This window comes from Zonotrichia leucophrys, chromosome 5 (genome assembly GCF_028769735.1).
Source record: "Zonotrichia leucophrys gambelii isolate GWCS_2022_RI chromosome 5, RI_Zleu_2.0, whole genome shotgun sequence".
In the NCBI taxonomy this organism is placed as follows: Eukaryota; Metazoa; Chordata; class Aves; order Passeriformes; family Passerellidae; genus Zonotrichia; species Zonotrichia leucophrys.
The window spans coordinates 17,984,753-18,123,100 of record NC_088175.1 but is presented as its reverse complement, the minus strand read 5'-3'; the positions used below and the strand labels follow the sequence as shown (position 1 = coordinate 18,123,100).

The window sequence follows — 138,348 nt, the reverse complement described above, 5'->3', positions numbered from 1 at the left end:
ACGAACATTCCCTCCTTGGAGACACTTAAAACCCCTCTGACATGTTCCTGGGCAGCCATCTCAGTGGCCCTGCTAGAGCAGGGGGTTTAACAAGATGACCCCCAGACATCTCCTACAACCTCAGCCACTGTGTGACTGCGATTTGGAGCACTGTCTTGTCCTCAGTCCCCTATCTGCTGTTTTACTGACACTCATGGACTTGCATGTTACCACAGGAAGCAAGAAACTGCTACCCCCACCAGGAGCTCTGTGTGAGAGGCTTTGTTTCAGCAGGATGCCTCCAGTAAACCTGTACCTTATGTTCCCTAATTATTTAGCTAGAACAGATGAATTTGCTGACCCTTCCCTAAGCCAGTCCATCATTCCCCTTTCCAGCAGCTTTGGTTTTGCCTATCCAAAGCATTACTTAAGCTCTGGGGTCATTATTGCCTGCAGGAATGGCACATTCATGGTATCACCAGCAGCATTTATCTGATGTTGTACATTTGAGTCCAGCACCCTTAAGCTTTGGGATATGGCTCTGTGTGCCTCCAGCCCCCTTGCTGATCCTCACAAGTTGCACTCCAGAGCAGACTAACCATGAGGCACTGGGGTGAGGGGGAAGGTTTAAAGGAGCTGGTTTTGGTTAGTGGGGCCTGCTTGACCCCACAGAGGTGCTGGCAGAAGGACTGCCCTTTTTCTGCAGTATTATTTTTCCTAGCAAAAGGCCAGAAATTTCTAGGATAACTCTTTAGAACAGACATCATCAAATAGGTCATCAGGGATGTAAAGGGGTAACTTAAACAATGTGTTTATTTAAAAAGTAATCATGTAAATTTTGTGTTGGTGGTGTAAAATATACAAACTTGGAGAAATAAATATACAAAAAGAAGCAGGAAATCTGGGTGGCCACACTCATAATGGGGGGACCCATTGTCAAACTGCCCCTATTTCAGAGCTCCCCACTATGTCCTGATGTTTCCACTTCTTTACTCCTGTAGGTGCATTGCCTGTGGATCACCCCATGCACTTGACTGATGCTGGAGCTGTGATTCTCCTCTCAAGAGTCACTTGCTGCACTCTAGTACCAGCTGACACCTTACAGCACACCCAAAATTACCTTGGCCTTTTCCCAGTCTTCTTCTCCCTGAGGGTTTTGTGTGAGTATCTTGTGGCTCATCACTGCCCTCCCAGTGCCCTCGTGCCATGCCTCTGTCAGGACTCCCTCCTCTTCACAGCCTTTTCCTCTCCACTGCCACCTCTGTCAGGATTAGAGAGCCCTTAACACAAAACACTTCTCCATCAGGTAGAAAAGTGGTCACTAAATCTTGGCCACAGGGTAAAGAAACTTCCTTGAGTTTACAGCCCTTACAGCAAGGGGGTTATAGATGTCAAGGCCCAGTTCTCCCCCAGCTTGTGTTAAACCCACAGGGACTAATGGATCTCAAGTCACATTCTCCTCTTTCACCAGGGGCAGAGTACAGGATGCTTGGGGCAGTTTTGCCAGCAGGAGCGCGGTGTGAGGGAATGTGGATGGGTGTTTAACATGGGGGTTTCCTCCTAGGTGGTGGGCTGATGGAGACTCTTTGGAGTGCCAAGCAGAGCTGGCTGTGCACCCTGCTGTCTTCTAGCATGCCAGAGAACACTGCTGGAGAGCACGCACTGCTTGGCCACAGCACAGAGCTGCACAGGGGGATCTGGTCTAACAGCACAGGGGAGGTGGAGGAGACTGTTATTCTTGTTGGCTACAACAAACATAGTTTTTACGTATCCCAGACAGGAACAGCTATCCCCATGGAGTGCTTGAAGCGCAGGAATTCAACAGCTGTTTTCTTTGGACACTGGTGTGTTGTATCTGGACAGAAACTGAGTCATGCTTTTGGACTCGGTACATCCGCTAGTCTGCTGTGCCAAGGAAACTTTGCCCACTACTAGGACCTCTTCCTGTTTTATAAACAGCAAGGCTGTTTGCCCTGGTTTTTGACCCTCTGGAAGAGAGAATGAAGGCAGCTCAGTCAGGATCATAGGGAGAGCTGGAACAGGGCAACTTCTCAGGCTCCAACCTGATGGCTTCATCTCTGTCCCTTCTGGCAGTCCTCACCAGTTCTGAGCAGCAGAATAAAATACACATAATGCAGCATATGCAATGCAGCATAAAATCCCAGCACATGAGGGAAGTGATAGGCCTCACCTAAGAAGATGTCTTACAGAGAGTGCATGGCTCTCAGAGAGAGAATACCTCAAATAACAGGTACTGTACAGAGTGCCCATGAGGCGCACATGGTGGCTGCACACACAGCCCAGAGCTGCTTTCACAGACACTCAGCTGTGGAGCAGTTCCTGGGAGCAGCCAGCAGCTTTGAACCCTTCTGGGATGTCACTGTCCAGTTTGGAAATGATTTTGTAAATGGGTTTCTTCCAGGAGGGGTCGGCATCCTTGCCTGCCCTGACGGCACTGAAGAACTCCTGCAGTGTCAGGCTGGCCACCTCCAGGAAGCGCCCTGGCACCTGCAGCAAGACAGGCACCAGCCAGTGACACCACCATGCCATGGTGCCTCCTGACCCCCACAAACACCACCACCCCCTTTCCCCTGTCCCCCTCCTCACCTCGAAGTCATTGCCCTTGTTGTAGTGCATGTTGAGGGCACGGAAGAGCTCTGAGTCCCGGGAGACCTGCAGAGTGCAAGCATCCACCACACCCTCCAGCAGGGCCTGCCGGGCAAACTTCTCCACCTGGATGTAGTAAAACTCACGGAAGTTGCTGAACCACTTGATGAGCTGGGAAGTGATGCAGCGGCTGAACTGGTGGGGGGACAGTCAGGGGATGGTGTTAGGCCAGCTTGGATCCTCCCTCCCCCGAGCCCCTGCACACCCAGCCAGGCGCTGCTGGGCTGGCCCAAACCCAGCCCTGCTCCAAGCTGGGGCAGTGACATCAGCGTGTCCCATGTGCTCTCCACACTGAGATTCAGATCCCAGCTGCCCTGCAGTGAGAAGGCACATCCATGGGGTGCTTTAATCTGAATAACTCAATTGCACAGAGTGAAGAGCTGATAGCCCATGTCTGCCACTGCCCTGTGCACCTGCTCCTGGGCAGCCCATGCTGAAATAAATGGGTTTATTTATTGTCCCAGATCTCCTGCCAGCAAGGCAGGGGGACACAAGAACAGCCTTTTCCTCATGGAGGCAGGGAGGTGCCACACCACCTCCTCCTCCCAGGGAGGCAGGCTAGGTGCCACACCACGTGGGAGCCCTGCCCAGCAGCGGTTCTGGCTGCTGCTCTTTTACCTGCACATCAAGGAAGTAGGTCTTCAGCAGAGTAGAGCTGGGGTAGCGGGTGAAGAAAAACATCAGCTTGGCCTTCTTCAGGTGCCCGGGGGTCAGCACCTCCTGCATCTGCCCTGGGGTCAAGGAAAGCCTGCATGTAGCCAACCCCGAGCTCGGCATGTCCCTGAGCACCACCCCTGGCACACCATGCCCAGTGCCCTCCATAGCCCCTCCTGGCCTGTCGGGGGGAAAAGGGGGTTCATCCTTGGCTGGACAGCCACTGGTTTTTCCCTTGAGAATCCCTGATGAAGCTAATGCTCCCCACAGCACTTCATAGTCTTGTGAGAGCCAGAATTTCTATGAGACTCCTGCTCATGGTTTAGGATGACAGGACCCCCAGTACAGCCCAAGAGGAGGCTTGGTAGCTCCTGGCTTGTACCCACAGCTACGCTACAGCATCTGGCCAGCCCTGAGGAGTGGCAGTGCCCCTCCATGGCTTAGGGCTCCTTTCCTGCCCACGCCTCTTTAGCCCCTATGGAGGAACAGGGACCTTGGCCCTGTGGAGACCAGTGGGGCAGTGCCAAGCTGTGGCTCCAGAGGACAAGGGGAGCGCATTCCCCAGGGACCTCTAGCTGCCTCCAAAGGATATGTGGGTCGAGGCAAAGGATGCTCCATCATTTGCAGCTGGCAGCTCACCATGGCCATCCCTGCCAGCTGGCAGCAGTGCCAGGCTCTCCATGCTGGCAGGGCTCAGGGGCAGGGGATGGTGCTGCTGCTGTCTCACAATCGATGACCTCAGTTTAACAGATCCCCAGGGCAGCTTGAGGGGCTCTGCCCCCCTCTCCAGAGCAGATGGGCTCTCACGAGAGTCACTGCCCCAGGGGCTGTGCTGGCCATGGCCCAACAGCTGGCTCAGCAGCTGGCTGTGCTGGACAGGCATGGCTGAGCCCAGGGAATAACCCATGCTGGGTACCCGAGAGGATTTTCTGACCCCCTTTGAGCTGAAGGAGGCAGCATAAGAGCCCAGGCTCTTCCCCAAAGCTCCTGTCAAGGCCTCAGTCTGGGGTGAGCCCAGGGAGCCTGGTGCATTCATGGCAGATGGCTTAGCAAGTGGCTTTCTGCATTTCCCACCAGCAGAATACTCTCTCCTGGCATCTGGCCCCAGCATCGGAGGGCTGTGGTGCTGCTTCTGGATGTGGCTGTCTGCCTTTGGCCAGAGAGTCTTCAGGACAGAGTCCACTACGTGGCATGTCACCACAGACAGCTCGTGCTTCAGTGCCTGTGAGAGCACCCTCACTGCCGAGGGCAGGCCACCTGTGTCACCTGTGTCCTCAGCCTCCTCCAGCCCACACGCCTCCAGGACACTCCTCCTGAGAGGCACTCGCCGTGGGTTGCTGGTGGCAGTGCCACTGTCCTTGTTCAGTCTGTCTTGGGGCTTTCCAGGCAGTGGCTGCACTGTCTCTGAATCTTCCTGTGTTTGGGCAGCATCTTCAGAGTCACAGACTTGGTAGAACTTCTCCTGAAGCCACCTCAGCTGCTGCTCTAAGAAGCAGAGCTGCTCTTTCAGCTGCTGGCAGCCCTTGGCATGGGAGCTGCCCCCTGTGGGAGCCACTCTTCCAGCTGCCCCCATGCCCTGCTGGGGCACTCTTGGCTTCCTCTTGCTCTCCTGGGGCATCTCCCCACCCCTTTCCCTCTCATGCCCAAAAGCTGCCTCCAGGCTCGTGTCAGATGCCTGCGGGGTTGGTGGGAGGCTCATGCCCTGGATGATGCTCTCCACCCTGGCCCGCTTGGCTCGTAGGTGCTGGTCACAGAGCTGCTCCCGTGGGTGCTGGTTGGAGAGCTGGTCCCCACCACCAGCACAGGGCAGGGGAGCTGGGGTGCGGGTCCTGGGGAAAGCCAGGGCTTGTGCTTCTTCTCCAAGGCTTGCACCACATTTGTAGTCATGAGGCAGGGCCACTGCCTGAGAGGAAGGGAAGAGAACAGTGGGATCCAGGTTCCTGCCAACCATTGTGTGGCTGAGGAGCTGTGGAATCAGGGATGCACTGGGGGAAGGCAAGAGAGAGTCAGTCTGGAAACAGGGCTCCAATTTCAGCCCCTGGCCATGCCCTGAAGCAGCACGGTCTCTATCCCGCTCAAGGCCAGTCCTGCTGTCCATCCTATCTTCTTCCTGCCTGGACAGACTGGCAGCCTTCCAGATGTTTGATGTTTCAGCCTGCTAGTGCTGTGAAACTGGAGAAAGAGCAAGAAACAGGACCTCATACAGTGGTTTTCCAAGTACAGGGCCAGAGATTTTTTTTCTCCCAGATTTTCATGGCATCCCTGCTCCCCTGCAAAAACTATTTCACCAGGGAGTGACCGAGACAGAAACCTCCAGGCACTGCAAAACCTGTAAGCAGACTGTCAGATGTCACATGACAGCAGCAATGCCCTGGGCACCACCCCACCACCCACCTACCAGCCAGGCATTCATCATGCCTAAAGTACATTTCACCTTGTGAAAAATGGGTATTTTATGATTGGCTTTTCACAACCAATTCATACTAAAATGAATATTATATGTGTTGTGTTAGAAAGTAATGCTGTATTAATTCTCTTAAGTAGCGTGTTAAATATAGTTTTAGGTTATGAAAAAAATGTTAGAATAGAAACTATGCTATGTAGGATACTTTTTTTTTAAGAAAGGACTCGCAGCAAGATAGCAGCCACAAGACACCTAAATCTTTCAGAGAAAAAGAATTTGTTGCCCTCTTATCAGAAGAAGCGAACTTCTTCCCACCTCGAAGGCACTGTTAGGATTCAGAGGCAGAAGTTGAAGATGACCAGACAGAATCCTGTATTTGAATGGAATTTATGCATCATGTATGGGATATATGAATATGCAGCAGGTTTTTGTTTTTAAGGGTTAATCCTTTGTTAACGAGGGTCCTTTTTTGGGCTTGTGCTGCCCAGAAAAAGGTACCCAGATGTCCGTAACTCTTTGTTACTATTGTCTCATATTGTCCTAATCCAAATTGTCCAAATTATTATTACTCTAATTGTATTACTATTTTTATAACCATTTTAGTACTATTAAACTTTTAAACTTTTAAAATCAAGTGATTAGCGTTTTTCACAACCTGCTTTGGGCCCGGCAGTGCCTGGCAGCACAAACCTCATGCATCACCAGCTGCATCTGCACCAGAGGCATTGGGGAGACTGCCCTCTGGGCTTGTGGACTCTGCTGTGAGGGCAGGGAGCAGCAGGCAGAGCCCTCTGCCACGTACACCCGGGCAAAGGGTGGGTTTGGCGCTCCTGGGTGCTGGCACAGCGCGGAGGAGCAGCTGCACCCCTGGTGAAGGCACTCACACAGGCACCTGGGCCACGGGTGCTGCCGGCTCTGCTGGCCCCAACACCCCCGCAGAGCCCCCGGGGCTCGGGGATGGGGGGCAGCACCTGCGGGCTGGGCCGGCACAAAGAGCCCGGTGCAGGAGGGCACGGAGAGGGTAAAAGTGCAATGTGACCTGCTGTGAGCAGGATGCATCGAGATGGTCAGGCTAATGCAACATGGGGTCCCTAAGGGCTTGGCAAAACACTGAATAAAAGAAATGAGGATGGGGATTATCAGGGAAGAGAAAAAATACTGAGCCAGCAGCCCCAGGCTTAAAATTGTCATGCTGGCTCCGAGCAGGGATTCACCCCCTCCGCTCACTCCCCTCTTGCACAGCTTTGCAAAAGTGTAAAACATTGTATCCTGGGCGATTACACAGTAACAATCCCTGAGGAATGTTTCTTCCTTATCCTCATTAATTAGCAGCAGCTTCGCACCGCTAAATTAGGACAGCTCTTGTCTTTTCCGGACACCTTTAAAGTCTGAGATTCTTTTGCTGTTCCCAGAAATACCTGATCATTTTTAACACCATCAGTCTCCTGTCCCTGTAGCTGCTCCAGGCAGTGTAGAAAATGGGTTTCTTCTCAGGGTTTTTCACAGATTGCCTTTCTTCAAACGCCCTGAATTCCAGGCAGGTGCCTGGGAGGCTCTACCTTTTGCAGAGCCATAGTCTTGACAAACCAAGTATTTTCTGGGTTATCTGCCACCACATGTTGATCTGTGTTGCCTCCCCACCCATCCTGACCATTAGGGTTTCATTTTCCTAAGAGTCTGGTGTAGGGCCTTTCAAAGTGCTCAGTTTATCCTCAGCCAGCACAAGGCTGGGGCGCCAGCAGCTCTGACCATCCTGCCTTGCCCTTGTGTCACAAGCTTGAGCATTGCCTGCCCTGCCTCTCAGCCTGCCCTCTGCTCCCAGCACAGTCACACAGCAAACACACTGCAGTCACAGATTCCATCCAGCCTTAATCCTTCCCCAGTGGTGTGATCCTGTAACCTCACTTGTTTTTCTACAGAAACACCTTATTTTGACACTTGCTCACGATTTCTCTCATCTGCTGTGCTCAACAGCAGGGTCAGTCAGGAACTTGCCTGTCCCCTGGGCTGTTTCCCAGTCCCCTGGAACCTGTGATACATTCCTTTTAAACAGATCAACTCAGAGCTGGCAAGGTGACCTCCACCTGCTTGAGGTTTTCAGCATCACCGTCTTTCTTCTGGAGATTTGGAGGGAGGGAGTAGAGCCTCCCGTCCCAGGCCACGGCAGCCTGCTGTGGGTGGCCCTGGCTCCCCCTCGCAGCATCCCCAGGACCAGCAGGTGCTGCCCTAAGCAAACTCCTCCTGCTGCTGCAGCTCTTTCCCCACGAAGTTAGCGAGTGCGTGCTTTGGTCCCCACTCTTACTGGCAGCTTTCACTAATGCCACCCTCCAGAACACTAAAAAGCAGCCGAGACTTCTCCTACCTGGAGGAAAAGACAGGAACGGAACGAAGATGCTCAGAAGACGAGGGCAGTGTGCCTTCTCCAAAACTGAAGCCGCCCCTCGTGGGCTCCCTGGGCGCTCCTCGGTGGGACAGCCGTGCACGGTGCGGCGGGCTGTCCCTGCGGACGGCGATTCCCCGCAGAGCCTTCCCCGGCCGCCGCATGGCTCTGGGCTGGGGCACCGGTGCCCGAGACGAGGGCAGCAAAGGGAGCGCGATGCCCGCAGGCTGGCCCCGGGAGCGCGGTGCCCGAGGGCAGCCCCGGGGCGCGGGCAGCCGCAGAGGCAGTGCCGGCGCGTCCTCCCGCCTCGCTCAGGGCCTTTAAAGAGGGAGTGGGGAGGCCGGAGGCAGCCAACCAGCTGGAAACGACTTCTGAATATGCAGATGGACAGCCAGGAGGTCAGGTCCAACACCAGCGTCCGACCACCTTCCCTGCCGTGTGCCGCACTCGTAGCCCCTGGAGCCAGTCAGGCAAGGGCTATCAGGTGCCGAGGTGCTGGCTGCCCAGGTGGGCTGAGGCCCAGAGGAGCAATTTTGGCCTGGAATTTGGCCGCAAGCTCCATTCAGGACCCAGGATAGTGAAATATTGGTGAGACAATGCAAACACAGCAGGCTGACAAGCCGTGCCACCGGCAAGGAAGGAGCTGGCCCAGATCCCAGCAGCTACCCATCTTCCATGGAAGGTGGCCAGGCATTTCCCACATCCCGCACCGTGGGGGCACGGAGGCAATTTGGCTGTCCTGGAGGTCTGCAGAACAGGACATGGGCAAAAAATGGGACCACACAGGAGAAGCAGCAGCACGGAGTCCCTTGTTTGTCACAGGGTGCTTTACAGACAGCACCAACAGAGCTGGCATCACTCCCAGCTGAGTACATGCTGACCCCAGCCCCAGGACAAACCCACCTGCCCCAGCAGCACACGTGGTTCTCAGACACTTATCCTCATGCAGGAGCTGTGGGTGGGTGGGCAAAGCCTAGCCATGCATGCCACTCCTGGGGCTTCATCTGCTGTGCTTCCACAGGCTAACTGAGCATGGCAATGCCTGGTGTATTCACTGGGGGGCAGGAGGCTATGCTTAAAGGCAGTTGACCTCAGGTGGTCAATATTGTTCAAGGCAAGGACATTAGCCTTCGAGAGACAGATCACAGAGAAGCCCCTGGCAGAGAGCCTTTCTGGCTCAGTTACCTTTTATTAGAGCAGTCAGCTCATCCTCAAAGCCTCGGAGACTATCCCCTGTTGATTTTTATTCAACCTCTTTCCTTTGAAAATGATCTCATATTTTGAAGCTTGCAGTTAACCATTCATATATTATTAAGCAGTGGCTAAATTAAGCACATGTGCAATAACCCAGACTTGGCTCCTTGAGAGATGCCTGGCTGCCAGACAGCCCTTTGTAACTGTCCTGGGCTGATTCTCAGAATCTGTAAATAGGTGCCTTGGGTTTTCCTCCACCTGTGGTTCCCTGCCTGGAAGCAGGCAGAAAACAGAAGCTAGCTGGGGAATTCTCAAATGTTTTCAACATACAGAGTGCAGCTGAGGAACAGGGCTTACTTGTGGGCTCATTTTCCTGTTTGCCATGGTGAATGACCTCATTGCCCGTTTCTAACCATGCAGCATCCCGCGGGATGATGCCTGCGGCAATGTCATCTCACACCGGCTCAGCGCCGCGGTTTGCCAAGGTGAGCAGGGAAAGCACGGCCACAGCTGCCCTCCAGCAACCCAGGGCTGCTTCAGAGTACAGCTCATGAAACGGCACTCCTCGTAATGCACGGGGTTATTTATACACATATATATACGCCATTACGTATAATAACATCTATATGTACGCATACGTGTTTATATAAGCATATGTAATACATAGATATATGTATGTCATCTATAAGTAATAGTATTCAATATCACATATATTATACAGGATGTGTTAATACCTACATTATTAATATACGGTAACACACAGCAATATTATGAGCAGGCCCCGTCCTGCCTGGCCCTGCCCCACAGCCCGGCCCTGTTCCACAGCCCGGCCCCGCAGTCCGGCCCCGCCGCGATGGTCCCGCCCCGGCTGCTCCCCCCGCTCTGGGCGCTTGGTCCGGCCCCCCTCGCTTCCGCCTCGCGCCGGGCCTGGTTCCGGTGTCCGCCCTGCGGCCCCTCCCGCCGCCGCCGCCGCCGCCGCCGCGATGGTGCCGCTGTGGCGGTCCCGCTGCCTCGGCCGCGCGCTTGGCCGCTCGCTGCGCGCCCTCCGACAGGTACGGCCCGCGGGCACCGGCCGCGGGGAGCGGGGCAGCGAGGGAGGGTGGCGGCCGGGCGGGCGAGGTCGGCGGCGCCAAGGGCACCGGGACGCGTCCCCTGCCGCCTGGCGCTGGGCACCGCCGCCCCGGGGACACGGCGGGGCCGGGCACGGGAAGGGGCGGCGAGGCTGTCCCGCAGCAGGGGCCGCGGTGAGCGCGGCGCTGCCCCTTCCCCGCGGGTGCCGCTGCCCCGCTGCCAGGCCCGGCCCCGCGGGAAGGGCGGCGGCGCCCGGCACCGGGCAGGGCTGACCCGCGGGAAGGGCTTCCGAGCGCCGCCGCTCTCGGGCTCCGCCGTCCCCGCCTGTCAGTGGCTGTCACGTTCGGGGCCCTCGCTGCTGGCAGCCGCCGGCGTGCGCCGGCAGAGACCTCCCCGGCCGGGGTGCGCCCGGTGCAGGATCGGCCACAAACCGGTGTGCGGTTTGTTGTGTAAATCCTGTACTCGGTTCTCAGGGCAGTCATTGAACCGCGGCAAAGGGTGGTAACCTCTGCTGGCTGCAGCGGGGGCTGACAGAGCCCGGTAGCTGCTTAACCCTGGGGCTGCCCTTGGCCAGCTGGGTCCTGTGTCCTGCCGCACTCATCTTCCGTTTGAACAGCAAACGTGCCCAGCTCCGTGTGCACACACACATGTGTGCATACGTACGGGGTGGGGAGCATCGCTTCTCTTCCCCTGACCAGCTGGAGCCTTTGAGCATGAGTCTTGATTTTAGCATCCTGCAGATGTAGGCGAGCAAGTGTTGACAACCGATCGTAATGTAAAGACACCGTTGTGTTATAAATGTGTGTGTATACACGTCAAACTGCAACTTACAAGTAACTGTATAAGCTACAGTTTGAAATGTAGAGACAAATTGATTATAATGCAGTTTAAACAAGCTTATTAAAGTGGCATTTTAGTGATATTTGACCTTTGTCAGCTCTCAGTGGTGCTGTGTAATTATAAAGAACAGAAAGAAGTCAGGTGGAGTATTCAAGCCTTTTACAAAACTAGTCTGAAAATCAGGAGGTTTTAGGCTGAATGCTAGTTAACCTGTTAGATGTACTGGAAGAGTTATAGTAGTAGTTTGATCTCCATTTGAACAGTGATATGAGAAGTAAATTTTGATTATGATGTAATGCAGGCTTTTTGGAGAGATGGAAAGAAATTCCAGAACTTGGCAAACCTCTGATGGCAGACGTGAGAACAGTAGACATGTACAAAATTCAGAAGTGGAGGATTGAATTGGAGAAGAGTGGAGTCACTGAGGATGAGGAAAGGTTGGCTGGGTTTTGACTGTCTGTAAAAGAAGAGGTCCTGAATTCATATCAAGTAGAAACCATGAATGTGCATCAATATAGCACGTGAGAGTCAGGGCAGGGGTAGGCAGACCTTGAAGGCTACATGAAAAAGTCCAGAGAAAAGCTAGTCTGGAAAAGAGAGATTTGATCAGGAGCTGTGTAAAATGCTTTGAGAATCAAATCCTTCTGTTTATCTGGGCAGGAGTTGGTAAAGAACTTCTTCCCTGTTTGATCCTCCCCTCATGCTGGAAGAGTTCTGAGCCTGTTAGTAACAGTATCCACCACTCAGCGTTGCTATCCCCATCCCCTCTCGGCATCTGCCCTCCCGTGCTGTATAGAATGTTTTGATACCCATGAAAGCCGTGCAGGGGGGTTTTGTGTGTAGCAGGGCTTTGTGCTCATCCTTGTCGAAGCAGCAGCTGCTTTGCTCTCAAGAAGCCATGGCTGGAGAACCAATTGCTGCTGTGCCTGTTGTTGGAGCTGCACAGCACTGGCCGTCTGCTGTGCCTCTGTTGAAATGAGCTGCACTGTCAAGTTCATCAGATTCCTTGCCTGAGCTGATCCCTACTGTTGGTATACAGGCTGTTCCTGTAGCTGATGTATTCCATCCTTTATTTCAGTGTGTAGTGACCTGCTGGGAGGTGATGGCTCCTTGAAAGGTGTGGCCTGGGCGGTGCATGCCAGGGTCACTTGACATAACAGTTATAAAAACAATTCTGAGAAGTCATGTGAAATGAGAGGGAAATATTAATCACTTGGTACATGAGTCACTGGCTAATTAGACCAAGACTTTTTTCCCCAAGTGAAGGCTGTCTTTTTAAACTGACCCAAAGTGCTAATGCCACGTGGCAAAACTGAAACATTTCCATTCCTGCTGAAAAAGCTCCAATAGAAGGCAGAGGGCGAATTTAGCCAAGTGATCCAGGAAGAGGTGCAATCAGAAGGATTCCTTCAGGGAAAAAAGGGAACAGGAAGCAGCCCTGTCCAGTGTCTCCTGAAGCTGCGTGTTCATTTGAGGTACTGTGGTTAAGATACAGACACACAGCAGTTCTGCAGAGTGTAAGGCAGAGAAATCACAGTATCTTTTATTACTGGCTTCCTCCTCACATTAAACTCTTGCCCTAATTTCTTAATCTTAAAGGCAAAGGGTAGAGTGATACCAGTTTTTTCCTTAATTTTGCTGCAGTTGTAGAACACAAACTTGACACCACTGGTGGAAGAGAGCTGCAGATGTTTTCTCACAGTGATTATTTTTAGGACAGACCTTCTAAACTTTTATTTTTGTTTTAACTCTACGGTAAACTGGTCCTGAGCAAATAAAATTGTCTGGTTTTGCATCAGTCTGAGGCTGTTCCTTTCTTAACAATTTATTGTCTGGCGTGTCAGGAATGCCTTTAACCACTTAAAGCACCCAGGGAAACATTATTGGATAAAGGGAACTCAGGTTGCTTGATAGTCAATTTGTGATTGAATCCATGCTATCTAGGACACTACAGAAAGTGGGAAAAATATGATCAATACAGAGTGCTGTGGATTGTGGTGCTCTAGAGAGCTGACCCAGTGGAGTTAAACTGGAGTTTGTCTTGCTGATCCTGGGTTAGAGCTGGCTTTACACAAACCAGATCTGAATTAGCACGGTCAGTGCTACGCCAGGATTAGGCATTGTAGCATTCAAGATGACTCTACCAAGTCTGCACAGTGCTCCCTGCTTTCCCTTACCCAGCCAGACCTGGGGCAGGGGCTCAGCAGGCCCTGCCCCAAGCTGATTTTGCAGCACTGTTGGTTCAGGATCACTGATCCCTGCAGTGAAGTGGCAAGCAGGGTGGCTGCATGGTGTTGTGCTGGAGCTTAGCAGTAAGTCAGACTGGCTGCCTGCATCCTCGGCACAGCTCATTGTAACCCTGCTGAATTGCCCATTGATCATTGAGTTGTCTCTGTGTTAATATCCAACAAGTCAAATCCATTTATAAGCTTGGATAATTAACTACCGAGGGCTTGATTCCAGGCCTGTTAGTTTTGATACAAAGTGTTCTTTGAATCTGTTTTTGTATGCTGCAGCACTCAGTCCTGTAGATGGTGTGCCAAGCTTAAGTATATTGTTGGTCTTTGATCTCTGTTGTCTTGCCACACAGCTCCTCAAATTATTTTTATATTTAAGGTCAGTTATATCTCATCCTGCTTGCTTTGCTGAAGCTGGAATCAGGGCTTGTATGCAAACTTCAGATCTTGAAGGTGTGAAGGAAATCTAACTTTTAACTTAGCTGCTGGATAAGGGTGCTTTGAGCTCTTGAGTTGCTGTCATTCTAACCCAGTAAAGTGCATTTCCATCATGACTACAGTGCTATTTTCCAATTGCTTTTAAAGAGTTCTTATCTTCTCCAATCCTGCAGGTTTGATGTGAGAGAAATATGTAATAACAGTAGAGGGAAGTAATTGAATTTTTTGAAATTGAATATTTTGAAATGTGTTCTGCTTTTGAGCTCTGTTATGCTGAGCTAGAAGTGCAGTCAATGATTACACAGGTATGAAGTGAAACATCAAAGAATGTGGAATTCCTGACTAACTGACAGCAGTAGAAATTTTGCCACTGAGAGGAATTCTGGTCTTCGGGAGTTCAAAGGCTCCACAGCTTTAGAAAAAAATTTTAAAACCCCTAGATGCTGCATTCATGACTGTAGGAGTAAACATCATGGGATGTTTTATCATCATGTCCAGTAGGTATCCTTTATCTTCTCATTCATAGCAAATTCTGTTGGAAATCTGTTCCTTCTTAAAGACGAAAGTACATGAGAAGGTCAAAACTTCTGGATCGAGAACTGGAAGATGCAAGCACCAAATTTAACATCACTGCATCATAAAGCACCCTGGGAGGAGAGAAAGGATAAAGAAGGGCATAGGTGTTCTCCTGCTCTAGCACACTGTGGGAAAGTGGCATGCCTGCAGACTGGAGCATGGGAATGGTGGATCCTGTGTCTGATTCAGATCTCAGGAAAAAAACAAAGTCCTTCTAGGGTGGATTTGTCTTCTTCTTCTTGCATTACTGATACATCCTTTTCTCTCTGACAGGGGAACTGTACTCTGGCAAGATCCCCTCTGTCTGGTGAGTCTTACACTTTACCTAGAAAGAACAGAGCTGATGATGGAGGTTGGTAATAGGTCTGATTGGGGTTTGTTCCTGTCAGTCTGTAGTGAAGAAGCAGTGGAATGAGCTAAGTTTCCATAGGAGTGCCTCCCTTGCCTGAGGTACATGCTGCCTGATCCATTTGGCTCTGGTGAAGGTTTCACAGCAGCAGCACAGTGTATTTCAGGCATTGCAGTGCTCAAAGCACATGCTGTTGCAGAGCCCTAGCTCTCTAATAAGCTCCTTTGAAAATGATGGATGAATATTAAGTGACATGTCAGATCTGGTGTGTCTGTGAACTCCAATGCCTAAACTGTTTTTTCTTAGAGCTCTGTTTCTTTCTAGCTGTGCTGTAGAAATTGTGCTGCTTTTTTAAAAAAATCAAGTGGGGAAATGGTTCTTCCCTCTGGGATTGTGCAATTTGAGATAATTATGTTCTCCAGTTACTACGCTGACTCTCTTTAAGATCAGTCTGGAAAGCTGCCCAGTGCCCTGTAAGTGACAAAGGACAGGAGTCCAGTTTATAATAAAAAATGCAGTGTCAGGGCATATGAGCAGTGTGGGAAGGGGACAGTGGGGTATGTGAAACTGGGAAGCTGTGCAAGTATTTCCCTATTGTGAGTTTTGGAAACTAATTTTCTCTGGACAGGGAGTGGGCAGAGAAGAGGGATGATGGTGGCTCAATTCTCTGCCCTACACTCTCTTTTCAGTCCTTTTTTTCCTCTTTAGCTGTCTCTGGGGCTGCGGGGTGCCTCTTGCAGGGCTGATACCTTGCTCCATATTTCATATGGGTGTGGATAACTCAGCAGTTCTGGAGGTGGTTCCTCATAGCTCTTTCCTGATTTTGCTCTGAATGCTCTGCTTCGTTTGCCCATTTCAATGTTATCCTTATTAGCTTTGTTGTCAACTATAACTGTTTTCCTCATCCCTACAAATCTAGATGAAGACAAAACCACTGTTCTTGGCAAGCTCTGGGCAGGTTTGATGGCACTGAGGTGTCTCTGCATGGATATATTCCCCATTTGGTCCCAACCTTCTTTCAGGGTGGGCAGCAGTGTCCTCTGCCTTCTTTTGTCTGATGGGGATACTTGAGGGTTGGACAGCTGGATAATATAACTTCTTTCTCATTCACAGGTGTGTCTGGGAGCCAAGGACTGGCTTACACAAACAGCAGGAAGCTTATGTAAGTATCCACAGGAAAGCTGTGGGGAGACTGGGGTTGCTCTTGCTCTAGCCATGATAAGATTTGAGGTCTGAGGAACAGAATATGGTTGGCTGTCATTAAATCCTTGTGCACATTGTAGCAGTATGGAGTTAGCCCTAAAAAGAAATCTAGGTTTGGCAGGTTGAGAACTGAAAACAAGCTCTCTCTGCAACCAGATACTGGGACAGGGAAGGGACAGGAGTGAGGAAACCAGCGATAAGTGGATTTCTACTCTGATTATCTGACTAGAGGTGTTGTTTGCTCTTTGATGGTCTCCTGGTGGATTTTCTGTTGGGAGAAGTGGGGTCATTCACAGCATTGCTGTTCATATGGCAGGGTTTGCTAAGACCACTAATGGGGTGGTCTTATAAAAATGTATTTGGGGAAATAACCATAAGAGTACATGCATAAAAGCCTGAAATACTTTGAAATCCTTTGTTTGTACAAAGTACCCTGTGCTAGAGGAAATGCTAAAGCGCATTCTTTTCAGTTTTCCAAATATGATGTGAGTAGATATAAAAATCATCCTTAGGACTGGGATTGCCAGCTGCCTGTGAAGAAACATGGTGGAGAGAAATAGCTGGTTTTTGGATGCGTTGCCATAGGCAATTTATGGTGCTTTTCTTTTATTTTGGAGCAATCTAACTACTTCTGTAGAGACGACAGTCCTAATCTGGATGTAAAAAAATTGTTGCTGCACTAGTCTTGGGCATTGTATGGGCTGGCCAGGTCACCCTTTAATCAGTATTTAAACTATGAGGGTTCTGTTGGGTTGTCTGTCTAAATGGAAATTCCATAAGTGTCAGTTCTCACTGAGTTTCTGAGAGCACTAGTGATGGTAGGATGCAATGCTTCCTTTCTGGCTGGATTGTTGCAGCTTGAGCAGTAAATAGGAGTCCTTTGCAACAAATACATCAGAACAGCTGAGCAGCCTTTCACTTCAGTTAAGCAAGTGTAAATTCTGTACTTGAGCTTGGTGCTGGCAGCCTGCAGAGGAATGTTCTGCTGTGTTCACACTCTTCTCTCTTTGTGCAGAGTGAATAGCTCCAGTGTCTTCACTGTCCGCTACTTCAGAACCACTGCGGTACATAGTAAGTAAAAAGGCAGGAATCAGCCTGATGCTTCTTTTGCTACCTCTTGCTGTCCTGCCAGCAGCCAACTTCCATCCTTGGTCAAGGCTCTCTGCTGTCCTGCCTGCATGGATGACTCAGGGTTTATATCCCCAGGGCCCTAAAGATTTTGTCTGAATTCCTGTCACAATGTGGCTTTCGGTCAGATATGAATTTCTATGGTGTTTAAATGTTGATTAGTGTTGAAGAAAGGAGACGGACAGCAATTGATGTGTGATGGCCTACCCCCTTTAGCAGAGTTGTGATGACAAGAATGAAGCAATACCATAAATTTTTAGCTCTGAAAGCAGTCAAGTCTGTTTGTCTCTCTCACAGGGGATGATGTGGTTACGGTGAACACACCAGCCTTTGCAGAGTCAGTCACAGAAGGAGATGTCAGGTGGGAGAAAGGTAAGCAGTTGCCTCTTCCCTGAAATTCTCATCGCTGTTACTGCTGTGTTGGACACCTTGGGGATGCATTACAGTTCACTGGCTGACATCCTGCTATGTGCCTTTCAGTCTGTGACAAATGAGGCATTTAATTGCAGCTCTCCTAAGGGGTTAAGAATTGCAGTTGCTCCCTCATCACCTCTCTGTCAGGGGTAATGATGGATGAAGGGAGATGTCTAAGCTGGAATCAGACTCTTAACGGTGCAGTAGATTGCTTGAGCTAGTCTTTTATTTAGAAGTTGTGGAGAAGTGGGATGAAGAAGTTATGGGTTAGTGTGGGAAACTGCTGTGGGTAAAGAGGGGAGGCCAGAGCACACCTCCCTCCTCACAGTGGTCTTCATATCTGTCATTCAGCTGTTGGAGACACAGTGGCGGAAGATGAAGTGGTGTGTGAGATTGAAACAGACAAGGTAGGAGTTTCTGGACCAAAACTTTTTCTAGTTTTGTAGCAGGTACCCTGTATGGCTTCTCTCCTGCTAAGAGCTCCTGGAGCCTGCAGGCCCTGACTGTGTCTCCTGCTCTCTTCATGGAGAAAAGCTTTTCTCATCTAATATAAAACTTGCTGTGCCTTAGGTGAGAATTCTTGATAACCCTTATTCATCCATTTGATTAATCATCACTGGTGGTGTTGTTTATTGGAGCTGTAATTTTACTTCTCCTTCCAATTTGAGTGCTTTGCGTTTTGAAACCTGTTTGTGCTTAAACAAAGGAGAAATCTGCGAGCCATAAGTTGTCTTCAGATCATTTAAAATTTAAGCTTTACATTCATCCACCCCTGAAAGGACTGTTAAGCCTTGAAGTTCTTGCTGAATTCTCTGCTGAGCTCTGTTTTCAGCTTTGCTTTCAGGAAGATGCTGGCAGTGGGTCAGTTCTTGACTGTACCCTGGAGATAAGGCTGTACATTACACTGCCAGCATCTCCTAAAGCTTCTAACTATTGGCACAAAATCCTGGTGGCGGGTGTGAAAACTGGTGCAAATAGTGTGAGACACAGCTGCCGTCTGCGCCAAATTGCAATGTGTATCTGCACATATTGGCATCTTCTCTTGGGCACTTGGTCTCCAGCTGATGTTTGGGAGAATTTCACTGACTTTCTTTTTTTTCAGACATCAGTGCAAGTTCCAGCCCCAGCAGCTGGTGTGATTGAAGCCCTTCTGGTACCCGATGGTGGCAAAGTGGAAGGGGGGACACCTCTATTCAAACTCAGGAAAACTGGAGGTAAGTCAGGCATGTATAACTTGCATAGGCCTTGTGCTGCCACCAGGTTTTTTCTGAGGATTTACGCATTTAGAATAAAATGCTTTTTAGCATTTAATAAAGCATTTAGAGGGATCCTGAGAAAATGCTCCTATTCTGTTGTCCATTAGAGAAGCATAATTTTAGTCCTTCTGAGGGAGATCTTCTCTTTTATTCCCTCTGGAGGAGACTAAACTGTTAGCTATAACTAGTTGAGAATTCCCCTAACTCCTTTCTGTGCCCTCTTCTCTGCAGCATCCGGCCTCCTCCAGTGAGGAGGTCAAGGATGTTGATGAGTAAAACACTTTCACAATGGCTTTCTCTTGTGATGACTTCTGTCAGCTCAGTAGTGCTGAGAACATAAAGGCACTCTGCCTGAGGGTTTGCTTTCGTTAGGTTGGTTGGACTCACACATCTCTGCCAGTGGAAGCTGGTGCCCTTACCATGGTTCTTCCTTGTCTTTCAGCTGCTCCTGCCAAGGCTGCACCAGCAGCAGCCCCTCCTCCTCCTGCAGCCCCTGAACCTGCAGCTGCGCCTGCTCCTCCCCCTGCTGCAGCACCAATTCCCACTACAATGCCACCAGTGCCGCCTGTGTCAACTCAGCCCATCGACAGCAAACCAGGTGAGGCCACAGCCATTTATTCCTGTTCTCAAGTCTCTCTGCTTTGGGGGACAGTGTATAAGGCTAAAGACATCAAACAGAGGCATTTGGTGGTGAAGGCCTCCTGCAGTATTGCCCTGCTTGCTCCAGACTGGACTGCTCAGCTATGCCTAGAACCTTCCCAGCCTAATTCAAGTCTGCTTCCATACTGTGTCACTTAAGCAAGGAGCTCAAATATGCTTTCTATCTCAGGACCTTTCCTACCTGGCTTCTGTTTTTGACTGATGTGTTTTTCCCCTCAGTGTCTGCTGTGAAGCCGGCTGCAGCCCCAGTGGCAGCCCCTCCTGGGGAGGCAGTGCCCACCAAAGGTGCCAGATCAGAGCATAGGGTAAGCTGTGGGAGCAGGGACCTTGCCAGCACTTCTGTTGCTAGGTGATAATCTGTTCTGGCAGGAGCTTGCCGGATGTGTCCATATCCACCTGTACACACCCAGCTCAGTAGGGCTGTGACAGGTGGGAAAATTCTCTACATGCAGGAACCACTTACAGGTGGTGTGGAGGAAGAGCCTGGACCTCTCTGGCATGGGTCTCTTCTAGGCAAAAGTCTTGTCTTGAGCTCTGGTGACTCAGGACAGAAGGACTCTGTGTGATCTGCTTGGTTTGTCCACAAGCCCTCAGCAAAGGGTTGAGGCTGCTGAAATTGCCTTGTGCATTCTTAAGAGAGCATGGTTGAGCAGCCTGCTTTCTTAGCAGTCTTGCCCTTCTCACGTTAGCCACATGGACAGCTATGCATGCTTGGAGGTCTTGAGGAATGCAGAGGCCAGAAGTTGCTGTACTGTGATGCATTTCAGCACTGCTTTTCAAGTGAACTGTGCATTGAGCTGAGCAGTGAAATAAACTCATCAGCCTGTTGTGCTCCTGACCTAGAGTGAAAACCTTGGCCCTAGGCATCTAGTCAATCAGATGGCAAGAGAAAAGCCTTTTGATTTTCTTGTCCATTTTGCCCTAGGATGAGCTATAGGCAGCTTCTGCTTATACCTTTTTAATTTGCAGGTGAAAATGAATAGGATGCGTCAGCGTATTGCTCAGCGGCTGAAAGAGGCTCAGAATACTTGTGCCATGCTGACCACTTTCAATGAGATTGATATGAGGTGAGGAGTAAACCTCTTTTTCCCTTTATGAGTAGAAACAGATTAAGGCAGTAATCTTTAAATAGCAGTCAAAACCTTGCAGGTTTTCTTTGGAGAGACTGGCAGCATGTCTTTTGGGCCCTCTTTCTTAGGTATGTACCACAGTCTGTGCAGCTTCTTCAGAACCACATTGGTGTTGTGGTATGAGGGGCTACAGAGCTTCCTAATGGCCTGTTGTTCCTTGGGAGTCACCTGCTACTTGTAATAGGGGTAGTCTCTGATTCCTCTTCTGTGGGCTTTTTGGTGGAGGACTGGTAAACGTTGAGCAGAAGACCAGAAGGGGCTAGTATCACTTGCATATAGTGGCTGTTAGAAGACAGCAAGATGTAGCATCTGCTTTCTGCCACTCCACCAGGTTACTGCTTTTGGAGGTGTTTAACTTGCAGTGAGTTGGTTCTCCAGGGCTCATCAGCCTTTCAGGTGAGCATTGTTTAGGCCTAAGGCCTTTGCTGTCAGATGGTACAGCTTTCTAGAGACAGAACAGCATCCTTCCCCATCCTCTCAAGCAGGTGGGGGGCTCCTGACTCAAGTGCTTGCATGGACTGAGCACTCTAATGTCTTTGGAGGGTGGGCAGCTTATGTTACAGTGCATTAAGGGGAAATTGTGCCCAAATCAAATTGTCTTGTGAAACCCTATGCTACTCCTTAAGACAAAACATGTAAATATTTGGGTCTCAGAACAATAAGGCTGGCAAAATAGTCTTGATTGGAGGGAAGTGCTGCAGCTTTATCTCCTCTCAGAGGCTCATTGAGGTGTCGCTTTACTCCAGCCTGGGGCTCTCATTGCATCTGGTAATGTGGTTTGGATTGATTACTGTGAAGCTGATTTGTGAAGACCTGTGCTGGGGCCTCTTGCTTCCCACGGGGGTCAGTGTCTGAAAGGAGGTGCCTTAATGAGGCAGTTCCATAGCAGGTTGTATCCTCATTTGCTGCAGCCCTTGCGTCTTGGGAGGCACTAATGTCTTTGGGCAGTAATCCTAACTCTAAACAAGGTTAGACACAGGAAAACAAACACTCTAAACCATGGAAAATCCTGCTCCTTGGTGAAACTGTCTCTTCAAAGTGTGAAGGTCTCTGAAGGGAGAAGGGATGAACTATGCAATTCCACAGCATCTGATGTTAGGCTAGAATAGGCAGAGCTTGTGGCCGCAGCTTGGTTGATGTTTTGTAAATGGCCTCAATTTTCATTAATAGAAACAGTGGGAAAACATGATTTGTCTGATCAAGAGCTATGGGTGGACTGGCACGCACTACTATAGCTCCTGGGAAAATTCTTTTAATATTCGGTCAACTCCCAATGCCAGAGAGTTGGGTACAAAAGTGGTGTTGTGCTGTCTGGTGCTGAATTTGCAGAGTGGTTGAGGTCTTTTCCTTTGATCACTTTGATTTTATTTCCTGCATGTTTATTGCTTTTGCCACGTTCTGGTTTTTCACCCTTCTGTGTCAGTCCAGCCACACCTGCATTTGCTGTCTGTGGTGCCACACTGGTATGAGCACTGTTGTCTCCAGAGAACAGGTGGCCGCATCAGGCCTAAGCAGGAAATATACCATGCCACACCTTACTTCTGTTCTGGCAGTGTGGGCCTTGCAGGTTTACCCTGGCTGTGGAGCTCGTGGTCCACGTGGTCCATGACCAGTTTCTGTTTGATCCTTTGGCAGGAACCTTAGATCCATGTTTATGTCACATGTGAAGGCTTTTGTAGCAGACTGGAGGTTTCGCATTTGGTGGTGCAGATTTGCGTCCTTGGGGCTGGCACTGAAATCTGTTACTCAAAGGGAATGGTGTTTTCTTGGACTCCCGGTTTACCATTGTTATTATGTTTCACAGCAACATCCGGGAGATGAGAGCTGTACACAAGGATACCTTTCTGAAAAAGCACAACCTGAAGCTAGGTTTCATGTCAGCTTTTGTGAAAGCTGCGGCCTTTGCTCTGCAGGACCAGCCTGTTGTGAATGCGGGTGAGTGGTGACCCTTGCTGGTGACTTGCATATCTAGGGAGCACTGCAAAATGGGGGAAAGGCAATGGCCAAGTCCATGGCAGGAGTAGTAGCTTGGAGAAGCAAGTCAAATGCACAGAAAGCATGGGGACAGTCCTGCATGCTGCTGCTGATTTTGCTAAAGCCACTTACATAGGTAGAGGTTCAGCTTGCCAAGAGGGGCTCGATTAGGAAGGGGTGACCAGGAGTGGGGCTGGGGCCGTGCATATGCAGCCTGCAGAGGGCAGAGCCTGCTGGTTGTGTACAGGTGGCTGCTGTAGGCACAGTGCAGTTCCTGGGCGTGTCAGAGGTGCTTGCTGAAACAGAAGAACAGAATACCCAAGGGGAGAATAACTGAGGAGGACTGAGCAGTGTGGACTGTTTTCTTTCTCTCTGTCCTGGTGCCTCTCCCACAGGTACAGCAAGGAATCATACTTCTCTGGAGTTTTGTTTAAGCTAGATGTGAGCAAGTTGTTAGGATTTTTTAGCTAGTCAAACCTTTGATCTTAGGTTCTGCATATGTAACACAAGTTGTTTCTCTTTCTAGTGATTGATGACACGACCAAAGAGATTGTGTACAGGGACTATGTGGACATCAGTGTTGCTGTAGCAACTCCCCGGGTAGGTACCTTGGAGCTTTGTCCATGCTTCCTGCAGCCTTTCATATGGGATGATCATATACTTTGAGCCAGCTCAGCTTTGTGCTCTCCTGCAGCAGAAATTAACTGATAAGACTGATTCTATAAATGAGACACCTGCTGCATTAGGGACTACTAGATGGGTTTTGAGAGAAGGTAGAGGACCAAGAATATTTTACCACTATATTCATCTTAATAAGAGATCTGGTAACAGGGTCAATATAGATCTCAGTTGTTAATGAGTAGGACCAGATTAGGGAACCCCTTTGTTGTCATGAGTCCATGGCATAGGCAGTAAAAGCTTTGAACGTCCTGTCCTCTGGCTAACTTTGCTGTGCTGTTCCACAGAGATGTTTCTGTCTAGGGAGAGTATGGGATGAAATTACAGATGTTGAATTAGTCAATTACTTTCTTGATTAGAAGGTTCTGCTATGAAGCAGAGGTTTGACAAGGACTGAAGTTCTGTCACTGTCTTCTCCCAAAGTCTAGGGGAGGTCCTGCAAAAAGAGGCAAGCAGAAAGAAGAAGAAAGGCAAGAAGAAAGAGGTGCCAGCTGAAATCTCCCAATGCCTTACCTGAGAATTTATCAATGTGGAGCTGGCTTCAGACAGACCTGGTTGATTTGTGAGATAGGCTAGCAAAGGCAAAGATGATGGCTCATTTTAAGCTGTCAGCCTTTGATGTGTGTCATGCCAGGTTTCCTGTCAGGCTACCAGGGTGTGAGGCAGCTCTGCCAACCAGCTGCTGTGGGCCAAGGAGGAGGCAGGAGCTCTCTGGGGCTGTGTCCAGATTCCTGCTGCATGACAGCTATCTGTGTGTTGCTGCACTGAATTTGCTATTCATGGACTTTGCTTCTCCCCAGGGTCTGGTGGTCCCTGTGGTTAGGAATGTAGAGAACATGAACTTTGCTGACATAGAGCGTGCTATCTACGAGCTGGGGGAGAAGGTAAGGAAAGTTTTCTGAAGAGGGTTGGGAGGAATGGAAAGAACTGGAAATGCTGGATCGGCATGTATTGATTTGGTCTCTGTGTCGTCATCTCTGACCTCTGACACACTGAGTTGTGCTGTGGGAAGTGATCCAGTTACATGGCTGGCTGTGCCTTTGCCTTCTAGGACAGCTCTACTCGTTGCCCATCCAGAAGACTGCAATCTGCATTAGGGACATGGTGTATCTTCACCTTTGTCTTTAGAGGCCAAGGCTGAACTGCCCTGGGGTAGAAGTCCCTGTGTCTGTCTCCTGCAAAAGCAGGAGTTGGAAGCAAAGGCGAGAGAATCCTTCCCCAAAGCCACTAGATGCTCACTCTAAAGACAGGATGCATTTTTGAGCAATTTGTGTTGGTTTTCAACTGAACAAGTCAATAAGCAAAGCTCTTGCAATCGGTATTCCTGGAAAGAGTGGATGTCCAAACCCTCGTTGTTTGCTCTGTGCGGTCTGTGTGGCTTCCTAAGACCTTATTTTTACTTCTAGGCACGGAAGAATGAACTGGCCATTGAAGACATGGACGGTGGCACTTTCACAATCAGCAATGGTGGGGTTTTTGGGTCACTCTTTGGAACACCTATCATTAACCCACCCCAGTCTGCCATCTTAGGCATGCATGCCATCTTTGACAGGCCTGTGGCTGTGGGAGGCAAGGTAGGTGGACCTGCACAGGAGGTTTTAGGGAACAAAGGACAGGGCTCAGCAGACTGAGGACCTTTTTCTAAGGGATTGGTGTCACTTCTGAAACACTTCATTGTGAAGAAGGAGCAGAGACTAATGGGTATAGGGCACCTTTGCTGTCTCTGGTACTTGCCTGAGCTGTGCAGGGGACTTTGTCCTATCAGTGAGTGGGCAAACTGGTTATAACCTTAGGTGTGGGAAGGAGGAGCTTGTAGCCTTTGTGACAGGGAGCAGTTCCAGGAAGGGCCCTTATCTTGCATGTGGCATGGACCCAGCCTCGGTGGGTGGGTAGATAATTTTGCCATGCAGGACAAATCCAGGAGGGCCTGAACACAGGATTTGGGGTGGGAAAAAGCCAGGTCTTGCCTGAGTTCACAGGAGGGGAGCATGCAGGCAGGAGCACTGAGCTGACAAACGCTGTCCCTGCCCAGATTGAGGTGCGGCCGATGATGTTCGTGGCGCTGACCTACGACCACCGGCTCATCGACGGCAGAGAGGCCGTCACCTTCCTGCGCAAGATCAAGGCAGCGGTGGAGGATCCCCGCGTGCTGCTGCTCGACCTGTAGGGCAGCCACACCCCCACACAACCCACCCAGGACAGGGCAGCACCAGCAGGGACGATGCAGGGCATTCAGGAACTGGCAGGGGTCATTCCAGTCTTTCTCCCTCCGCTGTGATTGGAGCTGTCCCAAAGGGAATTACGGGAATAGCTCCTACCTCCTTTCCTATTTTGTTTAATGAAGGTTTAGTATCTCACAAGAACTTGCCGTGCAGTGGGCCAGCCGCTGAATGGCACTGCCTTTCCAGAGCCATCTGCGTGGCATCCTCTCCCTCACAGCACCAAACTCTCACCTCTAGCTTGTCCTATACCACTGGAAACTGCTTGCTGCTGCTGTGCTAGGGTACCCTTCCCTGCCCCTCCATGGCAGGTTCAGCTTTACTGCCTAGCACTGAGGTTCCTGGGAGGGAGAGGAGAGGAAAGGCTACTGTCCTGTCCCATGTTTTGCTTGAAAATATTTCACGCTCATCAGCCTCGCAAGGGTGGTCTGACCCCGAGACCACTTGCAGGAAAAGTTTTGGTCAGAGCAGGGCTTGAGGTGGGTGTCATGCTTCTGGCAGTGCCCTGGTTACACTCCCTCCACAGACAGTAACACGGGGTGGCAGCTCCCCTACTTTCCCTTGGTGATTGTCGCTCACTAGCCCAGTCACAGTGGTGTGAATGTTCTTGCTGGGGTGGGCAGAGCCCGTGACCTCTGTGGAGGCAGCACTGTTCCTGGGGACAGCCCTTTCACCATTACATGCCCGACAGGGGGCTGAGAACCAGCCCCCAGCAGCTGTCCTTGGCACACAGCTCACTGGGTGTGACTGCTGGCTTCCTGCGTGCTCCCAGCCCACACCCAGCTGGGGGGCCAGGCCTTTCACTGAAATGTACATCCCAGCCCACGGGTGCTGGTTTGGGGGGAGGGGGGCAGTTCTGAATCCGATAGCGCACACATGAATTGAGGGGTGAGGGGGTTGCTAGTGCCTGCAGAGTCTATTACTCTTACCCCCTACACAGAACTTGTAACAAAAATATTTAACACAGCGGATTTTAAATGAAATAAAACTGTGCAACGACTGCAAGGTGGGGTGTGTTCGAGTGGGTGAGGACTCTGGCATCAGCAGCATCCTGAGTGTAGTGCAAGAGTCCTATTACTTGGTGGTGAGAGAAAAGAGGAAATGGGAGCTGAGCCCATTGCTGGTGGTAATAAATTGAGTCTTCTCTGCCTGTGAACACTGCTGGCCTCAAACCCTCTACCAAAGAATTGGCTCTTCCCAGCAAAGAGGAGGGATTTAGGGCTGGAAGTCATCCTTTTTTAGCAACAGAACAGTAATAGATGGTGAGGAATTCCCAGTGTTAGCTAAAGGGCATGATGGCCAAGAGGGAGACCTGAGACAGGCTCATAAAGTTTTTCAGAAGTTGAATTTTTACTGCTGCAATGGAAGAGTTGGAATTCATGCAAGTGTGGAAAGGCTGTTGCAAAGGGAGAAAGGAAGCAAGAACAAGGGACAGTGGAAGCTATCTGTGGTGCTGGGTGTTTCCCTAACAAGATGTTGTCGTTGGGACAACACAAAATCATTTCTGGATCATGGCAGGGTTTTCCCATCTCTGACATCAACTTCAGAGATGGTTTACCCTTCCCAGCTACAGCTAAAGAGGGCAGCCCCTTCTAACAGAAAATGATTGCACACACAGCTGCCCAGATGAAAGGGAGGGCAGTTCCTGGTACTGGTGCCTTCATTTTCCTGGGAGCTAGGGACAAAAACTGAGTGCAGAGCCAGCTTTTTTGCCTGGCCCTGGCTAAGGTAGGTTAGGGGAAGAGGAAAAAGCCCTTCCTTGTTCTGGGAAGAGTAGAGAGTCTAATTCTTGCACAAATCAGTTGAATGAAAGAGAAGGTTTTGATTAAAAAATGCTGTTTGCACTCAGCCTCTGTGCTGGTTTAGGATACAGAGGGTCCACCTTGACTTTGTACATGAGCCTGGGGAAGCCTTTATTCTGTCTGGAGATGCAATAAATGAAGCCTTCAAATCAGGAAGGGAATATACAGTCGAACTCTTAAAATTATGCAAACTGCTTTATTTAATCTGCCCTGTCAAGGCTTGCTGTAAGAGAGTAGTGCTTGAAACTTCCTTTTGACTCTTTGGGTGACACCCATGGCACTGAGGTGCAAGATGCCATGCTGTGGCTTTGGACACAGGGTCCTTCCTCCTGAACCTCCCCTGAATCACAGGAAGCTGGTGGGCAGGGGTGCAAGGGTGCAGCTGGAGGGTTCAGCCAGTGCAGGCTGCCATGGAGAGGAAAAGCCCCAGGCTCAGCTGCTCCTGCTCAGTCCTCCAGTTTCTGCACTGCAATGGAGGTGTCCGCCTTTGCTGGTGTAGGTGAGTTTCTCCAGAGCTCTGCTTCCCTCTGGTGGACGAGCACTCCTGCTGCTGCCTGGGAGGGTGTCTTTGCTGCTGTGGGCAAGCAGGAGCTGGAACCAGCAGCCAGAGAGAGGTGTGGCTGTCATTCCTTGCTATGGGAGATAAGTGAGCAGCGTGAGGGGTGCTGGGAGAGGAGGGCCAGAACCGAACTGCTGCCATTGCCAGCTCATCCTTGAGCCTGTGGCTTTTACTTGCACCACTGAGCACAGCAGCCTCCACCTTGGGCTGTCAGCAGACACATGTGTTTGTGCTTTTTCTTTAATCCACAATCTTTGTGCATGTGGCCTGCTTCCCTCTGTGCTGGCTCTCAGAGTTCCCCCCCTTTAAACCCTCACTGTGTGGTCCACCAGGCATGAGGGTGCTCAAAGCATGGTTGGCAGGAGCACCCAGCCTGGAAGGCTGGAGCCACAACACCTAACAATGACAAAGGGCTGGAATAAAACCCAGGCATTTCTCCCATGTCTGAGCAGCAGCCAAACAGCTGTGCAGACCTGGCAGGCTGTGAGGCAGGCAACAGCACAAGGACAGAAGGCCAGGCACTCTGCCACCTTCTGGGGTTTGGCTGCAGGGTGCTCATGGCTGGGGGTGACACCAACCCAGGGCTCCCAGGCAGGTTTCAGAAACACATCTGGGGCTCTCTGTTACTCAGCAGGCCTACACCTGGCTGATGCAGCTCAGAAAGAAAAGGACAATTCTCTAAGTGATACCAAGTAGTTTATTTTTTTCAGAGGGCCAGGGGTAGAAGAGCAGAGGGCTCCTTGTGTCACCCCTGCAGCAGGGATGACCCACACACACACACACACACATGCAGTCAGGGAGGGGCACAGACCACAGGCCTTGGGCTCCAGCCAGCAGGGCCCGGGGGGGCTGCATTTGAAAGCCACAAAACATAACAGAGCAGGGGGGCCACTGGTAGCAGCAGAGATAAAAAACACAGGGAGGGAATTCCAGGGCAGGGTGCTGAGCTGAAGAAGAGATGCCCCAAGAGGGGGAACACCACCACTTCCTGGAGGTGCACCCAGGTTCCTGTTCCCCCCAGGGAGGACCTGGAGAAGACAGGCCCAGCCTGACGCCTCCTCTTTGGAGATGGAGCAAACGGAAGCATAGACAGAAGGACATGTGAGGCTGCAGAACCTCGTGTGCCCCAGCTCAGGGCAGCCCTCGAGGCAAGCCTTCTCCAGCAGCAGTGCTGCCAGTGCCACAAGTGCCAGGGAAGCAGCCCAGGGCCCAGCTCCCTGGGGGAAGGAGAGCCTGCCTAGCCCACCAGCTTGTTCCAGGGGACTGTGCTGAAGAAGGAGTGAGACTTCAGCTTTGTTATGCCGCCTCCTCCAGAGCCCAAGCGTCGTTTGGGATTGTACTGCAGGAGCTGCAGAGAAAAGCAATGGAACAGGAGGATGGGGAGAGGGGGACACTGGAAATGGTACCAGGCTGGACCCTACCTTTCCCCAACCTCTATTCCCATTCTCCCCCCCACCCACCCGAGCCCCTCACCTCAGTGAGCAGCGATGTAGCAGCCAGGCTGAGGCCCTCTGGCAGATACAGCTGGGTGTGAGGCTGAATCCCTGATGGATGGTTTTGGGAGAGTGGCTGCAGGAGGCAGAGGGTGATGGTAAGCAGAGGCACCAAGGAGGGTTGGAGCACCCTGTTGAATCTTCATTGCCACACAACCCCAGTCCTACACAGCAGCATTTAAAAGCCCTTAACACCCAGAGACCATGCACAGGCACTGGGAATCACATGTCTAAAGGAACCTGGCCAAGAACTGAGGTGCCAGCAGGGCAAGGCACCCTCCCAGCCCCACACAGCAGGCAGCACTTAAGCCTCCTCCTCCCTTGTCCCCCTTACAGAGCTCCTCAGCCTCTTACCACTCCTGTCAGCAACTCATACAGGAGAGAGCCAAAGCTCCAGCAGTCAGCTGCTTCAGTGGGCTCCACGATCCCCCCCACTTCTGCAGAAAGAGACAGAGAGGGGTTAGAGCTGGAGGCAGGGAGCACTACTGACCACACTGTGCTGGGCACATTTCACTGCCTGCAGAAGCCCCCTCTGTCTAATGGAGCCACTGTGCAGCAAGCTGGAGAAGCCAGGGGACACATCCCTTACCTGGAGCACTGTACAGCTCTTCCCGTGCCTGGCTGCAGTACTGGGGCTCCACCTCTGTCCACTGGCCAAAGAAGGTGAGACGGACATGACCTGCAGAGCAGCACCAGAGTCAAAGGCAGGAAGCTTAGGAAAGACTGGGGACTCTAGTCATAGCACAAAGCCAAGCCATATCCCTGCCCCTGGGAGCAGCCAGGGCACAGGCCCCTGTCATGCCCTGAGCACAGAGGAACTGAGCATCCCCTGGCAGCACACACCCCTCTGCTGGCTCCCAGTGCTTGCCTCAGGTGCACAACAGGTGAGACTGCTTGGGCAGGCTCTGAGCTCCCAGATCTCAGTGTAGGCTGTGGTGAGGGAAGAAGAAAGTTTTAAAGGGGAAGGGAGGAGAAGGTTAGCTTTCTCCTTGCGCAACTCTGCATTTTTCTTAAGCAATTTGTATCTCTCCAATTTGTCCCAGATGCTGCCAGCTGAACAGGGACTTGCACTGACAGCAAGACATGGCTCAGAGGGATGGGACAGCTCCAGAACGTCCCCAGCAGGCAGTTACTATAAGCAGGGGAAATCCAACCCACTAGTCCCACTAACCACAGGCACAGTTCAGCTGGTCTCAGCTTCCCCAGACTGGGATTTCCCAGGCAGCCAATCCCCATGTGGGAGCAGGGGCAATGCATTTCTGTGGCTATGGCCCTTGACTCCTGCTGCAGAGCCATCTCTTGTAATAATTACTTGGAAAACCTAAGTGAGATCACACTTTCAATTTCAGAAATACTAAACCTTCCCAGACTCCCACCCTCCTCCAAAGCAAACACAAGAAAGTCCACATCTTCTGGAAATGGGTCAAGTAGCAGTCTCCCAGCTGGGAGACCAATTTCCTCCTCCTTGGGGCAGCAGCTTGGGGCATTACCTACCAGCTGTATCAAGCAGCAGGTTCCTGGGGTTCAGGTCCCGGCACAATACACCCTGTTGGTGAAGTCCCTCCAAGGCCAGGAGGATTTCTGCTGCCCACAGCTGCACCTGCTCTTCCTTCACAGCCCACGCTCTCCGGCTGTGCCCATGGGAAGCCAAAGCCCTGCATTGTCCTGATGGTGGCTGTTTGCTGAGCCAGCCACGGGTCAGGCTTGCTCCCCAAGAGGGCTCCCACACGGCTGGGTCAGGCACACTGGATTTACCAGAGCTGGACAGGGCAACTCCTGCAGGAAGCTGCCTCTCACCCAGGGTCAGGAGGGGCTGAGCCTGGGAGGCCTCAGACACTTTCTGAGTCGGCAGTTGCCCTGCCCCTGGCTGGCCCCCTCTCACAGTCTTTGGTACAGGGACAAGCCCCTGGGGAAGCCTGGGGCCTTGTTGGGAGGCTGTTCTCTCAGATATGCAGCCTGTGATGCTGGTTAGATCATTCCATGGGTAGACAACCAGGCCCTGGCCAGGGCATCTGGCTGACACTGCTGGAAAATGGTCCACACCACCAGACACAGTCTGTGTCACACTCAGATCCTGTCCTCCAGGTGCAGCCCCACTGCCACCAGCAGGAGCCAGGAGAAGCTGGCAGTGGTTCCCTGAGCCAGAGTCTGTGGGGGGGGACTGCTCCTGAGGGAGTGAGGCATCAGTGTTTGCCAATGCTTGGTAGTTCACAGAGCCTGGGAGGCCACTGCCTGTCCAAACAGGGAGGATGGATACTTGGCTGCCACCCTGGGAGTTTCCCACACCATCCTCTGTGCCGTGGTGCTGGAGGGCTGGAATGGTGTTTGAATCGGCACAGTCCTGCTGGACACCATACTTGGAGCGGAGGTGAGACCACAGTGTCCCCCCTGGAAAGCAGAAAGGAGAACAAGTGATGAGGCAGAAAGTATCCCTGGTTCCCCCACTGCTGACATGGCCCATTCAGGGGCCCAGGCCAAAGCCCACATAGTAGGGTCATGATGGAGCATCATAAATGTCCCCAGCAGCAAAGCTCAAGTCCATGCAGAATGCACCCCCGCCCTACAAGCACACCATGCCCAATGCCACAGCTTCCCTAGGACCTGGCACACCTAAGTCCCATTCCCTCCTCCTTTAGCAGCCCTCTCCCCATTCTACAGAGTCTCTTTGATCCCACCTCTGCCACTTCCATGTCACAGACAAGCAACATGGTCACAAATGCTCCTGACCCCACTGCCATCCCCACTTCCCTCTGAAAGCCTTTCCTTCCTGTGTGACAGAAATGCCAGAAAGCTCCCACAGCATGTCACGAGACCAGGGGTCAGCAAGGAGCCAGAGCAGCAGAGCCTGGTGCCCACAGCCTGTTGGCAGGGCTTCCCAGCCTCACTACATTCAGTGCTGGCTTCTTTCTGCATACTCAGCCTATAGCAGTACACAAGGAATTGAGCCTGTTCTCCACCTCAGCCTCCATTTGTCATTACTGGACTCCAGCTGCTGCTCCCTACACATGCATTCAACCAGCAGAGTAAATAAGCTCCATGGACAAGCCTCCACCTTATCATACTTCACCAGGATCTGGGACAGCCTCAAGAAAGCCTCCTCAATGTACCAAACCCCAGTATGCTCACTGCCCTTTAAGCCCTAATTTTCCATTCCCTCTCTTTGGTATGATCTCAAAATCCAGTCTCACCTTTTGTAACCAAAAAAAAATGTTTCATAAAGGTCTTGACAAAAGATAGTTTTGTTCCACAACATTCAGGTGAACTACCTCACTTCGTTTTCCTTCTCCATCACCTTCCTGTTATGGTCAGACAATGCCAGTAAAATGGAGAGGTTTTTCTTTCCAAGATGCTGAATCACATCAACTTCATTACCCAAAGGCATGACTGCTCCTCCCATGAGGCACAGTGGCCCATCTCTCTAAAGACTGAGGCTGGTTTCTGTATAACACACCCACACAACTTCTTTCTCCATATGGGTATCCATAGGCCCATTTCTAGGTCACATCCCCAGCCAGTTCTTATCAAACCTCTGCAATTCACAGCTGAACTCCTCTGTTCACTAAGTCCCCAAGCCCTGGTACCTTCACCACCCTTCTGTGAAGAAGACAGCATACATTATCACCATAAAAAATGGTCCCAAAACAGGAGGAGAAACATACTTTGGCCTTTAAAGAAAGGGCAGTTTGGGATAAACCAGGATGCTTCACAGATGGATGTCCCCACTCACCCTGCACGTGCTCCAGATGGAGGAAGATGGAGTCCTCGCTTACATAGTAGCACAACAGCTTGACCATGAAGGGGACCCCGTGAGGGATGATGGTCTGCCGCGCACGGGTCTCAACGTGGGACTTGGGGAGGCTCTGAGGAGGGACAGGCAGATGGGTACAGCATGGCAGGGACTTGGCCTCTGTGCAGCCTAGCACAGGCAGAATGTGCCTTCTGCCAAGCCCCATGGCTGCTCCCAGGTCACCCATGATGGAGCTCCCTCATCTGCACAAACTTGTGGCTCGTACAGCTCTGTCAGTGCCCAGCACCCAGCTGTGAGAAGGCAGGGCTCTGCAGAGCTCTGCCAAGGTAGGGCACTCCCCATCTGCACTGTGGGACGCACAGGGCACAGCTGCTCCACAGCACTGACTCCTCTGCAACCACCCTGCTCCCTGAAGGGAGGAACCTGCCATCCCAACCCTTTCTCCTCCTCCCCTAGAAATGATGCTTCTCCCTCTCATGCCAGATCCTCCTTGTTCCAAGGACACTGAAAAATACTCTAGGACTTGTAATGAGCACCTCTCACAACCTGTTTCAGGGGTTGACTCAGTTTCACACAGGCTTGAAGTGTTAAAAGTCAGAGAAATGGATGACCAAGGAGAACCACTTCCCTTCTGATCACAGAGGGTGGTTGAGGCAGCCAAAAGAAGATTTTTGAACCATGAACTTCATCCAGCCTCTGAGAGCAGCTATTTGTAATCCTCTCATCTGCCGCAGCCATCAGCTTGGACAAGGTGGCCCCAGGCTGAGAGGGAGAAGCAGGCAGATGGAACTGAAAACAAAAACACCCACCTTGAGTATAAAGGTCTCACCAGTGGCTGGATCCTGGACAATCTGCACCTGGGACAGTACATACAGAATGGTCAGAAGTGGTGACCCGACACATAGCCTACAGGAATGACCCAAGGGTCTCATCTCTGGAACTGTTACAAACTCCCACCCAACTGGAAGAGTTTTGTGAGGCTCAGACCTCTATTTTTGAAAGGCAAAACACAGGTAATGGGAAAGGAAATAGCCAGGCAGCCAAGAAGCAGGAATTAAACCAAGAGGAGGCTCCCATGCCAGTTTTACTTCCTGCACACACTTTACTTCCTTCACACAGTTTTACTTCCCACACACAGGGTTTCACAGTGCTCTTTTTGGGCTCAAACTGGGCCTTGGCAGGACAGGAGAATCCCATCAGTCCTGACAAACTGAGGTGTGTCAACAGCAGTGGAGAGCAATGTGCCATGTATGTGTGGATACAGTAAGCCTGGCACCTTCACTCCAAGATAATGAACTTCTAATTAGTTTATTTCCAGACAGTTCAGCTTTTGCTGAAGTCTAGATTACCCACAGGAGTCCACCATTGCGGCATCTAGGCATAAAACACAATTCCATATGTGGGAAAGAACAATGTGCATAAACCTTCCTGTCAATATCTTGGGAGATAGGGTAAGCAAAAGTGATAGAACATTAACAGATTTCCCAATCAACTCCTTAAGAGGTCTTGAGTCCTCTCCTATGAATTTTTCTGGGTGGGAATGGTGTGGATGGGTACCCCAATATCGCTTGATGGATGTGCTGAGGGTGGCACCCCCATTCCAGCTGCTAGGACCCTCCCTTATGCTCCCTCTGGTCCAGCCTCAGCCCTGCTCCAGGTGAAGTCATTACCTTATCAATCACTCCCACAACCTTGCACCGTCTCAGGTTCTCCACTGCCGAGCTCAGGGTCCTGATGGGCCGGAAGCGCAGGCTGCTGTAGCCCTGCAGGGTGGTAAGGGAAGAGGAGGTAGGACCTAGAAATGCTGTTGTTCATTACAGTGAGTGAAAAGGGCCCCTGCACTTTCCAGAGTACACAGAAATATTGCCCAGCTGGTCAACATGCAAAGAAAACACTCCAATGGCCATGACTCATTTCTAACATCAGCTAAACCATTTTCTTGGCCAACCCCTGGATTTCTATATTTTCTAGGGAAAGCTTGCACTTGCAGCAGATTTAAAAATCACACCAAAATTTGAAGTTAGACCTGGACTGTTTCAACATTAAGGGGATCTGTGTGGAAGGTAGTTGTCTTTCTCCCTGCATTCTTCCCACTAGGCTCTGACCTTGCCCTGCCTCACTCCCCTCTCCCTTCTTTAACCACCTCCTTCCCACAATGCAGAAAGCAGCCACTGTCTTTGGTTTCCATACAGATGGAAACGATGACAGACGAGAAGAGGACATTTCTAACATTTGACAGGGTGGTTCCCTGCAGTGACTTCAGTCTCCACAAAAATGTCCATAACCACTATGGGGGCAGCAAGCTAAGCACACACACTTTGGGGGGTGGGGTCCTGGGAGCACCCTGGGCAGCCTGGGCCCACCTCGGCTCCTTGATGCAGGCAGGGCCAAGAGCTGCCAGCTCCCATGCAGCCCGTGGCAGGCCAGGACCCTCGGCAGCTCCGTGTGCCTGCCGTTTTCTCCACACATCTTAGCGTGGGATCTGGCAGAGGCAGACGTGGACGACCACCGGGGCTGCTTTATGTGCGTGTCCCCATCCCCACCCCGTGTCCCGGTGCCACAGCACCGCTGCCGTCCCCCCGCTCGGCCCCACGCCAGCCCTCACCGTGGCGGCGGTGCTGCCGCCCCCCGCCGCCCGCTGCAGGTGGCAATTGAAGATTTCCTCGGCACGCCGCAGGTACTGCGTGATCTTCCTCTTCACGGCCTCCCGCCGCTCCTTGTTGGGGTCAACTGCGGCCGGGGCAAAGGGTGGCTGTGAGGGGCCTGGTTCGGCCCCGAAGGACGGGCCACAGTCCCCCGGGGATGCCCCAGCCCTCTCGCCCTCCTCCCGCTAGGGATGCACTCCCTGGACAGATGCCCCAGTGCCCTCAACACACCCCCTAGCGGGATTTCCCCGTCCCCTCGTCATTCTCCCTGCAGGGATACCTTGGCCCTCTCACAGGTATGAATGCCCCGGAGCCCCGGCTGGTGTCCCCGGAGGGATGCCCCGGTCCGCCGCCCCCGGGAGGCCGCACACACCCTGCACGCCGCGGAGCAGCACGTCCACGCCGTTCTGGTAGTGGTTGAAGGCCTCCTCGTAGTCCTCGCTGACGTCGCGCTCCAGCGCCAGCCGCAGCTGCCGCGCCGCCTCCACCAGGTAATCCCGGCGCCCGCCGCCCTCGGGCCCCGCCGGCACCACGCGGCCCCGCAGCTGCCCCAGGTAGACGCGGGCCTGCGCCAGGGCCCGGGAGCAGGGCTCGGCCTCCGCGCGGCTCATGGCCCCGCCGCGACACCGCCAGCGGGCAGCGACGCCCGCCCCGGCCCCTCCGCTCACCCGCGGGGCCCCCCCGGCGCGGGCCCCGGTCCCCCAGCCCCGCCGTGCCGCGCCCGGGCAGCGCCGCCGCCTGCATCCCCCGGCGCCGCCGGGCGGAGCGGCAGGGGCGCGGCAGGGGCGGGCCGTGCTGATTGGCCGTGGATGAGATCATCATCATCATCATCATCATCATCATCATCATCGCCCCCCGCGGGGTCCGTGGCGGGGTCCCCCTGCCGGGGTCCCGCCCCCGCCCGAGGCAGGCCCTCCTCCTCCCCGTTAACGCGCGGTAAGCGTCACTCCACTTGCTTTATTATCATCCTTATTCACCATTAATTGTCCTTAATTAACCAAGCTCCCGTTCATTAAATTGTGCCTTCGCAGCCGTGTTTCCTTCCTCCCATAATGCTTAATTAGCTGTGTTTTAATTAGCCTTTGTTGCTGCCGTCCACCCGACAGGTGCACCCATTCCAACAGCTCCCCACTGCCACAGTTACAATGGTGATATCTTGCCACTTCATCACGGCCAGCCCAGGGTACCCTGGCCCTTCCCGATTTCCTCTTTCAGGTGAGTGCCGTTGGCCCTGACACTGAGCTCTCAGCCTGACCTTCTACCAGCTCTTGCAGACTCTTTGGGTTTTTCCAACTTATTCTAAATGTCCAGCACAGGGAAGATCAGCACAAGTGCACTCAGGTGCAGCAAAGTGACAGCATAATCGATATCCCAGCTGGTGGCAAAAAATGCTTTGTGTGTGAAAAATACCAGTCTTTGGCATCTCTTAGAAACATGTATTCCTGCCCTCCTGGCCTGGCTTTTTCTTGGAAGGCCAGGAGGCCTTGCATTGCCTGCTAGATCACTGCACTTCTTAGTAAAGGAGATTTGCTGAACCAGGAGTGCTCAAGTGGTTACTACCAACTGGCCAGCTGGTTTGCTGTGTCTGTGGGATGGTGGGTCCCAGACTAGATAACTTCCTTACCACTGGCATGGCAGGGCACCTGCAAAGGGAGAAGGGCTGGGATGAAAGCTAAGGGACACCTTGGAAAAACTGTGCTAAGATTGCCTGGGAAGAGGGAGGCCCCTGCATCTTTGTCCATCCCTTGCTAACCCATGCACATGTCCCACTACAGCAGGAAATGATGCTAGGATGGGGGTTTTCATTCTGGGAAGCTGTCCCTGTGCTGTGCCATCACAGCCACACCAGCCTGGTCAGTCACTGTGTCCAGCCCCTGCTGGACCTGGCACTTGCTGTGGGGCTGGCAGAGGGGGCCCCCCTTTGCGCCAGGCCTGTGGTTACCCTGCACACACTTGTAGGGGATCTCCCTGGGCTCAGGTGCCCTGGGCAGCTCCTGTGCACAGCCCAGCCTGTTAACAACAGCACAGGGCAGTAAAGCCTGTGCCCACAGCTCAGCATCCAGCACCAAAAACTGCCTCTCTTACAAAGACCATTTCTTTGGGAGTATGAAAGTATTTGCTGTGCCTCAGAGGGCAGGTCTAGGAGGATGCAAAGCCATCTGCTTTGTAAGACAACTCGCTGCCCAAACACAATTGATGTGCTTGGTTCTTTGGTTTCTTCTCAAAACACTTCCATGTTCCTTTTCCAGCCTCTGCCTAACAGAGACCAATTTTTTCTGCCCAGCCTATTTACACTCCACAGTCTTTGTGGTCTTTTAATTCCCACCAGGGACTGGAGGCTCCTCCTTGAAGTGAAAAGTCGGAGCAGGCAAGAAGTGAAGGAGAGCCAGGGATGAGAGCAGGGGTGCTGCTGGCACGACTCACCTGCCTGGCTTCAGCAGATCTGTGTGGGCCTGGAGAGGACAGAGTGCAGGAAAACCACAAAATCCAGCACAATCTATCTGTAGAGTGGTTTGGATATTGAGGTGATAGTGGCAGGGAGATGTGGGAAGAGGAGTCACCAGGAGGGTACAAAACTAAGTTAAGTTCTTCATTAAACATCTCTGGAGTGGCCAGAAGAGAGTGAGTCAAAGGCATCAGCAGGAAGTGCCTCGAGGATGCTCCTGTGAGGAAAAGCCTTGCAGGGGAAGAAGATTTGTACCAGCCCTGAGGCACAACTGCCTTTACCTGTGGGCTTCCAGGTTTGCATGTCAGTGCTGGATAGAGTGCCTTGAATTTAGGGGATTACTTTTAGATTAACCTGTTGAAGAGCTTGTGCTCCTTGTTGGGAAGTGGGAACTGCCAAAGCAGAACCAGCACAGACAAAGAGCAGGGAGAGGAGGGAGAGCTGCCTCTTTTCTCACAAGCTGAAACTGACACTTGAGAGCTAGCAAAAGCTTAAAATACGCTGAGACTGCAAACAGCACTGGCTTCAACAGGCAGGATTATGCCAAATTTTGTGAGGGTGCAAGAGACTTGCAATCATGAAGTTAAGACCTCAGTGTTTCTTTATTTGCATGGAGACATGTGGGAGACCTGCCTGGGCATGGCTGGCAGACACTGCTGGGTGGCAGAGCTCTGATGGCAGCCTGTGCTCAGGGACACCAGAGGTGACAGGGAAGCTTCAACATCAGGGCTTCACCAGCTACAATGCTACATCTCTGGGCCAATGCCCACATCACCTTTACAGTTACTTCCCAAAAAAATGTAAAATATTTTTCCTGGTGCATGAGGCTGCTTTATGTTTTGTCTCCCTATAACTATCCTCCTAAACCATCTTCCTGCAGCTCCTAAAGCCTTTTTAAACAAACCTTTGCCCTGTAAGGCTGGAAGGCACAGGGAGCCCCAGGACACTGATAACCCAGTGGCGTGTTGTTCCTGGGCTCTGTGGGACAGCTGCAAGGGGTACTCAGCAGAGAAGGGGTGAGGGAGTTGGGAGCACTGGGGCTGGAACAGGTTTTCTGCCTGTCCATGGTGGATGCTGCTGTCTCTGGGGCTGGGGTATGTCAGGGTCCCTTCACAAGGGCACCTACAGCCCTGCACGGTAGTACCTGGGTACATGGGGTTCTGTAGATGTAGCTGATCTTGTCAGAGTGCTCACACATCTGCTGTGGCCAAGGAGAGCTCCCAGGAGCTCGTGCTATAAAAAGAGCTACAACAGGGACCACACAGAGGGACAGGCAGACAGTGGTGGGTCCCCTCGAGAGGAAACATGGGCATTGGACACAAGCCCTGAAGCCAGGAAGCCTCTGCTCCTCAGAGCAGCAGTCCCCCACCCTGATCCTCATCCTGCCATTGGGTGGGAGGTCCTGCTGGCAGTCCCTGCCACCCTGGAGTGAGTAGGGTCTGAGGACTCTCCCCTCTGGCAGGGACAGGGAAAGGAGCTAGCACTGCCCTGGGCATGTGATGCCTGCAGCAATCACAGGAACTTCATGGGCTGGGCCTCATTAGGTTCCTGTTACCTCCATGGAGCTGGAGCTGCAGCTCCCAAACCTCTTGTGTAAGTGATGTTTCCCCTTGTTCCAGACCTGCCCCAGCTATTCTGCTCATCATGGCTGCAGTGGGACAGCCACATCCCTCCCAGCACTCACATTCTTGCTATCCAACACCCCATTGGAGGAGCAGGGGACAAGGCCACACATGGCATCCAGGTGATAGAGGGAGAGAAGCAAGGCCGGGGTCTGTGCAAGGCAGGGGTCTGGCCCTGCCACTTCTGATGGGCAGAGCTGCCTGAAACACCTCAATGCAGACACCAGACACCAGGAACTGTGTACAGGAAAAGCCACTGTGTGTTAGTGTGTTTGAATTTGTTTTAATCCTAATCATGAGTCTTGATAAACTTATTTTTATTAATTAACATACTTGATTTATGTAGCTTCCTTTTTTAAACATGTAATACTACCAGGGTATTAAAGACAATACAGAAACCATCACATACATCCAAGTGCTGCACTTGGTTCTCCTTGGCCTCAGAGCAGAGCCAGCCAGACAGAAATGACACACAGTGACAGGGAAAGCCTGTGTGGACCAGGCCAGCACATGGTCCACACAGACTTTGAGTGATGTGGGAAGGGGAGCAGCAAGTTCCCCTCACCTGTGAGGTAGTGAAGGAGGAACTTCATGGGCTATTTTGAGGCAAAGGCCATGTAGGCTGTGCTCCAGGATACTGTGGATGCCTGGAAATGGGATCCAAAAGGGATCCAGCAAGCTCCTGAACGATATGCCCAGCTGCACAATGACAACTCGCACAGTCAATTCCCTGCTATTTGATGGCAGTATGCAGGTCCACATAACCTCAACACCCACCTCCAGCTTCCCCTGGCAGGGATCTGCCCTGTCCCCATGTCCCCAGCCTCAGGCAACACCAGCATTATGGCTTGGAGCATCATAATGTAACCCCTACCACAGGCAGCTCTGTCAGGTGTGGCAAGGAGCCACCTTGGACCCCAGTTCTTGCGGAGTTAGGCGTCACTCTTGTTCCTCAGAGCAGGATAAACCACAGGTCCCTTCATTTAAGGATAACCCTAAAACCTTTGCAGATCTTGCCCTCCGGTCTTTTGTTTGAAGCTTTCAAACAAAAAAAGAGAATGGGCGAGCACAGGATGGGCAGGGTGAACAGGGAGAGGTACCAGTCCCACACTGTGCTGTGGAGGGGAAGGGCAGCTCACCCAAGGGTCTCCCAGTACCCAGCTGAACTCCAGCACAAGGATAGCCCCCAGCCCAGGGAGGAACCTGCTGGTTGCCCATCTCCAGCATCACACCAAGGGCAGTCCCTTGGTGCTGCAGGATTGGTGATGGGGACAAACTCTGGGTCACAGCCCTATTCCAGCCTGAGTGGGTGCCCATGGGGAAGTTCCCTGCCTTGTTGGAAAGCAGACAGGAGCTGCCAGCTCCCATGTCTGACCAGCTTTTATTGAGCAGGGCAAAGCTGAGATGCAGCTGTGAAAACATGAGCAGCCCAGTTCCCTTCTGTTCCCAAGCAGAACAGATCCCTGGCATCTGCCCCGTGCCAAAACTGGGACGGATGCAGCCCTACAGCCTTGCCTGCCCCAGGTTTCCTTCCTCCCCAGCTGCAGAGCACTGGCAGGACAGAGAAGTTTTGCAGGTGCAGCCCTGTGAGCCATCTCCGCTCACTGCCACATCATGCTGTCCTCCCCAGCCAGTTCCAGCAGCACATGCACCAGCTTGGCTCCTCATTGCCCCTAGAATGTCCTCAAACAGCAGCACGCTGCTTGAGCTCCTCATCTTCAGCCCCAGGCTTGGTCACAAGTCCTTTTCTCTTGCTGCCAGTGGGGCAGATGGGGCAAGGGAGTCCTTGGTGCCAGGCTGTGCTCCCAGCAGGGCCAAGCAGGAGTAACAGTCAGCTCTTCCGTGCTGGAGTCCTGGAGGGACACGGCTCCACAGTGCCCCGTGCTGGGGACAAGGGCAGCTGGCTCGGCCCATGGTGGGAGCGGGGCTGGGGCAGGGCAGGGGCTACCTGCGGGGTGTGCCACACCTGCAAAGAGAGGGGGCACGGGGTGAGCACTGCCAGCACGGGACCTCACCCACTCTGCCCTGGGCCCCCTTTGTGCCTGGGACACAGGAGTGCAGGGCAGGGCCTGCAGGCAGCCTCCCCGGGGGGAGCAGTGAGGGTGGTGGGGCTGCCACTGCTGAGCCCCAACAGCAGCCTCCACACAAAAGGGGGGAATGCCAGAGCAAACTGCTGGCCGCAGGTGTCACACCTCCAAAGTGTGTCCAGCCTGTGCTGTGACAGCAAGGAGTTTGAGAAAGTGAGATAAAGGATGGAAAGAGCAGAGTAACCCAAACAACAATCAGTCAAGGACAGCAGTAAGGACACAACTGGCAGCAAGATGAGGCTGAAACTGGAAATTCATGGATCCATGAAATCCAGCATGGTCTGTGATGGCAATATAGCAAAACACCATCAAGTCACCAAGCCCATCCATCCCCATTCTGCCCAGCTTTGAGCTGCTGAGCCTGGGGACTACCAGGTACCTCCTGAGTCTTCAGCAGGAGGCCTGTTTCCCCACAGCCACTGTCCCCTCCTGCTTACTTCTGTGTCTGCTCTGCACAAACCCTTCACTGCTCACAGTGTCAGTAAAGATCTAAATGCTTAATAAAGACACATCCCAAGAAAATTAACCCAGAAGACAGAACCCATACCTGCCCCTGCTCACTTACAGTTCACAGTCTTTCCGTCCCTTCTTGTCCTGTCTTCTCTTACCTCGGCCCTTGGACCTCCTCCTTCAGAAGGAAAGCACCACAAGAAGGGCTGATGAGTGGGAGATGAGACCCACAATCCCAGCCAGTAACAAAGCCCCTGGTGTCACTCACCTTCCCAGCCTCATCAGGTCCTGCCGGGGCCTGCAGAGTGGGAAAATGACAGAGAGAAATGGTTACTGGGCAGTGCTGCATGTTGAGCTGCAGGAGCTGGCCCAAGGACATGCCCCAATACACTGCACAATTTGCCTGCCATCATTCATGTTTAAAACAGACAAAATATCTCTTCTCTTGACCTTATCAAGCCCTCAGTCAGGAGCTGATTGCAGCAGGCAGAGAGCAGGCAGAGACAGCACAAGGGCTGGTTGGCTTGCGTGACTACCCTGGGGCTGTGACATTTTGCCAGTGAGGCTGGAGAGGGCAAGCTCAGCCTTAGCTGCTCCCAGTGGCAGCTTTCACATCCCATAGTGAAACAAGGTGCAGCATCCTGAGTGACAAACATGGGGGATTTGCTGCAAAGTCCTGGTGGTAGGTTCTCAGCCATGACCTACCTCCCCTGTTGGCATCACAGCCAGGACATCTGCCACTCCTGCACTAACTACAAAAGGCAGTGATGTACAGGTGTGGAGAGCAGATTAGGAAGAAGCCTAAAACTGCTGCAGAGGGCAGCCTGCACAAGTGCTCATAGGAGATCCCCTGGAAGTTACCCTAGGGAGGAAAAGCACAAAAGGCTTAGGAAATTCCCTGCATGGGAAATAGCTGGAAGCAGAGATGGAGGCAAGTAATATATCTGCTTCTTCCCACTCTGCCTTCTGCATCTACTGAGAGACAGAGGCCGTGTGGAGCTGGGTCTGCTCCAGTACAGCTGCTCGTAAAACTGCAGGGGAATACCAATCTGGGAATCCTCAGGATCTTCTTCCAGGAAAGGATCATGTCTAATGGCTGCCCAGCAGGACACTCATCCCCCAGTTTTCACAACACTAAATCACCCTGGGATCATGATGAAGAGTGATGACCAGGGCCCCCCATGCAGGCAGTGCTGGAGTCTCTATGGCAAGGACTAGCTGCAGGCAGCACCAGAGCTGCTCCCACAGCACTGCAGAGGCTCCATCCTGCCCAGGCTTTCACTACTTTTGGGACACAGAGAGCACCCCAAGGGATTGACAGGTGCCAGCAGTCTGCGGCAGGCAGGTGCTGTGCATCCATTCCAGGCCAGCACTGCACATCCAGGCCAGGCTGGCACTGCATGTTTTAGGCTTTCATTTGTTGGCTTGGATGTAAACCTCTGCTGTACCCCCAGGTCTCTATGGGGTAGCCTCCCTTAAATGCTGGCCCAAGACTCAGCTGTTGAGCTTTCTCTTTGGGCCACAGTCACATCCAGGCATGCCAAGCCATGGAGCTCCCTGCAGAGCCACCACCCTGGACATGCTAACACACACCAAACTGCTGCCACAGAGCCACCAGCCTTGCTCCATTACCCACAGGCAGATCCCCTGGCTAAAGAGCATAGACCAGGCATGCCAAGGCAGCTGCAGGGGTGGGGAGCACAGCCTGCAGTCAATGCATGGTGCCTGACCTGTGCTCACAATGGCACGCACCCCATCGTCTGCGGGGAGCAGGTGCAGAGCTGTGCTGCAGCCTGCAGCTGGACAAGGGCCACAAGCACCTGCAAGCCCCAGTGCAAAGACAGCAAGAGGGGTGCCAGACCAGCAGGGTGCCCAGAGGGTGCCCCTGCTCCACACACAGGGAGAGCTGGCAGGCTTGCTCATGCTGGACCCCAGGAGTCCCTACCTGCACTCGCACTGCTTGTGCTCCGTGAACGCCATCTCCACATAGGGTGCCTCCCCGTTTGGCTTTATCTTCAGGAGCTGAAAGAAGAGCAAAGGTTACTTCTCAGGCAGTAGCAGGAGGGGGCTGGAAAGATTCCTGACCCACTGCCTTGCCACCCCAGGCTCTTGGGAAGATGCATGTCTAACCTGTTCCTCGGGACCTCCAACAACAGAGTCCACCTCCACACATAGGCAGCACTGGCCAGGCCCAGCTGCAGCTTGGGAGGCTCTGCCAGTGCCACCCCTTGTCTTCAGGGCTTTAATTTAAGTCCCATGGCCTTGGGAGTTCCCAGCCTTAGAAAAGATTTTTCAGTCTCTACCCTTCTGGATAATTTTCACATATCTGACCCCTTTGCACACCTCCCTTCTCTGACAGAAATATCCTTCCAGTCGTGTTTTTCAGGCCAATCCCACTGCTGCTGCCTCCTCCTGGACCCTTCCTACAGCACTGAGTTGGAACTGACTGGAGTCAGTACCACAGTGCCTCCCCAGCCCAGGGGTACAGGACTTGCACTGTCACATGTCACAGCCCAGCCTGAAGTTCAGGTTGGACATCCAAGGGCCTTACAAGACACATTTATCATTGCTGTGATCCCCACTAGCCCCTGCGGATGCCTCTGGCATTTCCACCCGGCACACAGCAGCAGGATCCCTCCCATAGAGGGAGACCTGTGCTTGGGGAGCTGCCTCCTGCTCACACCAGGCTTTTGATCCATCCCAGCCAAGAGCTTTTTGCCATCCTGCCTTCCAACACACTTTCCACCTCAGAGACCAAAATCACTGGTGGTTTATTGCAGGCATTCCCTAGTCCATCATCCATGGCAAAGCAGAGCATTTCCCTGGTCCCTGCAGGATCAGCAGGCTGATCTCTGGCAGCTCAGTGCAGGGGCTGCAGTGTGAGGAGAGCTGCTGCCTGGTACATGGGGAAGAGTTGAAGATCCCAGGACCTCTCCCCCTGCATCTCACAGCTCACACAGCGGTGACTGAAAACTCGGCTGGCTCAGCCCTTCATGCTCACCATGCCCCAGAGTGGGGGCGTCCATGTCAGCACCACCCCGAGCATCACCTGACAGAGGAGAGCCTCACTCTCCCTTGATTCAAGGGTAGTACCTGCTGTGTCCCAGCAGGCAGCCACGGCTAATGAACACCCCCCAGCCCTACCACAGGACAGGAAAGGTCTGGAAAAATAACAGCAATGAGCGAGACAGACCACACAGAGAGAAGTCGGGGAAGGAGAGAGTGAGGCCAGTACCACCAGGGGTGACACCTGACCTCAGGGCCAAACCCAAAGAGCAGGCAGAGGGACCCGACTGGCTTGGCTCGCATTTCAGCAGTTGTAAGTCCTCTCCCTCGCTAGCCCCACTGCTACGATGCCTAGAGGATGCAAAGCAGCTAGCTCACTTCCCGGCGCTGGTGAGCCCCCCTCCAGCTGTGCGGCAGCCCCGGCCCCGCAGCAGCAGCAGCAGCAGCAGCTCGTACCTGCATGGTGACCGTGCTCGTCTCCACGGGCACGCAGCGGAGACCCTCGTCCCCACAACAGCCTCCGCAGCGCTGCAGAGAGACGCAGGAGGGTCTGAAAATGTACTCCACCTCGTTGGGGAATTCGGTAATGACGTCCACCAGCTGCTCCAGAGGCCGGCAGAAACTACGATTCCAGATCTCCCGAAAGGTAAGGACTGCAAGAGACAGGGACTGTCAGGGGCGCCCAGGGCGGCAGAGCCCAGCCGGGCAGGTGCAGCAGCCGCGGGGGGGTCCTGCAGTCACCACGGAGCACAGGGAAGCAAAGGACCACTCTGTGCTCCCAATAAGTCCGTCACTGTACTGTGCACATCGCTGTGCGGGAGCTCACACAGCCGCCCCGACGGCTCTTTCTGCCTCTATCCGCCAGCTCGGTCTCCTGCCCCGGCTCTCTGCTTACCCCCGAGCTCCGCCGCCAAGGGGCTCCCCCGCACCTCGCCCGGCCGGACAGCCGTCCCCTGGGCAGGGAGAGCCGAGCGGAGCTCTCTCACTCGGCACCCCGCATGCCGGCACCGGAGGGGCGGCACTCTCGGGACCGGGCTGCGCTCCGCTCCGGCCCGCGGCGGTACCCGGTGCCCGAGGACAGCTGGGGGCGTCGGGTTGCTCCGAGCCTCGGCACAGCTCCCGGCCACCTCCCCGGCTTGTCACCACGGGGCTCCAGAGGTAACACAGCCCCGGGTAGCACCCAACGCGCCCCGGCCTTGCGCGAAGCCTTCCCTGGGTTGCTGCCCCCTCCCAGCCGCGGCACCGGCGGCCGCCCATTTCCAACTCACCGGGAGACTCCGTGCTGGCGGTCCCCCGTTCCTCCGGGGCCTGCAGGAGAGAAAGGCGAGCTCTGGGGGGGCAGCACGGGGTGACCCGCTGCCGCCCCCCGCCCAGCGCCGGGAGGAGCCGTCCCGGCCCCCGCGGCCGCCCCGTGCTCCGAGCCCCCTCCCGCCCCTCGGCTCTCACCGGGGCGGGCGGTGCCCCCAGCGTCCCGGCCACCAGCAGCCGCAGGAAGGCGCCGAGCAGCCGCATCGCCGCCCCGGTACAGACTCGGCGCCGCCACTACCGCCCCGCCGCCCCCGGCATGCCGCCCCGCCGCCGGGCCACCGGCCCCGCCGTGCCGCCTCCGCCGCCGCCGGGCCATGGGAGCGCGCCCCGCTCCGCCGCCGTATTTCACCACCACCGCCCCGCCGCCGCCCCGCCCCGGCCCCGCCGCGGGGCGGGAGCAGGTGCTGGCCCCGGCGGCCGCGGGCACGGCCGGTGCTCCCGGACGCGGCGGAGCCCTCTCCTCCAGCGCCCCTGCACCGCCTCCGGGCACCGCTCCATCGCGCTGTCCCGGCTCTTCCATTCACCGCCCCGTGCCCGGTGAATCCCCGGCCGGCGGGAACCACCGGGGCTCTGCTGGGCTTCTCGGCTTGCTGTTTTCGCTGCCCCATGCCCATCCACCCGTTCTGCGCCCACCTGCCTTCTGCCCCCACACAACAGCCCCTTTCCCACCATCCTCTTCATTCCTCTACTGATGCCCTGTTCCCACCCAAACTTCCCGTGCCTGTCCACCCACCCCCTTCCCCCTCAAGCTGCCCCGTGCCTGTTCCATCAGCCCCTGCCGCTGGACCCCTGCCAAAGGGTTTCCAGCCCACTCAGCCTCAGAGACAGCATCCTGGTTCTGGTCTACAGCTCGGAAGGGAAGGGGGCACAGCAGGTCTTGGGTCAAACCCTGCTGCCAACCCAAAGGAGCTCTGTTGGCCTTTTCTGTTCTATTTTTAAGCCCCAGAGGCCAGGGAAACTGGAACTATGGGAGGTGTGATGAGATGCCGACAGGCAACACGATCCCCCGTGGGCTGCAGGTCCCAGGGAAATAACGAGCTCTGTGTCCATGCCAGGATTCACGTCCTCCTGGGAGAGTGGGGAGGCTGCTTCAGGGCTTCCCTACCCAACACCATGTGAGGTCTGTCCCTGCAGCATGAGGATGCCAGTGATCCGCTCCCAGCCTGTGGGATCTGTCCCCAGGGGATGCAGGGCATGCCAGCTGCCTGTCCTCAGCCCTGCTGGGCCATGCAAGTGGCAGTGACTCAGGCACCAGCAGGAGCTGGGCTCAGTCAGGAGCTTCTAGGCATTGGTACCACTGAGTGTGTCACAAAGCTGCTAGAGCAAGGCCTGGTGAATTAGCATGGAGATGCTGCAGAGATAAGCACAGAGAACTCCCAGCCCCACCGCAGGGAGGGTGTGCTGCAGTTCATCACTCAGCACCAACTCAGCAGCTGCTGGGGCTGCTGTGGCAGTGGCAGTGCCTGTTCATGCTCCTTCTCCTGGCTGGGCAGCAAAAAGCAGGTAACATCCTTAAAGTGGTGACTGGAGCATGCCTGTGGTCTCCCTCTGCCACCCTACAGACCCTCCTGGGCCAAGGGGACCCCCTTCCCACTGCCCCAGGGCTGGTTGTGAGATGGGGTGAAGAGAGCATTTCCTCCCACCCGAGAGCAGAGGCCGCCCTGAGCAGCAGCTGCTGCCAACTCACTGGACAGACAGAATCCTGTTATTGCAAAGACCGTGACCACACGGGGCCTCATGCCTGTCCTTGCAGGAAGGTCCCTTGGGGCCACCTCTCAGACACAAGGCCAGCCTCTGGCGCTGGAGCAAAGGGCTCTCCCCCAGGAGCTGTGTGGCTGGGGAGACCAGCCCTTAATTGCTGAGTGCAGTCCTGTTCCTGGTCTGAAGCTATTTCCTCAGAGGCCTTGGGCAGAGTTTACATTCCTGGGATGAGCATCCACTTTCTAGGCAGTGTGGAGCAGAGACAGGAGAAGAGGAATAATATTTGGACACCGGTCACCTGTGATCAGCAACATCCTCCTGCATATGGGAGAAACATCAGGCCGGCTGGGGTCACAGCTGCCGGCTTTCTCCTGTGCCATGCTCCTCCCTGGGGGGCCAAATGTGCCCTTCCCCAGCTGCAGGACAGGGCTGGAGGTCGATGCTATAAATGCACCAGCATGTCCCTCGCGCCGCCCCCACTCGACTCTGGGGAGCGGAGTTACGCATTTGGGAGAAGGGACAGAGGAAGCTCAAGGAACCAGCCAGGGACATGAGGCAAACAGAGACATTTCCTTAAAGAGCAAATGCCTCCCTGCAGTGAGCCCCACGCAGTGGCTGCTGACTGGGAGCATCCCCTCGGATATGGCACTGCTGCCTGTGCCGCCTCCCTGCCCTGCTCACCGAGGTGGGTGGGGAATGACGGAGTGTCCTTGCTGTGGGTGAGCCCCGGCTGTCAGGTGGGGAAGGCCAGCCCTGGCACTCAGCTGCAAGCATGCCATGGCACAGCCCTGCCAGGGAACAGGGTCACCTCCATGCCTCCTTCAGGGTGAGGGGAAAGAGCAGGGGCTCTGGCTGCCCAGGGGCACTGAAGGAGCCCAGAGCAAGCAGCTGCTCTTCCCTGCAAACCCCACCCTTCTCGCTGCAGGCAAGGTCCCTCCTAAGTAATCTTTTCCATAAAACAGCCCCATGTCAGCATCAGAGTTCTCTCACGGGCATCTTATACTCTGCAAAATCCCACCTTTGGCATCTCACATGGAAGAATCCAATAAAAACTTGTCCCTGCATCATTCTTAAACTGACTGCAGCCAGGGCCTCCTGTGTCACCCCTGAAGCCCTCGGAGAACACCTCTGAAATCCTCAGGGCATTATTTTTGTTCTGCTGCTATTTAGGACAGATAACTGTCTCATCAAAGCTATAGGCTTCTACCAAGGGAAGGGGCAGTCCATCCATGATCCAGTGCCCAGCACAGTCACCCTCTTGTGTTTGACCCCAGTAGGCAAGAACCCCACCAGCAGCTCCCTATATCCTGCATTGTGACGGGACTCCTGAGGTCAGAGCAGCTTGAGGATGTAGGGCACTGGGCTCCTCACACCTGCCATCATCCCAGAGCCCCCAGGTCTCACCCTCACTGTTTCATTTGATTGCTTTCTCTGCTTCTGTGATCTCTTCTCTGAGAATCTCCTAAGCTCCACTACCAGAGAGTCAGTCCATGCTAGCACTGAGATAAACCAGGTCAATCACCTGCAGTTTGTATCTCCACAGTGAGAATGAGGACGGGAATGGGCTGGCTGGGGCATCCCCAGCTCCAGCCTCTTGGCACCGGCAACCCAGGCCTCTCTCTCAGGCCACGGCTGCTGACTTCTGAGAAATGCAGGGATCTCCAATGCCCTTGCAGGCAAGCAGAGCTGCATCAATGACCCCCGAACAGTCAGGGCTGCTCCTCAAGGAAACAGCTTGCAAACAAGCTGCCTGGGTACCTGGGCCCCGAAGGATTCCTCAGAGCTGTGCTGCAGCAGCTCCAACTCCGAGATGCCCTCGGCAGCACATCTCCTGTCCCTGGCGGCTGCTGCGGTGGCGTCAGCGCCTGTCCCAGCCCAGGTGTGCAGGGGATGTGTTTGCCGAGGGGGAGGCTGACAATAGGGGGAAATGGGCCGGGCTGTGCGCGCCCATGGTGGCGGCCCGCAGCCCCGGCCCGCGGCAGGCGGAAGCGTCCGGCCTTAGTCAGCGCCGGCCGCACGTGGCAGGAACTCTGCTGTTTGTTTGGGTTCCTGGGGAGGGCAGCTCAGCCTCCCTGGGGACCCACAGCCAAACCTGCAGGCACCTGACACTCCAGCTCCATGCCTGGGGACATCAGGGGTGTTCCCCGCGGGTCACGGGCACTGCGGCCTGGCCTAGGTCAGACGTGAGTTTTGGAGGGACATGGAATGAGCACCAGGACTGCCTGAGAGCACTCCAGGCAAAGAACCCAGGCAAGGGGAATCCTTGGCAAGCCTGGGTGCTGCTTTCAGACACTAATCCCTCGTGGGGGCAGGGATGATGCTACCAAGAAGGGTGTCCCTGAGAGCGCCAGACCCGAGCCCTGGTTTGGGTGCGTGCGGCCCTCGTCCAGCCAGCGTTCCAGGAACACATCAGCGTTGGCAGACCTAGTGCCACTCGCTCAGCGCTCAGTGGCAGTGCCTGGGCAGCCCCACGCTGTGGGGACTGGCCAGGCCACGGGTGTTTGCAGAAAAGCACAGGCCTGGGGCAGGGTGACGCACTGGAGAGCCACACCACAGCCCCAAGCATACGTGGGCACCTACAGGTAAGCGTTCAGTCAGCAGCCCCGACAGCGAGCACAGCTACCGTGCCAAAACAGCAGCCCCGTGCACACCAGGTGCCTGAGAGACCAGAGCAGGAGGCAGAGACAGAAATCACAGCACAGCTCACCCTGCTGCCCAAGCTCCTCTCCTGAAGCCCTGGGTGGGAGCTGCAGCTTCAAGTCCCAGAAAGCTTGCAGGAATTTCTCTCCAGTAGCTGTAGAGTGCTGTGCTTGGGAAAAACAAGGCTGAGAGCAGGACAGACTGGTGCAGCAGTGTGCATGACCTTCTGCCACGGGCAGAGACAGAACAGCCTGGGCCCGCACCAGCTGGAGGCACAGGGAATGGCAACCGTGGGAGGGGTGAGATTCTCCCAGCAGGAGCTGAGCAGCCCTCTCCTCAGGAAAGACACAGAGGTTACTTTTCCACCAGAGAATCAAGCATATTCTGCACATTAATCACATTTCATCTACCCTGGGGAAAGGGCAGTGAGCACTGAACAAGAGGAGCGGCACACAGGCACAAACCGGCTGCTGCTCTGCTGCTGCTGCCCCTGCTCTCCAGCTTTCCCAGCCCAGCCTGTCGGTGGGCAGGGGCTGCCAGGCGCTTCTCTCCCCTGCCAAACTGGAACCCAATCCACACCCAGCCCAGAGCCTCTGGCCGCTTATCATGTGGATGCAGTTCTCCTGCTTTTAGTTGTCATAATATTGACACAAAGCAAAATAATAGTGATGGCGAGACTCTGCCTGGCTCTGGAAGGCAAACAGGCAAGGAGACGGGGAGTAGCAGACTCCGCTATTGTGTGGGACAGGGCAGCAGCCAGGGCTGTTTCCCAGCTCTGCTCCTCAGCATCACTCCTGCTGATAAGAGGGGGATGTGGGATGCGGGCGGAGGGGGAATATAAGCTCCACAGCACACCCTCCCTGCTGAGGAGAGTGGACGTGTGTATCGGCAGGGCTTCATCCCAGAGGCTTTCCTAGAATGTGGGTGGAGGAGTGGCTCATCTCTCCCTTTCCCCGAAACCTGGCAGCCGCTGAATAGCTGCCATCACCCGCAGCAGACAATGAGCAGAGCGAGCCCGGGGCCAGCTGCAGCGCAGGAGCAGAGGAACTGCGGGGAGCTGGCTGGTGACCAGGAAGCAGCCCAGACTGCTGGTGTCACGGACCCCTTGGTGACCACACGGCGTCCGGGCTGCACTTTGTCTCGCTCCAAGGGCCTGGCTTCCTGCAGCCACACCAGGTTTGCTCCAGGGCTCCTCTGAAGCCAGCCCGGAGGGATGAGCCCCCAGCAGCACCTCCTCTGTGGCCCAGGCAGAGAGCCATGTGCCATGCACCCTCAAAGCGGTGGCAGGGCCACTGCCAACACCTGCATGGTGCCACTGGCTTTTCTGAGCACTTGTGCCTTTGGTGGCAGCGAAAAAAGCCAATGCCTTTTCAGGGTGTGAAGGCCCAGGACACTAATAGCAATGCTGAGGACAACAGCTCCCACCCAGCTCTGTAGCGTGCTCTCTCATCCCTTGCTAGAGCTTGTTTTCCTACATGACATGCAGTGACTTCCCACACTTCCCTCACCTCTTCCTGACCAGCCTGGCCTTTGAACCAGCTGCCTCCAGCTGCCTTTATCACGAGGGGAGACCTGGGCTACTGCCATAGATGAATGAGCCGACGAGTGAGGCTCCACATCCAGGGCAGGCATTTGGACGCCAGCTTCCCATGCCTCTCCCAGGGGCTGGGAAGAGCAAGAGGCAGCCCAGTCTGCTCTGCTTCCACAACAAGCCCTAGAAAAACCTTCATGCTTCCCAGCCTTTGGTCTCTATTTTTAAGGCTCCTAAAAGGAGGGGGGCGCAAATTACAAACTTGCTGGCAGGAGAGACGGTCCCTGGGCCAGATTCAGAACCGCCCACTCATTTTCCATAGGGATTGTGGACTCCATTGGTACCACAAGGCTCTGGCTATGGGCTTGGCCTGCCTGTGTGCGCTGTGCTGACGTGAGGATGAGACAGCAGCCATTTTCCAGGCAGGAACAAGCGCACGTACACGCAGGCAGCCAAGCCAGAAGCTGCACCAAATCCTTTGCTAACCTGAGGTACTGAATCCATCCTGTCATTCCCCTCAGCACGCCCTGCCTGTCTCCCCTTGGCCACCCAGGCAGCCATGGCAGCCAGGCTTTCCTGAGCACGACCAGTTAGAGACAGCTGTTACAGAGCGATCAGCGAGGACCAGCAGAACACGTGTCCTGGTACCTGCAGTGTCAGGCTGAATTTCAAGCATGCCAAAGCTGCCGATGACTCAGACAACGTGCGTGCGCCTGAACAGCCACAGAGCTCAGCCTTCCAGCTACTCACGTACCTGCACTGGATCAGCAGCTGTTTGTTTGGGCTTTTTGTCTTCTTTCCCTGGAAGCTTGAGTTTTAAACATGCATTCCACACTCAGTTCAGCTCACCATTTCCATCCCCTTCACTTACTAAGTGGCCTGGTTTCTCCCCTCTAGCACACAGAAAACACTGGTTGGGGCTCCCTTCAGCAGATTCATTCCTGCCTCTCCATCTGCGACTACAAAAGCTTTGGTCTTGCCTTGTTTTTGTCCTAGGCCTTTGAGCACAGGTTTTCTAAAGAGCAATCAAATCACACCAAAGATACCTTAGTGCATCCTTCCCTTTAGACTGTGCTTTGTGTTCTCCCCACACCCATGTGCTGTGATGTCCTTAATTCAGTCACTTGTGCTCAGCAAGAGGCTTAGGCACCCAGCAGTAATGCTGCTTCTGCCCACGTCACCCACCCAGCCCTCAGTCCATGCTGAGCCGAGAGCCTGCCCTGCTGCTCCTGCTGGGCCGTGGCTCAGCTGGCTCTGCTCTGCTGGCTCCTTCTCTTTGCCTGTGCTGAGCGTGAGCAGCTCACTTTGCTTACCCAACTCTTGCAGATGAGTCCAATTACTGGAGTTCAGCAAACTGATTCTCCTCCCTGGCATTTTATCCAGCCCACTTATCCACTGAGAGTTTCTAATCCAAACAGCCTCCCAGCACACGATGTTCCAGTGCTCCCAGGCTCTACCCAGCCTCTGTCCTGCCTTGTCCTCCCTCACATGAGCACTTGGGGGATGACATTCAGCCCCCAGGGATGCAGAATTCCCTGGCTGGAGGGAAGCAGTGTCTCCAGCAGTCAGCCCCGATGGTACAGAGCAGGATGCCATCCTGGCTAGGCTGGCAGCTCTCCAAGGAGGTGAGACAGTTTTCAGCTCCCCTGCAGGCCCATAAAACGTGCTGCCATGTTCGGCTGGCCAGCTCATTCCCTGCTCAGCTCTTTTGTGCACATGACCAGCACTGTCTGCACTGTGCCAGCCTCCTCGCTTGCTCGTGCACCAGCTGGGGAGCTGCAGCCACCAGCTCTGCCCGGGGTACACCCGGGAAGGGAAGGGAAGGGAAGGGAAGGGAAGGGAAGGGAAGGGAAGGGAAGGGAAGGGAAGGGAAGGGAAGGGAAGGGAAGGGAAGGGAAGGGAAGGGAAGGGAAGGGAAGGGAAGGGAAGGGAAGGGAAGGGAAGGGAAGGGAAGGGGACAGCTCTCTGTGGCTGTGGCAGCAGAGGGGGATCCTGCTCCATTATACCCAGCAGCTGTGGAGCAGCAGGGAGTCTCCTTCCAGCTGTACAGGGCTGCACCTCCCCACCCCCCATCCCTTCTGCACCCTGCCACAGCCTCTGGGCAGGGGGATTTTAGCAGACTACACCAGGGCACCAACATGCATCTTTCCTTCCCCACTTGCCCTACAGTCCCTGTGCTGTCTTTGCTGCTCATCCTCCTCCTCAATGCCTCCTTTTCAGTCCTGCTGGGCAGTTCCTGTCTGACTCCTTGGGTCCTGCCAGCAGCAGCTGGCTGCTGACAGTTGGATGTCTCGCAGCCACGGTCCCTGTGAGCAGCCTGGGGTTTGCCTGCAGCTCTCCAGAGAGCCCCAGGCTTTGGCTCAGCTCTGCAGAGCTAACGGCTCTGAAATCCCCATTCAGAGGCTTTCATTCATGAGACACAGGGCAGCAGACCAAGCGCAGGACTCTGTCCCTCAAGGGACACCAGACTGCCAGCTGCCTAAACTGGCCGTGGCAGCAGTGCCCAGCAGAAAGTGCCACAGGGGAAAGAACAGAAACAGCACAAACGGGAAAAGCTCTGCAGCCTGGCAAAGCACTGGGAAAAAACTGTCCTGCAGTAGTTGCTGGGACCAAAGCAGGGAATGTAAACAGCCCAGCATCCACAAGGAGGTCATAACCTCAGAGCCCTGTTTCCCTTCCTCTTCTCCATCCTGCCTAATCTCCAAGAGCTGCTCTGTTTACTAGCAAGATAAGTAAACAAACAAAGGAAAGCTCCAACGCAGTGATTTTTATTTTTCTGGCCAATCTGCAGGTCCCAGTCTCTGGGTGCACATGTGGGAGCTGTTTCTGCACACCAAGGCAGCTGGCACACAGCCCTGCAGGACCAGCAGCAGGCAGCTGATGGGCACAGTGCATGCCAGTAGGTGGCTGTGCACAGGGGCAAAGGGGAATGGGGTTTCCCTGCACAAATGCAGAGCTGGGCAGACCTTGCTCCAGGGAGCCTCTGATTTACGCATTGTGGAAGAAAACACACCTAAATCTGGGAAGGAGGAGACAAGGCAATGGGAACCAGGACAGGTCCAGCTGGGACAGTGGGGCCCAGCACAGTGGAGCCAACAGCTGGACAAACCCTGTCACCCTCTACTGACTCTCTCCAGGGGCAAAGGATGGCACAAGCTCATCATGGAGTGAAGCTCTGACTTCTACCCAGGGCTGCACTCAACAAGCACATCCAGCCAAACTCAGATGTGTGGCCCTTTGCCAGGCATGGGAGGCATACAGTGAGCTCCCTGCCCCAGGCTGCTGGGCTCTCTGGCTGCCAGGCACGCAGGGGCACTTGAGCAAGCAGGAGGAAAAGAGAGGCATGGAGGGACTCTCAGTCCCCTGCAGGTTTTGGGTGATAAATCACCTGCATTAAGTGCTCAGAGCCAGCACACCAGCTGCTGGTGTTTTGCTGGGGACCCAGCAGCCCCTGGACAGGAGCTGGCTGTAGGGAGAGTCCTAAGCTAACCAGCAAAGATGTCATGAACATCCAAGGCCCTACTGGCCTCGCCATGAAGCAATCACTGAAAGCTTCCAACATAAACCTGTTTGCTTTTATTTCCTAATCTCAAACAACAGGACACAGACCAGAGCGATAGAGTAAAGCAGTAGAGCAATGAGAATTATTCCATGGCTCCAGGAACTAGACACAAAGGAGCTACATTCCTGCCTTATCCAGGGCCGGTTCTGGCTCTGCCAGCAAGAACAATTGGGCTGCCAGGAACTGCGCCTTTCCCAGCCCGTTTGATTTGGCCCTTCAGAGGCCGGCACGGCGCGCTCCAAACCAAACCAAACCAAACCAAAGCCTTCCCTGCGCGCTCCAAAGCAAAGCAAAGCAAAGCAAAGCAAAGCAAAGCAAAGCAAAGCAAAGCAAAGCAAAGCAAAGCAAAGCCTCCCGTGCGCGCTCCAAAGCAAAGCAAACCAAACCAAACCCGCCCGTGCGCGCTCCCGGCGCTCCCACAGCCCCGGGCACCGCCCGGCCGCGACACCGCCCACCGCCGGACGCGCCTCTCATTGGCCGAGCGGCCGCGGGGGGGCGGGCACAGCTTCCCCACCTCCACCAATAGAACGAGGGGGGGCGGAGGAAGCGGAAGTGCCGCCGCCATGCCGGGCGCCGCGGAGCGCGGCTCGGAGCTCTCCGAGCAGATCGAGGCCTTCGCGGCGCGGCTGCGGCGCGGTGGGGAGCGGCCGCGCTCCGAGGACACGGCGCGGCAGACGCTCTCGCTGCTGCGGAAGATCGTGGGGCACGGGCGATGGAGCCGGGCCGGTGAGGGCCGGGCGGCGGCGGGCGGGCAGACGCAGGGCTTTCCCCTGGCGGTTGCGGCTCCCCCAGCGCCGGGAGGAGGCGGCGGCGGGGCCCGGCGGCGGCGCGAGCTGCGGCAAGGCAGCTGCGGCCCGGTCGCGGCTGTCGGGCGCGGAGGGATCCGCAGAGCGGGGGCGGGCCCGAGGCGGCGCCGCTGGCGCTGGGGCCTCGCTGTCAGTGCCCAGCGCGTTCTCAGTGGCTGCCCCGGCGCGGCGGAGCCCTTCCCGGCCTGCCGCGCTCACGGCCGCGGTACTGCGGAGCTGCCCTGCTCCAGCCGTGCTCTCCCCACCGCGGCAGCAGTCCAGGCCTTTCCAGCAGCACACCGTTTCCTCTTTCAAAGGAAAGGCCAAATGCACTGCTGATGGCCTTCTCGTAGGTCTATGTTGTGTCCAAGCGTTTCCGACTACAAAACCCACCAGCGGAACCGGCTGCTTCGTGAGGGCTCTCTGCTCGCCCCTTGCTGGTGTTTCTTGGTGCTGTGGTCCTTGTGCTGGAGCAGCTGCTGGCCCTGGGATATTGAGGGGGTGACTGGTTTGATGCTCACATGGGCTTGCTCTGGGCAGTGCTAACCAAGGCCCTCCCCTCTTTTAGGGGAGCTCATGGATCTGATCCGGACAGAGGGCCAGAGGATGACAGCAGCTCAGCCGTCGGAGACAACAGTGGGCAACATGGTGCGACGGGTATTGAAGGTCATTCGTGAGGAATATGGCCGGTAAAGCGCCCTCTTGCTCCCTGTATCTCTCTGAAAACCCAGAACTGCCCTTTTAAGCTGCTTCTGTAAAACCCCTTAAGTTTCCATCAGCCGCTTTTCCCACCTCTCCTAGAGAGGGATTCAGGGAGTTTAACACCAAAGGAAACCTTGTTGTTTCCACTATGGATGGTGACATTTCCTCTTTAGAAACCCCTTGGTGTATGTGTTGTGAGTGCATGACAAGTCTGTGCCCTGGCCTTGGGTTGCCCTCTCTCTGTGCCTAGGGGGGTCCATCCCACTGGAGCAGCAGACTCGAGCCTGCTCCTTGTCTCTGGACAGCAGTGTTTGCACATGTCTTAAGAAGGCCCTTTCTGGCAGAGGTTTGGATGTTTTTCTGCCAAGACAGCTATGGGAGGCTCTTTGGTGTGGCATGGTGTGCCTCCTGTGGGTGGTTTTTCTTCCTGTCTGTTCACATCCAGGTGTGCCAGCTCAGCCTGGCTGTGGCTCTGTGCTCTTTCCTGAGGCTGAAGAGGCCACTTCTCTCCACAGGCTTCACGGGCGCAGTGAGGAAAGCGACCAGCAAGAATCCCTGCACAAACTCCTGACTTCTGGAGGACTGAGTGAAGATTTCAGAACCCCTTATCCCTCCCTCAGAGCTAATGTTATTGAAGCTATTAATGAGATGCTAATTGAGCTAGGTATGGATGTGTCTGAATTGCTCCTGACTGAAAATTCTTATGGGATGGGACTGATGCTTCCCCCTTCTTTAGGTGAAATAAAACAATAAGGATCTGGGAGGCTTAATCTGAAGGAACCGAGGGACTGAAGCCCTGCTGCTCCCATGAGTTAGTTTTAAGTCCTCTTTGGCTTATGGGGAGATGGGTAGATTGTGGAAGGAGCAATATGGGGGGCTGTAGGCTGTGCTCTTGGTCTTTGGGAAGTCTTGAGTCCTGTAAAGAAGAGTGTAAAATCCCTGTGCACATTTAACCTGACCCTTGTCACAAAGAACCGTGATACAGTTTTGTTTTTCTGTGATTCTTGTGACAAATCAGGCACCTGACCCACCTTCTGAGGCCCAAGTTGTCCCACTATTGAACTACAAAAGTGTAGTTTTGTGGGTCTCGTGGTTATCTGGAGCACTGCTGACACAATCCCCTCCCCTCACAATGGAGTTTTCAGTACAGCTGTTGTTATATATAATGAGGGTATAGCTAGGGAGCATGGGGCATTCAAGGGCCAGCTTCTGGGTTCCACTCCACTGGCAAAAAGAACGGAGAGAAACACTACTGCTGGTCTACCAGTGCTAATAACAATGCTTTAGTGAAAAATCTCTTGCTGCAGGACAGTCCTAGCAGCACAAGTGTTGCTTTTGCTGGCTGCCTTTACACCCACGCGTTCCTTGTGTTCCAGAGGGCACGACTGATAACATTGCAATGCAGGCCCTGGAGCACATCCACTCCAATGAGGTGATCATGACCATTGGCTACTCGCGCACGGTCGAGGCCTTCCTCAAGGAAGCTGCTCGCAAGCGCAAGTTCCAGGTCATCGTGGCAGAGTGCGCGCCCTTCTGCCAGGTAAGGCCCACGCTGGCTGGACCCTGTTGTCCCACGTGTTCTTACTGAAGTCTTGTGTCTGGAATCAAGGTGAACATTATGGAAATTCCTCTGCAGTTGAGATTGGAGATAGCTCATTATCCTACCCCAGCATCCTTCAGTTGAAGGGCCGTGTTCAGGTTTCATCACTTGGTAGTTTTGCAGTTCAGACAAAATTCGAATTGAGTGCTGATACCTTTACAGTTACACTGCAGGAGCTATGTCACAGGGAACCAATTGGATTCTCCCTCTTTTTAGGGTCATGAAATGGCTGTCCGACTGTCTAAAGAGGGTATTGAAACTACTGTCATGAGTGATGCAGCTATTTTTGCTGTCATGTCTCGAGTCAACAAGGTAAGGAGGGCTCCACTGGGGGAGGGATTTCATGGCAGATTGGGTGCTTAGGCCTCTCAAATCAGCTGCAGGTCCTAGTAGTGATGATGTGTCTCTTTAATGAAGACTCAGAATTGTAATAGTCCCTGTTCACTGCTGGAGTGGAGATTGAGAGTCAGTATGATGACTGACTGAATGGTGACAGGTTTTTCTGGCTTAGTAGCTACACTTACAAAAGAGCCTCAAAAGATTAGACTCAGTTTTCAAAGGAGATGGAACAAAAAGCAGCATTTCTAAAGGGAAGAAACACCCCTTTGCCTGAAACAGAAGATGACTGACGAAGGGAATCATTAAGGTTTGTCTTGTTAAACAGACATGTTCTGTACTTTTAGAGATGAAAACTTGGCACCCCAAAATGGGGAGAATGAAAAGTACTTGTAATATAGTAAAATGCAGCCACATCAGTTCTTATCTATATGTTTTGAGCTGTTTTATATTACTCCCTCAAGCATAACGCAAGGGAATTTTTGCAGTGAGTAGTCAAGTTACTTGTACAAAGCTTACTTTGTAGGTTTGTAGAAAAGGGACCACAGCCCAGTTTCTGCTTGGTGTTCCCTGCAGTAGAACATACATTTGTCTCCTGAAGTTCTCTGGGCTGGAGTCATGCTCTTGTTAGCGAGGAACATCTCAGTGCAGAGCCAGTGCCAGATGAAACAGATCAGGCATTCAGCTGCCCTAGAACTCCAGCTGCTGGCTGGCTCTACCGACACAGTCCTCCTCCAGCTCATCCGTCAGGGTCTGAGCCAGGAAGTGTTCCTTCCCCAGTTTGCTGTGGAACATGCTATCTAATTCTGATTTGCCTTTTTAAGGTCATCATTGGTACAAAGACAATCCTGGCCAATGGCGCCCTGATTGCTGTGAGTGGGACTCACACTCTGGCACTGGCAGCTAAACACCACTCCACTCCACTCATCGTGTGTGCCCCCATGTTCAAGCTTTCACCACAGGTAAGTACAGCAGCTCTTCAGGACTGCACCTGCAGGGGCTTTTACTTGTAGGAGCTTAGGGGGGAGAGCACCATAGCTTTGTTACTTCAGAGAGGAGATCCTTACCCAAATCTGGCACACCTCAGGATCTCCTTGAAGCACCTCTGCCACATGTGCAAAGCAGTACATTGAATATCAGAATGGAGACCACTGCCTAGACTGATGAGACTGGCATTGCCACACTTATTTTTCCTCAACCATGACAGATTTCAGTTTATACCATTAGTGTGGAAAGGCAGAGAATGTAGAATGAGACTCATTTTTACACTCAGTACTTTTTCAATATTGTCAATATTGTCAATATGAAGTTGCAGACTGAGGAAGTCACTCCTCCAGTTCACTAGGCTTTGGTAAGGGCAGCCATGTCATAGAAGGTTCTAAAAGCTTTGAGGAAAAACCTTTCACCTGTAAATGTTAGAGAGGTTGTAGACACAGGCACTATGTCATTATTGTAAACAGACTTAATATCACCTGGCAAGTCATCTTCCTCTGCATTAATTCCTTCCAGTGCCAGGATCTGTTTTCACAAGGATAATCAGGTAGGGCTTTTTTCCTCATCTTCCTGTTCTCTTTCTCATTTAGTTCCCTAATGAAGAAGATTCATTCCACAAGTTTGTATCACCACAGGAAGTGCTGCCATTCACAGAAGGTACTGGTTAATCTTTATACATCTGGTCAAGCTGGTTCAATTTTTTTTTTTTTGTAACTCATACAAAAAATTAAACATCACACCATGTTATAACCCAAGAGAGAAAATCCTTTTTTACTGTCTTTGACGGAGAAGAGTGCTGTGAACCATCCAGTTTTAAAACTGTATATTATGTAGAGAAAAAGGATTTCTTTTGAACACTGTCTTGGCAGATTTGCTTCTGCTCTGAAACTGTTCTATTATAGGATGGTGATAATGATGCCAGGTAGGTAGCAGTTTCCTGTGGGACAGGGCAGATGCCCAGCACTGAGGGCACCTTCCGTTCTTTCCTGTAACTTTTTGAAACTTTGTTACATGATACAGCCATTGAAACGAACAGTGTCTCTGCCATGGGCTTCCCACACAAGCACCATCTTCAGAAAGGCATCAGTGCCCAAGCCCATTTTCAGTTAGCAAAGTCTCTTTCAAAGCCCCATTTCTATGTGACAAAGGGTTTTGAAATGAAGACAGCAGGCTTGAGGGCAGATTTTACTTTTGGCCTTCTGAGCATTTCTTTAAATAATAACTTTGGCAGTATTGGGATTGTCTTACATATTGGTAGGGTTTTTTGGCAATTAGTCAGTCTACATCAGAGGGGATCTGGGGTTTCTACCAGCAAAAATGACCAGAAACAAAGTATTGCCATTCATTGAAGATCGCTGTATAGCTGTAATTTGATGACATCAGTGAAGCAGTCAGAAAGTATTCAGGATGTTCAAGTACTGACTTCGGGGTGGCGTGTGCATACCAGTTTGTTTAGGGACTTCAGAAGCTGTGCGAAAGACTAACTGCACTTTGAGTTGCTTTGACTGATATTGCTGCTGTTCACTTCACAGGGGAGATCCTGGCAAAAATCAATGTTCACTGCCCAGTGTTTGACTACGTCCCTCCGGAGCTCATTACTCTCTTCATTTCTAACATTGGGGGTAACGCACCTTCCTACATCTACCGCCTGATGAGCGAGCTCTACCATCCCGATGACTATGAACTCTAATACTGTGAAGCACATCACTGTTCAGACTCTTATCTTTCTCTTTAGAAAGATACAACAGCTAATTAAAGTGTATGTTGCAAAGGCAAGTTGCTGTGGGGAGCCAGTGGGAATTCACTCAGCACCGTCTTTTCTACCCAAAAGCTAAAGAAGGCAGAGCTCTTGTACAGGTTTAAATCACATGCTGTGTGAGAAACCATGTGGAGCTGCTAACCCACTTTGATTTTGAAATAGCAAGGCATATGTGTAACTCTGGGGCAGCTAAGCTGTTACTTCAAAGTCTGCTGCAATAAAGGCTGTTGACAGTGATCTCACTGTTAAGCACATTTTCCATATGCAGTTGTTTTGTTTATTTAACTAGCAGGAGTTTTACCAGTGTAGTCAGTTGCCTGCACTCACTGCATGATGCTGTGGCCGGCTTTACAGTGTGATTTCACATGTAAATATGGTGGGACTAGGAACCCATCAACAGTTGTCTTCAAAATGGATATTTAGCTATTGAGTTATTTCAGTGGGGAGAGGTGGGGATTTAGAATCTCTCACTCAAGAACACAAACTGCAAGGAGTTGGAGAAGGCAGCTGTGTGTGTCATTCATTGCCAGGTTAAGTGTTTCTTGAGTCTAAGTTGGCCTATATATACTACGAAGCTGGTCGAACCTCATTCCAACCACTGCCATGAGCCCAAGGAGTGAGTTGAATGTGAACTTTATTAAAAAATACCTTCCAATTTTCAAAGTACTATAAAATACACTAATTAAAATTCCCCTCTCTATTATGCAGAATTATGCTGTGCTTGCAGAAAAGAAGTGCTTTGCTTCAGTAGCTGCAAGTGGCTGCAACTCCTTACACCCAGCAGTGCAGCAGTGACATAGCGCCCAGGCTTACAGCACTATTCCTTAAGGTTGAAGATGCTTCTCCAGGCTCCAAGGGTGGGCTCCTCCTGCCATGTTCTCCTGGCTGGGCTCTGCTCCTTCGGTCAGTAGTCAAAGGAGAGCTTTGGTGACTGCACTGGCTCAGAACTTGGCTTCACACAGGGTAGTCTATCCACAGGATCATGGATCATACCAGTGCTTCTACTGGTTGCAGTTTACAGTTTTAACTTTTTTTTAAATAGGTTCTTTTTTTTTTCCAAATAGCTGCCATGCTCTTGCCATCTTCCTAAGTCTAGTTAAATTAGGTTTAGGCTGGAGGGAGAAAAATTAAGCTAAGTAAATAAGTTTCAGTGTTTCCATACTCTTTGCCCTAATACAGCCATTCCTAAGTTAATATCTAATTCAAAGTCCCACCTGACTTTCAACAGAATCCAATTTAATAACAATAAAGCACAGCAATAGCAAAAGGGAGGAGTAATGATTTTGTTTTAAATTTAAATGTAACTTGATTTAAATATAATTTAAATGTAACCTTGTCTAGTAGAAGGTGTTCGTAGTCATGGCAACAAGATGATCTTTGAGGTCCCTTTCAACCCAAACCATTCTATGATTTTATAATAAATGTTGCTATTCCTGTGCTTTATCCCCATTTTATAGCATCTTAAACTTTGGGAAAGTAAGCATTAGTTTAATTAGCATCTTTGCCACAAGCAGAATTTCCGAATTTCCATGCTTTCCAAATTTTACACTTCAAAACTGCAAGCACTTTAAACTGTATACTTAACCTTAAGGACACTCTTCAAGTCAGTGTGACTATTCAAATAATGTATGATAAGATCCTTGCTTAAGTGTTTATAGGACAGATGGCTTTTGTCCTAAAGTTTCATTTTATTGGTAACAATAGGTAACAAGTCAAGTAATATAAGGCCAGTGGTGGTGGTTTCAAACAGTATGATCTCAGCTCTAGCACACATACGTGATGCGCCTCTGATAACCCAGAGCACGGATTACCAGAGGTGTGTCCCACACAGTACCTGTTTTTCCTGCTGTAGATGGTCTATGTCTGCAAGAGGCAGCATTGAAGGTCTTCCATGAGCACACTGGAAGGGTAGCTTACAAGATGACAAAGCTTCAATAAGCCTGCAGCTCTCCTCCAAAGTCAAATGCTCATTAAACTTAATAGCTCCTGAAAAAGAGACACATTCTTGCCCCTGCTGCCAAAGAGGACTCCACTTCCTTCTACAGCTGTGGTTTTCAGTGAAAACTTTGGGGGCATCTCCCAGAGATTAGCTGAGAGGCTGCAAAGGCAACCCAAAGGCTGCAGTGTGGCAGACTTGAGGCTTGGCTCAGTTAGAGTCTGCTGTATAAGGAGATCAGCTTTTCATGGCTTAAACTTTAACACAGTCCAAGTCTGATGGATGGTAAGATTATTACATTTTGGCATTTCAGGTAATGTTGCAAGAGGCAAATGGGCTTTTTGTGTGTGTGTGTATTACAGCTGAAATTGGAAACAGTTCACAAATCAAGAAGTATTAAACCAAGACAACAGTTAATAACAGTTTCACAGGCTTGAGTGGCTGGTGTCACTTCTGAAACCAAGTGCTAGCCCTGCCACTGGGTCCATTCTCACAAGTGAGCACTTAAAGGCATCCAGAGGAAATTCAAGCACAACATTAGGGAGTTGTTCCAGAGGTGTTTGCAAACTTCAACCTTCACAGATGCAAAAGACCATCTGCAATATGCTTTCAGCCTTGAGACTTTTTTAGACACAAAACCCCAAAACCTATTGACTGCCAATTGAAAACTGAGACACTGTTGAGAAAACAGATACTTCTGGTTCACATTTGCCCTTTCAGTGTGAGCTCATTGATACTGTATATGGCACAGGAATTGCAACAAGATGCTGGAACTACTGCAGTCAAGACCAAGAAGACCTGCTCATTGCCAGGTGCTGGAAAGCAACAGTTCCCTGAGAAGATGTAAATTTTTACCACACTCCTTCCAAAAGCACTTGAAATGTTGCAGGCACACTTAAACTACCACTTGGGATACTTAAAGGAAATTAAAAATTTGGAAAGAGTGGTTAAGTGTTCTTTCCTGCATGCTTTCAAGCAGATTGTAGCACCTTCCCCCTTGGCCCATCATAGAGCTGTTATTTGAATGGTTTAGAGCACACACAGATAAATGCATCTCAGAACTGTATGTTTCACATGAAGGGAAGTATGTTAGGCCCATACATGAATAAATTGGGGGAGTATTGTTTATCCCTTAGTGCTGTCCATGAGCATTACCTCCTCATCCCTAAGATATAGTCTTTAACCCTACAATAGCTTCAAACACATCCAAACACTGTCCCAGGGAGGATGATGTGTAGAGACAAAGGTTTGGGGGGAAAAAAAAGCCAAAAAGAAAGAAAGAATGAAAGAAAAGTAGAGTTTCCCTACCGTGACAGGCCTGGGAAGCTAACACCTTCAGAAACGTCAGAGGCAGTGTCCCTCGCGCTCCTCCTCTTGTGGTCTGCAATAGCTAAAAGCAGTAAGGGAACATCAGGTTACTTTCCATTTAATATGAGAAAAAAGAACTGTAACACAAAGGAAACTAAAAATAAAGAAAAGCTAGGGGATTATTTAGCCCACTCTCTCATTTGAAGCTCAACAGGCTCCCTTTGATTCACGCAGTAAGCACTGGATGTTATAGTCAACTCTAGAAGTAGACAGCAACTCACCTCAACTTGTTCTTGAATAAGCTCCTAGAAATAAAAAAGGCAATGTCATCAGTTGTTATTTTTCCCTTCCATCCCCCTATCCTACTTTGTTCATATCTGTGTATAACTTACTGTGTGACTGCCAGAATAAGAAAAAGTGATACTGTTTGTAGTACACTGACCACGGTCTAGAAGACCTAGGTGAAAATCCTAACCTCCCACTGCAAGTAATCACTTTAGAAATTTCTCACCCTAAAACTGCAGAACATCTGAAACAGTGGTTTTTAGAAAGCCCCACTGACCCCACTGATATAGAGATTTCATGGAAGCAACGCTGATACATAAATATTGTTATTCCTTATTCATTTTACTGTTCCTTCATTTAATTATTTTTCTGTTCCTGCAAGCATTTACTGTCCATTCAAGTTTTTCTTAGCTTCTCCACTAGTCCAAGTCTGAAACAGTCTTCTGTCATTTCAGTTATAGTTCAGTGATTTCAGTTTGGGGACTATTTAGCTACGAAAAAGGGATGGCATTCACATTTGCCAGGGGACTTGATTGTCTCCTTCAAAACAGAGATCCTGTAATTCCCTGGGCCATGGATACAGAACAAGACCCACTATCATAACTTCACCATATGCACAGCTGACCTCCACAATACTTTTAGTGATAGGTTGTCTTTTCCGCCGTAATTCGTTGGCTTCTCTTTCTATAAAACACATTGGCACTTTCCTCACAAGAATCAAGGAGTTGTTTGTCTCAGGAAATGATAATTCAAGACCCAAGTCCTCCAAATTTTTGTAGCAGCATCTGAGGAAAAAAAACCAAGAGAAATAAGACATCAACCACTGTGTCTATGACTCCACAGCACATGTAAATATTTCTGTATTTCTGTCCACATACATGGGTTCTCATATCACTTCCTGTAACAGTTCCCATCTCGAAATCCATGCCTCATGAGATTCCAAGTAATTTTGCCTTTCCAGCTTACATTCAGACATGTTTTTTCACTCCAATAACCATGCATTTTTCATGTTCCACAACTACAAGATCTAAGAGTTCCTGTGTTATGTGAAGAGAGGCTTTGTTTCTAAATCTATAAATCTGCCTTTTCTGAAGGTGCACGAGATGTCTGGTTCAACATACAAACATTCCAAATATTGAAACTACACAGCATTAAGACTACTTTAAGTCTAATCTAAAAGAACTGTGACTTCAATTAACACATATGAGCAAATTCTTAAAATGGAAAAAGTATTTTAAGAAATTTATGATGGTTTAATGAACTTTATATCCTGTTAAGCAAAGAGAATACAGGAAAGAACAACCTCTAGTTAATTATGACATATGTCAGCCTGTGGATGGAAAAATACACACAAAAATGAGACTTCAAAGACAGATGAGAGCTTATCTCCAAAACGAAAACAACTGTAACAATATATACTTTATTAATTCAGGGAGTATTCACTTAAAACAAAGGTGGCAAAGGTTAGTTCTAGAAAAGAAATTCCTTGAGCAAAAAATAGAAAGAAGCAAATCTAAACTTACCTAAATCAATAATGAGAATAGTGCAATTATTAGCCTCCATATGAACGTGACTTGTGAAATTCTATTTAAAAAAAAAGAAGACATGTATAGCCTTCAGCAGGCTATACAGAAAGAAAGACAAAAAGCCTATTGTGAATGAAATTACAAAATCCAAGCAGCTATTGAAGTCAACTGGGCTTTTCTATTTTTTTTTATTATTATTAAAGGAAAAAATAAAGAAGGAAGTTCAAGAGAGTCAACAGAACAATGCATTACTACAATGCCTAGTAGATAAATAACAGAACCAAAGCTGCAGGTGAACCAGAGGTCCAGCTGAACGATTAAATTGCAAGCACAGCTGAAGTGAAAGGTCTTTTAGGTTATTTAATTTTATTACACCAAACTTTACCACAGAATACAGTCACAGTCTGAGAGTAACAATAACAACAGAATTTAGACTTTCACATAATACTTTTAATTCCTAACTTTCTAGTAATGATAGTCTCACAGAGCAATTGCCAAGGGATGAACTGCTAACACATACTGAAAAATTATTAAGTCACACAATAAAAGTACTAGTAAGCTAGCACCAGTAAGCTTCTTGCTGAAAATCACAACTGGCATCCCTCTGTGCTGAATATTCAACCAGTGTCCTTAGAAGAAACACATGCCTTTTTGAGTTACTTCCTTACTCAGTCTTGTAGAATGTTTGTGATTTACCTGATGAAAATAGTATCTCTCATAATTTATTAGCTCTTTCAAAAAGTCTTTCATGTCACCACTTAAAAGTAGATAAAAAAGGAAATGCAAAAGGTTGTCATGGATAGAGAAGGAACATCTATTATGATTTAGAGACTACGGAAGCAAGGTGTGCTGGCAACAGATGGTCAGTGTTCAACACGAGTCCTCATCTGTATCTTCATGATTGTTTATTAATGATGTGGAAAAGAAGAAGCATGGTCAAGCAAGCAAATTTGTAGAAAGCACAAAATTATTTTGGTCAGCTGAGACTAGATAGAGACAAAGTTGAACTCAATCAGAACTTAAAACAAGTAGAAAAATAGAAGAAAAATAGAATAGAAATCAGTAGGATGAATGAAAAATGGGCAGGAAACCAGAATTTACTCCACCTAAAGACAAATAAATACAAATTATCAGAAGTAATTTAATCTATTTCTACTTTTGGCTGGCTTCTACATAAACAACAGAAATTCAAAAAATAACCTCCACTGCTCTGTTTTTTTGCCTTGACCATGCACATAGAAGCAGCTCATGCAAGCAGCAGTAGACAAAAAAAGAGACAAAATTTCAGGTGTGGATATAATTAACAGAAAACGGGCACAACTGCAAAACTGTACAAATCAAAGGGATTCTCCCACTTGGAATATTGTATTCAATTTTAGCCTTCCATTCTCTAAAGTAGATCTATTAGAAATGAGAGACATTCATAGATGAGAGCAAAAATAAATCAAAGTTGAAGAAGAGGCATTACAAATATTGTGATGTTAGCAACAACATCATTGAGAGGTGGGAACAAAAAAAAATCCAAATATTACTGAAATATGATCAACACTAAGCAAGTGTATCCCTGTAGTAGGCAACAATCTTAATAAGGACTGAATCAGCAGCTGTTGAGCTTGCCACAGGAATCACAAAAAAGAAAAAAGAACAGTAATGAGGTAATACTGACAGAACTTCATCTAAAAATTCAGAACAATGCACTGAAGAAACCTCACAAATGGATGTGATAGGCGACAGAGAGGGATGTGGGGGAAAAGAAAGTTTGATGAGTGTCCAATAGGTCTGCAATAGTCCAACAAGAAATCTGTATCTAAACTCTTGAAGAACAAAAGTTAAATATCCTAATTGTAGCTAGGTCACCATTCTGAAACATTTGGGAAACAGTGTTCATTAGTTACTCTTGGCAGTCACCTAGGAAAAAGGAATGTGTTTTTGAAGGATTCACAATACAGACTTTCCATACCCCATCCTCCTCTTCTCAGAAAGTGCCTGTAAAGTCAGTACCTAGGTCGACAGTCTGGGCACTGCAGTCCTTTGAGCACTCCCAGGTCCTGAGCCCCAGACAGGAGGAACTGTTGGAAGCTGCTTTGGCACTCTTCTGGCCCACACATGAAGGTTTACTTTCCCAGGGAAATCAGAGCACATTGCAAGGCACAAAAATGGCACACCCCAGGGTTTTGTCTTGAGATGTTGTAACAACGTGCCTAAGAAGCGTATCCATTTCCCTCAGTACAGAGAGAGCCAACTGGGCTCTGCTCAGGAAAGAATCAACAAATTTTTCTCCTGAGTTTCATGGTCACAATATATAGATATCTTCCTGATCAACAGAGCCATCCCCCAAAACTGAGAGCTATTTGTCACCACTAACCGTAGAAATCTTCTTTGTTCTTCAGTAACTTCAATCTCCAAAGGGGGAGAGATGGAGGATGACAGTATTTTCTTCTTGCCACATGCTGCAGCTTCCTTCTCATAGGAATCTGTGAATGAAACATTTAGAAGTATCCCTCTTAAAATATTTACGGAGGCATTACCCTTAATGACCCTCTGGTTTGGCATGTAATCCTCTGCTTGGATTAAAAAATGACCACAGAATGCCTTCTCTTTAAACTTGTGGAGGACTGGGAATGTCACAAACCAGACATCCAGTCTCTGGGGAAGCGTTGGTTAATGCCACTTTGTTTTTTCCCACCAGTTCCAAAAAAGAGTCACTCTAAATAGCAAAACAACCTACTGATATATTTGGTTCAACTCAGAGAGAACAGTTTTTCCACAGAAAGTCAGATATAAATGGAGTTAAAATACTATTCATTAAGCATTTCTCCCTTCAGTCTTTACCTTTTTTCAGTACCTGACCAAAAGGAGCAGAGTTCCTGGAACACTCGGCAGGAACTGCACAGTGTTTGTTGGTGTGAGAGAAGGTCAATGATTTTTAAGTGCTTGATGGATGGCTATTGTGCTTTTTAACACTGAAACCAATGGCTAATGAGCTTACACAGAAGACTATTATCCCTTTGCAAACAGTCAGACTGTGGAAATTTTAGGCTTTAAGCACAGTATTCAGCTAAAAAGGAACCAAATGAACTAGACTCTTTATTCAGCATCCCATGTCTTATTCTTCACAGTATAACCACACAAACTTATTGATGTTGTTTTATTTCCTCTTCATTGTTTTTCCTATCAGTCTTCCTGCTCTTTCATTATGTCAGGACTATTTTAGTTCAATAGTTCTGTGGGTAGGGAGCATATCTTTTATTTTTGGAAAAGGCTGTAAGAATTTTCAGCTGCCAATATTATGATTGCTACAGATACTGAATGTCTGCACTCTTCTAGGGATCAGGATAAAGATGTTAAATGGATAGATATCCTATTGGTTGTGGACATGCCAGAGAGCTCATTTGTACTTTTCTGTGCACTGATTATTTGTTTCTTAGACCACCTGAATCCTCACCTGCAATCAGCTGCTCCAAGCGGATCCGTTCATGAGCTGCATGTTGGTCCACCAAAATCAGGAGGTTTCCATCTAAAAATGTACCACAACAGATGAGAAATAGGCAACTTTGTACCAGGCAACTGCAGGGGTCAGAAAGAATAACCACTTCTCAGAAGTCACATTTGGAAGATAAGTATCAGCTTGTTTCACAGAAACAAAGTGAGGAGGAGACTGTGTTGGCAGAACATAAAGTTACCACAGAACAGAAATTCAGTGATCCAAAATGGTAGTTAAATTAGGTAACTAAATTGAGTCAGAAATTCTTGTTTATTGACATGTTCATCTAACTTCAGAATGAGAGCTGAGATCACCTATAAACTGTTCTGTTTGACACTATCTTTTAAAACATTACAAAACCTACTGATTTTGAATGCCTGTTCTGTACAGCTTCAGAAAGCTTCAACAATGAATATGTCCAGACACTGTGAACAGAGACTGAAAGATATTAGCAATTTGAGTACATCTATTTTTATAACATTAATCTGAAGGCGGTAGGAACACTCAACAATGTCCAAAATAAAGATAAAGAAGATCCAAGAAATTTCAAGCAAAGACTAAGGTTTTCCTCTACTAACAATATCAGCCCAAGGCAAGAAAAGATTACAAATAGGACAGTGCTCCCTCTGCAGTCCACTTGACAGCCACCTCAACTTCATGCTATTAACCAGTCTTACCTGCCTTTTTTTCCATTCCATTCCTAGTGTTAATTAAACAAGCGATAAATTTATCGTCCACTTGCTGAAGAACCTGTAAGATACTCAAAAAACTCATTCTAGGGCAGTACAATTATTCTTAAAATGAAGGCAAACAAAAGAAACAACAATGAAAATGGATCAAGAGCAACAAATAGCTACTATGATGACTAGAGGACTGGAAGCCACATCTTTCCTAACCCAAAAGGCCCAGCAAAACTGGACTGAGAAGCTACATAGTTATTCTTCATCAATACATTGGGGAACTAAATATGGAAAAAGCAGACATTATTTAAGCTAAAAGATAATACTGGCAGAAGGTCAAATGACCATTAAATGCTCACAAAACAGTTTATCTAAATGGATCTAAGAGAAAGTTTCAAATTTTAAAAAATCTGGATAAACTTTTTCAAAGATAATAACAAGGTCATGAGTACTAACTGTTCTAAGGTGAATGAAATGGCCATGTACAAACCTCCTTGAGCTGGGAATGAATGCTGTGCACAGTGACTCTGAGTAATTGATCTGTTGCTATCACCAAAAGAGAATGTAAACAACTTTTTTTTAACTTGATAATCATCTGCAGAAGAAAGGAAGAGTTTTTCCCTTCATTTTTGATGCAGAATTTGCCTCTGTGACTTGATTCCACTTTCCACTCAAGCATCAGAAATCAACCAGACCAACACGCAATACTGAGATGAGGTGCACAATTCTTTCAGTATCTTATTGTTAGATTTCAAATATACAGATATGGTGTTATAGAGGAATTTCTCCCAATGTTACATAGACAGCTCACCCTGAATTCTCTGTTTCACAACATGTGCATTGTTCACCTGGTAGGTAAAAATTAATGGATTACTCTATTTCTTTGCAGGGACACAAGACTAATGATTCTTTTTATTCTTTTCCTGTTGCATGATGCAACATTTTCTGCTTTTAATCTTCGTAGAGAGATTCTCAAAATTGCTGTAGGGTACTGGAGGTAGTATTTTGTTTTTTCAGAGACAGAAAGTAGTAACTTCCTCTAGCTTTGCCTTCTTAAAAACGTAGAAAGGAAAACACAATACAGGTAATCACAGAAACATTCAGTAAGTTTTAAAGAACAGTTCCTATTATGAGAAAACAGACAAATGGTACCTTCTATTCTCCATCTTTCCTCTCTTGTCTTTGTGAAGCATAACCTGTTCACTACAGTAACTTTATTTATTCCTATTATTCGTGCAGTCACAACATAAGTAAGGGAATCATTTGAATCATCTCCACCCTGGAGATGAACATTACCATGCCTCACACAGTCAGAACCTGCAATCTCAAAGTCAGCAGCCTGACTGCATAAGAGAAGTGTCAGCTGGACCTGTAGGCCTTTTGTCACTGGGATGCAAGAGAGGGAAAGAATCTACTCTGGCATTCCTACCCAAGCAAACATTGCATATGTAAGCTGAATACTTATATTTACATTAGCTTTTAACACTCAAAATATTTGATTAAAAAACCACTGAAATAATAACACTTGATGTTATTATGCCACTATTAAAAACCACTTTTAAGTGCAGACATAAATTTTAGGGTGAATTTTCAAGTTTTTCCATTAAAACTTGGATTTGATTTTGAAATCACTCTACTAAGGAATTACATTTCTAAGGTAAATAAAAAAGGAAGATACAGGGCACAGATTTAATAGAAATAAGAACTAAGAAAATGCTAAACAACAAATATAAAAACTGTACTTTGAACTATTATTTAGTTAATAATGTTTCTAAGCAGCAGTAACGGCAATCTCTTGATTTTGATCTAATCATACTAGTCAAGTAACTTTAGAGTCACTTGCAGATAGCTGGTTAACCATGAGATGATACCAGGATAAGGCATAACACACATGCCTGCTGGTATCACATATGACCAAGAATTCTGTTAGTGCTTGTGAAAATTAGGAATGTGAACTGTTTTCCTGGATATTTCTTTCCTAGCAGATAGAAACACCAGCAAATCCCATCTGCTGAGTAGGATTTCAGGGATGAAAGCTAGTAATAGATTATATTGTACCTGCATTGAATGAACCATGTCTTTGGTGAAACGATAAGGATACAAGATATTGTGAATTTTCACAGCCAGACTGTCAGCCTGACTGCTGGTCACATCAACTGCAATCTGTAAAAACAGGATTCCACATCAAGGAAAAGTTCAACAGTGCGGCAAAAAACCCCAAACACACAGAGCAGATACTCCCAATGAACCATTTTAACAAAAACTAGAAATAACTCTGCATTTCACAAACCAAGCTTTCTATACAAGAATAACAGCAACTAAAAAACCACCTGGCAATACCTTTGCTTCTACCACCACGTATCTTTCCCATCTGGCTATTACCTGCTAATTTCAATGCATCCAGCTGATTCCAAGTAGTTATCAAAAGCTGAAGTTAATGATCAGCCTACGTGAGCTCTCAGGGGATGGCTTACAAAGGCTGCATTACCCCGGAATGAGTCAGAGCACACGTCACTGCAAGGCTGAACAGAAGTGTTCCCTTCCAGAAACTCACCAGCAGGTGGTTTGCAGCTCCATGCCTATTGTTTGCAGGTGGAAATGGTTACATACATATGTTTACACACACACAGCATGAGGATTAAAGATAATGCTACCTCATGACAGCAAAGGAAGTTTTTATAAAAGCTCCAACATTGTTTCCCTCTCACATGCTGTAACCCTGCCAGGCTTTAAAAACATCTTTGGTAAAATACACTTTTAAGACCTGTTCAAACCTGGGTTATTTTATCTCTGTCCACAAAGCAGACAGACACGATATTACAATTTTGCCATTTGATAACTTCTAATTTTGAGATGACTATCTCTGTAGAGGGAAAGACAGTTTGCAATGTTTTGGTTTTGGAATTATGTAAAATGAAAGATTAGCCTGATACCTGCCTCTCTTTGAATAAACCCACAACAATGACTTGCATCTAAACAGTCTGTAAAAACCAAAACTTCCAGGTCCATAGTGTAATATATCCATGGATAACTTATATGCAACAATCATTACATTTGCAATTTTGGACCCAATGTCAGAGAATAACAAAAATCTAAAATTACTCCTATTTCAGCATGAGATGCAAGGTAATACTTACCTCTGGGCAGGGAACAAAAACAGGATTATCCCATTCCAAAAGCAATGACTGGAGGGATTCCCCTTCAGCATCTAGGAACGAACACATAGACAATAGAGGAACTATCACCATCTGTCAATAGAATGTTCACTGGGGACCTCAACCTCACTCAAATATTATTTCTTTTTTTTCCTTCACAAAAAGGGGAGAGTGTACAAATAAATAATGGAACATGGCACTAGGCCTCTGTACTGTCTGCTTTAACTAGGAAGGGCAGTGTGCATCCTTCTGACTCCTAAAAACGCTACAGCACAATTCAATAGGCCTGGAAAAGGGGTGGAGGGATTGTAGGGAAAGAAAGACCTGTTTAGCTACCCACTCCCTCTGGACAAAGTTACATACCAAAAAGATTATTTCATCCTTTCCACTGCAAAAAAAAAAAAGTGTGAGGACTGAAGCTATTTTTCACATTCCAAGGCTGGAATGAGTACAAAGAAGTGAGTAGGTAATTATTCTTTAAACTCATGACATAATTCAACAAAGAACTGGGTATTTCATCCTGTAAATAAGTATTCTTTAACCTGCCTTCAACCCAAAAATTTTTTTTCCAGTTCTAGATCTGAGATGACTCACACAGTCCCATTGTTAATAGACCTTGAGTAATTCTGGTTCCTGTTGGGACATCTGGGAGAATTTTTTTATTTGTTTTTACCACAGAACACTGTGTCCTGGAAAGCTGGCCCTACCTCTCAGATTCTGGCTTGTCTGAGTCTTCTCTTTCTGAGGTCTAGGAAGGAAGGGAAGCACAATCTCACTTCTAAAGGGATGGCATCTGAACTGAAACCCTAAACAAAGAAATAAATTTACTGCTGCTTAATAAGCAGCAAGCAAAATTACTAAAAGCTCTACATCTATCATATTCTTATAAAGGAGCATGTGCTTAGCCGTGTAAAATTTTGAGTATCGCACAGATTCTGCAACCTAATATTGAGAAATAACAACACATACGTAAAAAGCTGAGAATTATCAGACATACACACCTTAGGAAATGTAAAAATATTACCATGGTTTCTGCAGGACTGTATGTAAAAATTGGCTGATGCCTTAAACTTGTAATAATTCTTTCCAGAATTAGTGCAACCAGAAGTGTTTTCCCCAAGGAGAAAGGATGCATATAGTAGTCTATCAGAGATCAAAATATTGTTGAATTCCCTCTGTTAAGGAGCAGCAAAACTGCCAGTCTATCACCATTCCTATCAATATTTAATACAGTTAACAGGAATTTGTAAAACTGAAAACTACAAGTCAGTGAGCCCACATGAGGTAAGAGTTAGTCCAACAATATGTTCTCACCCACCCAGAAATGATTTAATATTACAAACTTGTATTGTTATCAAGAGTATTAAGAAAAGTGGCTCAGATTTCCAGCACGTTGGTAAACATTTCACCCTTCCTTTGGTACAATTCAGTCTTCTATTCTTTGTGAAATAATAATGAATTAATAAAGTTCCTTTCTACCAAGAAATTAAGGGTGTGCATTCAGGAAAAGAGGCAGAGTGATAATGCCAAAGAAAACGAGCTGTGTGCTGATAAGCTCAGTGTGAAAAGGCTCTATAAAACCTTGGGCCAGTCCATAGACTCCTGACTGTTGGCTCCATTCCAGCGAGGACTAGTGACCCTGGGGACTGAGAATCCTTTCAAGAATCCAAATGGGCAGCCCAGCACTGAGAGTAACGCAGCATCCCATTGTCACAAAACCCAGAGGAAAGGACAAAATGGCCTGATGTAGTTCCTGCTAAACTGTGGCAAATTGAAGAGTGCTGCCTAATTCAGACTCTGGCATAACTTTTATAACTATTGTCATGAAAAGACAATATCTCTCAAGTTCAGGGAAGAATCTACATCTGTAACAAAACAAGTCCAGTATTTTATACATGTAATAGACAAAGAGTCATCTCCCTGGTGTTTTTTTTTGAAGGAAAAATCCTTGTTCAAGATATACATTGCTCAGAAAGGTAGGATTTACTTGCTCCAAGGCTGGTGAGACTTTAGACTTGGCAGAGATATTATTAATATGATTCTTCTGTACATCATCTGAAAGCATAAGAGTACATATCTCTATAAACATGAATGCACTATCCAACATTTTGGATAGAAGGTCAAGTTCTGCATCTCAGGGCTTTGGCTGGTTACTAAAGAGTACTGTGAGCAACAAAACTGGTATACCACAGAAACAAAAATGTTAGTCAAAAAGCGTATATTTGCGCTTGCAAATAGTTTTGCTTAATAAAAACTTGCATCAAATTTTCTTCAGATAATTAGATAGATATTAAAAGCTTTTGGCATCAATTATTATACATAAAGGGGAATAGCTCAACAACTGAAACACCTACTGCACCAGTGTTTCTGTGACTGGTGACAAACAAGGAAGTAACAGACAAAAATGGAACAAACCAAAGGCCATGACAATTGATTAGACAAATTTTTAACATGATAACTAGAAAGAAGTCCAAACTACTTTTTCAAAATAATTTATGTAGTAGAAAATAAAGTCTACACCAAGAATGGCCACATCTTCACTCATACAATCTGCCTACAGACAGAATGCAAAACAAGAACACAGACATTTTTTCCCTTAAAGGGAAAATTATCAAAGACAGTACTAGACAGACAAACTAGATCAGGAATATAGAGATATTCCTAGACAGATCTGCAAGACTCATGAACAATGTGCCTGTGAAAAAATAATACAATGAAGGATTCTTTCACTAGTGGAAAAGGTCCACTATCAAAACAGCAACAATGCTGTACAACATCTGCCTACAAAGTGTGAAAGAACAGCCCGCCTTCTAAAATCCATGGACAGGAGACTACACATTCTCAATGAAGTTAGATTTTTTCTTTATCTTTCAAGGACTGCTTTAAATTTTGTATACAGTTTGAAAAAAGATCATTTAAATATAAGGTTCTCTTTAACTACACATTCTTAGAAACATAACTGTTTTAGGACAAAATGGTAAAAAACACAGTACTTTTCTGGTACACCTCCTTTGAAGTATGTTCCTCACTTTATATGTGACAACAGTTATGTGTAACTGTTATCACAGAGAATGTCATGATGCCCAGCGAAAACTAGGCAGCTATCAGTTAATTGTCATACTGCTGACATTTCTTTTTATAATTTTATTTTAAAAGATTTTTTAATATCTTTACTGTTAATGTTTTACTGTCTCCATAGTTCCCAAAACTTTCTTGTTTTCCATGCAGCTATTAACTATAAGGTAGTAACTAATGCAGTAAAAGCTCTCAGGTACTGCCAGCAAGATTATTTCATGCACCTAGAAGAACAGTTTTCCTCATTCCATTTTTACAACCACCACCCCTCTTACCATTTTCCGAAACAACGTTCAGAGCCATTGTTGTTATGTCTTGAATGCAGGCAGTTTGAAATCCTTCACAAGGAGGAGTGCCGTAGGTGCTGAGTCCAGTTGCTTTATTGATGTACACTGTCTTACCCGATAAAGCATCGAAATCTTGGAGCCAGACAGAATCATTCCTCGGATTGCCTGTGCTCGTGTTGTCATCAGAGAACTCCAAGTGCCTTTGCAAGGTCACATGGGGAACCTCAGTATCTTTCATATTTTGTTCTGAGGATTCACCTAATGTACTTTTGTCTTTACAGATGATGTCAGTACAATCATTTTTAGCAGGTGAGGCTAAAACTGAAGAGACTGTGTACTCTCCTTCTATATTGCTGAGTGGTGATGAGCTGACAGGACTCTTCACAGACTCTGCTATCACACCATCTGATTGCGAGCACACAGCCTCCTTAGAAATGCTGGACTTACACTCCCTCATTTTTTCCACTGAGGATTTGTATGTTTGACAAACATTATACAAAAAATCATTATTTGAGGATTCACAATCAAAAGAATGGACATCTTTTCTATTTGAGTCTGTTTGGAACTGTTCACCAAGTTGTTCTATTTCTTTGTGATCAGTTTTCATTCTGGACAGTTTGGATGATAATGATCCTGGAGATCTTCTACAACTTGTGGTTTTGTTACTAACCAGAGAGTAATCAGACAATGTCAAAGGACTCTGACAAAGGGCTTGTTTGTCCTGCGACATTTCTCCACTGCAAAATAAAGTCTTTTCCAAGGAACCAAAACCTTGGCTAATATTATTAGAATCTTCATCTTCTGCTGCAGGTGGAGTTTCACAACTGCCAAAGTTATCATGATTGCCATTCCCATCCTTTGAAAAGTCAGAGTTAGTTTCTGAATTAAGAACTGGGAGACCACATTCATTTTGCTCTGACGTGGGTGTCGGTAGTGTAGACTTAACTTTCCCATAATATCTCTTGAACTTCTCTAATGATCCCAGCTGTGTGGACAAGCTCAGTTTCTTAGAGGGCTGCGATCTTGGCACAGCTATCTGCCTTCTAGTGTTTTTGATAACAATCCTCTTGTGAGGAATACCTGAAGAAGTTGCCAGTGGCAATTCCGCACTGTTCGATGTTTCATAAGGTCGTTTATTGGTAGCAGCAGGCAAAGCTGTCTCCTCCCTCACCCGATGTGACAAAGCTTTGTTCTCATGACCATCAGTCTTGCATACTTCTCTGGTAAGAGAAGCTGTATATTCTCTATTAGCATTACTGGAAATACCCTTAGCATTTGAAGACTGAATCACATTTACTTTATGGTCAAAAATACCCTTGGCACTGACAGGGGCAGGCCTACACCGTGAGTTTGATGCAAGATTTGTTTCTGTCTGTTCACAGTCATGTGGGGACTCATTTTGCACAACGCTTTTTATAAGGTCTGTAAGGCGTGACTTTAATGGTATTGAACTAACAGCCCCTCTTCTGGCATCATCTAGCACTTTAGCTGCTCCCCTGTTTCTTCTTGCATTAGGCAGTCTTATTAATGACCTTCTAGAGACAGTTTCAGGTCCCACTGCTGTTTCAGTGGGGTCTTCTCTCTCAAGCAGTGATTGAATAACATCCTTATTTAAGACAAGAACCTTATTGCTTTCCTGCATTACTTGACCTTGCTGGCTGCCCACATCTTTTATATTATTCTCTGCACAACCCTCTAGGTCACCACAACCATCTATTTCCCTTATTTCTGATCTGGCTCCTCCACTGAAAGAGGAACAAAGATGTTCTGAAGGTTTCAGACGAGTATCAGATACTTTGTGGGAACTGCTGGTGTATTTTGGCTTCTGTTCTGAGGTATTTGATTTAATTAAATCAGAAACTGTGTCATCTTTGCTTGGCAACGGAATCTCTGCTTTATTGTTTCTACATGGATCAGATGATTCAGCAGTGTTCTGAACTGGGGCATTTTTAGTTTCCTGTGCATTTTTACTTGACTCTATAAGACTTGAACTTTTTTTCCCAGTAATGGATTTCCTCTTGACATCTTTTGATTGCAAGCTACATATTTCATAAGAATCCACAATTTCATTACATGCTTTCTTAAAATTTTCCTGGATGCTCTTCTCATCAACAATTGAAGGCTTCAGAACTGGAGCATTATGTAAACAAAAGTCATTGTGTTCATTAAATTCTCTGATGTCCTCACTACATGGTTCAATAAATAAATGCTCTCGTTTCAAAAATATTTTCACTCCTTCCTCTATGCAAGTTAGAAGAACATCCCAGTTCTGGAACTCAATCAGAGTCTTTGCAGGCTCCAGGCACACATCATAGTCACTGTATGCACAGGTTACATTGAGAATAAAGATCCCATACAACTCTGGCCCACAGCGATGGCGACCAGGACTTGAATTAGCCTGTCGGCTTGCAGGGACACTCTTTGACTTGCAAATTACACTTTCCTTTCTTAATAAAAAATCAATTAGTTTATGTAGTCTTGTCTTTAAAACAAGCCTCCTATTCACATACAAGAACTGCATATTCTTATTGTAATGTCCCTCAGTACTGATAAAACCACTTATCTCAAATCCCCCAGACTTGTGATTTATTTCTCGCAACTTCTGGGATCTGCCCAGTCCATAAATTTGACAAAAGCGAGAGTACACATCTCTTGTCTTAGGGAGCTGAAGCACCATGGAACAAGAAATATCGTTTCTTAAGGAAAGAGAAACAGAAGGATGCATTAGCGAAACAGCCTCTACCTTCTGTCTCACTCTCTCAATTTCCAGCACAGGATCCATACACTTTCTCCTCACTGGTAACTGATGGAACAGATTGCACACCGTGACTGTAGTTCCGCCACTTGGTCTGTTCAACTCAGCTTCACATACTTCCAGTGCTTGCCCATTGTGAAACAGTTTCATAAATGTTTTTGCTGAACTGCTGGTCTTAGATGAGATTTCCACTACACCAGCCATGTTGGCTATACTTGCCAAAGCCTCTCCTCTGAAGCCATAGAAAGTCAGGTTCTCCAAGTCTCTCACTGAGCTGCACTTGCTGGTGAAGTAGCGCTTGCCAACAGCCTTTAGGTCCTCCTTCCCAATCCCAGAGCCATTGTCCACCACCTGGATCTTAAAAGCTTCCAAATCCACCCTGATAGCTACACATGTTGCTTTGGCATCAATGCTATTGAGGACAAGCTCCTCAACACACTGCCCAAGTGAGTTGACAGTGACTCCAGAACGCAGCCTGGCTCGCACATCTTCCACCAAACGTCTGATCATGTCAAAATCTGATAGATGAGAGCCTTAAGAAACTGCAGGGAGCTCACTGCTCCATATTCCTTAAAACACGGAGAGATACAGGGGGAAAAATTAAATAAATACAAATTAAAGACCTGAAATGACTTTGATTTATTTCATTCATCCTCATAGATACACTTTTCTTAGTTTTCTTGGCATTCAGAGGCTTTTTCTGTGATTATTTTCATGCTCATGCTCTGACTACACATTGTCAGCACCTTCAGGGTAGACAGCCAGAGCCTGAGCCTAAGCTCCTTACTAACAACATGCTGTGCTCTCAAACTTTACATATCCAAATCACACTCCTACCGTGTGAGGCAAAACTCAAAGAACCTGTAAGCAAAAGGTTTCTACTGCAATTTTCATCAGAATTATAGAGTAAATATCACCAAGAAGTGGGCAGAAAGATGCTTTTCTCCTGTTTTTACATCCTCACAAAAACTGACAGTCCTGGTCAAATAGCATCTGCTGCTACTTACGCAGGAAAGGAGCAAAGCACGCTTAGCAATGGGTGTCAGGCACAAAGAGCAAGCTGTTTATGCGAAAGGGAACCCACTGTTTTCAAGTCCTTGGCGCCTAGTGGTTTCCTAGTGGCATTCAACGGGCCTGCTAGCTGTGCCTGGGGACCCGGTGCCGCCGCTGGGACAGGTCTGCGGAGGCTCCCTGGCCGCGGGGGCTGAGGAGGGCAGCGCGGACCCGCGGCTCAGGTCGCCAGCACACGCTGTTCGTGCCCTCCCCTCACGGGCGGAGCGCCCTCTGCCTCCTCTCCCCGGCCGCCCCGGGCCCCGCTCCCGCGTCCCGCCCCGGCCCCTCAGCACCCACCGGACCGAGGCGGACCCGCAACGGCCGCGGCGCGAGACCGCCGGGGCCGAGCCACCGGGCCCCTCGCGCGGGCCGACAGCCCGTGCGCAGCCGCGGGCGGGCGGCGCCCAGCTAAGAGCACGCCGGGAGTTGTAGTTCCCTTCCCCCCCCCCGACGGGGCCCAAGGAAGCCGGGGCAGGCAGGAGCTCGGCCCGGCTCCCGCATGGCCATTCCCGCACAGCGGCATCGAGCGGGGAGACTGAGGGGCAGATTTGGCAACCAGTCCCCTCTCCGAGGGCCGTCATCCACTCAGCCCCTCCATCCCACATCCATTCCACAGAGAAGGTGAAATCCAAGCAATTTTATTCTACAGAAAATATGAAGTTCTGGGATAAAATAAATTGTTTCTGAGATATTTAGTACATAGAAATAATATTTTTAGTGATGTTTTCTAGCGGCACTGACCCTGTGATTTTCTTCACATGAGCACCACACTACAAATTTCAGTTTTATCTCATGTACAACTCCCGAAACCACATACACTTGGAAACAGAGGTTCTGGCCCTGAACAGTCCCTTTAAAAGAGGCAACACAGCCCTTCCACTATCCACAGGAATTCTGTGAAAAGCTGAGCATCAAACTAACAAAACAATAAATTAGAAATTTAATAAAATAAAGTTCTCTAAAGCTGAACATTGGCTGACTGAACGAGTGAGGAAGAGGGGCAATGTTCCATGAGCGCAGCTCATGTTTCAGAATTTGCTTCTTCCTGGACAAAGTCACTTCAAAATCTGGAATTCCTTGTGCTCCAGCGCCTTGATCTTCTTCTCATTGCTGAACTCTGCTCGGCTGATACGGGACTGGGGGCTTCCTATCTTCTTGAGCCATTCCTGCAGCTCCCGCACCCTGACAGCCGGACCCTGGATTTGCCCTTGCACAGTGCCGTGGCTGGTATTCTGGACCCAGCCAACAAGCCCCAGCTTCTTAGCCTCTGCCTGAGAAGACAATGCAGAGCAAAATGAGGTTAATCCAAACTGTAAGAGAGCAATAAAACAGCATTCGCATACAGGAGCCAATTTTGTGGGCAAGACACAGACCTCCAAGGAAGTTCCTGTGGCTCAGGCAACAGGAAAGCAGCAGCAGAATATGAAAGCATATTCTTTCACGCGAAATACTGGGGCTGAAACTCTCTCTTCAGTCATGCTTACATAACCCGGCCGGGCTGCCAGCAGCACCGCGATGCCGGCCCCCTTTAGCAGCAGCCGGAGCTCAGCCCTCAGCCGCGGGCTCGGCCCCTCCAAGGCGCCCGCAGCGGGCTGGCAGCGGGCACGCCCCCGGGACCGCGGCACGCACCTGGGTGTACTTGCGGAAGAACACGCCTTGCACCTTGCCGTGCACCTCGTAGTCCACGGACACCAAGCCCTCGCCGTCCGCCATGGCGGCACCGCCGCCGCCTCCCGCTCCGCCGGCTGCCGCAGCCGCCGCGCGACCCGCTGCGCCTGCGCCGCGCGCCGGCCGCCGGGGGCGTGGCCTCCCTCCCGCGGCCAATGAAGAGCCGTAGCGGGGTCGGGCCGGTCCCTCATTCGCCGCCTCGTGAATAATGCCCATCCGACCGCCTCGCGAATAATACGTATCGGATGGCCTCGCGAATAATGCATCTCGGACCCCCTCATGAATAATGTATCAGGGCCGCCCACGGGCGCCGCTCTCGTGCCGCGGTGGAACGGCCGCGCGGCCGGGAGCGATCCAGGGGCGCGCGCCGGCCGGAGCGGCGCTGGTCTCCCGGCAACAGCCGCCGGCAGCGCGAGGGCGGCGCGGCGGGCACAGCTCCGCGCCGGGGCCCCGGGAGCCGCGGGCAGCGGCAGCGGCAGGAGGGGTCGCGTCTCTCGGGCCGTGAGCGCAGCGGGCGGCGCGCAGCTTGCCGAGGAGGGAGGCCGGCGGAGCGCCGGGCGCAGCCCCGCAGGTAACCCCGCTCGCCCCGCCGCGCCTCGGGGGATGTGGTGGAACGAGCCACAGGAAGATCGTGCCGAGCTTGGTCGGACTCCTGCATGTCAGATGTGTGTGACAAAGTGAAGGGACACGTTATGGGGAACTGGCTGGGTACTATAACAATTCCTCTGTCATTGCAGTATATTTCTGTTGCTACCATGGTAAGGAAATGCTCAGACAGAAAGAGAAATAAAAGTGTGTCTTCTTTCTGTCTGCATAAACGGTTGGGACTGGAAGAGGCACCATGGAAACTCCCTAGATGGAAGGAATGTAAAGATTTATAGAAAGCAGGAAAGTTACAAACCCTTTACTAATACTTATAACCTCTGTCTGCAGCGTCCATGCATAAACTGTTAGGAGAAGATTTGTCCAGTTTTGGATAAAATTGTTTGTAATGGCTTAGCTTCTAATCTCAGGCTCTTTCTCAGGCACTGAATGGATTTTTTTCCACCGGTGGCTCCTGTGGTGGAAGCTACTAAATTTTCTCCTGGTTCCCAACTGAAATACCAGAAGGACAACTTTCAGCGTAGACTCATACTTGACAAAGAGGAAAGTTTAAAATACCTCTATGCACAAAAGAACCAAAGATATTCCTACTCTATGTCTGCAGAAAGCACTCAGGACAAGCCCAGGCATGGAGGCTTTCAGTCAGGTGGACTAGAGAGCAAGTATCTCATCAACCAGACCTGCACTCTGTCAGCTAAGTCCTTAGGCAGACATAAAGAAGGAGTGGACCGTGCATATCCCCTGCAACCAATTTCTCACCACAAGAGTGCAAGCGATCCACTGCTCAGCACTGGAAGTTCCCCCCACGTGCAGGAAGCTCCAAATAGTAAATCAAGCTCAATAAGCAAAGAGATGGTTCCAGCTGGGAGATCTCAGTTAGCTGCAGTGCTCTGCCCTTGGACACGACAGCCTGAACCATCAGCTCTCCATCTCTGCAGGAGAGAGCTGGCCTACATCCTAAAGCTGGAGGAAGATAGAAGGAACCTAGAAGAGGCAATTCAAAAGAAAAAGGCCCTTCTTGGAGAGAAGCTAAAGAGGACAGAGGAGACACTTAGGAGGATTCAAAGAGAGAAGGAGCTTATCAAGGTAGAGAAGAGAAGAGAAAGTGAAGTGGAGAGGACCCATGAGCAAAAGGCCACGAGGCACCCTGAAGAGAAAACTTTCAGAGCTGCAGACACGCCAGGTGTTGGGATCTTCAGCGGGGCACAGTCTGCAGAGGACTCCATCCCCAAGCCTGGCACCACTCCCCACGCCCAAGAACTGGCTGTGGGGAACCTCAAGGAGTGGCTGGTGGTCGCAAAACACAACAAAACAAACAACAGCAAAATACAAGACAACATCCCCACAGAGCATTTAGCTTCTTGTTCAAAGCTGGCCCCCAAACAGAGCCCTTCACTCTCTGCTCTCTCAGACCGAGATTCTGATGCCCACCCATCTGCAGAGATGCCTCACATGCAGGCTGCCAGTGCTGTGGAGCAGGAGGGCTTTGGACAGTGCAGCTTCTGCAAACGTAAGTTTCTCTGTGAAAGGCTTGAGAAACACATGAGTATCTGTGGCAAGAACCAAGACTCCAAGAGGAAAGTGTTTGACTCTAGCAAGGCCAGAGCTAGGGGAACAGAACTGGAACAGTATCAGCAGCAGCAGCAGCAGAGCTCAAGGAGTCCTCAGGTAAAGTGCAGTCCCTTTGCCTCCCTGGATCCACATCTACTGTTCCCACTCCTTCCACTTCAACCTCTGACTGAGGTGCAAGCACCTTCCCGTGTACTTGGGGCTAAGGGATACAATGCAGCTATTGTCTCTGAAAGGTTCTTGCCAAATGGATAAATAGATCCATTTAAAAATCTCATAGATGGAGGCAGGAGTCCTGACTTGGCTTTGTAACGTGTCAAGGGTGTACCACTGGAGAAAGCTCACTTCCTTGCTGTAGTTAGGATGCAGAGTGGTTCTGCTGCAGTAAAGCTCTGTGACATCAGGGGCTGCAGGGAGCTGACTGAAAATCCAGATAATAGCACAATCTGTTAATGAAGGCAGTGGAAACAGACAGCTCTGTTCCTGAAAAGAAGATGGAGCAACCCTCTTTAGTTCCTTGGCCCTACTGCTTGCTTTTCTGGTTATCCTGAAGCTCTTTCTAAATACTGATGTTTCCATCAGTATTTCCTTTACATCCTCCTTTGTGCTGGTCTTTCTGACTCCCTCTCAGGCTGGGTTTTATGTCAACAGGGAATGCACAGGACAGGTGACATGGGTTGGGCTCTGAGTGTAAGTCTGAGGATAGAGGCTGATGGTGGTCCCAGTTGCCCTGACTGCCTTTCCCTTCCGCAGAGTAAAACACCACCCAGAAAGAACAACTGGAAACAGAAGCACGAGGCTCTCATGCACATCATGTCACAGGCCCGCCAGGTGGAGCAAACCCTCGCTAAGGGGAGCAAGGTCTCAGGCCTGCCCCCACTGCCTCCCATCGACAACCCAGACTATGTTGCCTGCACCTACTGCGGACGAAAGTTTGCTCCCCGAGCAGCTGAGAGGCACATTCCCAAATGCAAAAACATAAGGAATAGGCCCCCACCTCCACCACAGAGGAGGCTCTGATGAGGCAGTGCCAGCTGTATCTGCTGCTGTGATTCCCTGCCTGGTTTTTGCCAGATTCACAGTTATGCACATTTGTGTTTTCTGTAGTCTCAATACTGGCTGCAAGCTTCTATGTAAAGCCAGTGAACAGCTCAGGATGAATCAGCTGAAAAACAGAAATTGTATACTTTGACCTGCACCCTAGGTTGCCCCAAAAAAGATGTCCCTTTCCTCAGCATAAGAAGCTCAGGATTAGAAATTCCAGGGGTTAGAAAAGCTAGCAATAGCAGACACTTGCTGTTTAAATCCTTATGTCAATTCATGTGCATAGAACAAGGATACTCTGAATCAGCCAGGCCCATGAGGCAACAGAACAACCATAACAAACAGATTTTTAAAAATGGAGTTTTCTTCCTGCAGGCCAAGTTGCTAGGAACCTCTAAAAGCAAAGCTTTCACCCTTCCTGAAGTCATCTGCTTATTTCGTCTTGGTTGCTGCAATGGGAGGGAATTATGACAAAAATATATCCCTTGTTTTCTTCTCGAGATGCTATTTTTCTAGATTCTGATTATTAAATATATTAAACTAGTTCTCTTGTGTAAAAGTTCTTTTAAATGGTCACAGAGTGGTCTGTGTTCTCACAGTAAGAATGACTACTTTGTATGAGAAAGTTGCAACAAGAAATGAACAAGGAATAAAAAAGCTCCAGAAGCTCCTTTTGCAAGTCCTCTGGTAGCAATAGCAGCAGTTCATGGGAACCTAGGGAAAGATCTAAAGCAACTAGATTAAGCTGGAACAGTCAGAAGCTGAATATGAAGAAATACTCCAGCTTTCAATGAGTGAACCAGCCACAATGACTGATCCTGACTCCTGAAAGAGGTTGGAGAGCTTCTGTCCTATGGATATGTGAGCAGAAATCTCAGTCCCCCGCTGAGAGAAAAAGCAGACTCAAAAGAAGGGAAAATAATTTACTGTATCCAAACTGATTGGAGAAGCAAGACCAATGCTTTAACTTGAGAGTTTTGAAAAACTCTTTGAATAGCAAGAGTTAGGAAAGGGGTAAATTGAAATCTTTATGTCAACCTCCTTGAATTCATGAAAGAAACAAGTGATTTGAACACACTAGTTTAAAAATTCAGCACCACTGCCTGTCTTCTAATATTAACTCTGTTTTCCTTGCACTATGTTTTATTGACTATATTTAGTGGACCCTAAAGGTCAGCAGTGTAAATAGTGACACATGGATACACACTAAAAAGCATTGATGCTGTAAAATAAACACATGGGACTTCTCATAACTGACAGGCAAATGGCTGAGATTGAAAAGATTGACACTGTAGATTAAATAAAAGCTATTAAAATTAAATCACCAGGCTTCACTGTTACATGTTTTGGAGCTAAGATAGGCAGCTCACCCCTCCTTGCTATTGTTTCAGTATCCAGAAAGTCTCTGAGAACTGGTTTAAAACTTAGTAATATGTCAGACCAAGTATCAGGGTCAGCACAGAGATTTAGGGTGCTGCTTTGCTATCATGGTTAGTTACCCTGACACTACTCAAGCTGTGTTACTCATGACAGCTCAGCTTCCTCTTTTGCTCCTGTAGTACAATCCCCCTCTCAGAGACATGCTGCATTTTCAGCATCCAAATCTCTAGTGGATTTTAAATCTTTAACTCTGCTCTGCCTGTCAAGATATTTCACAATTTAATACCGTTTCTGATGAAAGTGACAGTGCAGGAACAGTTGGCTGAGCAGGTGTCAGGCAGGTTTTCCCTTCTGTAGGCCTTAATGATCAGTGAAGATATTCTGAGAAAAACAGGTACTTCTTCCCTTTAAGCCTCTCTTCCCATTACTCATTTCCCCACTTGGCATTCAAACTGTGGAAATAAACACACACACACAAGCTCCTGACGTCACTAGGAGGAGACGTAGCAGTATGAGAAAAGAATGGGTTTTTTGTTTGCTTGTTGTTGGTTTCTTTTAATGAAGGGACACAGAAACTGACTTTTTTTTTAACCAGAGCAAAGAATCTAAAAGCCCTTTCACCCTCTTTCTATAAGCAAAAGAAAATAACCAAAACCAGAATGCCAAAAAAACAGATGACTGTATGCATATTTCCCTTTCCTTTCTTGGAAAAAAAAAAAAAGACAAGAAAAGGAGTTCAAACACAGGAGTATGAGTTTAAACATTTATTTAAACAGAAATTCCAAACCACTCCACCCTTTAACCTTTCAAAGAAAGACAACGACAAACTAGTTTTCAGCCAGAGTGTCAGAGCAGGCATAAGTTGTGTTCCACTACAACAACTCAGTAGCAATACTAGCAGGAGACCAACACATATGGAGCTAGCACTGCAAGAAGGGGAGAAGTAAAAAGGGTTTGAAACTGCTCAAAGGCACTTCTGCCTGCCTGCCTTTCCATTTTCAGCCCAAGACAAAGGTGCTACCTTTAAACTGCTTTTTTTTGTTGCATAGCTGGCTGGTGTGAAATCTGTGGTCTGTAACAGGCACAACCTGGATAGCGTGAATCCTCTAAGGCACATATGAGATTGTGGAGCACAGGGCATCCTCTGTCAGGAGCCCTAATCCTCCACCAGATCCAAGGGGAATCCAGTCTGTGCACCTAGCTTCCCAACTGCAGAGCATTGAGAAATGAGGATAGCAGTGCACTGCAGGAGAGCGACTCTCATCAGCTTGGTGCTTGCTTTTTGGACATGGCTCAGGCTCGACGTTTCAGTCCTCAAAGGCACTGTTGCACTTGACCAACGACCCTCAAGCCGGGACCCTGACCTGAGAACTGGCTCCAACGCACGGGGGGGGGGGAAAGGAGAGCAGAGCCACAAGGGCAAACAAGCCTGGCTGTACCAGGGCACCTGGTTCTCACCGCCTCCCAGGAGGGCTCTCCTCCTGCCCTGCTTCTGGCAGCAGTGGACAGGCACTCTGGAACGATTCTTGCCCTGGACACTGCATTAGGAAGACAGCACTTGATTCAGCTCCCAGATACTAGCAATAGGCACCAAAGAAGTATTTAAGGAGCATTATGTTATGAGCAAATGGTTTGGCATCCACCTCTAGAGACAAATGGGGAATATTGGATTCCCCGGAATAGTCTCTCAAAAGAAGCCTGTCAGAGGTGATGTGATATTCACCTCCAGTAGACCTAAGGCAATTCTAGTAACATGCCATCGATGGGGATCATTTAAACCTGATGAAATCATAACCCCACTCTCACAGCAAAGGTGAGAGGAACTTAGGACTCCTTGGAGGCACTAAGTCAGGCAGGGGAGGCTAGCTGCTCCCAGGGATCCTACCAATCCCATTAGCTTTACTTCAAAGTCAGTTTGCTAATAAATTTAAGGGGAATAAAATTAACCTCATTCTCTAACCTCATTTATTCATTTTCTCTAGAAAATGAATAAATCTTGAGCATCAGACCATGCCTCTTCCCATCTCCAGTTTTCTTGGGAAAACGTCTCACTTCTTGAAAGAAGGTGAATTCTGGACTAAGATTTGATCATTCATGGTCTTTGGGGAAGGCTGCATCCTGAGATCACAGCAGTAGTGACATATTCTGGGTAGGAAATGGCATTCCAGCTTCATCAGAACACTGAGTGGAAAAACACGGATTTTTCCCACACCCACACAGAGTGTAGGCACAGGGACTGAGCAGAAGAGAAGCCAAGCAGGGAGCAGCTACAGGCTTATGCCAAGAAACCAGAAACTCTGGCACTCAAACCAAGTTGAACAGCTGGAGCAAGAAATGGGTAACTTAGTCTGAGGCCCAGATGCTTGGCATCTGGTTAGGAGACGTGTCTGAAACCAAGAACTACAGATCCAATCTCAGACAGTCCCCACTACTGCTACGGGAAACACCCGATTCACTCATCTTGGTGCATTGCCTGGAAGTTGGAAAGCCCTCAGCACCCAGAATAAAGTCTTCAAACTCTGTCTATACAGACCAGTGGACTCAGCCATATGGCCAGAAGCTATGCCTCGAGGCCAGGGACATGCTGTCTACCATGATCTCCCTAAGAGGAACATCACCACTGCCTCCAGAATGACACATTCGCTGGTTCCTCTGCGCCTGAGCAGAGGGAAGCAGCCTCACTGCCGGGGCCTTACCACGTGGTAAGGAGAGGATCCTAGTCCTTCACCCCTCTGAAGTGAAGGTGGCAAGTCTTAGGGCTCAGCCAGCTTCAGCACAGAACATGTTTCCTCCTCTCATCTAGAGATGCAGTGATGAATACTGGGGTCCCAAAGGCAGCTCCCAGGAAACAGTGAAACAATGAAAGGGCCACAAGCTGCTACTGGAGCCATCGCCATAATGGGGCCGTTCTGCCTCACGTGCAGAACTGACAGGTAAGGTACAAAGAGGAGCTGCTGCTGCTTCAATCACTGAGCTGGCCTAGAGCTCAAGGGCCCTCCCCCTCTCAAACTCACTCCTAGTTCATATCAAACGTACATGGGTGCTGCTCTGGAGCCTCCGGCCTCGCTCCTTGTCCGCGAGTGACCTGACGCCAGAAAAGCCGCTCTCTGCATTCGGTTAGTGTGCTGTGAAGTTAGATGGATCCCAGTGGGCTCAGGAGACTAGAGGTTGGAGCGGCACGAGTCCGTTCCCAGGAGACACCAGGAATCTGAATCCACATCAGGTTTTGGATCCACTTCCATCTCCTCTTTGGTTGTCTGTGTTCCTTTGGAATGAACCTTCACCTGCCAAAACACACAGCAGTTACCCAAACAGCACCAGCACAAGTTGCACAAAAGCTAGAAGCTGCACAAGGCCCAGTTTGTGTTCTCCACAGCCATTAGTTACTCTTTGCAACATATGACTGACCATCACTTCTCATCAAGAGAAATAAAGGGAAATCCCAAGTCCTCAAAGAGTGGGCTGTCCTCAGAGGAAACTCTTCATTCCTGTTTTGCTACTACCAGAGCCTGCATCAGCAGCTTATAAAAGAAACAGGCATCTTTCTTAGTCCCACCAAATTCTGTTCTGATGGAGATGGCTGTTGAGAGTTGTTCTCTTCTGCACAGCCTCCACAATCTGCAGGAGCATGGTGAGCCCTGAGCACGGATGTGCACCCAGATGATGGATTCTCACCTGCTGCATTTCCTCCATCCTCCTGCAGAACCGCTGGAGTTGGGCACTCAGACGAAGGGTTTCCTGCTGCAGCTTCTTCTGATCATCCAGACACTGTAAAACCAGGCCTCGCAGGTGTGTCACCTCCACTTGCAGAGCACTGCACATGCAGCCTGCACCAGGAGATGCATCCTTCCCTTCACCACATGGTAAGGCTGGACTCAGGCAAGTAGGCTGCAGAGACATGGAAGGAAGGCAGGCCAGGTTTGAGTGCAAGGCCAGGAGGTGTATATGCCACAAGAAAAAAAAGCACACCCAGAGTGTTATCCCAGCTTGTTCCCTGACTTGCCAAATTTCTAGTAGGCAGGGTCAACAAGATACTTCTCCTTCTGTCCTCTGTACAAAGCCACTAGCTTCCTTTTTTTCCTGGGAAGGCTGTTCCTGTCCTCCTAGCACCAAAATCCATACAGTTTACCCCCATTTCCCTAGGTGTAGGATCCATGCCTCCCTTGGGACAGAAAACTCCTGAAATCTCCTGAAGGTAGTCTCACAGGTTGCAATTTCTCATTGATTCTCTGTATCAATTCTTCTACCTATCTCTGCTTTCTAAATTTCTGTTTTCTGCTAGGCTTCTGAGACCTCAGCTTCTCTTTTTTTCCAATTGCATTATACACATTTTCCCCCAGAACTGATCTCATTACTTTAAATCTGACCAAGAATCAGCTTTGTATTCCCAAAAAATCCTTGAGAATTTTTCTCTTTGCAGCATCATCTCTGATTATCACCAGCCCTCTCTTCCTCATCCAGATGAATTAGGCCTATCCAACAGTCTCTTCTCAGCTCTCCCCATAATTCAAACATTGCCATTTATGGTCCCCAAGAGCTTTTAGCCAAGCATTCACTTTGATAACATTACCCAGGGCTCTGTTTTGGGCTTGTTTAATCCAACGGGTTCCTCAGAGGCCACTTTGAGTCCTTGAAGTTTCTGGTAAGGAAGAGTCTCCTTCTCAGGCTCTGAAGATGCCATGCTCAGAGGAAAGGGGCTGTCAGGCATGGGGATGAATTCAGCATTCTCCAGCTCCTGGATACACAAAAGAAGCTCTCTCAGGCCTGCCAACTTCCTGCAGGTCATTTCACTCAATCGATGCACCAACACCCTCTTGTGGTTAAACAGGCAGTGAGGCTTTAAGGGCTCTGTGCAACACGGCTCTAAGAACCTATCAGAGTATCCCTCAAAGGTGGAAGGGGCCACCCAGCTCTCCCAGCCTAGATGCCCTTTAAGGCATTTCTGAGAAGCCACGTTACCTTCCGCAGCCAGCCAGGGCAGGAGCTGCTGTCAGCACTGTTGCCTCCTGTAGCTTCTGCAGTGCTGATCCAGCCCCCCAGCTCACGATCTGCTTCCATGGTTCCCCGAAAGCCCCCACTGGGATTGGGGGTTTCTGCTTCCTGTTCACGATCCTCTTCCTCTCCTCCCCCAGTTGTGCAGCTCTGAGGCACTAGCAAACAAAAGGGAAAACTTTTGTTTGTGCTCCAGAGAGGTTTGTGCACCTCTGCTATTCCTGTTGCAAACCCCAGATGGAGCAGAGAAGATGCATAAATGTATACTGTATGCCCACGGTGAGAGCACATGCTAGCATTATCCCCCTCAGCAGCTTAGCTCCTAACATTCCCTGCAGGCCTCTCCACAAGGGCTTGTGTGCAGCAGTCTTTTGCAGTTTCTTGGCCCCAGCCCTCCCACAGGTCCAAGAAACTGGACTCCACCTCTCCAGCAACTATAGCCCCTTCTCATATCAGTCCCCTTCAGTGAATTCCTCTCCGCTTTTCCTTGTCAAATTGAAGTTCCTCAACAACAAAGGCCTCTCTGCACCCATGTTGTTTCTCCTGTTTCAGTTGTTGCTTCATTGGGTTTGGGCCATCCCTTCCTGTGCATGGCACCAACTAGATTTCTTCCCTTTGAGCTCTTCTGTGAGGCCTTTCAAACAGAGAGAAACCATGCTGCAGGACCAAACTTCCTCCACTCAAACTAACCACTGAGTGGACTTAAACCAGAGCTCCTCAGGGCATGTTACTTACCAGTACCAATGGACAGACCACTGCTGTTGGATCGTATTGTTTTGGAGTTCAACACCTTTTCTGCAAGGAGAGAAGCATGCTTTCAGTCAGAGTGCCACACAGAAAGCAGGATAACTCCTACAAAGCCAGTGGTGCAGGCCTATGGCTCAGAGCAGCTTGCCACATTTCCCCCAGAAATTTGGCCTGTTCTCAGGCAAGATTTATACTCTCCTGGCAAAAGAATATATCATCATAAACAAGATCCCAAAACTACATCCTAAATTTACACTTACCAACAATGATAATGGTGTGCCAGCCACGGCATGACAGGTCTGGAACATGATGCAATGATCCAAATATTGGCCGAGGCCACGAGGTACAAATATCTGAGCCATGAGTTCTCTCAGTTGAGGTCATTGCCAGACGCCCGTTCCCGCCATTGCCCCAAGCAAAGATATGGTTGTCTGAGAAAAGAGAAATTCAGGGGCTCAGGTCCCTCCCTCCTTCTCAGCCTGCAGTTGCTCTAAGGATCAGTCTTTCTGCTGTAGCTGCTATCCCAAAGTACCTAATCCACCAGCTCAGTTTTGACAGTGGGAGAACAAACCAGTAACAAACCTAACAGGGAGCCACCAAGTCAGTACTCTGCAGCCTTAGGGACAGCAAATACTTGGGGGTGCACAGGGGTGATTAACAGGGCAAAACAGTCCCAGGCCAGGAGGATTTCTTTATTTTAGGGCTGTGCTGCAGGGCTGGTAAATGAAACGATCAGTGAGAGCCAGTTAACCCCTCTGCAGATTAAGTTTAAAGTAAACCACCACAACTTGGCAAAGAGCCACTCACCATCAGTAGCAGCTATGGTGAATTCATCTCCACAGGAAACCCTGATCACCTGCTTGCCCCCCAAGGGGCCTCCCAGCAGGTTTATTCCCAGGTGCTTCTTATAGTCCCCGACACCAAGCTGTCCACACTTGTTGGAGCCGAAGGTCAGCAGGCGGCCTCGCTCTGCCAGGAGGAAGGAGGAGACAGTCACAGTGAGGGCCCAGCTCTGCAAGCAGCCATGAGACAGAGCACAGACAGCAACAGGAATGGCTCTGCTGAGTGGCCAGCCAGGCTGGAAGGGGACAGAGCCAACCAAAAGGAATGGGTTTAGCCTGGAAACACCTCCCCAGTTCCTTTTCCCACTGATTCCCTTTTCTGATGCTGGGGGTTGGGACTCCTCACAGTTCTCTGACTGATGTGGCTTGGGCAAAGCCTAAGTTGATCACAAGTAATTCCTCTGCTAGCCCAGAGCATATTTCCCAAATTTTTTTTTTCTCCCCTTTAAAAAAACAGGAAGGCTGACATTGCTGCTTCAGCTGGCCAGGAAACAAGACTGCTGAGAAACAGGAATTCTGAGTTCCTGGAGCAGGCATGAACCTTGCTACCAAGAGCAAAATCCCCAGTGTCAAGGGCCAGGCTGAAAGGGCAAAGTTGATGTAATGTAATTCAGCAACCAGATTTCAGTTCTTACTGCACAAGGCTCTCACCATCAATAGAAGCTGTGTGTGTCTTCCCTGGAGAAATGGTACGGATCTTGTAGAAGGACAGCTGCTTGGCCAAAGTAAGGGAAGTGGCATATGGCACCTCACAGTATGTCTGACAAAAGATGTGGGTAAGCACAGAGTGAAAAAATCACACATTCATCAGCTAAGACCTACTCAAGCAAGCTCATGCCTGACCACAATATTAAACCTAAAGTTTAGGTTTAATGGACCTAAAGTCTAGGTTTTAGGACCTAAAGACAGTCCTAAAACAAGTATGATAAAAACCTGCCAGAATCTGTATCACTGGATAAGTCACCAGAGCAGCTCACTCTGTTTCACTGTCTCAGATCTGACATAAGCCCACAGGGCAGACAGAAAACTGAGGAACAAATTGCCCTTTCCCACAGTCCCAGTATCCATTGTCTTGACTGGAATTAAAGCATTGGCATGAAGCTAATGAGTACTTTGTCAGAGAACGTCCATTTCCCCATATACTACTGATTGCTGGAAGCTGGAGCCAGGCATCCAAACACACTCACATCATGATTGATTATCCCTGCTGTGCACTGATTCAGGCCCAGCTTGTTGAACTCGTTGAGTCCACATGCCAAGACTTTGCCCGTCTGGGTAAGCAGGAAAGTTCCATCACAGCCACAGTGAACGGACACAATGTTTAAGGTCTTCGGAACATCCACCTAGGTGGAAGAAATACATCCTAAGAAAATAAAAATCCCAACACCTATTACATGGAACCTGGCACATGGAAAACATATGAGGGTAGAGCAGTGGCACAGCTAGTCTGGACATTATCAACAGCCAACACAGTTACTTTGAATGAAACTGTAAGAATACCATAAAGTCTGTAGCATATGGAAACTCTGGTCACAATGCAGATATTCGAGGTAGACACCAGTGACCAGCACAGGAACCTGAAATATGATGCATAGGCAACCTGGCCAGATGGGCTCTACAAACAGCAAACACAGTTAGGTGAGCAGGATTGGGTTTGTGTCTGTGCCATGTGGGTGTGATACTATGTGATCACAGATATTTGGCTTCCAGGCACATCCTCATTTGTTTCTAATGCACAGAGGGTTGGAATACTGCAGTTACCTCAGCATTGTATTTCAAGAGGGTTTTACTTTCAACTAATCTTTAACTCATTATATTAGATTCAAGAACTTCAGTAGTTGCACTGCTGTAAGTTTCCTCTACAGACCCAAGGTAAGCCATTTGGTATGTCTCACTATGATTTCTACAACATCTGGCATTTCCAGTTCCATCATGGAAATCAGAGCAATGAAGCTCTAAGCTATGATGCTGTCTGGTTTGTGAGTGGTATGACTCTGCCATGATTGCTAGGAGAGAAATGAAGCAAAATGAAGGGAAGCAACAAAGTTAAAACCCTTGAAAATTCTATAAGTCTCAGAAAAAAACACCTGAGCCTCAGAGAGATAGTATTTCCAAACAGCAACTAATTTGGATTTATGCCCTTGCAGATTTTAAGAAGTAGTCACAGCCCTACCTTCTGAGGGGTGTAGTGATCTTCTTCAGAATCCAAGCCCAAGCGTCCTGCATCAATGAAAATACTGCAGTTAAAATGGCCTCCCCAAGTGCCCATATCTAAGAACTGGTGCTGCCTCTCCACAGTCCCAAAATGAACTCCCTACAGAACTAGAATCTCCCTGCTCCCCTACATCCATCATCACCCACCAACCCCACTCACAGAACCATTGGGAAGCCAAGTGGAACCTTAGAGCTTTCCAAAGTTCTAAGGCTTCAGTCTCCAGTTCCCCACTTTTACAAGGAAAGAAAGTCCCAAAGAAACAATGGTTCTTGCCCCCAGGGTATATACCAGGCAGCCCTCACCCAGGCCCTGCATTGCACACCTGCAGCAGGCCCCTTTCCAGCAGGCACATCCCAGTGCCGTTAGGGATCAGGGATCAGACTCCACCTACCGTACTCTCCACAGCCCCACGTGTAGACCTCTCTGTTCCTGGTCAGCACTGCCACATGGTTATCTCCACATGAGACCTGCTCCACAGCATTGGTAAGAAAGAAATCCAGCTGCAGGGGCTCAAGCACTTCAGAGCCATGAGCCTTGTCAACGCCAATGCATCCATAATAGTCTGAGCCAAAGGCATACACCTGGCCCTCATCTGAAGGACAGAAGGGAAGATTGGTCAGCACACGGGGCTCCTGTTGGGCTGCATATTAACTTCTTAGGACATGGTCAGAGCAACTTCTTTCCTGCAATATTCTTCTTTAGTGCAGAAGAATGTCATCAGGAGACTATGGAGTCCTTTCTTGTTCATGTTAAGATGGATCTTACGTGACAACCTGTAGCTACCTCAGTGCCAAAAAACCTTTGTCTGAACCTGCCAACTTCTTTAACAGTAACCCACAAATTGATTCTGTGGCCATCTAAGTCACTCCTTCCTCAAAATGACCACCTGAGCTTATCTCTGTCAAATTTCTGCCTTTTCAGCACTGGAAAAATAAGCTTTTTGAGAATAATTTCCATGGGTAAAGCAGAATCAGATTCTTCTATAATAGACAATACCACACCTATCGCATCCTTTTAAAGTATGATCAGGGTTAGAACTAGAGACAGCTAGCAGATGTCAAGCATTCTGAATTAAACAGTAAATCCTAGATACACATTCTTTTTGTGATTCTTTCCCCACACAGTCCAAAGAGAGTTCCAAATATACCCACATTCTTGATTTCAGGCTTCACTATCTTTAGTGTGAGCATGAATGGAGGCAACACAAGCACAGAAACTCTGTACAGACACGTAGATTTGTGGTCAACACCCAGCTTTATCACCAAAAAGTAGCACATCCTTAGCAAAATCCCGTCCTTCTTGGGAGTCAAAATAATGTAGACCTATCTCAAATGCTGAGATACAATCTATCCCAAATGCAATAATGATGGTACTATCCTCCAAACTGAGGGATGAGTAACATATGGGGCTTTCTCCTTTGTGCATGAAGCTGCTTTGCTAATTTCATGGTGAAGGCAAACACCTCCAACAGCTCAGCAAAGTGACAGGATTTGTCAATGCCTACATATCCTTAAGAGTCTGAGCCAAAGGAGTTCCAGCTCTCACCCGTTATGCACACTGTGAAATCATCTCCACAGGACACCTGGCGAATGGCTTTGCCCTGAAGCTTCTCCACGTGCTTTGGCTGCCGGTAGGAAGCTCTGTCTCCGTGTCCCAGCTGCCCGTGCAGCTTGGTGCCCCCCTGCATATTCTGCAAGACAGAAACCCCTGGTGAGGTTACATTCCCAGAATCCCACAGATGGTGTCAATAGCTAACAGTAAACAACAGAAGCAAACAACAGAAGACAGCAAGGAGCAAGAGAAAATGTTCTGTCAGCTCTTGGGAAGAGACTGCCATCTCTGAACATACAGCAGGCCACAATCTCAGTGGCAGCACAGACTTCAGTGCAGTGATGCACTAACTAGGAGGGATCCAGTCTCAGGTCAGCAGCTGGTGAGGAATCCCTGCTCCTTCCTCATCTGCCAGGCTACAGAATCTAGTCCCTGCTGCAGGACTGAAATTCATCCTTCAGCTTTTTGAACTACTTTTCTAAATCCTAATGGCTGCACAGAAATGCACAACCTGAAACAAATGTCATTGACATGGCCTGACATAGTAACTATACAGGAAAATTATCCAAAACAAGTACTGTTGAAACAAAAACTACTAAAAGCCAGCTGAAAGTTTTTAGTGGTTGTTCTTACAGGAACATGCAGCAAATTACTCCAAGTTGGTCTTCTCCTATTTCGATCTCTTTCCTTTCCTACTGACTTCTAACCTGTTTTAACAGATTCTGTATCATCAATATAAAAACCCATGGAAGCCAGAAAATGACCTCCATGTCAGAGACCTTCTCAAGCTGAGAAGACTGAATTCAATTGTTTAAAATGCATTATATGCCAACATTTTTATTCACTTTAAACTATTCCAGAATTTCCACTCATCATAAAAGGCAGAGCTGTTTAGCATGAGATCCCTCTGCTTTCAGATGGAAGTTGCCTTGCAGATGACAATTTTATAACAAAAAGGTCACTCATCCCACCCATTCTGATCTTGAAAAACCTCCTCGAAAATACAAAAACTGAGAATCACTAAGTCTCCACTGCACGTCTAAGTAGTCAGGAATGGAATGAACATCTCAGGAAGAGATGTTTGACTCAGTGTTTGGGCCTGCAAGACCACCATCTACAAACTTCAAGTGGACAGCAAGTCTCCAAGACACTTCCTGTCACAAAAGAAAACGTCTCCCAGAAAAACCCATGCCTTGGGAGACTTGTGTCAGCCCCAGCTCAGATGGCCTGTGTCCACTGCAGTTGGAATTCTCCCTTTCCAAGCTCCCTGACCATCTGATTCAAACAAGCTCATGAACAGTCAGCAGTAGATGTGAAGCCCCCTTTCCCACCCTGACCCGCTCCCTGCAGCTTGTCTCACTTACCACCCAGGTGTAGAGCTCCTTCTCCACCGTCACCACAGCGAAGTGAGTGTTACCAGCACACACCTGGCGGGCACTGCAGCCACTTTTGATGGCATCCAGCTTCTGGGGGGTGGACTTGCCACCACCCCAAACATACACCTCACTGGTGCGGGAAGTCACCACGGCAATGGGAGCCTCGTTCACGGTACTTGACCTGCACAAGACCCCCCCAACAAAACACATATCCTTTCATGAGTTTGCATTCCCTGTCATCATCCATCTTCCTGCTGTTGTCTAAGCAGTTTGGTCTTCACAACCATTCATGGTTTTTATTTTCAAAAATAAAATTCAAAATAAAAACCAAATTCTATTTGATAAATAACAGACAACCAGCTATACATGTTACAGAAGCTAACTGCTTCACAGAGCTGCCCTGCTTACAGGATTGCTGGGAACTATGCTGAAGCTAGCTATATCAGGTTTTATAGAAGATATTTATTTATATTAATGTAATATTCATCATTCAGACAGTCATGTTCCTCCTGCTGAAAGGAATCTGTGTGAAAGGAGAGATCTACATTACAACTCAGATATGTAGGCTGCAAAGATGACATCCTCAGTAGGACAGATTAGAGCTGGATGGGACCTGCTGAGGTACAGCTCCAGCCATACAAATAAGTAGGATATAAAAGGCAGAGTAAAACACAGGACAATAAGCATGCAACTGCTGTGTCAAACTTCTAGCATTCAGGAATCTTCTAAACCACACTGTTCCATTAAGGTTGTCACAGGCTAACACTCTCAGTTCCTCTCTGGGGAGCTGTTTTCTCCATACTTCCTTTCAAACACATGTCTAAATAATTACCTTGGTCGCTTATTTGGCCCATTAAGCAGCGTGACTTTCTCTTCCATCTCCCTGCCAAGGGAGAAAAAGGATTTTAGGAAACAGCAACATTGTCAATGCAATTTACTGACAAGCAGCACACACAGACTGTTTTCCTTTCCAATAAAATGCTGCTGCCTCTTGGAGGAAGCATGGCAGCTGTTTACCAGCTCGCAGCAATACACAGTAAGTAGGGCAGAAGTAATGTAGCACACAGTTAACAAACTTCTAGAGAGCTGAGGACAACAAACTATGTCTGCATGAAAATGCAGCCAACCAATACCCATATTGCAGAAGAATAACCTTAAAAGGCTAAATACTATCAGGATTTGGCTTTTTACCAATGCCTATAGTGAGACAAAACTCAAGCTCTGCTGATCACCAAGCAAAAGAGTATTGCTGTAAAGGACTAAGTCTGCTGTTCCCAAATAAACCAATGTGGAATAAAAACAGCCCAGAATTACTGTCTTGTTCATGACAAGACAGTGTGTGCAGGCTGATGGTCTAAACTAAGCTAACATGGGCCACTTTCAATGCAAGTCTCTCTCAAAGAGGGAGACAACAAAAGGGAAAAGTGGGAGTCTCTATATAGAAAGTATATCATTCTCTATACTGAATGATCATTCTCTATACTGAATATATATTTTGAATATACATATTCAAAATGGCTTTTTCCAATGACTGCAAGAGGATCTCTGCAACTCTTCACTCACAGAAATTTGAAGAGTAAAAGAAGCATTCCTCAAAGAGTCTCAGAATGGAATACCTCCAGGTTCTCAATACAAAAGCTTCTAAGGATGCAGAGACTTTCTCATGCACCAACAGAACATCAGATCAGAAGACAAGACTGCAAAAATGCGCTTTTCCCCTAAGGAAAATGAAGTACTTAAATATCTGCCCCACATCAGTCTAAATTCACTTAAGAAGGTTGCTATGAAAGCATAAACACCACCAGTCTGCACAACCCCTCCTGTGTTCCCTGTCAGCCATCCAGGTTTTCAGGCAAGACCATCTGAGGTTACCTCCTGCGTTTGCTGAGGAGGGGATGTTCGAGCAATTCATCTGCAGTGGGTCTCTTTTCTGGGTCCTGAAACAAGGAAGCAACAAGTAATTCTCTGGGAAATACTCATCATCTACAACAAAATCTTGGGCCAGAAGACTCATTCAAGCCTGCATGGACTTCCTTCCTTGACATCCTTCAGAAGGGAAAGGAATCAATTCAAACATTTAGAGTGAATAGGGATAAATACTACAGATGTGCAGAAGGGACTTGCATGCTCCAAAGGTAATAATACTATGTTTGCTCTCAATAAATTAATTCCCTACAGAAAGCCAGAGCCCTAAGAGACTGTACTGAGATGATGCTCCTACCTTCACAGCACTGCATTAAAAAATAATTGCTTCTGCCAGCCCATTAAATACTTGTGATCACAGTAAACCCAGCACACCTCCAGAGCCTGCAGGACTGAGACAAAGCTTTCAGAGGACTGGAGAAAGCCCAACCTTAGTGATGCCTCAGGCCTCAGAAAAATTACCCTGCATCAACAGCTCACATACTTAAAACAGGCATGTCATTCCCCTTCACCCATGAATTCCATGGCTGAGACAGCTGGGAATGGGTATCTGAAAGTTATAAAGTATTTCACCAACCTGATCAAGGCAGGAGTTCACCATCTGGATCAGCTCCCAGGAGTAGACAGTGGAATCCACCTCCATGGCACGATTTCCCTGTACAATCTTCACACAAAGGTTCAAGGGATTCTAGGCAGAAACCAGAAACCAGTCCTAATGGAACCAAACTGGACAATGTGTCCAATGGGGAGAGATGCTATAGGCCACCACTACTTTCTTCCTCCATCTCTGATCAGGACAATTCCCTCTTCTTCCCTGCCTAGCAGTTCTCCAGAAATCTAATAACAATTCCTGCAGAAATGGTACCTCTGATAGGTAGGACTTGGCAACATCCAGCTTTTCACCAACTTCTCTAACAGTGCAGGGAGATCAGGCTTCTCTTTGCATGAAATCTCCTCTGTGGTACACTGCCCTTAAATATAGCACAGCAGCAAAGCCTGGACTTGACAGCCATCACTGGAGAAAGTCAGGAAAGGGTGACATTTTCACATCTTCTCTTTCAGGGTTACAAAATCTTGCCTACAACAACTAGCAGCTTCTCCCATCATATGGCACAAACTAGCAAATCACGTGTCAGCCAGCAATGCTCCTTTCACCCTCCCCTAAGCCAACTTGACCAGACTTCTCTTGCAGCCAAGTTTTGAGAAAGAGTAACAGGATCTAATCCTATGAAATGCGAAGGCCAGAACCTTTTGCTACAGAATGCTACACAGAAAATTCACAGCTAGTAATGCTAAAAGAGCAAGAAGACTACACAGTCACAAACCTCCTCCTTGTAGTGAAAATGACACTTCCTTCACAACCATGATACAAATTAGCACAGTTATTATTCTGCATCTAACAAACATGAGCTGCAGACAATGGTGGGTTTGGCAGAAGCCAGGGAGGCTGCTGCATGAAGGCAGGAGGGAAATCTGCATGAACGGTAAGGGGAATCATGCAGACATTTTCTCTGGCTATAGCTGTCACTCTCAGGCCACTGTTTTTTTAATTAGTAGATTTAAACAAAAACAAAAGAAAACTATGAGCTGAGTGTGAATCTTAGGACAATAAAAAATAAGGCTATTCAGTCCATATTGGTTTCAAGACTTACAGTAGCATCAAAGGTCCTCTTCAGAGTAAGCAGCTCAAAGATGACACAGCCCACAGCCCAAATATCTGATTTGAAGTTGTATTTCACACCCTGGCAGAGTTCTGGGGACATGTAATATGGAGTTCCCACCAGCTAGGAAAAAAAAACATTTAAAAATCAGGAATGATCCAGCAGCTTTCAATTCAGGAACTCTGTATCCATTCTGTTCACACAGGACAGAGCTAGACACAGCACTGGGGATATACCTCCCTAATGTCCTGGAGGGATGGGAACAACAAGCACACTTTTTCTCCTGTCAACCACAAACCTGTCTGGCCCTGAGCTTCCTAAGAGATCCCAGACACCTCTCTTCTCATGTACCTGATGTGGTACAGACATGTCACTAAAGTAATAGTCACAAAAACACAGCAAGGACTTTCCCCTCTCTACATCATTTAGGGCTAATCAGGGCTTATGTACTGACTAGGCATATGGAAACCATCACATGAGGCTGAAGATAAAGGATCTAGCAAAGCTTCCAAATACAGATGCCAGACCTTGGCTGTGGAGCCATGCTGATCACAAGATAGTGCCAGGACAAAGGCTGCTCTGTCTCGAACAAAAAGAAGGCTTCCTTTGGGTCAGTATGCAGAAAGCTGGCTTGAGTCCCACCCAAAAGGCCTTCACTTCAGAAGTGAACTTTCCTGAACAATTCTTTTGTGTAGAACAAACACCCCCACCACACAAAAATCCAAACCCCTGCATATAAACACAAAGGTCTCCCAGGTACTGCAGAAGCAGTGGCTTAGCTCAAAGTCACAACAAGGAGACAGAACAAACGTGAAAAAAGATGTAAGAATGAAGCTTCCAGATGAATGGAGCTCACTCCTTAGAAAGAAACTAGACAGCAAAACAAAGTAAGAGAGAATTTAGAAAAAGGAGAAATATTTATAGACAACCTCTTTTCAACTCTCTCAGCAAAGCTCCAAGGAGCTTTACAAAGCCTGCCCTTCATGAGGCTCTGCAAGTACACTGGATACCTAATGGGCACATTGAGAGTGTGCCATCTCCCTCCCATTTCCTGTCACAGAGCCCGACCACTGCAGAGCTGCACAAGTCCCTGCCATGGGAGGGTTCAGGAGCCCTGAGATTCTGAGTATCACACAGAGAACTAGGACACTGCACATAAACCTTTTCTAAACAAAGGATAATGTAAGCTTTCTGTAAGACAGATGTATTTTCTGCATCTTCTTTGGTAAATGGTAGAAAATGATAAATTAAGAAATCAGCGTTTAGTAAGAAAGATGTGAACATTCTACAAAATGACAATTTGACTGCTACAATTACAAATACTGATAATAATGTTCTGCACTCATTTCCCGGAAAATTACTTCCAGTCTGCCACTGGCCATTAGGTTACAAATTGAGCAAGTAGACCAGGGGATAGCCAGCATGTAAAAATCAAAATATGGTTGAAGGTGTGTAGTTCAAAATGTTTCATGTGTGAAAAAGGAAAAAATAATGTTTGCAAGGTCTAGCAGGTATAGATGAATACAGACAACACAGGCAAAAACAAACCTGGAAATTCACAGCACAGAATGAACTGCCTCTGAAAGTCAGAAGGCCATGAAAAGTGTGACAAAACAGAAGTGGCTCTACTGCAGCCCAGCCTAGTGAAGGCTTTATGCAGCAGCCTTTTGTTCCCATTTACAGTGGAACTGCACAATAGTGCTCATGTTCTGGAAGGAGACTGGCAAGTATTTAACTACACATCCTAACAGAACACCAACGCCTGGCCTTAAATTGAATGATACAGGCTGGTAAGAGGAAGTGTGAGCTGGCTTGTGTCCCAGACTATAATAAAGGCTTTAGCAGACAGGAACCTCAGACAATGTCTCCCTTTCCAAGCCTAACACTCACCACAGAAATTAATGGAGCTGAGAAATCCAAGCTGAACCTTGTAAGTGCCTGCAATACAGCTTACCCTGTGTCATAACTGGCTGCAAAAATGCTTTCTGGCAGGGTCTGGAACAAGGCCAAGTTTGACAGCCTTCTGGCAGAATTAATCTCTCCTACAAAGCTTTGTCCCCCTTCAGGAACATTACCAATAAGCCATACATCTGGTTACCATAAGAAACACAAGTGCCTTTCTTGCTTCTTCACAATCCAGTTCAGAGCCTGAATATTAAAGAGATTTGAGACATGCCTGTGGCACAGTGCAATGTCAGGCACACACATCCAAGCTATCTCAGATCCACCTGAGGCAAAATTTACCTGTTAGCACAACAGCATGACAAAATTACTGTAATTTGTTAAGCTGGCCTTAACCAGCCCAGAGGAGAGCATTGCTCTGATGTGACCATAGTGCTGTCTCTGTCCTTCAGCTAGTACTGCCTTCCTGTTACACAGACTCATCTTTAGAAGTACCATGCCTAGGGGAAAGAAGAGCAGTGCTCTCTAGCATGGCTACACCAGCTCTGGTACAATTCTATTCCCACAGTGGCACCTATCTTTAGTCTGCTGCTGCTTTCCAGCGAGACAGACCTCCAAAAGGTAACCTGGGAGCAAGGATAACTGGAGGCTGCAACACATCAGCAAATATGGCAAAGTTAGTGAGACAAAGTTAGGAAGTAAAGTTCTAGAGAGGTGGGTGCCAGTCTCCGAGTAATAAGAGACAGGACAAGAAGAAATGGCCCCAAGTTGCACCAGAGGAGGTTTACACAAAATTCTAGGAAAAACTTCTTCACTGAAAGGGTCAAGCATTGGAACAAGATGCCCAAAAAAGTAGTTGAGTCACCATCTCCAGAAGTGTTCAAAAAAACCTGTGGATGCAGCACTTGGGGACATGGTTTAGTGATGAACACAGCAGTGCTGGGTTAACAGTTGGACTAAATGATCTTAGAGGTCTTTTCCACCCTTAATTCTATGATACCATAACACTGAGGGAAAGGAAAGTAACAGAAAAAAAGCAGCAAGAATGTACAGCATCCCTGGTCTTCTGCAAGGTATGTGGAGATGAAAGAAAAACACAACTCAGTTTGCACACAAAGATGGCAGATACTCACAGTCTCAGCCATAGAGTACTCCGAGTTCAGCTTCTTTGCCAACCCATAGTCTCCCAATTTAATCAGGTTTGCCTTGGTTAGAAAGATATTTAATGTCTTTATGTCTCTGAAACGAGAAAAAGAAATTCAAGCACTTGAATACGCTTACAGATTTCACAGTTTTTCACAGATTACTGTATTTTCCCCCTAAAATGAGCTACTTGCTACTCTGCCAGCACTCTGTCACACATATGTACACAGAGTTCTCCAAAAGCAATTTTGCCCCAAGTATCAGGGCAGTAACTGCAGTTGTCCATGTTTTATCACATTCCCACACAAACACAACACAGTTGAAGAAGCTCAGGCTCAGACACCTATGTAAAGGCCACAGATCAAAGATAGCTCTTTCTCCCCTCTCAGTTACTAAGAATGAAGGTCATTGAGCAGGTCTTATTTTTCTAGTTTTATAAATAGACCCAAGCCAGGAGATGCTGAGCTCACTAAAAACATAAGTATGAATATGTATGTATGCAAATATAAACACACACACAGAGGGTGTGAAACAGACGCCACTCTAGAACTTCAGCATTATGTCTTTTCTCCTCAAGAAGAACTCTTTATAACATGACACAGATTCTAGCCCATGAGTTGGCTGGGCTGACTGAGAAGGCAAAGTCTACATTTGAAGGAGGAAGGAGATCAGAGCAGGCTGGTTAGACAGGAGCCTGTGGGCTGCATGCCAGTGTTGGGGGTGAAATCCATAGCCCAGGTGAAGTGCATCTGCACCAACACACACAGCATGGGTAACAAACAGGAGGTCCTGGAAGCCACCATGCAGCAAGGAAGCTGTGACACAGCTGCCACCATGGAAATGTGCTGTGTGCACCACTGGAGGGCTGCAGGGCAGCTCTTGGTAAGCGACAGGCTGCAAGGACAGGCAGGGGGTGGCTCTGAACGCTGGGGAGCGTTTCAGCTGCACAGAGCCCAGGGTCAGGGACAATATGGCTTGGTGCCTGTGGGTGAGAATCAGGGGGAAGATCACCCAGCCAGGATGAAGAGCCAGATGAGACTCCACAAGCAGCTGGCTGATGTTTCACGATCACCAGTTTTTGTGGGAGATTTTACCCTGCTGCATGTCTGCTGGAAACTCAGCACAGCAGAGAGGAGGCAGTCTAGGAGGTTCCTGGAGGATGGATGTGGAGATAACTTCCTGACACATCTGGTCAGAAAGCCTACTGGGGCAGTGCCTGCTGTTTCTGAACAGAGAAGGGCTGGTGGGAGAGGTGGTGGCCAGAGGCCATCTTTGGTAGTGACCTCAAAATTAGTTTTCAATTCTTGGTGAAGTAAGGAAGGAGATCAACAAAACCTCTACACCGTGGAGTTCTGGAGGGCAGACTTTGGTCTTTTCCGGACACTGGTTCAGACAGACCCTTGGGAAACTGCTCTTAAAAACAAAGGGGTCTAGGAAGGCTGGACATACTTTAGGAAGGAAATTTTAGAGATGCAAAAGCAGGCTGTTGGAGAAGCTGGCGGCCCATGGCTTTAACTCTTTGCTGGGTTAAAAACTCGGGGTGGCCTGGGCACAGAGCATGGTGGTGATGGGTGTCACATCCAGGTGTCAGTCAATAACCAGTGGGGTTCCCCAGGGCACAGTGTTGGGCCAGTCCTGTTTAATACCTTTATCAATATTTTGGACAAGAGGATTAAGTGCACCCTCAGTCAGTTTGCAGACAACACCAAGCTGGGCAGGAGTGCAGATGGGCTGGATGGTAGGGTAGGCTCTAGAGTGGGATCTAGACAGGCTAGATCCATAGGCTGAGGCCAATTGTAGAGGTTCAGTAAGGTGAAATGTCAGGTCCTGCACTTGGGCCACAACAACCTCTGCAGTGCTACAGGCTTGGGGCAGAATGGCTGAAAAGCTGCCCAGCAGAAAAGGACCTGGGGATGCTGGTTGACAGCAGCTGAACACGAGCCAGTGTGTGCCCAGGTCACCAAGAAGGCCAGCGGCATCCTGGCCAGTATCAGAAGAAACATGTCTTCTTGTTTAAAACAAATAGGATTGTTCCCCTATACTTGGCACTGGCAAGGCCACACCTCAAGTCCAGTTCTGGGCCCCTCACTGCATGAAAGACATTGAAGGGCTGGAGCATGTCCTGAGAAGGGCAACACAGATGATGAAGGCTCTGGAGCACAAGTCTGATGAGAAGCAACTGAGGGAGCTGGGGGTCTTAGCCTGGAGAAAAGGAGGCTCAGGGGAGAATTTTCCACTCTCTACCACTGCCTGAAAGGAAGCTGCAGCAAGATGGGGGTCAGTCTCTTTTCCGAGGTAACTGGTGACTGTTGTCACAAGAGGAAATTGCCTCAGGACACACCAGGAGAGGCTGAGGTTGGCTATCAGAAGAATTTCTTCACTGAAAGGGTTGTTAAGCATTGAATGGGCTCTCCAGGGAAGTGGTAGAACCACCATCTCTGGAAGTGTTCAAGAAACAACTAGATGTGGCACTTAGTGCTATGACATGGTGATGTTCAGTTTGACTCTTGAGATCTTGGAGGTCTTTTTCAGCCTTAATGATACCATGATTCTATGTACTATGCCCAAGTTTGCTGATGGCCAAAACTGATAGAAAACACTCTCTCAGACAGAGTAATCTGCGTGTAGTTTCACAGATCAACACAAGAGGCTGGAAATAGAGAGGAAGCCCTGGCAGCATGATATGCTTTTCATGGCCAACACTTCTTAACACCCACTTTTCCTAATGTACCATCAACAACTTCCCAGTGTAGGTCAGGAAAACATCAAGTAAAGCAGCACCTTGCATTCATCCACTTGGGGCATCACAAAGCCCTGGGTCACTCTGACAATGGCTGCAGCAGAAAGAAATCACTGCAAACATTTAAACAATTGTTCAGTTCGTTATTATGGAAGGATTTGGGGCCACACATGTTCAGAGGCGGTAAGCAGGAAATCACTGCAAAGCAGGACAGACATGGCATTTGCCTCAGGCCAAAAACTTAGGCACTCTTTGCTGAGTGTAGGCTACCAACCCCTCATTAGCAAGACTTGCCAATTTACTAAAGATTCAGAATGGCAGCAGCCAGAATGCTATCCTACAGAAAACATCCTCACACAGCTATCCCCATAAGTTACTGCAGCACATGATCCAACTGTGCTGGAAGTGGCTGTCTACATATGCAGTACCCCCAGAACATCATGGCCTCCTTGAAACACACATAAGATGTGAAATTTACTGCTCCCAAGCAGAAAAGGGCAACAGAAAAAGGTAATTAACTACACATTAAAATGTCAGAATAACTGTCAAAATCACCACTACAAGCTAACAGACTGTACTAGCTCCTTAAGTAACAGGCCACAGAAATAAGATTCAGACAAATGCAGGACAAATCTTCACATGGGTTATATTACAGCAATGGACAAATGCAGAGTCTTCATCACCACTAGCCTCCAGGAATTACAGAATGATGTACACATTGGCTTGCAGCTATTAACCCTGGAACAGCTCAGAAGTACCTTTGGCCTGTGGTAAATGCTCTTCCTACCCACTTTAACAAACATCATTCATGTGCTATTGCAATAAAGGGCAAATTTACTTCCTTCCTCTGTGGATAAACTCTTTGTTCACACAGCTGCAGTTCCAATTTCAAATACGAGATTTCCTGCACATTTATCACAAGACGGTTTCTAGCCCAATAAAAAAGGGATTCTTGACATCTAGGAGATGCTATTACACTGTGGAGAGAAGCTTGGTGCTTGCTTCAAACAAAAGAGCAAAGAAGTTCTTCACTGACCCCCATGAACTGCACTGGTTACCTCAGCTTTCTGCACGCCACACTTACCTGTGAAGAATTCCAGCTCGATGGATGCAGCTCACAGCTGATGCAATTTGAAAGAGATACCAGACCACCATCTGCACAGGGAGGAATAGAAGCATAATGTGAGGCTTGAAAAAAATTCAAAAACACAAAACCCTACACATCCCTGTCACACTGAGGCACAGCAAGATGGCCTGGCCATACCATTTAGATGCCCTTTCAGAAGAATGAAAATTTTAGAATTTTCTAGTTTGGAAATATCTAAAACAAATATTTCCATAGGTAGATTGTTCTACTTCCATTCATAGTGTCTGTCCTGACAAGCATTAGAGATCCAATAAGTCATAAGACTTCAGAATGACAACTAATGACCACTTGGGAAACACCTACAGTTGTGCTCTCCAAAATATGAACTGGGACCACTAAATACTCTCCATGAGCCAGAAAGCCTTAGAAGTTATTAAATAAGACAAGTAAGTGTAATCTAAAACTAAGCTCAGCTCAGCATGCAGTGAAAGCAGATGGCAAAAAGTAAGTTTTAAATAAAATAAAGACAGAAAATGAGAAGAGTAAAATAGATTCAAGGAAATTACTTGAAAAAAAAACCATACAAAATTATTAAGAAGGGATAGAAACAGAGGGCCCACTAGAAAGAAACACAGAAAGGTTTAAAAGTTAAATGTTTGCCAAGATGATAAGGTGAAGAAAGCCAGCTCTCTTTCATTATTCCCCCCCTGGAACTATATACTGCTTATAGACAGTTTAAAAGGAAAATAAGTTTCAGATGGTCCACAAATGCTTGCAATATTGAACAAGGAGGATACCAGCCCCCAGATAAACACAGAAATTCCCCATCATCACAATGAAAAAAATTGAATAAATACACAAATAATCCTACGGATTATTTGTGTATTTGCCAGAACATTAGGCCAGCCCCACTGCTCCCCCAAACCACTCCAAATTACCTCTTCTTCAAATAACTTGTCTTTCTGTCGCAGAATCTTATCATAGAGGTTGCCTCCTGTAATTATAAGTGAGTGAGAAAGACAGAGATGTTCATCTTAGTTAATGGCAGCAGTTACTCTGCTCAAGTGCTGCTGGGAATACTCAACCCCCCTAAGAGATCTTATCAATCACTACAGCTCTCTCACAGCATTCTTCACTTAAACTCATCAGGCACTCACAAAATTAAGTTCTTCTTCCATCTAAGAACTTCAGTGGTGTGTCTAAGCCTAAGCAGAGACAATTCTCTAACACCACCCTTTAATACTCTCTGAAAAGCAAATCACTAAGCTCAGCCAGCAGTCCTTACTTTTTTATTTCTCTTTTTAAGTGTTTCTTGGGGTATGTAAACATGTATCAGGTGTACACCAAATCACATGAGATTGTCCTGCTCAGCATTGTATATACAAATAACACATTAAAAAAGAGAAAGAAAACAATTTTTAAGTCAGAGTAGTCCCTGAAAGCACAATTTACTGTCTTTCCCTACCTACTCCCTCTGGACTGGCCTCTTCTTTATCTGCCTTGCCAAATACACTGGTGCAGAATTCACAAAGCACTGACAACAGCTATACCACTAACAGAAGCCTGAAATCAGCAGAAATCTTTGGTGCACCCCATGACTTCAAGAGAGCAGACTGAAAATTAAGGAGAGGTAAAGGAAATTATGCTGAGGGCTGCAGGTATTTAAACTCCCTGCCAGATCAGCACCCAAACAGTAAATCCCAAAACTCTGATCACCTCCTATTGTTATTCCAAATCCCAATTATCATATATTATATATATTTCTTCTCATTCAGCCTTGCATTACTTCTCAGCATTTCTTTTTTCTGCCTTATGTTCACATTTACAAATTAGCTACAAACCACTTTCACACTCACAATTTAACCAAAGTATTCACTTCTGCCTCTTCTTATGAATGTCTTTTCTAAACACTCAAACTTTGCAGGTTTTTAGTCAATTGTGTTTTTCATCTCTCTTTTTTTCTCCCATTTTTTTGGCAGCTTCTTGGAACAAAAGAGCAGCATGATAGGTGCTACATTGCCAAAATCCTACCCAAGGAGACAAGTTAGCTCTTGACTCATACAACCAATACCTCTATGCACACATACAAAAACCAAATTAATTTTGTATTTGTTCCATCTACTCACATCTAACCTTCCAACACAGGTTATTCTCTTTTCAATTACTGTATTTTACAGGATATTTCTTTCCAAATGTATTTCATTTGTATTCACGGATGTTATCCCATGGTAAATCCAAGCCTTACAGTACCACGATGTACACATGGAACTAAAGGCAAATAAATCAATAACTCGCCTTCCTCCTCTCTAAAATAGGGGCAACATTTACTGAAATTTGAAATTCTTTTCTAGATCTTCAGAAGAGACAAGCCAATTAAACAGTAAAACCTTTGGATTCTGAGAAGTGTCTGCAAGTGACTAGTCCAGCTTTACTTTAAAAATTACTCACAAATTATCTTGGGCTTGTACACTGTAAAAGAAAGCCAAAGAAACAACTATTTATGCATTGGCCCAACCACTACATGGAAGTCCAAAGAATATTTCTTCTTTCTCATGTCCCTTGTTCTCTGCCATTCAGATGCACTCAGGCACTCAGGCAACACCAGCTATACACTCATCTCTTGGTTATTATCCCAAAGCCAACAGAGGCATTTACAAATGTGCACAGACATCAAGACTACACAGTTTTTCTCTATGCCCTCCAACAAATTTATCATGGCCTCAAGCATGCAGTCTTTCCACGGCAAGTAAGCAATTGACACAGAGAGAGAATGCCTAAAATAAAAGGTGCCTCAAAGAGCTAACACTCCCCTATGCCTGCACTGGACTCCATCCTCCATAAGAACAAAAAGCAGAGAAGAAAAACCAGCTTTGGCCAAGCTGCCAACCATGGTATCTGACACCCTTCTAAAGGACGTTGCACAACTCTGTTGTGCTCTCCAACCTGTTCCAGTGAAAGCAATCTGTTGTATAAGGTAATCACAACACGACTATATCCTTTTCCAGCAAAAAATGTTTTACCAATGAGCCAAGCCTTAATGCAAGCCCTATACAAACACCAGATACTCTGCCTGGGGAGCTGTCCCACTCACCCAAACAGAAGCCACACTGCAGTTCTAGGTATGTATCCTGTTCCAGCAGTGTAAACTGTCTATGGGTCCCCTTCCTGCCATCTAAGAGCAGCTGCTGTCACAGCCTCCTTGCAAATCCTGCTCTTGCTCCATCCGAGCTAGGACTGCCTTCCCTACCAACTCCAAACACCATCATCTGCACTACTCTTGGACGGAATTTCAAAACTTTCTCCACTACCAGAAGGACCAGGTTTGTTGTTTGGGTTTTTCAATAGTAAATGTAAAAGCTGAAAGCAGAAATCAGGGAAAAAAAACCTGACTGCAGCGTACCACGACATTTTTAAGCTCTGATTTATAAATGCCAAATTATAAACCTATTTAAGTGACAGCACTGAAAAAACAGCCCCGCTCTGCACTGCTAGAGATGCCCAGAGAGTCTCCCAGTCTTTTCCCACTGCCCTCCTAAAAGAACACAGCAAGATGCACTGGAAGTGTTTACCACCAATAATCCACTCCTTTCAGCGCACCAGCCATTCAGAAAACTCAAGAAATCATCAACTGCATAGACTGCCTCCACTAACTACCGGGCTGCTTTTTTTAGCACCTGAGACACAAATCAGAAGGGTTCTCAGTCTCTTCTTCAGGAGCTATGCAGCAGAATTCACCACCACTCCTTTGCTCTCCAGACCCAGAAACACTTGCTGCAGGTTCTGCAGGCGGGTGACCCACACACATGGCAGCTGCCTGTTCACAGATGGGAGTAGGGATCTCACCATTGCAGTACTCCAGCTCAATCAGGAGCGTGGTGTTATCCATGAAGTGATTGTAGTATGCGATGATGTTCTCATGCTGCAGCAGGGCCAGGATGACGATTTCGTTCAGAGCATCACGACGCTCCTTTTCTGACAGCCGGGTCAGGTCCACCTCCTTCCACACTACAAGCGAGTCATCCTGAAACACAAAAACATCTTTCAATAAAAAACACACTCTTATGAAGAGAACAGTATGCGCCTTTATAGCAAGGAATTAAAATACCAGGAAAAGTAAAAGACTTTCCTGTCTCTTACATATTTCAGAAAAATATTCCTCACTACTTAAGTTTTGAGGTTTGCAATTTGTCATTAGAAATAGTCATGGCCTGAAGCCATCTTGCTAGCTGGCCAACACTCACTCCGGGGGGAAAAAAACCAAAACCAAAACACCAAACCAAGGGAAAGACACAGGGTTTGTTTTATTTCAATAAAGACTAAACTTAGTCCTGTTCAGTAAAGGGAGAACATTGTATTTTTAGTGCTGTAACTGTAGGATATTGTACAAGAGCACAAGCTGTTACAAATATTCAAAGGAAAAAGCCTAAAAAAAAAACCCAAAAAAACCCAAAAAAAACCGAAACAAAAACCTCTCCAAAACAAGCCAATAAGGAAATCAGAATTAATTTAGATTTAGTTTGCCCTTGTTAGGCCCACACATATTGTCAGGCATGCTACGAGTGATCTCTTAAGTGAACAGTGTTCACTTATAGTTGTGCAAGCCAGGGCACCTCAGGGTGGCCATAAAAAAACTGAAGAACTTTCCTTTGGAACTAAATCAAAGCATTTTTCCTTGACAGCCACTAAAACCACAACTACTATTGAACTGGATGGTATTAAACGAGTTGGGAGCAACGGGAGGACTGGCTTCTCATCCAGTCTCCCCTGATTACACTGAAATGCTGAGCATGTGAAAGAGTTACCTGTATGAGATGACCCCATGTCCTCTGTAACTGGAACAAAACACAGAAAAATGAGTAGTCTACTAGCGTGTGAAGAACCTCCACATCTCCCTGCCAAACTTCAGGGGACCCAGGGACTGGCAGTGCCCAAACGCTACAAAGCCCAGACCCTGCACCCCCGGACACTGAGGGCTGAAGCTGTCACTTGGTATCCGGGCTGTTCCCAGAGCGGTGCCGGGGGATGTCACCCTGGGGGCTGTCAGTGTCACCCTGGGGGCTGTCGGTCACCCCAGGGGCCGAGCCCAGCTGCGGCTCGTCGGGCACCGGCGCCTGGGAGCACCGGCCCTGCCGAGCGCCCCTCCGGCCCCGGCAGCGGCCCCCGCCCCTCTGGGAGCGGCGCCGGGGCCCTGGGCGGGGGCGGCGGCACGGAGCCCTTCTGCCGCCGCCGGGGCCGCCCACCTACCTCGGTGCGGCGGTACAGGGTGGCCTCGCCGAAGGCGCCGCGGCCCAGGGTGCGGATGGGGATGTAGTGCAGCTCCTCCTGCTCGCCGGGCACGCCGCCGCCGCCGCGGGAGCCGCCCCTGCCCGAGGACTCGTTGCCGAAGTCGGAGCTGATGGAGTCGCAGTGCCGCTCGTACTCGCCCAGCGACATGGCGACGGCGGCCCCGCTCGGCCCGGCGCTCCCTCAGCGCGGCCCCGCGGGCTCCATGTCGGCTCCCGACGGCGACCCGGAACCGCTTCCCGCCGCTGCCGCCGCCGCGACCTCCGCGCTCCCGCCCCGCCGGGCCCGGCCCCCGCCCCGCCCGCCGCCGGGCCCGGGGCGCACGGAGCCGCCGCTGCGCGCCGTTTCACTGCCCGAGGAGAAAAGCTCCTGCGTTAGCTTCCTAGGAAGCTTTTAGAAATAAAAAACTGTCTGAAGTAACTGATTTATATAAAAAGTAATTGCCCTTCTTATTGTAGCGATGTTAATGTTTCTTTTTGCTTAGCCGTGCTACACATAATATACGTTATTGAAAAATAATTGACTCAAGGGAGAACACACACATGAATTAACACCACGACTGTACCCCAAGCACAAAGATCTGCCGGAGTAGTGAGAGCACTTGCAGTGGATACACATTTCACACTGTTAATAAAGCATAGCCCTCTCCCTTTCTGTGCCACTCACAGTTCATGGATTCTTTCTCTACCGAACAAATAAATTAAAAGCTTCATAAACCTTAGAGCTGAAGCTGCAATGACTTCTCTGTCATGAAGAAGTATTTGCAATCCTACTCTTAGCCTTGACTCATTTTCTTCACAAATGATGCACACCGTCATCATTTCAATGTTTTATTTTCAAGGTTTGCAGTCACAACTACAGGTGAGAAAGCAGAGTTGAATGATGGAGAACGTTCACTCCAAGACAGGTGATCCAATGCTTACAAGAGACCTCAGGAGCTGAAGCACAAAGCCCTAAACCCAAGCACAACAGAGCCCAGTCAGCTCTTATTTCACTGCCTTGGGAAGATGCTTGAAGGAATGAGCAATGCTCCTTGCAAGGTGCTGAAGGTTAAAGAGCTGTTTGGCATTGTATACACCCATTTGTAAGTTATACATCAACATCTATTTGTTGTGCACTGAAACTATTTCCATACAAAGATGATGTCCTTAGGAGCAGCAAAGACAGCGTGTCAGTTTTAGGATAAAGAAGCTTGCAGTAATGGATGAAAAAGCTTGGATGTGTCTTGCTAAAGATCATTTACTCCCTCCCTTGGAAGGAGAGTACTTGGGAAAATGTCACCTGGCAAATAGTAATATATATTTTTTTAAATCTACATGACAAAAATTTCATGAAAATGGGATTAAGGAATTTGGAACAGTTGTAGAAAATCAGAAGACTAATTGAAAAAGTCAATCTTCATTTTTCCTATATGAAAAGTAGTGCCATCTTGACCATTATTATCTACAGTATCTTACAAATTCTTCCACAAAATGCTTACAGTAGTAGCTACAATCAGGTTTAGCCACCCCACAGCACTGCCTTTACTGCCCTTTAAGAAGCAGGCAATAATTCTCACAGCAAAATGCCCCTCAGATAAGTAGCAGTCACTGTGCACTTAGGTTTATTGGAATATGACTGAAGAAAGCCTACCTGACTTTACACTGTATTTTTCACTCAAGCATTTACAGAAATCAGACCATCAAGCCCCATCAAGGGGCCATGAGTCATTTTCTCTCTTGCAAAATGAGTATTGAAGGATGAATTTGGGTAAGGGTAGGAAAACTGTCATTTAAACCAAACCACAGCAAGCATCTGCCTTACTTCAAAGATCTCATCCATGGTTTTCAGAGTCAAGGCAGTACATTGGTTATATTACTAAGGAAATAACAGCTCACATATTACAAGGAAAATCAGCCCATGCTGAGAAAGAAGGGACAGGGCATCTACATAGTTAATTATAGTTAAGGAGACAACACCATGAAAATCCTGTTGCATATAGATAGCAAATACTTTATGTGTGAAGGAAGATTATCCAAACAAAGTACACGGGGGGGAAAGAAAAGCCCAAGCAGCTGCTATGGGTGAGAAAATGCTAGAGGGTAAAACTCTGCAGCAGGTCAGACCAGAGCTGCCATGGGACAGAGCAGGAAAACACAAGCACCTTGTCTCCTCTGCTTGCCTCATCTATTGGCAGCTGTAGGAACAGCATCCACCAAATAACGAAAGAAAAACAAGTTCTTACCATTACAGTTTCAACAGAACACCTTGGTGCAGTTTATGCAAAGATCACATAATGCAATCGACTTAAAAACTCAGGGGAAAGCTACCTCAGGAATACCAGTTGTGAAAGGAATTTAGGTGACAGGAAACCACAGAAGTGAGAAAGCAATGTGAACATGGTCATGTCATTGCTTTTTGGGGGCTTATGTGGCTCCAAAGGAAGTTATTCAACATGTGCATTTTATTGCAGAAACTGAAGTACTAAACAAATTAGTCCTTTAGGAGATAGCAGCTTTCTCCAACCAAGAGCTAAACCAATGATCCTCACAGCAAAGATCACTGGGATGGACACCAAGAGATCACTGCTCCGTGGTAGGCTGTGTCAGTGAGCTGAAATACAGATGCTAATGCATTGAGTTTGAGGTGATGGACCTCTGGCAATAGAAGAACAGAACAGGAATCTGTTACTACAGTTTTGCAGAAAGTTTAAGGCACTTCAGCTACAGCTGAGCAGAGGAATTTCTAGCTCCTGACAATCCTTCTAGTGCAAAGCAAAATAGGATTTCTACAAACATTACTGAGCAAATACAAATGCTTTAGTGCAACAGCAAAGGCTTGGGGTCAGTTGTTTCAGGTTAACAGAAAGGTCCAAGAAAAGCCAGCTCACAGTTTTTCTAAATCCTCTGCTCTTTCCATCCTCCTCAGAGAAAGGTTACCTAGCTCTGGTCTGCCGAGCTACCACACCATCACATGCAGTGATTTGGGGGAAGAAAAAACAAGCACAAGTCTGACAAGTTTTCTAGGTGGATAAGGGGCAGCAGAAAAAACTTGTCAACACTGAACTCCTGTAGTCTTCAACAGGCACAACCTTTTTTTTTCTTCTCTGAAAGATTTATCCATTTCAGGTTTGTGGTCTCTCTTTCCCAATAAGGCACCTTCAACTTAAAGAGTTTATTTCCCAAATACTTTCTTCACTAAAATCATGGCCATCTCAGGCACCTGAAAGACAAGTACAGCACAAGGACACAACTAAAGATATGGGAGGCAAAAATATAACACATGAATTGACAGAGGTAAAGAGAGGCCAAGCTACTTTCCCAAACCTCTGCCTCAGGACCCGCCAAAATGTATGGGCAGGAATCCCCTCATGATCTTGACAACCAGTTGCCAAACCAGTTTGAGTCTAATGTCTCTCATCTGCCAGTCAGAAGATAACACAGATGTTGTACACTTGGGTTACTTCTCACATACCTGAGCAGCTTCTAGAAAATGAGCAAGTGTGTAAAATGCTCATCCCCTCCCACATGTAGGCAAACAGCAGCTGCAGTGGGCACCCTGTACGGGGTGCAGCCCACGCTGGCAGAGCACACAAAGATAAACCTTACTTGGGAATGCTCACGTGCTGAGTTAAGTACTGTGATAATTAAATCGTTAGTCACATTGAGAAGTGGGTGGAAGAGGCTGCAAACGTCTGATGCAGTTTGCTACAGGCAATCATGGATTTACCACTGATGCATCTGTCACACACAAAGATGGGCTCAGACCCAAGCATCTGCAGCAGCTCAACTTGAGGCTATTTCCCAGAAGTGGAATGGAACGAAGACACCAGCCCTGCACCCCCAGTGCTGTAAAACCACCAAGACCCATTACCAACCTACCACATGCAAACAGCTGTATGATTTCACATACTGAAAATATTCATCCGGGGAAAGAACTTGCAGAGGCTAATCCTTATCAAGAGATCTGGGAATTCCCCTTCCTGAAATCCTCCCTGATAGTACTAACTAGTTATCTAGCATTTTTATATCCCCAGTCTTGTTATGTGGCATATTTCACTTGGCTACTCGGCATAGCAAAAGGCTTGCAGGGGAGAGAGATCTGAAGAGGAGATCTGAAGCATTTCAGTAAATACCTAACCACCCTCTTCAGTATCTGCCACTCACATAGTACCAACTCATCTTTGCAAGAGTTTTCAATCTCCTCTAAAGTACAAAACTGAAAGTACTTCTGTTTGCCTTAATGAACAAAATTTTACATGAGAGCTGCTGGTGAAAAATTGGATCTTGTACCCCAGAGCACCAGCCCTTGTTTCACTACCAGCCTCAAAATTCCTCCCCACAGAGCAATATAATTAGGAAGGGGGGAGGGAGAAAGGCAAAAAATGGTAACCTGTATTGGGACACCTCACTTGCTGCGCTGGTACCACTCCACAGAGAAGCCTGTGCACCATTCCCAAGTCTAGAATTAATTGTTACTAGAGAAGCCTAAGGCTTGTGGAGACTCTGTTTACTTGCTACTTCCTGCAACAGGTCAACTTTCAGGGAACAGCAGCCCGTAGGAACATGCACAAAGAGGACAAGACTCACGGCAACAAGGTGAGGTGGGTTGTTTTTCCCCAAAAATTTTTATTTGAGAAAGCTGACAAAAGTCTCCCAACCAGTCATTACAGGTAAATCCACACCAGTCCCCCGCACCTGCTCCCCAGTAACTACTCCAGTACAGTGAAGATCAAAACATTAACACCAGAACAATGAGAGTGTAACAGTCACCTGGGGAACTTAAGGCCTCACCATCATTTTTAAGGTAACTTTGTACTCAGATAAGGATGGGGAGAGGATATCAAAACAGACAAGACCGGAAAAGAGCCTTTTTTGTACTGTCTTTTCAAGTTATATAAAAACAAAAGCAAAACCTTAACAGATCTACAGGCTTCAAACTGTAGGACCTAAAACTACCTTCAAATGACTTCTGTAATTCAGTCCTGTGGCACTGCTGCTGTTCTGCACTGTAACAGTTTTCAAGAACATACAAGGATAAAATGGTTACAAGGGCAAAGGAGTGGACTTAGGATCCTAATATGGCCTTATCAAAAACCAAACAAATTAAAAGCAATCAAAGTACTTGCAGTGGAATTAACAACTCCAGGAACTGGGAAACAGCAAAGAACTAATGTATTTAGACAACAGGAGATCATCTTTACATCCTCTTTTCCACTGCCTCACCCTGGACAACTGTTTCCTTCCTAGCAATAGATAAGACTCAGGTGAGAAATTATAAAACTATGCTTTTTTTGAAACTGCTAGGCTGGGCCCAGGGCCATGACAACCCCATCCCTACCCAGAAGAATCCAGACACAGGACACCAGAATGCCGTGCTGCTGAACCACTTGCTCTGAAGGAATGCAGAGACGATGACAGGATTGTAATCACAGCCTAAAAACTGCACCAAGTACAGGAAGTTAACCTGCCTGCTTTTTCCCAGCCTGGCTTTTTTAACATAGTGCCACATGAACAGCTGAGAAATGGTGAGAAGCTGCTGGCTTTTAATATTTAGTATTGCACAGGAAAATAACAGGTCTGTTGAGGGCACAGTACAGACTGCCCCCTCAGATGTAGAATTAGCCTATTCCCACCCTGTACTGCCTTTTTTCAGCTCATCCACATTCTTCCAACTCCTCTGCTACCCTGCACAGAACTACTGTAGCCTCGGACCTCAATGCAGGCTACAGGCCCTCATACCTCAAGTTAGCATCAGCTCACCCTGCTTTGAGGTCTCACAAAATGACATTCAGCCAGCTGCCTGGATAGATGAGAAGTCTCCTGCTCAATGTAAGAGCAAACTTCCTAGCATGACCTGCTCCCATCTGCTCTGTGACTGCATCTGACTGAGGCCTCCTGCACAAAAGGCTGTTCCTGACCAAGGTTTTCAGGAAAGCTGCTGCACCATTTCAAAACAAGAGAGGCAAATCCAAGACAAACATGTGGGGGAAGGGTGGGACCAAGGCTGGATAGGTTATTTGAGCAAAGCAGGCTTCTTTCCAAGCTCAAATACACTTCCAAGCCTGCCTTAGAAGGCTCCCCTTCCTCCAGGCTGAATCACCATATGCTCAAGTTCCCTGACCTGTCAGCACAAAGACACCAGCTCCCACAGGGAGAAACACAGAGGTCCACGACAGGGACCAAACCTTGGATGACCCTCTATTCTCAGGCCCTGCTGGAATGATGAATCCTATTGCTTTGCACTCAACTCCATTTGCTCGAGGCTTAGATCCCAGCTGGTGAGGACAGGGAATTGCCCTGCTCTGCCCCAGAGTGACCTGCATGCCACCTAAAGAGCGCAGCGGGGTCAGGTGGTTCTGAGTAACACTGCAGTCACAGACAGATGGGAGACATCATCAAGCCATGATTATAGAAGGAGAACGGACAGCGCAAAAATTTGCTGCAGCTGTCATGGAAACATCTTTTTTTATTTAATCGCTGCCCCAGGAATACCCAAACCCAGCATGACCTCCCCCACCCTCAACATCCAACAGGATTTCATAAGTCCCCCATTGCCTCCGATGTTCAGGCTCCCCTCCCCCTTTAAGGTCCAAGTTCCTCCAGAAAAGCTCCAGTCAGTGGGTATCCTCTGTGAGATGGCTCCAGGAGGCCATGGCTAGGTCCCAGCGGTGTCCAGCTGGGTCTGAGAGGAGGGGGAAGAAGATTTGCTCCTTTACTCAATCAGCTTCTTGGCCTTGAAGAAGCGACGCAGGTAGAAAACTTGCCAGGTGGCCAGGCCGATGAGACAGCACATGGAGAAGATGCTGAAGTACAGAACCCGTGTGTTTGTCGACTCTGAAACAGAAAACAAACCATTGCACCTGAGTCTGGCATCACAGGATACACCCAAGTCCTGGGTAAAATTCCCAGGACTTCTTCTCCTCCCCCATGCAAAAGCAAGATAGCATGAAGGCAAGGGCACCTGAGAACCAGCAGCACTTGAGAATAAAAGCAGAGGGAACAACAAGAAGGATAATAAGAGGGAACAAGGTGAAGCTGTGGTTAATGGGCAGCACTGAATGGAACAGAGTAATTCCCATTAGGAATGGAGACAGAAAGAAATGATTTCTAGAGGCAGAACAACAAGACTCAGTGACTGCTCCAGGTTTCCCTTACTAGGAACAGAACAGGCAGAGACCACCACAATTGCCTGATCTCCAAATGCTGCCCTAATAACACATTTAACAGAAATGAGGTTTTTAGAGTTCTGTCCCTCTGCAGGGGCACAGTCTCTCACCATTTGTGTCCCTCATTTCCTCTTCTCGTTTCTTCATATAGGCAAAGTCGTTAACGATGGACTCTGAAAGATCTTCCAAACGTCTCAATTCTACTTCCAGGGGTTTCAACTTCTCCACTTTAGCAATCTAGAAAACAGGAGAGTCAAATCAGTGAACCAAAACCAAAAGCTCCCACATGGGTTTTTACTGCCAGTTTGAAGCACTCCTCCCCACGCGCTACAGATCTGGGGCATCCTTCCCCTCGGGAAATACCTCTACGAGCCAGAAACTACCATTGCATAAAACACTATCACTTCTCCCACCTGTTTTCTGAAACACACTTTCCTACTACTCCTCCTACACAATGGAGGAGCACAGCATGCATGCAAGCACACTTCTTCCTTATTCGGCTTCATGTTAGCTAATTCACAGTCAGCTTCTGAGGAGTGGGTAGAAGCTCTTGCCACATGACAAAACCTCCAGTGAGTGTAAGTCACAGACTGAGATACAGGTGACTAACTCACATATGTATTCGATACAGTTCCGTAGGCACACAGCCCATTAGCACCGAGACTCCCACCGCTAGTGCCTCAGAGAGCCCAGGCAGCCCAGTCCCAGCAGCAGCGGCTTCATTATCCCACAAGAGCTGGGGTTTTATCCCTCAGACAGAGCCTCCGGGCTCCTGGCAGGGACGCCGAGCCGCCGGGTGGCGCTGCGGGGCCGCTGCGGGGCCCGGCTCCCGTCGGGAACAGCGCGCTTGCCCCGGAGCGCCGGGCCAGGCGGGATAGCGCTGCTACGCACAGCGCCCGGCCCGCGCCTCACACGCTTGGCATCCAAAACCAAAACTCCGCCGCAAATTCAATTAGAAAGCACGGCACACAACAGCAACTGTTCAAGTGGAATGTGTAGACATGTGTCTCTGTCCCAGCTGTGGCTACAACCTGACACACGTGTTACATAAAACGTGCGACACAAGGACACTCAAAGGAAGCTAAATGCAATTCCTGACACTTCTCCAGGGTTTGGGTAACTGCGGTTCTTGAATAGAATTTGTCACGATTACCAAGAAGTGACAGGCCCCTGCCATGAAGGCCGGATGCTGTGCCCTCAAGTAATGCAGCAGAGGAAAAATGAGTTAGAGAAAACACTCAAAGCACCTGCAGTTCAGCACCAGTCTCAGCCCCACAGGATTATTCAGATACAAGCTGCATGATGGCCATCTCTCAGCGATCCATGCTGACAGGCAGGCAAGAGGGCACCCAGCACGAAGGTATCCCCAAACTGCCACTTCAGATGCAGCTGCCTGGGGATCAGAGCCAGAGCTGAAGAGATGCTCATGACCAAGCCAGTGCTAGCTAATCAGCCCTTCCACTGAAGGGTCTCCACATGACACATATCCTGGCAAGCAGCAAGCCATCAAACAATCATCTGAGGGTTTTATGCTGAGGCAAGCTGTATATTATAGCTCTGCCAGCACAGCAGTGTCAGTTTGGAGTGTTTGAGAGGAGGGGTAGGAAGGAGAAGTTAACCCCCTCCTGCTTTCTAGCCAGTAGATTGAAATGACAAAACCCTGCAGCCTGGCCACGTATCTGCCAGCAGAGACCTTTGCTGAAAAACTAGCACCAGAGTTTGCATGCCTACAGCCCAGACTCTGCTGACACTGCTAGAGCAGCAGGTCTGTAACACACACAAGGTCCTGGGCAGCTGTACTGACAAGCCTGCCTTGCACTGACCAGCTCCCTCATCTTCCTTGAGGCCTCATTTCCTCATTCACATAAGGCTACAAGGGTTCTTCTGGGAAAAAACAAGGTTTATCGGCTCCATCTGCACCCCTTCAGCTGCTCTTAATAGGTGTAGCTACAATTTAATAGCTACTTTTAGCCCTGCATTATTCTAAGATGTGTATCCTGCATCATGGAATCAATTAGAGTGGAAAAGACATGTTAGATCAAGTCCAACCTAAGACCTAACACCACCATGACAACTAGGCCATGGCACTAAGTACCATGTCCAGTCTTTCCTTAAGCACAACCTTCCCAGGCAGTCCTGGAACCTAATCTGTAATAGTGGAACATCATCATCCTAGAAAGAACATCTGGAGTACCAGCACCAGGGTAACAACCCCAATGGGCTTCCCAGTGGTCACTAAAAGATTCGTCAAAACCTAACTCTCTTCTAGAATAGAAAGAGATACACTATAGCCAAGAATTGATAAGAAGTAGACAATGTGGAAAAAAACCTAGATCATCAAGCCTGCTTAGTGCCACCAGAAGTATTTTCACTTTTATAAATCTTCATTTCTACTTATTGAATGGATAAAGTTATTCCTCCCAAACCCAGATAATTCAGATATGACATTGCAGTTAGATTCTCTAATCTGGCTCACTATTCCAGCTGCTTTGCTCCAACAATGCCTGGATCTATGAAAGTTTATGAAGCCAGACTTGGACAGTATCAGTGACTCTCATTAAACTGCCTGAATCAAGTCTCCTTGCAGCAATTCAACAAGAAGGACTAGGGCTGTACAACAGGTCACTGTTACCCAACAACACATGAACATCACAAGCAAAAGGCTCAAAAAGGCTGCAATTCCACAAGAGAAACCCAAGCAACATTCCTGCCCTCGAAGACCCTACAGCAACCTGTCAAGTCAAAACTCACAACTACTACAGCAAACTGAGGAGGTGGTGAAAAAAAAAAAACACATTGCAAAGCAGTGTGGTTAAACATCTATAGCAGTTGTACAAATAATAAGTCAGTTTGAGTCCTTTGTAGGCATCTGTTCAACAAGGCTCAATACAGTCTACAACTTTGAGAGGTCCTCACAAGTCAAGGATGATTGCCAGGGCTGCCAAGATCTGCATTTGGTATCAAGTGGGACTGCAAGTCTGAATTCTTCTTTTCTTGTATTTGTCCATGGACCTTTTCCCTCAATGAGCATAAGAGATGCATTTATTGCCAGACAGTTTTATCAGTACAGCCAGTGAGTATGTAGATACACAAGCATAAGAGAACCTTTCTGCACAGCAATGGTGCTTCTGGTAGCACTACAGTAAAGTAACTCCAGAGTATGCTGTGGGGTGGTATTTAAAGGGATTTTGTAAATACAGCAAACATAATCCTCCCAGCTATGCTCTCAGGGATTCAACCCATAAAATTTCAACATCTTGCAATCCCTCAGTAGCACGTTGACAAACAGCTGGCGCTGTGAGTGCTCCATTCTTCCCTGACCCCCAGCACATTTTTTACTCTCCATGTAGGATGTGCTCCTGACTGACTTAAGCTATGATTGCTTTGCTCTTCCCTGACCCCAAGCACCTCCTTACAGTCCACATAGGAAGTGCTTCCAGCCAACTTAAACCACGCAAGACCAGACAGCCTAAAGTTTGAAAGGATATAAAAACAGCAGCATTAACATCTCAGATTTTTGTTAATTTTCTATTTGGAACCATGCACAGCCTCCTCTGCTACTCACTCTCCCCTCTATGGCATCTCCCATGCCCTTATGCAGAGTGGACAAAGCAATCATCTGTGGGACTCTTTCTCCATCAATAATTCTCATTTTCTCAGGCATAGGCTCTGTACTGGGGGGTGACTGATTCCAAATTCTAGTGAGCCAAAAGCATGATAGCTGCCATAAAAATTCAGCATCCAAACCAGTCAGGACTGTCTCAGTCACAAAATAACTGCTACCCTACAGCCAGCTCTTGGGCCTAAGCAAGCCATGTCCTCCTAAGATGGAAATGTTGAGGCTTTCATGCCTATTTCCAATGTCAACCTTCAAACCAAATACCCATTTCACAGCAGCTACTACTCTGCCAAGCACCTTTACACTGATACACTGCCAGTTCTTAGAAACACACAAGAACCACTTTCAGGCCTGCTGAGCCAGTACATCTTACGGGCAGGAAGGTAAGAATAGTGACATTGAAACTTGATCTTCAAGAGAGGGTCTGATATTAAATTCACACGACCTCTGCTGCAGGGGCTGGGGAAACTTCACCTCTCAGTGTCTTGTTGCCTCTAAATACCTATGCCCAGAAGCTGGCTCATGCTATCCTAGTGAAGAAATTCACACATTAGGCTCCAGTTCCCAGAGTACAGAATCAATTCTAGTTGATGTTTGTCTTTTTTTCTTTTTCTCCTGTAACAGACAAAGCTTCACTGCAATTGTAGTTTGCAGACAGGCTTTCATCACCACTGGGAAAACAGCTTCCCATCACGAGCCCAGATCTACAAAAGCATCACGTGAGTGCTGGGAAAGGGAAGCCTGCAGTGCAGGCAGCCAGGGGACATACCTCCTCGTAGTTCTTTGCTTCAACGCCATGCTTCATATCCAGAGTCACGAGCTGGTCCGGCATCCTCCCTGTTCCTGGAAGCATAATGAAAGGATTCCTTGTGTGAAACAGTCAGCCTGCCAGGAAATCACCAGCTCTTCCCACCAGTGAGGAAGAACTCAAACCCCTCCCCTCCCTCCATGTCTGCAGCTAACTGCGGAGGCAGCACAGTCCAGCCTAAAAATACAGAGACTTCACAATAAATCCTGGCTGAAGGAGAGCCTCCCAAATATAATGAGAACAAGCTGTAACCAAATGCACTGAGCATCTACAAGATGCAAATCACTGTAAAAACTGCAGAGGATTAGAACATGAGCACCAGCTGCTATGAGACAGCCTAGTGAAAGACAAGTCACCGGAGGGACAAATATTCAACTGGGAGGCCCACGTTCACAGGAAGTGAACAAGCAACTTGTCAAGGTTACTGGGGCTGTAAATGGCATTCAAAGGAGCAACTGATAAACTGCTCCAACTGAGGAACATGGCCTATGAGGCATTACATACTGGAGTATCTGCAGAAGCCAAGGCAATCCCTTCACCAACCATCTCACATAGCCAAGAACCACACTGCTAATGCAAGCCCTGAGAGAGCAAGAGGCTTCTGAAGCTGTGAAAACACTGCCCCAGAGAGCTGCCAGCTGCAGCCACACTAACAGCACATAAGGCTGCAGTCACCAGCAGAGCAGCTATCTTTCAAGGCTGATACCCCCAGGCTAGGGAAACCTGTGGCTTATAGCTTCTTTCAACTGCTACAAACTGTCACATCTGAGAACATGCACAAGAGGGGAAAAAAATTATAAGACAGTCATATCAGATACTCTCAAAAATGCTGCACATCAGCTTATCTGAGTATCATTCTCTACCACCCACCAAGAAAATACGTCTGTATGTTACACATTTCCAAATCCCAGCATGTTGAGACATACAGCTGTCCTCAACTGGCTGCCAGCAAAACACAACATCTGAATTTACTTAAACTATGAATTTCAGAGTCTCTTTCCAGGAGCATGTCCTATACTCACATGTTGTCTCAGAAGGCTGCCAGGTGGGCATTCATCAGTCCAGAAACAAATTCAATGTACAGGTTATGCTGGGTCACTCCAGCTAGTTGGAGCTAGCAAGATATTCCAGACCTTTGATACAACATCCCCAATTTTTTTTTCTACCCACTCACTGAACAGTTCTTCAACACCAGAGCAGAATCACCTTCTACTGCTAGCAGGACAATGAATAATCCACTGATAAAATGGATTATCAGCTACCAAACCTCTTCCTAAGTTTCTTTATGGGAATGCACTAATAAGAGCCCAACAGATAAATTATGATTAGGATGGGATTTTGTTGTTTCCTTATAAAAGACTGGTCACTGTAAGAAACCCCTCAAGTCCCAGCACTGTTCTTTAACAGACAGGCTGTATACAACCCCCTGCACTCCTTTCCCTAACCACAAGTTTTGACTGCTTATGCCACACACGTTACTGGCACGCATGGAGACAGGCAGGGAGGACAGACAACAGTAGCTGTAGAAAAAAACTCACAGCACACAGTTCAGTGAGAGGTTTTTTTAGTGGTGCTCAAATTATAACAACTTGATTTGAGAGCTGAAGTTTGCAGGAAGAGATGAGAAAGATTGGAAGACCAGTGAACAGAAGAACAGAGCTAGAAGAATTAATTTCTTAGACTAGAAGGGAGAGCTGTCAAGAAGAAGTAAGAAACCAGAAACCTTAAAGCTGCCAGGTGCAAGGGGATGGAGAGCAGACATTTTGCAAGAGGCTGACATTGTCAGGGACTGGCAGGGAAAAACTCAAGCTACTCTCCTGTAAGTTTACTAAGCTCGAGGCAGCTCCCTTCACAGTCATCAAATCCTCAGCAACCCCTTGCTTCTGCGGCAGCCAAGGCTCACCAGAGCAAGCTGCATCAGCAGCAAAGAGGAAAACAGTCAAGATTCAGAGATCATGAACTAAACTGATGCCTGCATTCCTGATACCTACACTCCTCAAGTCTTCAAGACGTCATCTCACATGAGCACTGAACTGTTTCCTGGGAAATTAGGGGAGCTCTTAATTTGCAAAGTCAGTGGAAAAGCAGGATGGTTGAACTGAATATCAAAAAGTTTTCCCACAGGAATTCCAGAAAAAATGAGTCCTAACACTCTTAAAGTTTGGAAAGAGAAGGATTACAGAGGGAGCATACAGCTAAAGATTAGCATACAGAAGAGCCCTAAAGGGAGAATGCAGTGAGGCCAGGCTGTTCACCTGAGATCAGCATGTCATGGGAGAGTAAATGTGCCAGGGAGCAGAGCACTGGTCAGGAAGACAGGACTATACTGCCTGGAAGAGGGTAAAAAGCCCATCATGCAAATACCCACAGCTCCAAGAAGCACCCTAAGAACTCCTCCACTCTGATAAGGTGAACCCTCGAAATAGGATCTCTTTCTCACTTCCTCTTCCTCATTTCTGCGGTTAGGGATTGAGAAATCCCAGTTGCTTGGACCCTTAAGATCCAACTGCTCTAGGTTTCCTCTACCAACAGTTTGTCTCTTTCAATACTTCACAAACATCCTCCTTGGCTGCTGCCCTAAGTCCTGATTACTTACTTGATGAGACTGGGAAAAAGACCCTAATCTTTAAAGAGAAACATGGGAATTAAACAGACTTGCTAAGTGTCCCCACTCCCATGCTGACCTTACAGAGGAAACAAGGTACTTCCTTGTGACGTGGTCACTTCTTTCCAAGTACCTTCACCAAGTCCTGCAGATGATCAAGCCTCACAGTGTCATGTCCTTTACTTTAATACTTCCTTGACTTCCAGCACAGACATGGGAGGTCTGGAGACACTCCAGGTGGAATTTGGGGCACCTGGATCCAAAAAAAAAAGCCTCCAGAAGAGGATCCAGTTGCTCAGTTGAGGAGCTCTATAATGTGGCAGCTCAGTGTCCCACAGGTCATCAAAGCAGAAACTGCATTTAGAAATACTTACTCCTCAACCATATTGAAAGCTTTAAAACAAACTTGCAACAAGGGAGTCAGGGATCAAACATTTGCTACAATCAAAACAGTTGTAAGGGGCTTGGTCTAGGCAAGAAACCTCTACTCAAAAGCCCGGAACTAAGAGTCTAGACACAGCTAAAGAAAGAAACCTTTCCCACTTCAGTGTGTGATCACATGGAAGCTATGAAAAGGTCTGCAGGACTGTCTGGAGACTTCTCAAATACCCAGGTGTTGGAAAGTAAATAGCATGAGTGACTCCCAGATGAGTCACTAGTGCCTGCATGTCTCAATGTGTTAGAGAACATTTGGAAGTCCTACCTTTGGAGTAAAATAAAAACAATCCTGAGCATTTCGAATCATTATTTTATCTGTAAAATACCATAGAAGAGGTGTTACAAGCCAGATCCCTCCCAATCCCAGCAAAGAATATAGCCTTCTCTTTCTGTAAAGTTCTCTTCAACTTGCAAACTACTTACATCTTATATATGGAGCAGAAATAGCAAAACAGCAGCTGCCTTTCAACTGATTTGAGGAATGCTGCTAGTGAAAGCTCTGTGAAACGCTCTGGGATCTTTTAGGATAAGACCTAAGAAAAACCAGGCCCAAGGAGCAGAACTCTGACAGTAACCATGAAAATATGGAGCACCTCCAAACTTGCATGCACTCACAGCACCACTGATGAGACTTTTGCCCACACGTTGGCCACTTTCAGCAGGTTTGCCCTGAAGCTGAGCTCAGGCAATACATGCGTCACACTCACAGGAAACAGGCCTCAGCCCCCGTTAGGCAACCATGCTGGCAGCCAAATGCAAAGCTGACGTCCCTGGTCATTTCCCCTTCCCTTTACTGACCACTTAAAGAGCAGTTGTGAGGGCAAATCAAGGACACATTCCCTATACACACAAATCCAACCTCATTAAACAGTTGTCAACCTGGTAGCAGGATAGCTACCAAGAACACATTGTGCATAGATCACATTCTAACAAAAGGGGAAGAAATGGTCTGCTGGGGTGAAAGAGAGGTCCTGGAGATGATAGCACCCAGCTCTGCCCTGGCTCAACTGCAAGACAGGCAGAAGCATGAACTGGCAAAAGAAGTGTGTTTTGCTCACTGGTACTGCCACTCACTGCAACTGTGGTGACCTCTGCAGGAGAATTGCCCAATTCCCCTTTCAGAGGAAACCCAAGTGCTCTACACAACAACCACAGGGGATTACTTCAAATGCAACACACAGAGCAATGTTCTGCAGTGAGATTGGCCACAACCTCCTGAAAATCAGCTTTAAAAGTCAAAAAGTGCTTTGTGGACCACTTTACTCATATTCCTAATCCACACAGCTAGACAAACTTCATCAGAAGCTAGAAACAGCCAGCATTTCGTTTCACTTACCCACAGGAAGCTTGCTCTCAAAGCAGGCCTCAAACATATCATAGTCTTCAGTGGTGAAGGCAAACTTGCCCTTGCTGGCATCCTCCTTGGCATACAGGATGTGCCCAGCTGAGTCAGTTATCTGTAAAAGGGAAAATGCAGGTAAGAAACACAGTACTTTGCTGCTGTGAGCTCATGCTGCCTGTGCAGCAAGAGTAATCCTAGCCTTCCCTTCGGATCTGCTGCTTTCTCCTTTCAACAGTTTCCCTCCTTCTTTGTGACTACATCAATTCCTCCCCTCCTTATCCACACACCAGGAGGTGACAAAGAGTGACTAAGAAGTAATTATTGACTCTTAGATCCAAAAAACACCAATCAACCAAAAAACAACACTTCCCCTCCCCCCCCCAAAAAAAAAACAAAAAAAAACCACCAAAAATCTATTGCCCAAAGAATCAAAAAAATCCCAAACTGAACCCCACTAATTTATCTTCCTCCTATGAATCCCATATACTACATGTAAGAATTGTAGCTGAACCAAACTGTCATTCATTGCCTTTATTTTGCAAGCAAAATTCATGAATTCCCATGGCAACAGAGATAGGGAGAAGACTTATGGGACAAGAGTCACATTCCCCAGAAGGTGAAATGGAGAAGGGTACATCTGTTGCTCTAGAAACGAACCATGAGTGTGGCCCTGAATTACACAAGGTTTGGATGCCAAGATCCATAAAAGTGGTCACTTCAGAGGACAATTCAGACTACACAGACAGAATAATGACTGCTTTGCACTAAGTCTATAAAACTACTAAGAATAGGCAAAAACTGTGCAAGGTCTACAAAAATGCTTCAACAAAGAGTATAAAAAGAAAGGACACGAATTTCATGACGCAAACTTGAGAATAATTGTGCTCAATTAAAGGCTCCATCCAGCTGAAACACTGACAGGGGAGAGGGGTGAAAAAAAGGGAAGGTGTTACAACACTGCATGAAAACGAACAGTGTGCAATCCACAGGAGTGCTTCCCATTTTCCCTCAATGCTAATTTATAACAGGTATGTCTGAAACAGCATGGACACTAAAGTTACTAGGGGTCTTTGAAACTCTTAAGAGATAAAGAAAGTAAAAAGCTTGGGAATAATTTTAATAATAAGACCAAAGTACATAAAATAATTTGTGGCATGGAAAAGCTAAGTCAGACATTCTCTTTTATTCCAGCCTTTTCCTTATACAAAGGCCATGCAAAAGGGCCATATACCCAGAACTATTCTACAGAAACACTCTTTATTCTTATTAGAGCACTTAATTAACTCTCGGGCACTGGATTTGAAACAAGTGTGGACCTACCCATGGATGAGAGCTCCTGCACTAGGCAGGAAAAACAATCAACTATATAAACTCTCATACTTTATGGTATAAACCACAACAGGCAAGACTTTAGGAACAAGCTTCCTCTATATACAGATTATCCCACAATGGCCTGTTAAGGGATTTGTTGTAGCTGCCCCTGCACCATATGCTGTCAAGTGTCTGAGAACAACGAGGTGCACTGTTCCCCATGCAGTAGCTCAGAGCTGTACCTGTTTTCCAGTGGCAAGCAGATGAAAGCACACCTGCACAGCCAGGTGCAGGCAGCTGTGCTGCCATCCCCTTCCCACAAGCCACCAGCTACCTCCTGTCTGGAAGGCACCAGGCACTGGGAGGCACTGGGAGGCACTGGGCCCAAGTGAGCAGGCCGTTCTGCAGTAAAGGACTGTGTATGTTTCACAACATGGCATGTGCTGTTTTAGTTCAGGGGTCATAATTAACCAAGATGCCTCATCAGCATGACATCACACATTCTGTACACCAGGTTCTCCATCACAAAAACAAGTTAGAACAACTTAGCTCTCAGATGCCCCTATTATTTTGAGCACTATTTTCGTATGCCTTTGTAGGCACCAGAGCTAATCTTTATGCAGCCTGATCCACTTTTGCCCTTTGCAGCTCGTGAACAGCATTGTGGACAGTAAAGGCTCTGCTATCCGCTTCCATCAAAACTGAATAGCATTACCCAAATCAGCCACACACACTGCCCATTCAGCCGGGGTGCGAGGGCGGGAGAAGCCGCTAATAGCCCGGCCAGAACGCTTGTGGGGGAGTCGACCTGAAAGGAATTTTTCATGCTATTCTAACGTTATTTACGGTAAGGCAATCCCCTACAGACAGGGCATTGTTTGCCCTTGACACACAGCGCGATAGGGTCGGGCTGCACAATGGGGCAGAGGCAGCGGCTGCCAGGCAGCGCCCCACGCCCCCCCGCAGCTGGCAGCGCCGCGGGCTCCCCACAACAGAGGGGCACTGTCAGCGCTGGGCCAGCACACACACACACACACACAGATGCCCGCTCACCGGCACGAACCCAGCTGAGCCGGGACACCGCTACCGAGCACCCTCCTCTGCTCGCTGGCCCAATCCAAGGGGCCAGAGCAGACCAGAGAGTACCTGCAGGCATCATGCCCTCAACTGACCCTTCCCGCACAGACCACAGAGAAAGCAGGCACTAGCAGAGAGGTTTCAGCACTTAGAACAAGCCCAGCATACTGGGAGGACACAGCATACCTGAACAATAAAAAGGAAAGCAAGAACTGCATTCATTATTTTTTCTCCTTTGCAGCTTTTCAAACTATTTCATTTTATGGTTTGAACAAAAAAGAACTTCTCTAAGTAGCACCACCCAGATACTAACTTCATCAGCAAAGCCAACTAAGACTCAAACATGGGATACATTGGTTCACCATCACCTTCCTAGATAAGTTCTGTGTCATAAAATTGAGTTTTAGAAGAGACCTTGGGGTCAACTGACCTAAGAGTGGGGAACCTGAGAACAAGGAGGGTTGGTTACCAAGCACTAAGAGACAGGTGAGAACACGGGCTCTCTGTCTCAAATACATGTGCCTTACCAGGCACATCCATATTTTAAACCCTTAATGCTGCTTGGCCCTGCCTATACACAGATGAGTTTCCTCTAACAAATGAGGCAAGAACAGAACAACATGATTTTTTAAAAAGTAAGACTCCAGAAGAAGCCTTCCCTTGCCATAAGCAAGCACAACTGTCAATAATACCAGGGCCTTCAGGCATTGGTAGGGAGATGCTGGAAAGGCAACCTGGTTTCAGGAGCTCTGAAATACTCAAGAACACCAACTTCAGAAACTCCTGAGCAGACCATTCTGTCAAGAACACCAACTTCAGAAACTCCTGAGCAGACCATTCTGTCTCTGTTTCTGTGCTTAGTATTGAAACCTTTGGGAATGCAGACAGAAATAAAAAAGGGGGCAGAAAGCTTGTAATGAACTGACTATGTAGCAACAGACCTTATTCAGCTAGGCTAGAATTTTGAAAAAAGCCTAGGAAAGGCAGACTGTGGGCAGAATTTAAGTGAATTTGTTGAATTAAAGTGAAGCTGTTGAAGTTTTATAGCCGCATGTCACACATGTGTCGTGAATACTCTGCCAATTCTGAATTTCCTGAAGATCCTTCAGGATCATTTTCTTCCCTGCAGCAAATATCTGCCTACCTAAAATCCTTGCAAGCCACGACACAGCAAGATGAGAATAGCCATTTTGGGTACCAGAATCCGGTACAGCAAAATGTTCCCAGCGCCCACTGCACTGTGCCAGGATCCCGCTGTGCCAGGCCCTCCGCATGGAGGGAGCCCTGGGAAAGCCACGTCACCAGAACTCTTTCCTGCTCACACGGTGCCAGCAGCCTGGCTACAGCTTTATCGCAGCGGCCCATCTCGCCAGGCGCCGGATAATCTGCATCTGTGCGGATTAAATGGCAGACTGCGGGACGGGCCGCTGCAGCCCCATCTTTGGGGAGAAAAAGCTCCTGTTTGGCTCAGGCTAAAACGCCGCCCTGGTCCCTCGCTGCCCAGCACCCGGGGCTCCTGGGCGGGCTGGTGGCCCCTCGCACCGGGCGAGTCCCGCGGCGCGGCGCGGTGCAGGCCGGGGCCGGGCGGCTGTAGGCTCACGCGTGGGCCGGTGTCACGCGTGGAACACGTCACCCCTTCCTTCCATCCATCCCCGCCCCGCACGGCCGGCGAGGGGAGGCGGGGCCGCGCCGCCCGCCCCGGCCACCCCCGCGCCCCCGGCCGGCCGGGGCCGCACCTTGAGGTTGGCGGAGGGTCCGCTGGAGGAGCCCGGCGGGGCGCTGATCTCGTACTCGCCCGTGACCAGCGTGTCGCGGTGGATCTCCTCCCGCAGGCACTTCCGCGCCTTGCCCGGCAGCTGGAAGGAGATGGGCCGCGCCGGGCCCACCAGCAGGAGCAGCAGGAGCAGCGGCAGGAGCGGGGCCCGCCCGAGGCGGGGGCGGCCGGGCAGCGGCGGCAGCGGCATGGCGGCGGCTCCGAGTGCGGCGGGCCGGGCCTGCCTCCGCCGCACGTGACCGCGCCGCTGCCGTGCGTCACCGCGGGGCGGGGCCAGGGCGGGGCCGCCTGACGGGCGCGGGGTGAGGGGTGTGGGCCGTGGTATGAGCCTTTGAGGGGCTGTTTCGTTATGAAACAAATGAGTAACGAACTTCATCCAGTAATAACGGAGGGGAGCGAGTAATAATGATTTCGCTCGTTAAAGAATTGGAAAATAAGAGCAAACCTGTGCTCTGAGGCACAGGAGCATTCTGGGGACGGAGCAGCGGCCCGCATCTCTGAGGTCCTTCCCTGAGAGAGACGCTTGATATTTATTGTATGGGTTTTTTTTTCATTTTTTGAAGAGTAACTTCCCTCTTGACTTCTTCACACAAGAAAATGCGGTTTTATTTGATGTCTTTCTTCTTTGCATCAATGCCTTGCAAATACCATTCAGTAGGAGTATCCAAGTGTTTTTAAAAGCAAATGAAATTATGATGATTTTTGAAGACAGAGCATTACTTTTTTCTCTCCTTTTCCAGCATATACTCAGATCTAGTTTTTCCTTTTTTTTCCCCTCTTGATACATTTTACTCTTTAGGAAGGCAGCATTAGGTAGGCAGTGACCAGCTTTGGGCCGCTGCTTCCCCTGGCAGCACATCCCCTCCATTCCAGCCTCCTGGCCCGGCAGTGCAGCTGCCAGGAAGAACAGGCACAGCTGGGAGCAGTGACTGCTCTGTGGCATAACCTGCGAACAGCGAGGAGGAAAATTGCACAGGTGTGTGCTTATGATCACCACGGTTGCAGTCAGCTCCTGCGATCAGCTGCAAATATTTGTGTGTGCTAAGATGTAAGGAAAAGCAGGAAGAAATAAATTGATGGTAATATTGCTAGACAGCAAAATATCTTTTTTATTTCTGTTCGCTTGAGTAAAAAATATTACACCATTATTCCACTTTTATTCCTTGAACATCACCAGCTGTGTTCTCTCTCTGGTCAAAACGTCTTTAATGACAAGCAATAACAAGGAGTCGGTACAAACTTTAATCTAAAGAGGCTTTAAGCAGCAAATTTTATGCTTGGATGTTCACCTACAGAGCATTTTAAAGAACAGTTCAGTGCTTTTTGCCTGCTTGTGCTCACACTTACTGAGAAAATATGGTGAAGGTCTCCTGCAGAAACAGGCACTAAGCCCAAATGTACAGTGGTGGAGTGACCTCATTACTTGGAGGGAAATAAAAAAACTTTCACAAAAAAATAATTCACTAAAAAGCCGCCTAAACAACAAAAATCTCCTAGCATTAGACCTTTGCCCTTACTTTAAACTCCAGTTTATTGTTTGAAGTGAGATTTTCAGTCATTTGATGGACATTCCAATACATTTTTAAATCTCTTATCAGTTCACAAACCTTCCCTTACTTGGACAATTAAATTATTTGGAAATGTAACCATAATAAAATAAATATTTGGCTCTTTCTGCAATATGTCAAAGTATATTTGCAAATGAAAACATTCTTTCCATTGCAGCACTTAAGGCAGAAAGAACTATTTCACAAACTTTAAGAAACACAGATTGCTAGGATATGAAGATATGAAATGTTCTACCATAAAATTCCTCACAAAGCTGGCACAGCATGACAAATTTCTTCATGCAGGACATCCCTCAAACCAGTGATATGTATCCAGCCTTCTAACATGTCTAAAACATTCAATATTGCCTTATTTTCCAGAGGAAGTGGCTCATCCATGGTAAAGTAGCCTCATTTTCTAGAATCAAAGTGTGAACTCAACCATCAAAAAGCAAATATATGACTGACTACAATCCCTTTCTAGTGTGGCCATTTTGTCACAGTACATTTTTAGATGAGTTACATTTATGACCAACAAATTTATCCCCTGCTTTCTGTTGTAGTCTCCTCCTGTGGATGCATTATTCTAGAAACTGCCACACAGGCAAGTTCAGATCTAATTATAAAACCCCCTCAGAGATCCTTTAGTGCTTCAGTGTGTTATGAAATAAAATGGTACAGAGCTGCTGTGAGTATCTTCACAATCCCCAGCTTTTTTAAAAGGACTTAAACATGCAATAGGGCAATTTCCCTTGAGTGTGCAAAGAAACTTAGAGCAGAGGGAAAGCATGTGGAGATCCTTTCAGCTGCAGGTTAGGAAATAACAGTCTTGCAGGGACATGCCTTAATATTTCCACATAGTGGAGGCTAACAAAATTAAATGCTTCCTGTAATTCAAAAACCCTGAATAGAGGTGAAGGAGAGATTGATAACTTGTTACACAACTTTCCAGATGAAGCCATGACCTATTTTAGCTTAATCTGCTGTGTTAAGCACTGTGGGAGCTCGGCAGTCAGCTGGAGGCAGGTATTCCTTCTCTCTACCACCAACCCATCGACAAATGGTGTATCCCCAAAATAAACATTAATGTCAGCTGCCAATCGTGACACACTGACAAAATTCAAACCATTTTATTCATGTGATAAAAGCTATATTTTATATTTCCAAATATCCTTAATGCAGTT

General features: G+C 48.4%; 11 protein-coding genes across 13 annotated transcripts in view; 3 read left to right on the top strand and 8 right to left on the bottom strand.

The window, feature by feature from the left end:
- Nucleotides 1–8,586, bottom strand: part of PROX2 (prospero homeobox 2) — an 8,689-nt gene extending 103 nt beyond the window's left edge. The window contains exons 1-5 of one of the 2 annotated variants that reach the window (XM_064714581.1): nt 8,067–8,586; nt 3,893–5,472; nt 3,265–3,372; nt 2,587–2,781; nt 1–2,487 (exon numbers count right to left, since the gene is read on the bottom strand). The exon at nt 1–2,487 is cut by the window's left edge and continues 103 nt beyond it. In XM_064714581.1, coding sequence (XP_064570651.1) covers nt 2,302–2,487; nt 2,587–2,781; nt 3,265–3,372; nt 3,893–5,398 — 1,995 coding nt within the window. In that variant the 5' untranslated portion in view covers nt 5,399–5,472; nt 8,067–8,586 and the 3' untranslated portion in view covers nt 1–2,301. Of the gene's footprint in view, nt 2,488–2,586; nt 2,782–3,264; nt 3,378–3,892; nt 5,473–8,066 lie in introns of both variants that reach the window. The other variant, XM_064714582.1, reaches the window with a different exon arrangement.
- A 1,615-nt stretch (nt 8,587–10,201) lies between these two features.
- On the top strand, nt 10,202–26,450 carry DLST (dihydrolipoamide S-succinyltransferase). Its single transcript, XM_064714434.1, has 15 exons — nt 10,202–10,330; nt 14,714–14,747; nt 15,903–15,951; nt 17,008–17,063; nt 17,418–17,492; nt 17,886–17,941; nt 18,637–18,748; nt 19,233–19,388; nt 19,670–19,755; nt 20,420–20,517; nt 22,385–22,515; nt 23,081–23,154; nt 24,033–24,116; nt 24,639–24,806; nt 25,265–26,450. The coding sequence occupies exons 1-15, from the start codon at nt 10,262–10,264 to the stop codon at nt 25,397–25,399; spliced, it is 1,383 nt and encodes a 460-aa protein (XP_064570504.1). The 5' UTR covers nt 10,202–10,261; the 3' UTR covers nt 25,400–26,450.
- A 2,050-nt stretch (nt 26,451–28,500) lies between these two features.
- On the bottom strand, nt 28,501–36,420 carry RPS6KL1 (ribosomal protein S6 kinase like 1). Its single transcript, XM_064714520.1, has 10 exons — nt 36,072–36,420; nt 35,659–35,783; nt 34,724–34,816; nt 33,863–33,910; nt 33,033–33,165; nt 30,800–31,693; nt 29,895–29,984; nt 29,660–29,742; nt 29,286–29,381; nt 28,501–29,160 (listed from the first exon to the last, which is right to left on the bottom strand). Exons 1-10 carry the CDS (start codon nt 36,307–36,309, stop codon nt 29,050–29,052), a joined length of 1,911 nt encoding a protein of 636 aa, XP_064570590.1. The 5' UTR covers nt 36,310–36,420; the 3' UTR covers nt 28,501–29,049.
- A 1,771-nt stretch (nt 36,421–38,191) lies between these two features.
- Nucleotides 38,192–46,879, bottom strand: PGF (placental growth factor). Its single transcript, XM_064715406.1, has 7 exons — nt 46,756–46,879; nt 46,578–46,617; nt 45,766–45,962; nt 44,249–44,325; nt 42,572–42,601; nt 42,419–42,481; nt 38,192–41,732 (listed from the first exon to the last, which is right to left on the bottom strand). The coding sequence occupies exons 1-7, from the start codon at nt 46,819–46,821 to the stop codon at nt 41,711–41,713; spliced, it is 495 nt and encodes a 164-aa protein (XP_064571476.1). The 5' UTR covers nt 46,822–46,879; the 3' UTR covers nt 38,192–41,710.
- A 9,710-nt stretch (nt 46,880–56,589) lies between these two features.
- Nucleotides 56,590–62,480, top strand: EIF2B2 (eukaryotic translation initiation factor 2B subunit beta). The gene is made up of 8 exons (XM_064713414.1): nt 56,590–56,777; nt 57,405–57,525; nt 58,054–58,202; nt 58,915–59,078; nt 59,355–59,450; nt 60,299–60,436; nt 61,058–61,124; nt 62,000–62,480. Exons 1-8 carry the CDS (start codon nt 56,615–56,617, stop codon nt 62,155–62,157), a joined length of 1,056 nt encoding a protein of 351 aa, XP_064569484.1. The 5' UTR covers nt 56,590–56,614; the 3' UTR covers nt 62,158–62,480.
- Nucleotides 62,481–62,843: 363 nt separating this feature from the next.
- Nucleotides 62,844–73,944, bottom strand: LOC135448028 (DNA mismatch repair protein Mlh3-like). Its single transcript, XM_064713415.1, has 11 exons — nt 73,920–73,944; nt 73,504–73,608; nt 71,936–72,040; nt 71,443–71,515; nt 70,727–70,798; nt 69,647–69,755; nt 66,381–66,540; nt 65,752–65,775; nt 65,471–65,552; nt 64,061–64,212; nt 62,844–63,338 (listed from the first exon to the last, which is right to left on the bottom strand). Exons 2-11 carry the CDS (start codon nt 73,519–73,521, stop codon nt 63,261–63,263), a joined length of 873 nt encoding a protein of 290 aa, XP_064569485.1. The 5' UTR covers nt 73,522–73,608; nt 73,920–73,944; the 3' UTR covers nt 62,844–63,260.
- Nucleotides 73,945–76,568: 2,624 nt separating this feature from the next.
- On the bottom strand, nt 76,569–82,137 carry MLH3 (mutL homolog 3). The gene is given in 4 exon segments (XM_064713817.1): nt 76,569–76,655; nt 76,765–76,778; nt 77,951–81,286; nt 82,068–82,137. Coding segments are annotated over 3 exon segments (3,378 nt in total). The 5' UTR covers nt 81,228–81,286; nt 82,068–82,137.
- Nucleotides 82,138–82,392: 255 nt separating this feature from the next.
- On the bottom strand, nt 82,393–83,542 carry ACYP1 (acylphosphatase 1). The gene is made up of 2 exons (XM_064714319.1): nt 83,400–83,542; nt 82,393–83,041 (listed from the first exon to the last, which is right to left on the bottom strand). Exons 1-2 carry the CDS (start codon nt 83,481–83,483, stop codon nt 82,826–82,828), a joined length of 300 nt encoding a protein of 99 aa, XP_064570389.1. The 5' UTR covers nt 83,484–83,542; the 3' UTR covers nt 82,393–82,825.
- A 212-nt stretch (nt 83,543–83,754) lies between these two features.
- On the top strand, nt 83,755–87,198 carry ZC2HC1C (zinc finger C2HC-type containing 1C). Its single transcript, XM_064714195.1, has 3 exons — nt 83,755–84,009; nt 84,464–85,709; nt 86,364–87,198. Exons 2-3 carry the CDS (start codon nt 84,471–84,473, stop codon nt 86,628–86,630), a joined length of 1,506 nt encoding a protein of 501 aa, XP_064570265.1. The 5' UTR covers nt 83,755–84,009; nt 84,464–84,470; the 3' UTR covers nt 86,631–87,198.
- A 1,587-nt stretch (nt 87,199–88,785) lies between these two features.
- NEK9 (NIMA related kinase 9) lies at nt 88,786–115,731 on the bottom strand. 2 transcript variants are annotated; one of them, XM_064714353.1, is made up of 23 exons: nt 115,458–115,731; nt 115,016–115,045; nt 114,057–114,234; nt 111,152–111,207; nt 110,211–110,281; nt 106,377–106,482; nt 103,333–103,464; nt 102,258–102,368; nt 101,630–101,694; nt 100,590–100,640; nt 99,746–99,938; nt 98,376–98,520; nt 97,222–97,422; nt 96,789–96,835; nt 95,803–95,958; nt 95,267–95,375; nt 94,581–94,742; nt 94,034–94,204; nt 93,762–93,821; nt 92,994–93,184; nt 92,605–92,769; nt 91,710–91,922; nt 88,786–91,318 (listed from the first exon to the last, which is right to left on the bottom strand). In XM_064714353.1, the coding sequence occupies exons 1-23, from the start codon at nt 115,644–115,646 to the stop codon at nt 91,196–91,198; spliced, it is 2,925 nt and encodes a 974-aa protein (XP_064570423.1). In that variant the 5' UTR covers nt 115,647–115,731; the 3' UTR covers nt 88,786–91,195. The 2 variants fall into 2 exon arrangements, with proteins under 2 accessions (XP_064570423.1, XP_064570424.1); XM_064714354.1 differs by lacking the exon at nt 115,016–115,045.
- A 4,342-nt stretch (nt 115,732–120,073) lies between these two features.
- TMED10 (transmembrane p24 trafficking protein 10) lies at nt 120,074–135,855 on the bottom strand. The gene is made up of 5 exons (XM_064714578.1): nt 135,580–135,855; nt 131,450–131,570; nt 127,032–127,105; nt 122,754–122,880; nt 120,074–122,311 (listed from the first exon to the last, which is right to left on the bottom strand). Exons 1-5 carry the CDS (start codon nt 135,805–135,807, stop codon nt 122,190–122,192), a joined length of 672 nt encoding a protein of 223 aa, XP_064570648.1. The 5' UTR covers nt 135,808–135,855; the 3' UTR covers nt 120,074–122,189.
- Nucleotides 135,856–138,348: the final 2,493 nt, after the last annotated feature.

Excerpts from the sequence above, each read along its gene's own strand:
- NEK9 (XM_064714353.1), bottom strand. The coding sequence starts at position 115,646 with ATGTCGCTGGGCGAGTACGAGCGGCACTGCGACTCCATCAGCTCCGAC. Across the intron at positions 93,185-93,761 it reads TGGTCTGTCCATTGGTACTG|TGCCTCAGAGCTGCACAACT; the intron begins GTAAGTAACATG and ends TTTGTTTGCTAG. Across the intron at positions 92,770-92,993 it reads GCCCTGGCTGGCTGCGGAAG|GAGCTGGAGAATGCTGAATT; the intron begins GTAACGTGGCTT and ends TTGTGTATCCAG.
- DLST (XM_064714434.1), top strand. The coding sequence starts at position 10,262 with ATGGTGCCGCTGTGGCGGTCCCGCTGCCTCGGCCGCGCGCTTGGCCGC. Across the intron at positions 19,389-19,669 it reads GCCCATCGACAGCAAACCAG|TGTCTGCTGTGAAGCCGGCT; the intron begins GTGAGGCCACAG and ends TTTTCCCCTCAG. Across the intron at positions 24,807-25,264 it reads CTGTGGCTGTGGGAGGCAAG|ATTGAGGTGCGGCCGATGAT; the intron begins GTAGGTGGACCT and ends GTCCCTGCCCAG.
- EIF2B2 (XM_064713414.1), top strand. The coding sequence starts at position 56,615 with ATGCCGGGCGCCGCGGAGCGCGGCTCGGAGCTCTCCGAGCAGATCGAG. Across the intron at positions 57,526-58,053 it reads ATTCGTGAGGAATATGGCCG|GCTTCACGGGCGCAGTGAGG; the intron begins GTAAAGCGCCCT and ends TTCTCTCCACAG. Across the intron at positions 59,079-59,354 it reads AGTGCGCGCCCTTCTGCCAG|GGTCATGAAATGGCTGTCCG; the intron begins GTAAGGCCCACG and ends CCCTCTTTTTAG.
- TMED10 (XM_064714578.1), bottom strand. The coding sequence starts at position 135,807 with ATGCCGCTGCCGCCGCTGCCCGGCCGCCCCCGCCTCGGGCGGGCCCCG. Across the intron at positions 131,571-135,579 it reads GACCCTCCGCCAACCTCAAG|ATAACTGACTCAGCTGGGCA; the intron begins GTGCGGCCCCGG and ends TCCCTTTTACAG. Across the intron at positions 122,312-122,753 it reads GGAAATGAGGGACACAAATG|AGTCGACAAACACACGGGTT; the intron begins GTGAGAGACTGT and ends TTTCTGTTTCAG.
- LOC135448028 (XM_064713415.1), bottom strand. Across the intron at positions 71,516-71,935 it reads TTCATTCCCAGCTCAAGGAG|GTTCTTCAGCAAGTGGACGA; the intron begins GTTTGTACATGG and ends AGTATCTTACAG. Across the intron at positions 64,213-65,470 it reads AGCTTCCCAGGCCTGTCACG|GAGCTATTAAGTTTAATGAG; the intron begins GTAGGGAAACTC and ends TCTCTTTTTCAG.
- ACYP1 (XM_064714319.1), bottom strand. The coding sequence starts at position 83,483 with ATGGCGGACGGCGAGGGCTTGGTGTCCGTGGACTACGAGGTGCACGGC. Across the intron at positions 83,042-83,399 it reads TCTTCCGCAAGTACACCCAG|GCAGAGGCTAAGAAGCTGGG; the intron begins GTGCGTGCCGCG and ends TTGTCTTCTCAG.
- PGF (XM_064715406.1), bottom strand. The coding sequence starts at position 46,821 with ATGCGGCTGCTCGGCGCCTTCCTGCGGCTGCTGGTGGCCGGGACGCTG. Across the intron at positions 46,618-46,755 it reads TGGGGGCACCGCCCGCCCCG|GCCCCGGAGGAACGGGGGAC; the intron begins GTGAGAGCCGAG and ends TCTCTCCTGCAG. Across the intron at positions 41,733-42,418 it reads GGACGGAAAGACTGTGAACT|GTGTGGCACACCCCGCAGGT; the intron begins GTAAGTGAGCAG and ends CTCTCTTTGCAG.
- RPS6KL1 (XM_064714520.1), bottom strand. The coding sequence starts at position 36,309 with ATGAGCCGCGCGGAGGCCGAGCCCTGCTCCCGGGCCCTGGCGCAGGCC. Across the intron at positions 33,166-33,862 it reads GTGAGACCTTTATACTCAAG|AGCCTCCCCAAGTCCCACGT; the intron begins GTGGGTGTTTTT and ends GTCCCTCCTCAG. Across the intron at positions 29,743-29,894 it reads AGAGCTGTACAGTGCTCCAG|AAGTGGGGGGGATCGTGGAG; the intron begins GTAAGGGATGTG and ends CTCTTTCTGCAG.
- ZC2HC1C (XM_064714195.1), top strand. The coding sequence starts at position 84,471 with ATGGATTTTTTTCCACCGGTGGCTCCTGTGGTGGAAGCTACTAAATTT. Across the intron at positions 85,710-86,363 it reads AGAGCTCAAGGAGTCCTCAG|AGTAAAACACCACCCAGAAA; the intron begins GTAAAGTGCAGT and ends TCCCTTCCGCAG.